This window comes from Dreissena polymorpha, chromosome 2 (assembly GCF_020536995.1).
Source record: "Dreissena polymorpha isolate Duluth1 chromosome 2, UMN_Dpol_1.0, whole genome shotgun sequence".
NCBI lineage: Eukaryota > Metazoa > Mollusca > Bivalvia > Myida > Dreissenidae > Dreissena > Dreissena polymorpha.
The window spans coordinates 1-144,179 of NC_068356.1; the positions used below are offsets into that span (position 1 = coordinate 1).

Consider the following 144,179-nt stretch of genomic DNA (forward strand, 5'->3'; position numbering starts at 1 on the left):
CTTTCAAGATTTTACACTTTTATTGGTGTGAAATAACAAGTTATTGGAAGCTTTTGATTTCTACACTTCAAAGTATCTTTGGCTCTCATTTTGACTAATTAGTTTATTGTCTTGGATGAAATTGGATTGTTGTTTTCTTTGCTTTGAAATTGGCATTTTTGGATGATTAAAAAAAAACACACACAAAAGACATTATCAAATTGCTTAGAGTGAAAAATATCTAACAAATTCATTCGTTCCCCACCACCATTAGCCCAACTTGCATGTCGTATTTGGTTTGTTTTGGTATGTTTGCAGATATTGAACACAACAGCTTTAAATCTTAAGGGGGCAGTTAAGCTTTTAACAGCCTAATATCGCCTTCTTCGGACGAAACACCCCGCGTGTGAAATATGATACAAAATGGCAAAGGCAGCTTATCCAGCCAAACTTATATATTGGTGCAATATGGATGGGGAAGATAATCTATGAAAGAAAACACATTTCATTCAGTCAAATAAATTTCTCTTATAGGTTACATACACTAAATACTTTTGGTGTTCAATGCTATAAACCCTCTAAAAAAACAAATCTTCATTTTTGAAGACACAATTCTCTGTACGGGCACTTGCCATGACTTTATTTTGAATTTTCTGTGTTCATGTGGTAGGGAAAACATTGTTTGGTATACTACAAATTCCCTGTTTTGCTTTTAGGTTGAGACTACATAAGACTTTGACAGTTGGCGGGAAACCATCATCAACTGGAGAGATGCCGGTAAAAAGATGGCCATAAAACAGTGACCGCTGATTCGCATTGAGTTCTTTCTTACATATTGGATGACCTATGTTTTTTATTGTTTAATCATTGCGGCTTGGAATGCTCTTTAAGAAAAGGTATGGTTTTTATGGGGGTATCTACGCGCAAAAGTTTGACTTTATTTTTTTTTAAAGTATTGCTTTTACATTGAATTTGTGCAGGAAATCTTTTGGTATGTTGTGACCTAAACTACTTATGATAAAAATGAAATATCATCTGCAAGTGCAAATATGACTGGGAAAAGCAGATTTTTTGGTCATTTCTTAGCAAAGGGAAGAAAATAAAGTGCATTAAATGCATGAATTCAGATTATTTGACCTGGAATAGTTGTTTTTCAAGTTGACCCCCCACCCTTATATAGTGGAATAAGGGCTAAATTGCTTTCCGACTTAAATTCAACCGCATATTGGTTGACCGTGTCGCGTTAATAATGTGTTACATGAAGTTAGAATTCACGCCAGGGACTCCGTGATCGAGTAACGCACTAAAGCTTTTGCGAAAAAGCATGAACATTCAAACAGAGCCCCATTTCACCGACATGGAATGGCAGGCATTTTTACAGTATGGACAGTGCAGCAGATGCTTAACTGAGCCAGCCTTCATATTTAGTACAATCATGAATTTAGCAAGCTTTTATCACTTCATATTATTCATAAAAGTACACTTAAAATACATAAATGCATGTTTTTGTTTCATTTTTTTTATCTTTTTCTATTGGGTATTTTGACTTTTTTAGGTAGAGGAATGTCTGCGACTAAGTCAAGGGCCACTGGATAAGGGTTGTTGATGGCAAACACAGTAATAATATCATTTGGTTATCATGTACACAAGCAATAAGCATGTATGATGCTTTAGGTGTGAAAGACTGTCATAATCAGGTTTGTGGTCACTCACACCCTTGCCGTCATGTAATTCTCCTCGCAGTTTTGTATTGATAGTTCCGCGTCCTGACATGTAAAGCTCGTGCTTTGTTGGCAGCTGAAGTTGGCACTTAACAGGTTTATCCTTGTTCCTGAGCATGTATGCAGTACAGCTGAGTTGATTTGCTACTTGTACCCCTACAATTAGCTTGTTTTCGGTATTGTTTTCTCACAATATGCTTATATTCATGGTTCCGGCTTAAAAGGGTGTCGCGCCTTACTTAAACATAGGATTGTTTTAGCAAGTGTCCCCTTCATCATTTACCTTAGAGGATTTTTTTGACAAAATTTGGCACTTTCAGCAACTTGTTTTGTTTTTTATTTGGTACATGCTTCTCTCATTCAGTGATTTAATGACAGTATTGTCCTTATTCGTTTTTCTTTGCATAGAAAGGTGACATGAATCATTGATATTTTGGTGTTTTGAGAATTCTGCAGAAGCTGTGTCCCCAAAAGAAGTACTAGAAACCCCTTTCAGGACACTGCCTTGATCTGATCTGCCTTTTTACACCTGTTACTACATGGACATCATTGCTAAGCTTATAATGCTTGCCTACATATGTGTATTTTGCTCAATTTAACTTTTCCTTCCAGCTTAACCCCCCCCCCCCCCCCCACACAAATGAGCATTGTTATTCTTTCGCTTGTTTACATTCCCATTTGGACCAGATTGCCACCATAAAAATAGCCTAAAGTACTTATATTTTGTGTCAAAATATGAAATTTGTATTGTCTTGAACCTCTAAATGAGAGCTGGCAATGCATATTGACCATCTGCTGCAGTTAAAAGGCACCCATGACATTATATGCTAGAATATTTCATTGGCGGCTGGTAAATAAATGGGCACCGATCGACAAGGCGCTTTCAAGATTTTACACTTTTATTGGTGTGAAATAACAAGTTATTGGAAGCTTATTGATTTCTACACTTCAAAGTATCTTTGATCTCTCATTTTGACTAATTAGTTTATTGTCTTGGATGAAATTGGATTTGTTTTTGCTTTGAAATTGGCATTTTTGGGATGATTAAAAAAACACACACAAAAAGACATTATCAAAATTGCTTAGAGTGAAAATATCTAACAAATTCATTCTTTCCCCACCACACATTAGCCCAACTTGCATGTCTATTTGGTTTGTTTTGGTATTGTTATGCAGATATTGAACACAACAGCTTTAAATCTTAAAGGGGCAGTTAGCTTTAACAGGCCTAATATCGCCTTCTTCGGACTGAAAACACCCGCGTGTGAAATATGATACAGAATGGCCAAATGGACAGCTAATCCAGCCAAACTTATATATTGGTGCAATATGGATGGGAAATATAATATGAAAACAAAAACACATTTCAGTCAAAATAAATTTCTCTTATAGGTTACAATACACTAATACTTTTGGTGTTCAATGCTATAACCCTCTAAAAACAAAATCTTCATTTATTTGAAGACACAATTCTCTGTACGGGCAATTGCCATGACTTTATTTTTGAATATTCTGTGTTCATGTGGTAGGGAAAACATTGTTGTATACTACAAATTCCCTGTTTTGCTTTTAGGTTGGAGACTACATAAGACTTTGACAGTTGGGGGAAACCATCATCAACTGGAGAGATGCCGGTAAAAAGATGGCCATAAAACAGTGACCGCTGATTCGCATTGAGTTCTTTCTTACATATTGGATGACCTATGTTTTTTATTGTTTAAATCATTGCGGCTTGAAATGCTCTTTAAAAAAGGTATGGTTATGGGGGTGTCTACGCGCAAAAGTTTGACTTTATTTTTTTTTTAAAGTTATTGCTTTTACATTGAATTTGTGCAGGAAATCTTTTGGTATGTTGTGACCTAAACTAACTTATGGAAAAATGAAATATCATCTGCAAGTGCAAATATGACTGGGAAAGCAGATTTTTTGGTCATTTCTTAGCAAAGGGAAAAAATAAGTGCATTAAATGCATGAATTCAGATTATTTGACCTGGAATCTTGTTTTTTTCAAGTTGACCCCCCACCCTTATATAGTGGAATAAGGGCTAAATTGCTTCCGACTTAAATTCAACCGCATATTGGTTGACCGTGTCGCGTTAATGTGTTACATGAATTAGAATTCAACGCCAGGGACTCCGTGATCGAGTAACGCAACTAAAGCTTTTGCGAAAAGCATGAACATTCAAACAGAGCCCATTTCAATTCCCGACATGGAATGGCAGGCATTTTACAGTATGGACAGTGCAGCAGATGCTTAACTGAGCCAGCCTTCACTTTAGTACAATCATGAATTTAGCAAGCTTTATCACTTCATATTATTCATAAAGTACACTTAAATACATAATGCATGTTTTTTGTTTCATTTTTTTATCTTTTTCTATTGGGTATTTTGACTTTTTCAGGTAGAGGAATGTCTGCGACTAGTCAAGGCCACTGGATAAGGGTGTTGATGGCAAAACAGGTATAAATATCATTTTGGTTATCATGTACACAAGCAAATAAGCATATTTGATGCTTTAGGTGTGAAAGACTGTCATAATCAGTTTGTGTGTCACTCACACCCTTGCCGTCATGTATTCTCCTCGCGCAGTTTGTATTGATAGTTCCGCGTCCTGACATGAAAGCTCGTGCTTTGTTGGCAGCTGAAGTTTGCACTTAACAGGTTTATCCTTGTTCCTGAGCATGTATGCAGTACAGCTGAGTTGATTTGCTACTTGTAACCCTACAATTAGCTTGTTTTTGGTATTGTTTTCTCACAATATGCTTATATTCATGTGTTCCGGCTTAAAGGGTGTCGCGCCTTACTTAACCTAGATTGTTATAGCAAGTGTCCCCTTCATCATCATTTACCTTAGAGGGATTTTTTGACAAAATTTGGCACTTTCAGCAACTTGTTTTGTTTTTTATTTGGTACATGCTTCTCTCATTCAGTGATTTAATGACAGTATTGTCCTTATTCGTTTTCTTCTTCTTTGCATAGAAAGGTGACATGAATCATTGATATTTGTTTGTGCATGAAATACTCTTTCAGGACGCTGTGATCCTCCAAACGAAGTCACTAAAGCCCCTTTCAGGACACTCCTTCCTTTATGAGCATTGTATTCTTTCGCTTGGTTACAAATTTCCATTGGACCAGATTGCCACCATAAAAATAGCCTAAGTACTTATTTGTGTCCAAAATATGAAATTTGTATTGTCTTGAACCTCTAAATGAGAGCTGGCAATGCATATTGACCATCTGCTGCAGTTAAAAGGCACCCCATGACATTATGCTAGATATTTCATTGGCGGCTGGTAAAAAATGGGCACCGATCGACAAGGCGCTTTCAAGATTTTACACTTTTATTGGTGTAATAACAAGTTATTGGAAGCTTATTGATTTCTACACTTCAAAGTATCTTTGATCTCTCATTTGACTAATTAGTTTATTGTCTTGATGAAATTGGATTGTTTTTTGCTTTGAAATTGGCATTTTTGGGATGATTAAAAAAAAACACACACAAAAAAGACATTTCAAAATTGCTTAGAGTGAAAATATCTAACAATTTCATTCTTTCCCCACCACACATAGCCCAACTGCATGTCTATTTGGTTTGTTTTGGTATTTTATTGCAGATATTGAACACAACAGCTTTAAATCTTAAAGGGGCAGTTAAGCTTTCAGGCCTAATATCGCCTTCTTCGGACTGGAAACACCCGCGTGTGAAAATATGATACAGAATGGCCAAATGGACAGCTAATCCAGCCAAACTTAATATTTGGTGCAATAGGATGGGATGATAATAATATAAAACAAAAAACACATTTCAGTCAAAATAAATTTCTCTTATATGTTACAATACACTAAATACTTTTGGTGTTCAATGCTATACCCTCTAAAACAAAATCTTCATTTATTTGAAGACACAATTCTCTGTACGGGCACTTGCCATGACTTTATTTTTGAATATTTCGTGTGTTCATGTGGTAGGAAACATTGTTGTTATCTACAAATTCCCTGTTTTGCTTTTAGGTTGGGAGACTACATAAGACTTTGACAGTTGGCGGGAAACCATCATCAACTGGAGAGATGCCGGTAAAAAGATGGGCCATAAAACAGTGACCGCTGATTCGCATTGAGTTCTTTCTTACATTATTGATGACCTATGTTTTTTATTGTTTAAATCATTGCGGCTTGGAATGCTCTTTAAGAAAAGGTATGGTTATGGGGGTGTCTACGCGCAAAAGTTTGACTTTATTTTTTGTTAAAGTTATTGCTTTTACATTGAATTTGTGCAGGAAATCTTTTGGTATGTTGTGACCTAAACTAACTTATGATAAAAAATGAAATATCATCTGCAAGTGCAAAATATGACTGGAAAGCAGATTTTTGGTCATTTCTTAGCAAAAGGGAAGAAAATAAGTGCATTAAATGCATGAATTCAGATTATTTGACCTGGAATAGTTGTTTTTCAAGTTGACCCCCCACCCTTATATAGTGGAATAAGGGCTAAATTGCTTTCCGACTTAAATTCAAACCGCATATTGGGTTGACCGTGTCGCGTTAATGTGTTACATGAAGTTAGAATTCAACGCCAGGGACTCCGTGATCGAGTAACGCAACTAAAGCTTTTGCGAAAAGCATGAACATTCAAACAGAGCCCCATTTCACCGACATGGAATGGCAGGCATTTTTACAGTATGGACAGTGCAGCAGATGATTAACTGAGCCAGCCTTCATATTTAGTACAATCATGAATTTAGCAAGCTTTATCACTTCATATTATTCATAAAAGTACACTTAAAATACATAAATGCATGTTTTTGTTTCATTTTTTTATCTTTTTCTATTGGGTATTTTGACTTTTTTAGGTAGAGGAATGTCTGCGACTAAGTCAAGGGCTACTGGATAAGGGTTGTTGATGGCAAAACAGGTAATAATATCATTTGGTTATCATGTACACAAGCAAATAAGCATATGTATGATGCTTTAGGTGTGAAAGACTGTCATAATCAGGTTTGTGGTCACTCACACCCTTGCCGTCATGTTATTCTCCTCGCAGTTTGTATTGATAGTTCCGCGTCCTGACATGTAAAGCTCGTGCTTTGTTGGCAGCTGAAGTTGGCACTTAACAGGTTTATCCTTGTTCCTGAGCATGTATGCAGTACAGCTGAGTTGATTTGCTACTTGTAACCCTACAATTAGCTTGTTTTCGGTATTGTTTTCTCACAATATGCTTATATTCATGGTTCCGGCTTAAAAGGGTGTCGCGCCTTACTTAAACATAGGATTGTTATAGCAAGTGTCCCCTTCATCATTTACCTTAGAGGGATTTTTTTGACAAAATTTGGCACTTTCAGCAACTTGTTTTGTTTTTTATTTGGTACATGCTTCTCTCATTCAGTGATTTAATGACAGTATTGTCCTTATTCGTTTTTCTTTGCATAGAAAGGTGACATGAATCATTGATATTTGTTGTGTTGAGAATTCTGCAGGAAGCTGTGTCCCCAAAAGAAGTACTAGAAACCCCTTTCAGGACACTACCTTGATCTGATCTGCCTTTTACACCTGTTACTACATGGAACATCATTGCTAAGCTTATAATGCTTGCCTACATATGTGTATTTTGCTCAATTTAACTTTTCCTTCCAGCTTAACCCCCCCCCCCCCCCCCCCACAAATGAGCATTGTATTCTTTCGCTTGGTTACAAATTCCCATTTGGACCAGATTGCCACCATAAAAATAGCCTAAAGTACTTATATTTTGTTCAAAATATGAAAATTTGTATTGTCTTGAACCTCTAAATGAGAGCTGGCAATGCATATTGACCATCTGCTGCAGTTAAAAGGCACCCATGACATTATATGCTAGAATATTTCATTGGCGGCTGGTAAATAAATGGGCACCGATCGACAAGGCGCTTTCAAGATTTTACACTTTTATTGGTGTGAAATAACAAGTTATTGGAAGCTTATTGATTTCTACACTTCAAAGTATCTTTGATCTCTCATTTTGACTAATTAGTTTATTGTCTTGGATGAAATTGGATTGTTTTTGCTTTGAAATTGGCATTTTTGGGATGATTAAAAAAAAACACACACAAAAAAGACATTATCAAAATTGCTTAGAGTGAAAATATCTAACAAATTCATTCTTTCCCCACCACACATTAGCCCAACTTGCATGTCTATTTGGTTTGTTTTGGTATTGTATTGCAGATATTGAACACAACAGCTTTAAATCTTAAAGGGGCAGTTAAGCTTTAACAGGCCTAATATCGCCTTCTTCGGACTGAAAACACCCGCGTGTGAAAATATGATACAGAATGGCCAAATGGACAGCTAATCCAGCCAAACTTAATATATTGGTGCAATATGGATGGGAAGATAATAATATAAAACAAAAACACATTTCAGTCAAAATAAATTTCTCTTATAGGTTACAATACACTAAATACTTTTGGTGTTCAATGCTATACCCTCTAAAAACAAAATCTTCATTTATTTGAAGACACAATTCTCTGTACGGGCAATTGCCATGACTTTATTTTTGAATATTTCTGTGTTCATGTGGTAGGGAAAACATTGTTGTATACTACAAATTCCCTGTTTTGCTTTTAGGTTGGAGACTACATAAGACTTTGACAGTTGGCGGGAAACCATCATCAACTGGAGAGATGCCGGTAAAAAGATGGCCATAAAACAGTGACCGCTGATTCGCATTGAGTTCTTTCTTACATATTGGATGACCTATGTTTTTTATTGTTTAAATCATTGCGGCTTGGAATGCTCTTTAAGAAAAGGTATGGTTATGGGGGTGTCTACGCGCAAAAGTTTGACTTTATTTTTTGTTAAAGTTATTGCTTTTACATTGAATTTGTGCAGGAAATCTTTTGGTATGTTGTGACCTAAACTAACTTATGATAAAAATGAAATATCATCTGCAAGTGCAAAATATGACTGGGAAAGCAGATTTTTGGTCATTTCTTAGCAAAAGGGAAGAAAATAAGTGCATTAAATGCATGAATTCAGATTATTTGACCTGGAATAGTTGTTTTTCAAGTTGACCCCCCACCCTTATATAGTGGAATAAGGGCTAAATTGCTTCTCCGACTTAAATTCAACCGCATATTGGTTGACCGTGTCGCGTTAATGTGTTACATGAAGTTAGAATTCAACGCCAGGGACTCCGTGATCGAGTAACGCAACTAAAGCTTTTGCGAAAAGCATGAACATTCAAACAGAGCCCCATTTCACCGACATGGAATGGCAGGCATTTTTACAGTATGGACAGTGCAGCAGATGATTAACTGAGCCAGCCTTCATATTTAGTACAATCATGAATTTAGCAAGCTTTATCACTTCATATTATTCATAAAAGTACACTTAAAATACATAAATGCATGTTTTTGTTTCATTTTTTTTATCTTTTTCTATTGGGTATTTTGACTTTTTCAGGTAGAGGAATGTCTGCGACTAAGTCAATGGGCTACTGGATAAGGGTTGTTGATGGCAAAACAGGTAATAATATCATTTGGTTATCATGTACACAAGCAAATAAGCATATGTATGATGCTTTAGGTGTGAAAGACTGTCATAATCAGGTTTGTGGTCACTCACACCCTTGCCGTCATGTAATTCTCCTCGCAGTTTGTATTGATAGTTCCGCGTCCTGACATGTAAAGCTCGTGCTTTGTTGGCAGCTGAAGTTGGCACTTAACAGGTTTATCCTTGTTCCTGAGCATGTATGCAGTACAGCTGAGTTGATTTGCTACTTGTAACCCTACAATTAGCTTGTTTTTGGTATTGTTTTCTCACAATATGCTTATATTCATGGTTCCGGCTTAAAAGGGTGTCGCGCCTTACTTAAACATAGGATTGTTATAGCAAGTGTCCCCTTCATCATTTACCTTAGAGGGATTTTTTGACAAAATTTGGCACTTTCAGCAACTTGTTTTGTTTTTTATTTGGTACATGCTTCTCTCATTCAGTGATTTAATGACAGTATTGTCCTTATTCGTTTTTCTTTGCATAGAAAGGTGACATGAATCATTGATATTTGTTGTGTTGAGAATTCTGCAGGAAGCTGTGTCCCCAAAAGAAGTACTAGAAACCCCTTTCAGGACACTACCTTGATCTGATCTGCCTTTCTACACCCTGTTACTACATGGAACATCATTGCTAAGCTTATAATGCTTGCCTACATATGTGTATTTTGCTCAATTTAACTTTTCCTTCCAGCTTAACCCCCCCCCCCCCCCACAAATGAGCATTGTATTCTTTCGCTTGGTTACAAACTTCCATTTGGACCAGATTGCCACCATAAAAATAGCCTAAAGTACTTATTTTGTGTCAAAATATGAAAATTTGTATTGTCTTGAACCTCTAAATGAGAGCTGGCAATGCATATTGACCATCTGCTGCAGTTAAAAGGCACCCATGACATTATATGCTAGAATATTTCATTGGCGGCTGGTAAATAAATGGGCACCGATCGACAAGGCGCTTTCAAGATTTTACACTTTTATTGGTGTGAAATAACAAGTTATTGGAAGCTTATTGATTTCTACACTTCAAAGTATCTTTGATCTCTCATTTTGACTAATTAGTTTATTGTCTTGGATGAAATTGGATTGTTTTTGCTTTGAAATTGGCATTTTTGGGATGATTAAAAAAAAACACACACAAAAAAGACATTATCAAAATTGCTTAGAGTGAAAATATCTAACAAATTCATTCTTTCCCCACCACACATTAGCCCCAACTTGCATGTCTATTTGGTTTGTTTTGGTATTGTATTGCAGATATTGAACACAACAGCTTTAAATCTTAAAGGGGCAGTTAAGCTTTAACAGGCCTAATATCGCCTTCTTCGGACTGAAAACACCCGCGTGTGAAAATATGATACAGAATGGCCAAATGGACAGCTAATCCAGCCAAACTTAATATATTGGTGCAATATGGATGGGAAGATAATAATATAAAACAAAAACACATTTCAGTCAAAATAAATTTCTCTTATAGGTTACAATACACTAAATACTTTTGGTGTTCAATGCTATACCCTCTAAAAACAAAATCTTCATTTATTTGAAGACACAATTCTCTGTACGGGCAATTGCCATGACTTTATTTTTGAATATTTCTGTGTTCATGTGGTAGGGAAAACATTGTTGTATACTACAAATTCCCTGTTTTGCTTTTAGGTTGGAGACTACATAAGACTTTGACAGTTGGCGGGAAACCATCATCAACTGGAGAGATGCCGGTAAAAAGATGGCCATAAAACAGTGACCGCTGATTCGCATTGAGTTCTTTCTTACATATTGGATGACCTATGTTTTTTATTGTTTAAATCATTGCGGCTTGGAATGCTCTTTAAGAAAAGGTATGGTTATGGGGGTGTCTACGCGCAAAAGTTTGACTTTATTTTTTGTTAAAGTTATTGCTTTTACATTGAATTTGTGCAGGAAATCTTTTGGTATGTTGTGACCTAAACTAACTTATGATAAAAATGAAATATCATCTGCAAGTGCAAAATATGACTGGGAAAGCAGATTTTTGGTCATTTCTTAGCAAAAGGGAAGAAAATAAGTGCATTAAATGCATGAATTCAGATTATTTGACCTGGAATAGTTGTTTTTCAAGTTGACCCCCCACCCTTATATAGTGGAATAAGGGCTAAATTGCTTTCCGACTTAAATTCAACCGCATATTGGTTGACCGTGTCGCGTTAATGTGTTACATGAAGTTAGAATTCAACGCCAGGGACTCCGTGATCGAGTAACGCAACTAAAGCTTTTGCGAAAAGCATGAACATTCAAACAGAGCCCCATTTCACCGACATGGAATGGCAGGCATTTTTACAGTATGGACAGTGCAGCAGATGATTAACTGAGCCAGCCTTCATATTTAGTACAATCATGAATTTAGCAAGCTTTATCACTTCATATTATTCATAAAAGTACACTTAAAATACATAAATGCATGTTTTTGTTTCATTTTTTTTATCTTTTTCTATTGGGTATTTTGACTTTTTTAGGTAGAGGAATGTCTGCGACTAAGTCAAGGGCTACTGGATAAGGGTTGTTGATGGCAAAACAGGTAATAATATCATTTGGTTATCATGTACACAAGCAAATAAGCATATGTATGATGCTTTAGGTGTGAAAGACTGTCATAATCAGGTTTGTGGTCACTCACACCCTTGCCGTCATGTTATTCTCCTCGCAGTTTGTATTGATAGTTCCGCGTCCTGACATGTAAAGCTCGTGCTTTGTTGGCAGCTGAAGTTGGCACTTAACAGGTTTATCCTTGTTCCTGAGCATGTATGCAGTACAGCTGAGTTGATTTGCTACTTGTAACCCTACAATTAGCTTGTTTTCGGTATTGTTTTCTCACAATATGCTTATATTCATGGTTCCGGCTTAAAAGGGTGTCGCGCCTTACTTAAACATAGGATTGTTATAGCAAGTGTCCCCTTCATCATTTACCTTAGAGGGATTTTTTGACAAAATTTGGCACTTTCAGCAACTTGTTTTGTTTTTTATTTGGTACATGCTTCTCTCATTCAGTGATTTAATGACAGTATTGTCCTTATTCGTTTTTCTTTGCATAGAAAGGTGACATGAATCATTGATATTTGTTGTGTTGAGAATTCTGCAGGAAGCTGTGTCCCCAAAAGAAGTACTAGAAACCCCTTTCAGGACACTACCTTGATCTGAATCTGCCTTTTTACACCTGTTACTACATGGAACATCATTGCTAAGCTTATAATGCTTGCCTACATATGTGTATTTTGCTCAATTTAACTTTTCCTTCCAGCTTAACCCCCCCCCCCCCCCCCCCACAAATGAGCATTGTATTCTTTCGCTTGGTTACAAATTCCCATTTGGACCAGATTGCCACCATAAAAATAGCCTAAAGTACTTATATTTTGTTCAAAATATGAAAATTTGTATTGTCTTGAACCTCTAAATGAGAGCTGGCAATGCATATTGACCATCTGCTGCAGTTAAAAGGCACCCATGACATTATATGCTAGAATATTTCATTGGCGGCTGGTAAATAAATGGGCACCGATCGACAAGGCGCTTTCAAGATTTTACACTTTTATTGGTGTGAAATAACAAGTTATTGGAAGCTTATTGATTTCTACACTTCAAAGTATCTTTGATCTCTCATTTTGACTAATTAGTTTATTGTCTTGGATGAAATTGGATTGTTTTTGCTTTGAAATTGGCATTTTTGGGATGATTAAAAAAAAACACACACAAAAAAGACATTATCAAAATTGCTTAGAGTGAAAATATCTAACAAATTCATTCTTTCCCCACCACACATTAGCCCAACTTGCATGTCTATTTGGTTTGTTTTGGTATTGTATTGCAGATATTGAACACAACAGCTTTAAATCTTAAAGGGGCAGTTAAGCTTTAACAGGCCTAATATCGCCTTCTTCGGACTGAAAACACCCGCGTGTGAAAATATGATACAGAATGGCCAAATGGACAGCTAATCCAGCCAAACTTAATATATTGGTGCAATATGGATGGGAAGATAATAATATAAAACAAAAACACATTTCAGTCAAAATAAATTTCTCTTATAGGTTACAATACACTAAATACTTTTGGTGTTCAATGCTATACCCTCTAAAAACAAAATCTTCATTTATTTGAAGACACAATTCTCTGTACGGGCAATTGCCATGACTTTATTTTTGAATATTTCTGTGTTCATGTGGTAGGGAAAACATTGTTGTATACTACAAATTCCCTGTTTTGCTTTTAGGTTGGAGACTACATAAGACTTTGACAGTTGGCGGGAAACCATCATCAACTGGAGAGATGCCGGTAAAAAGATGGCCATAAAACAGTGACCGCTGATTCGCATTGAGTTCTTTCTTACATATTGGATGACCTATGTTTTTTATTGTTTAAATCATTGCGGCTTGGAATGCTCTTTAAGAAAAGGTATGGTTATGGGGGTGTCTACGCGCAAAAGTTTGACTTTATTTTTTGTTAAAGTTATTGCTTTTACATTGAATTTGTGCAGGAAATCTTTTGGTATGTTGTGACCTAAACTAACTTATGATAAAAATGAAATATCATCTGCAAGTGCAAAATATGACTGGGAAAGCAGATTTTTGGTCATTTCTTAGCAAAAGGGAAGAAAATAAGTGCATTAAATGCATGAATTCAGATTATTTGACCTGGAATAGTTGTTTTTCAAGTTGACCCCCCACCCTTATATAGTGGAATAAGGGCTAAATTGCTTTCCGACTTAAATTCAACCGCATATTGGTTGACCGTGTCGCGTTAATGTGTTACATGAAGTTAGAATTCAACGCCAGGGACTCCGTGATCGAGTAACGCAACTAAAGCTTTTGCGAAAAGCATGAACATTCAAACAGAGCCCCATTTCACCGACATGGAATGGCAGGCATTTTTACAGTATGGACAGTGCAGCAGATGATTAACTGAGCCAGCCTTCATATTTAGTACAATCATGAATTTAGCAAGCTTTATCACTTCATATTATTCATAAAAGTACACTTAAAATACATAAATGCATGTTTTTGTTTCATTTTTTTTATCTTTTTCTATTGGGTATTTTGACTTTTTTAGGTAGAGGAATGTCTGCGACTAAGTCAAGGGCTACTGGATAAGGGTTGTTGATGGCAAAACAGGTAATAATATCATTTGGTTATCATGTACACAAGCAAATAAGCATATGTATGATGCTTTAGGTGTGAAAGACTGTCATAATCAGGTTTGTGGTCACTCACACCCTTGCCGTCATGTTATTCTCCTCGCAGTTTGTATTGATAGTTCCGCGTCCTGACATGTAAAGCTCGTGCTTTGTTGGCAGCTGAAGTTGGCACTTAACAGGTTTATCCTTGTTCCTGAGCATGTATGCAGTACAGCTGAGTTGATTTGCTACTTGTAACCCTACAATTAGCTTGTTTTCGGTATTGTTTTCTCACAATATGCTTATATTCATGGTTCCGGCTTAAAAGGGTGTCGCGCCTTACTTAAACATAGGATTGTTATAGCAAGTGTCCCCTTCATCATTTACCTTAGAGGGATTTTTTTGACAAAATTTGGCACTTTCAGCAACTTGTTTTGTTTTTTATTTGGTACATGCTTCTCTCATTCAGTGATTTAATGACAGTATTGTCCTTATTCGTTTTTCTTTGCATAGAAAGGTGACATGAATCATTGATATTTGTTGTGTTGAGAATTCTGCAGGAAGCTGTGTCCCCAAAAGAAGTACTAGAAACCCCTTTCAGGACACTACCTTGATCTGATCTGCCTTTTTACACCTGTTACTACATGGAACATCATTGCTAAGCTTATAATGCTTGCCTACATATGTGTATTTTGCTCAATTTAACTTTTCCTTCCAGCTTAACCCCCCCCCCCCCCCCACAAATGAGCATTGTATTCTTTCGCTTGGTTACAAATTCCCATTTGGACCAGATTGCCACCATAAAAATAGCCTAAAGTACTTATATTTTGTTCAAAATATGAAAATTTGTATTGTCTTGAACCTCTAAATGAGAGCTGGCAATGCATATTGACCATCTGCTGCAGTTAAAAGGCACCCATGACATTATATGCTAGAATATTTCATTGGCGGCTGGTAAATAAATGGGCACCGATCGACAAGGCGCTTTCAAGATTTTACACTTTTATTGGTGTGAAATAACAAGTTATTGGAAGCTTATTGATTTCTACACTTCAAAGTATCTTTGATCTCTCATTTTGACTAATTAGTTTATTGTCTTGGATGAAATTGGATTGTTTTTGCTTTGAAATTGGCATTTTTGGGATGATTAAAAAAAAACACACACAAAAAAGACATTATCAAAATTGCTTAGAGTGAAAATATCTAACAAATTCATTCTTTCCCCACCACACATTAGCCCAACTTGCATGTCTATTTGGTTTGTTTTGGTATTGTATTGCAGATATTGAACACAACAGCTTTAAATCTTAAAGGGGCAGTTAAGCTTTAACAGGCCTAATATCGCCTTCTTCGGACTGAAAACACCCGCGTGTGAAAATATGATACAGAATGGCCAAATGGACAGCTAATCCAGCCAAACTTAATATATTGGTGCAATATGGATGGGAAGATAATAATATAAAACAAAAACACATTTCAGTCAAAATAAATTTCTCTTATAGGTTACAATACACTAAATACTTTTGGTGTTCAATGCTATACCCTCTAAAAACAAAATCTTCATTTATTTGAAGACACAATTCTCTGTACGGGCAATTGCCATGACTTTATTTTTGAATATTTCTGTGTTCATGTGGTAGGGAAAACATTGTTGTATACTACAAATTCCCTGTTTTGCTTTTAGGTTGGAGACTACATAAGACTTTGACAGTTGGCGGGAAACCATCATCAACTGGAGAGATGCCGGTAAAAAGATGGCCATAAAACAGTGACCGCTGATTCGCATTGAGTTCTTTCTTACATATTGGATGACCTATGTTTTTTATTGTTTAAATCATTGCGGCTTGGAATGCTCTTTAAGAAAAGGTATGGTTATGGGGGTGTCTACGCGCAAAAGTTTGACTTTATTTTTTGTTAAAGTTATTGCTTTTACATTGAATTTGTGCAGGAAATCTTTTGGTATGTTGTGACCTAAACTAACTTATGATAAAAATGAAATATCATCTGCAAGTGCAAAATATGACTGGGAAAGCAGATTTTTGGTCATTTCTTAGCAAAAGGGAAGAAAATAAGTGCATTAAATGCATGAATTCAGATTATTTGACCTGGAATAGTTGTTTTTCAAGTTGACCCCCCACCCTTATATAGTGGAATAAGGGCTAAATTGCTTTCCGACTTAAATTCAACCGCATATTGGTTGACCGTGTCGCGTTAATGTGTTACATGAAGTTAGAATTCAACGCCAGGGACTCCGTGATCGAGTAACGCAACTAAAGCTTTTGCGAAAAGCATGAACATTCAAACAGAGCCCCATTTCACCGACATGGAATGGCAGGCATTTTTACAGTATGGACAGTGCAGCAGATGATTAACTGAGCCAGCCTTCATATTTAGTACAATCATGAATTTAGCAAGCTTTATCACTTCATATTATTCATAAAAGTACACTTAAAATACATAAATGCATGTTTTTGTTTCATTTTTTTTATCTTTTTCTATTGGGTATTTTGACTTTTTTAGGTAGAGGAATGTCTGCGACTAAGTCAAGGGCTACTGGATAAGGGTTGTTGATGGCAAAACAGGTAATAATATCATTTGGTTATCATGTACACAAGCAAATAAGCATATGTATGATGCTTTAGGTGTGAAAGACTGTCATAATCAGGTTTGTGGTCACTCACACCCTTGCCGTCATGTTATTCTCCTCGCAGTTTGTATTGATAGTTCCGCGTCCTGACATGTAAAGCTCGTGCTTTGTTGGCAGCTGAAGTTGGCACTTAACAGGTTTATCCTTGTTCCTGAGCATGTATGCAGTACAGCTGAGTTGATTTGCTACTTGTAACCCTACAATTAGCTTGTTTTCGGTATTGTTTTCTCACAATATGCTTATATTCATGGTTCCGGCTTAAAAGGGTGTCGCGCCTTACTTAAACATAGGATTGTTATAGCAAGTGTCCCCTTCATCATTTACCTTAGAGGGATTTTTTTGACAAAATTTGGCACTTTCAGCAACTTGTTTTGTTTTTTATTTGGTACATGCTTCTCTCATTCAGTGATTTAATGACAGTATTGTCCTTATTCGTTTTTCTTTGCATAGAAAGGTGACATGAATCATTGATATTTGTTGTGTTGAGAATTCTGCAGGAAGCTGTGTCCCCAAAAGAAGTACTAGAAACCCCTTTCAGGACACTACCTTGATCTGATCTGCCTTTTTACACCTGTTACTACATGGAACATCATTGCTAAGCTTATAATGCTTGCCTACATATGTGTATTTTGCTCAATTTAACTTTTCCTTCCAGCTTAACCCCCCCCCCCCCCCCCCACAAATGAGCATTGTATTCTTTCGCTTGGTTACAAATTCCCATTTGGACCAGATTGCCACCATAAAAATAGCCTAAAGTACTTATATTTTGTTCAAAATATGAAAATTTGTATTGTCTTGAACCTCTAAATGAGAGCTGGCAATGCATATTGACCATCTGCTGCAGTTAAAAGGCACCCATGACATTATATGCTAGAATATTTCATTGGCGGCTGGTAAATAAATGGGCACCGATCGACAAGGCGCTTTCAAGATTTTACACTTTTATTGGTGTGAAATAACAAGTTATTGGAAGCTTATTGATTTCTACACTTCAAAGTATCTTTGATCTCTCATTTTGACTAATTAGTTTATTGTCTTGGATGAAATTGGATTGTTTTTGCTTTGAAATTGGCATTTTTGGGATGATTAAAAAAAAACACACACAAAAAAGACATTATCAAAATTGCTTAGAGTGAAAATATCTAACAAATTCATTCTTTCCCCACCACACATTAGCCCAACTTGCATGTCTATTTGGTTTGTTTTGGTATTGTATTGCAGATATTGAACACAACAGCTTTAAATCTTAAAGGGGCAGTTAAGCTTTAACAGGCCTAATATCGCCTTCTTCGGACTGAAAACACCCGCGTGTGAAAATATGATACAGAATGGCCAAATGGACAGCTAATCCAGCCAAACTTAATATATTGGTGCAATATGGATGGGAAGATAATAATATAAAACAAAAACACATTTCAGTCAAAATAAATTTCTCTTATAGGTTACAATACACTAAATACTTTTGGTGTTCAATGCTATACCCTCTAAAAACAAAATCTTCATTTATTTGAAGACACAATTCTCTGTACGGGCAATTGCCATGACTTTATTTTTGAATATTTCTGTGTTCATGTGGTAGGGAAAACATTGTTGTATACTACAAATTCCCTGTTTTGCTTTTAGGTTGGAGACTACATAAGACTTTGACAGTTGGCGGGAAACCATCATCAACTGGAGAGATGCCGGTAAAAAGATGGCCATAAAACAGTGACCGCTGATTCGCATTGAGTTCTTTCTTACATATTGGATGACCTATGTTTTTTATTGTTTAAATCATTGCGGCTTGGAATGCTCTTTAAGAAAAGGTATGGTTATGGGGGTGTCTACGCGCAAAAGTTTGACTTTATTTTTTGTTAAAGTTATTGCTTTTACATTGAATTTGTGCAGGAAATCTTTTGGTATGTTGTGACCTAAACTAACTTATGATAAAAATGAAATATCATCTGCAAGTGCAAAATATGACTGGGAAAGCAGATTTTTGGTCATTTCTTAGCAAAAGGGAAGAAAATAAGTGCATTAAATGCATGAATTCAGATTATTTGACCTGGAATAGTTGTTTTTCAAGTTGACCCCCCACCCTTATATAGTGGAATAAGGGCTAAATTGCTTTCCGACTTAAATTCAACCGCATATTGGTTGACCGTGTCGCGTTAATGTGTTACATGAAGTTAGAATTCAACGCCAGGGACTCCGTGATCGAGTAACGCAACTAAAGCTTTTGCGAAAAGCATGAACATTCAAACAGAGCCCCATTTCACCGACATGGAATGGCAGGCATTTTTACAGTATGGACAGTGCAGCAGATGATTAACTGAGCCAGCCTTCATATTTAGTACAATCATGAATTTAGCAAGCTTTATCACTTCATATTATTCATAAAAGTACACTTAAAATACATAAATGCATGTTTTTGTTTCATTTTTTTTATCTTTTTCTATTGGGTATTTTGACTTTTTTAGGTAGAGGAATGTCTGCGACTAAGTCAAGGGCTACTGGATAAGGGTTGTTGATGGCAAAACAGGTAATAATATCATTTGGTTATCATGTACACAAGCAAATAAGCATATGTATGATGCTTTAGGTGTGAAAGACTGTCATAATCAGGTTTGTGGTCACTCACACCCTTGCCGTCATGTTATTCTCCTCGCAGTTTGTATTGATAGTTCCGCGTCCTGACATGTAAAGCTCGTGCTTTGTTGGCAGCTGAAGTTGGCACTTAACAGGTTTATCCTTGTTCCTGAGCATGTATGCAGTACAGCTGAGTTGATTTGCTACTTGTAACCCTACAATTAGCTTGTTTTCGGTATTGTTTTCTCACAATATGCTTATATTCATGGTTCCGGCTTAAAAGGGTGTCGCGCCTTACTTAAACATAGGATTGTTATAGCAAGTGTCCCCTTCATCATTTACCTTAGAGGGATTTTTTTGACAAAATTTGGCACTTTCAGCAACTTGTTTTGTTTTTTATTTGGTACATGCTTCTCTCATTCAGTGATTTAATGACAGTATTGTCCTTATTCGTTTTTCTTTGCATAGAAAGGTGACATGAATCATTGATATTTGTTGTGTTGAGAATTCTGCAGGAAGCTGTGTCCCCAAAAGAAGTACTAGAAACCCCTTTCAGGACACTACCTTGATCTGATCTGCCTTTTTACACCTGTTACTACATGGAACATCATTGCTAAGCTTATAATGCTTGCCTACATATGTGTATTTTGCTCAATTTAACTTTTCCTTCCAGCTTAACCCCCCCCCCCCCCCCCACAAATGAGCATTGTATTCTTTCGCTTGGTTACAAATTCCCATTTGGACCAGATTGCCACCATAAAAATAGCCTAAAGTACTTATATTTTGTTCAAAATATGAAAATTTGTATTGTCTTGAACCTCTAAATGAGAGCTGGCAATGCATATTGACCATCTGCTGCAGTTAAAAGGCACCCATGACATTATATGCTAGAATATTTCATTGGCGGCTGGTAAATAAATGGGCACCGATCGACAAGGCGCTTTCAAGATTTTACACTTTTATTGGTGTGAAATAACAAGTTATTGGAAGCTTATTGATTTCTACACTTCAAAGTATCTTTGATCTCTCATTTTGACTAATTAGTTTATTGTCTTGGATGAAATTGGATTGTTTTTGCTTTGAAATTGGCATTTTTGGGATGATTAAAAAAAAACACACACAAAAAAGACATTATCAAAATTGCTTAGAGTGAAAATATCTAACAAATTCATTCTTTCCCCACCACACATTAGCCCAACTTGCATGTCTATTTGGTTTGTTTTGGTATTGTATTGCAGATATTGAACACAACAGCTTTAAATCTTAAAGGGGCAGTTAAGCTTTAACAGGCCTAATATCGCCTTCTTCGGACTGAAAACACCCGCGTGTGAAAATATGATACAGAATGGCCAAATGGACAGCTAATCCAGCCAAACTTAATATATTGGTGCAATATGGATGGGAAGATAATAATATAAAACAAAAACACATTTCAGTCAAAATAAATTTCTCTTATAGGTTACAATACACTAAATACTTTTGGTGTTCAATGCTATACCCTCTAAAAACAAAATCTTCATTTATTTGAAGACACAATTCTCTGTACGGGCAATTGCCATGACTTTATTTTTGAATATTTCTGTGTTCATGTGGTAGGGAAAACATTGTTGTATACTACAAATTCCCTGTTTTGCTTTTAGGTTGGAGACTACATAAGACTTTGACAGTTGGCGGGAAACCATCATCAACTGGAGAGATGCCGGTAAAAAGATGGCCATAAAACAGTGACCGCTGATTCGCATTGAGTTCTTTCTTACATATTGGATGACCTATGTTTTTTATTGTTTAAATCATTGCGGCTTGGAATGCTCTTTAAGAAAAGGTATGGTTATGGGGGTGTCTACGCGCAAAAGTTTGACTTTATTTTTTGTTAAAGTTATTGCTTTTACATTGAATTTGTGCAGGAAATCTTTTGGTATGTTGTGACCTAAACTAACTTATGATAAAAATGAAATATCATCTGCAAGTGCAAAATATGACTGGGAAAGCAGATTTTTGGTCATTTCTTAGCAAAAGGGAAGAAAATAAGTGCATTAAATGCATGAATTCAGATTATTTGACCTGGAATAGTTGTTTTTCAAGTTGACCCCCCACCCTTATATAGTGGAATAAGGGCTAAATTGCTTTCCGACTTAAATTCAACCGCATATTGGTTGACCGTGTCGCGTTAATGTGTTACATGAAGTTAGAATTCAACGCCAGGGACTCCGTGATCGAGTAACGCAACTAAAGCTTTTGCGAAAAGCATGAACATTCAAACAGAGCCCCATTTCACCGACATGGAATGGCAGGCATTTTTACAGTATGGACAGTGCAGCAGATGATTAACTGAGCCAGCCTTCATATTTAGTACAATCATGAATTTAGCAAGCTTTATCACTTCATATTATTCATAAAAGTACACTTAAAATACATAAATGCATGTTTTTGTTTCATTTTTTTTATCTTTTTCTATTGGGTATTTTGACTTTTTTAGGTAGAGGAATGTCTGCGACTAAGTCAAGGGCTACTGGATAAGGGTTGTTGATGGCAAAACAGGTAATAATATCATTTGGTTATCATGTACACAAGCAAATAAGCATATGTATGATGCTTTAGGTGTGAAAGACTGTCATAATCAGGTTTGTGGTCACTCACACCCTTGCCGTCATGTTATTCTCCTCGCAGTTTGTATTGATAGTTCCGCGTCCTGACATGTAAAGCTCGTGCTTTGTTGGCAGCTGAAGTTGGCACTTAACAGGTTTATCCTTGTTCCTGAGCATGTATGCAGTACAGCTGAGTTGATTTGCTACTTGTAACCCTACAATTAGCTTGTTTTCGGTATTGTTTTCTCACAATATGCTTATATTCATGGTTCCGGCTTAAAAGGGTGTCGCGCCTTACTTAAACATAGGATTGTTATAGCAAGTGTCCCCTTCATCATTTACCTTAGAGGGATTTTTTTGACAAAATTTGGCACTTTCAGCAACTTGTTTTGTTTTTTATTTGGTACATGCTTCTCTCATTCAGTGATTTAATGACAGTATTGTCCTTATTCGTTTTTCTTTGCATAGAAAGGTGACATGAATCATTGATATTTGTTGTGTTGAGAATTCTGCAGGAAGCTGTGTCCCCAAAAGAAGTACTAGAAACCCCTTTCAGGACACTACCTTGATCTGATCTGCCTTTTTACACCTGTTACTACATGGAACATCATTGCTAAGCTTATAATGCTTGCCTACATATGTGTATTTTGCTCAATTTAACTTTTCCTTCCAGCTTAACCCCCCCCCCCCCCCCCACAAATGAGCATTGTATTCTTTCGCTTGGTTACAAATTCCCATTTGGACCAGATTGCCACCATAAAAATAGCCTAAAGTACTTATATTTTGTTCAAAATATGAAAATTTGTATTGTCTTGAACCTCTAAATGAGAGCTGGCAATGCATATTGACCATCTGCTGCAGTTAAAAGGCACCCATGACATTATATGCTAGAATATTTCATTGGCGGCTGGTAAATAAATGGGCACCGATCGACAAGGCGCTTTCAAGATTTTACACTTTTATTGGTGTGAAATAACAAGTTATTGGAAGCTTATTGATTTCTACACTTCAAAGTATCTTTGATCTCTCATTTTGACTAATTAGTTTATTGTCTTGGATGAAATTGGATTGTTTTTGCTTTGAAATTGGCATTTTTGGGATGATTAAAAAAAAACACACACAAAAAAGACATTATCAAAATTGCTTAGAGTGAAAATATCTAACAAATTCATTCTTTCCCCACCACACATTAGCCCAACTTGCATGTCTATTTGGTTTGTTTTGGTATTGTATTGCAGATATTGAACACAACAGCTTTAAATCTTAAAGGGGCAGTTAAGCTTTAACAGGCCTAATATCGCCTTCTTCGGACTGAAAACACCCGCGTGTGAAAATATGATACAGAATGGCCAAATGGACAGCTAATCCAGCCAAACTTAATATATTGGTGCAATATGGATGGGAAGATAATAATATAAAACAAAAACACATTTCAGTCAAAATAAATTTCTCTTATAGGTTACAATACACTAAATACTTTTGGTGTTCAATGCTATACCCTCTAAAAACAAAATCTTCATTTATTTGAAGACACAATTCTCTGTACGGGCAATTGCCATGACTTTATTTTTGAATATTTCTGTGTTCATGTGGTAGGGAAAACATTGTTGTATACTACAAATTCCCTGTTTTGCTTTTAGGTTGGAGACTACATAAGACTTTGACAGTTGGCGGGAAACCATCATCAACTGGAGAGATGCCGGTAAAAAGATGGCCATAAAACAGTGACCGCTGATTCGCATTGAGTTCTTTCTTACATATTGGATGACCTATGTTTTTTATTGTTTAAATCATTGCGGCTTGGAATGCTCTTTAAGAAAAGGTATGGTTATGGGGGTGTCTACGCGCAAAAGTTTGACTTTATTTTTTGTTAAAGTTATTGCTTTTACATTGAATTTGTGCAGGAAATCTTTTGGTATGTTGTGACCAAAAGGTTGTCAGTCTATTGTTATGAGGCTGTTTACGATGCGCGTTGAACTAGCGCCAAACTTTTTACCAAAACTTTGATATTAAGAGCACTATTAACGTTCATTTGTGTTGCATTTTGACCTATTATCCAAGTGATTTACTTTTCCATTATTATTTAATCACCCTTTCATCCAATTTTTAAGATGAAATTACGGTGTTTACAAAACCAACCAAAACGAAAGTGAAACTGGATGCATTACGTTTCGCGATGTAAACATTAAATATTTGTTCAGTTTGAGGAAGCGAATCGACAATAGACGTTGGAATATGTATGCAATACAGACTATCATTGCCGATTGTAGTACTGGCTAAAAAATACCTTTTATGACAGGTCATGTATAGAACGTTAATCAAAATAGTGACCATAAATCACTACAAATGTCTGGGTTGATCATTAATATAATTAATGCACGTTTCTGATCTAATTGCCTGTATCTAGTTGTAATTACCATGATATTGATAAAATTAAAACGTTTTTTTCATAAATTAACATTACATGTTTTATTTTTATCATTTAGGTAATATATAATTGTAGCATTATCATCATTAAATATTCTGAAAATAATCTAAATTATCATGATTACTTTAAAGTAGAATTTTTAAATTTTTCTCATTATTTTTAATGAATTTCCACATTTGCTTGATTCAAAATAAAATGTACTAATAAGGGTTTCAGTTTTTAATTTTTATCCAATTTTTAGTTCGATTAAATTTAAAGTACTAACTACATACATGTATGTGAAATGCTCTTGAGTTCGTTTCCTAGGCCTAGAACCAGTACTTGGGTGTCTCTTGGAGATTTCTTAAGAATGCTCCCACACTGGGGATCAAACCAGTGACCTCCAGACCATTAGGTGGACACCACATCCATTACACATCAGCGACCTTTAATTAGTAAATTACTTTAGTATTGCAGCATTATATAATATAATGTTGCTACATATTTTTGGAAAATGATTAATGTGCAGTACTAAATAAATCTAAATGCATACAATTTTAATTGTGTATATTGTGTGATTATTAGTTACAATTTCACTTTTTGCAGGTATACTGGATTATGAAAGACTGATAAACCTAAAATTGACAATTCATCTCCCCAACGATACTTTGTGTGGCTCATTCTCAGAACAAACCCATAGTCAGTGAGAAAACTACAGTGTAAAAAGACCACTTGATTGTGACAATTATGGCTGACCAAGCAAATGTTATCATTTAAAATAAAGAAAACTTACAGTTCAATATACATTTTATACCAATTATGACATTGACCAACACAGAAAATAATTATAAGGTTGATTTTCCCAAAAATGACTGTTACAATTGGATACTGTTTTAAGCTTCACTCTACTTTGTCTGAAAATAAAAGTCCTAAATGAAGTAATAGAAACATACATATTTAATTTTTTAGTTTTACAAGTATATATATATATATACATATATTATTATATATTTTTATCGATGGTCAATCAATTTAAGTGTAACTAATATATATATATATATATATATATATATATATATATATATATATATATATATATATATATATATGCATACACATTATATACATGTGTATGCTTTGATTTTTTTCTATTGAAGCCAAATTAATATCCCATTAGATAGATAGATAATATCACAGCAGTATTCCTAGTTTGTCTGCAAGTACTGCAGAAATCATGGATTATTATTTTACTGAGTCAGCCTTAATCTTTATATTATAATTGTTAAAACAGATTAAGATGTGCATAATACAAATGAGGATGCATCAAGATTAAAAAATGGTACATGTATAAATTAATAAAGAATCAATAACAATCAGAAACTGTGCATTTTTTTCAGTATTGCGTGAAAGGATTTGAAGTAATTATGTGTTTTTGAAATATGATTTATGTGAATTTGAATAAATATATAAAATTTAGTGATTTTCTCAGACAAAACTGTTAATTACATACCAAAGTATTCAGAATGTATTATTGTAATATTCATTCGAATTTTTTAGTACAAAAAGCACTTTTCCCAGGCATTTGTATTTATAGTTATTGCATATTTTATTATTCTGACAGCATTTATAAACTGTGTTCATGCAAGCATGAACACGGTTTCATTTTTTGAGTATTTAAACAAGAGGGCCATGATGGCCTTCAGGCCCTGTATCGCTCCACTGCTGAAAAAAAGGCTGAAACAAATTTCTCTGCATGTGCAAATACTTAAATATAGGCCCTATTTAAGCACATGTACACTTTTGTGACCTTCTGGGCTGGGTCAAATTTAACCCCAGGGGCATAATTTGAGCAAACTTTGTAGAGGACTACTATATCTCACTTCATACAAAATGTGGTAGCCCTAGGTCCTAGAGTTAAGGACAAGAATATTTTTAAAGTTTTCACAAAATAAGCAAGATATAAGCGTATATAATGTTCAATTTTGTGACCCGCGGGTCAGGATCAAATTTGACCCAAAGGGCATAATTTGAACAAACTTGGTAGAGGACTATACAATGTTATTGCATACCAAATTTGGTAGCCATAGTCCGAATGGTTTTCGACAAGAAGATTTTTAAAGATTTCACAAAATAGGCGCTTTATAAGCGTTTATTCAGTTTTGTGACCTCCTGGGGCAGGTTCAAAGTTGACCCCAGAGGCATTATTTGAACAAATTTGGTAGAGGTTTATTATATGTCACTACATACCAAATTTGGTAGCTCTAGGCCCAATGGTTATGGACAACAAGATTTTTAAAGTTTTCACAAAATAGGCCCCATATAAGCGTATGTTCAGTTTTGTGACCCCGGGCAGGGTTAAATTTGACACAAGGGGCATAATTTGAACAAACTTGGTAGAGAACTATTACATGTCACTACATACCAAATTTGGTAGCCATATGCCTTATGGTTAAGGACAAGAAGAGGTTTAAAATTTTCACAAAATAGGCACTATATAAGCATATAATTGATTTTGTGGCCCCCGGAGCAGGGTCAAATTTGACCCCTGGGGCATAATTTGAACAAACTAAGTAGAGGACTATACAATGTCACTACATACCAAATTGTGTAGCCCTAGGCCTAATGGTTATGGACAAGATTTTTTTTAAAGTTTTCACAAAATAGGCATTATATAAGCATATGTTCAATTTTGTGACCCCCGGGGCAGGGTCAAATTTGACCCTAGGGATTAAATTTGAACAAATTTGGTAGAGGACTATTAGATGTCACTATATACCAAATTTGATAGCCCTAGGCCGGATGGTTATGGACAAGAAGATTTTTGAAGTTTTCACAAAATAGGCTTTATATAAGCATATGTTCAATTTTGTGACCCTCGGGGCAGGGTCAAACATGATCCCAGGGGCATAATTTGAAAAAACTTTGTAGAGGACTATAAGATGCCACTACATACCAAATTTGGTAGCCCTAGGCCCAATGGTTATGGACGAGAAGATTTGTACAGTTTTCACAAAATATACCCTATATAAGCATATGTTCAATTTTGTGACCCCCGGGGCAGGGTGAAATTTGACCCCAGGGGCATAATTTGAACAAATTTGGTAGAGGACTATTAGATGTCTCTACATACCAAATTTGATAGCCCTAGGCCCAATGGTTATGGACGGGAGATTTTGAAAGTTTTCACAAAATAGGCCTTATATAAGCAAATTTTCAATTTTGTGACCCCCGGGGCAGAGTCAAATTTGACCCTAGGGTCATAATTTGAACAAATTTTAAAGAGGTTCACCCCAGGAACATTCCTAAGAAATTTCATCAAAAATTGGACCAGTAGTTTAGGAGAAGATGTTTAAAGGAAAAGTTAATGCACAGACGCACGATGGACACAGGACCTTTGGCCAGTGGAGCTAAAAATCAAATTAAACATTTAGTTTTGATGTAAAATCAGTTTTTATATGCAAGTGTCTATTTCACTTATAAATTAAAACAGCATATTATACATTATTGAAAAGATTATTCCAAGCTTTATGTCATATTTTAACTTTGCATAGTGTAGTTAATTGAACATTGTATTGAACTGTATGGGCAGTTATATTTTTTAATTTATGTATGTTGTATTATACAAAATGCATTATTTCTACCACAAGTAGACCATATAAGGCCTAATGCTACTAAATAGGCACTGGTATGAATTTGACACTGTTTTTGATGCTCATACAAAACTTTAATTATTACTTCACTTTAGTATATTAAATATTTTCAAGTTTTTGTTCAACATTTTTTGCAAAAGAGTGTCTTAATGCATTTGAAAATATACTTAAAACAGACTAAAAATGCATTTTAACATACCTTTTTCCTGGTAAAGTGTATTAAGGATGATAAAAAATACACTTGAAGAGTATTAATGCTGGAAAAATGCAGAAAAAAATACATTTGTTTCTGTTAGAATTGTGTCTGGTCTGCATTTTTAAGTGTAATAAATGCACAACAAATGCAGATAAATACAATGCCAATACTGTTACATGTATTGTAATGGACATAAAATGCACTTGTTCTTGTAATTAAATGCTTTAGTGAATTGAAGTAACCTTTTATAACGTTTTAACAATTAATAATACCTTTTTATATAAATTTTCTTTTGAAATGTGACACTTCATTGATTTTTGCACCACTAGTAAGAGATATAATTTGTGCTCATAATGCTTTATCATTACACTATATAATATCATTTGTTGTATGAAAATTACCCGTAAAATTCATGTGAAAGCTCAAGAGATCGTGCTATACCCTGCTCCTTTTTACATGACTTGATGGTATTTAGTCCCCAATTCTACATGGCCAAGGGCAAATTAATGTGCAGATTTGACAAATAAGTCATAAATGGGATCCAATAGGCAGACTTTCATATTACCTGTATTTAATTTAAATCATGATCTGAATTGCTCTTTGGCAAATCTTCGTTGGTCACAGTATTCAACTGAATTTTGTTCACTTTGTAGTGATTATATTTTCTATATTTATCAGACAACATCTTTCTTCAAAAGTTCAACATGATTGCTTGGTTAATTTAGAAACAAATTCAATGCATCATAAAATAAAATGAAAAAATGTGTAATAGTAAAAATGGCAGCAAAAAAGCACTAGATTATCTGCCTTAAATCTGAGACGTTATGTTGACTCATAAATAATGTGTTCCATAGTTGTATAATTGTTTAGTCGCATGCATGAGTGTTGTCAATGTCACAATACCAATTAAAGCCTATAATTAACTAAAACAATTTGAAGTTTGATGTGTGTTTTTTTCAAGATCTGTTATATTGTTGAAAAGTTAACATGCAATAAGTTTACTGTAATTAAGTGACAAATAGTTTTACTGATTTGGTTGGATGCATATACGCAGATATATCATGGTTTGTGCAGAGGACAGTAGCAAAAACAAGAGCTGTCTCCGTAGAATGACATACGCCCCCGATAAACGCTTTGATAGAAGTTATGAGCATTTTTCAAAACCTAAACGCCGACCCTAAGTTCAAGGTCAAAGGGGTCAAAATTTGTGTGTGTATGGGAAGGCCTTGGCCATATACACATGCATACCAAATATGAATGTTACATCTGAAGCGACATAGAAGTTATGAGCATTTTTTCGAAACCTAAATGCAAAGTGTGACGGATAGACAGACGGACAGTGCGATCACTATATGCCCTCATTTGGGAGCATAAAAATGTGTTTCACATTGTTTTGGTAAATTAGTAATGTAGTTAAAAGAACAGAATCATCAATTATAAAGTTATTGATTATAAAGTGTTGCTGGCATATTTGATGCATTCATCTAGCTATAAGAAGGTCCCTGTTTTATCCCCACTGGAACTGAGCAAGGGTTCTCAAAATCTTTAAACAATATGAATAAGTACATATAGGGTCGAGAAAGCCTTGTTGATATGGGGGCTAAACACCTGAAATCAAAGCGACCCAGGTTAAAGGCCGAGGCCAAATAAATCAACCAGAGGCCGCATAATTTGTAAAAAATAAACATTCTGCACAAATTGAATTATTTACTTTACCTGTGTGCATGAATCATTTCAGTCTTGATGGTTAGTGAACTATGTCAAAAGCACCATAGCTATGAAACACTTGTATTTTGAATATTGTAATGTTCCACAGAAATGATGCTGATGATAATTCTACACGATCATGACATGAAAAATGATGAATTATTAGATATATTTCTAAATTCCATTTCCACCAACAATTCGGTTATTCCACTACCAGTTCACATGCTTCGTACACAGTTGAAAATAACACTATTCCACTCAACAACCGTGACACATGTTCTCAATTTTTCAACTTTTCGCAATTAAAATTGTCTTCTACTGTTATTGTTGTTGTTGTACTTTTGAAAGTAGTTCGAAAGATGGCGACTATTAACCCAGAGATTGATTTATGAAATAAATCGTCTGCTGATCCAGAGTGTCTGAGCCCAACACAGAGGTTAATGAAATGTAACCGTCGTGCAAGAGATTGTAAGGTGATATTGATTGAGGATTACACGGCTGACATACAATATTGGAAAATGCCAGCTGTGACGTTAGCTGTAAATATCGGGTTTCTCGAGAAAAAGGCCCTCATAAAATATAAGTAGAGTTATTATCAGCATATATAAATGTGATACTATTTAACGATCTTTTCGCACATCTGTATAATGTAGACTATATGATGGATACGTTTGGATATTCATCGGAATAATCGTGTATATTTGGAATATATATGACGCTGCGCTTCAAAAACGGTAAAATATTCGACGGTCTCATTGTACAAATGATGTCATCTAATTGGGTGATATACAAAAGTAAATGCTTATTATCCCCACGCTTTTTGAAAAGCGTGGGGATATTGTGGTTATCTCCGCCGTCTGTCCGTCTGTCCGTCCGTCCGTCTCATGAGAGAGGTCTTGTGGGTTGAATGGTAGGTACAGAATTGACTTGTGGGGAGAAAGTCGACTTTTGGGTTGCACCCCATAATCCATGCGTACAAATGTCGAATTTGGACAAGTGCACCTCATAGCTTTGTAAAAATATTGCAGCCCACTAATGTTCAGCTTTAACTGTCCGTCCGTTATTTTCGGCCAAGATTACAAAATGTCGCAAATCTCAAAGGGAGATAACACGCATAGATCTGCTGTTTCCATCGCAACTACTCGACAATTTCCGTTGCAACGAATGCAGCCGAGCTATTCCGTATGAATCCGGGTCGTTTCGCCCTAAATCCCGTTCGCCCCCGAGTCGTTTCGCCCCCCCGAGTCGTTTCGCCCTGGGTCATTTCGCCCTTATTCCTGGGTCGTTTCGCCCTTATTTTTATACGTATAGCGATATTAAAGGATTTATCTTAGGCTTGTCAGAAGCTGAATGGGATATTGTTTAATACAGTATTATATTATCTTAATTACTGTTTATTTTGTCTTTTGAAATAAAACAAAGTACAAAGTTATTTATATTGCATATATATTGATAGCTCTAATATGAATAATAAGAATACACATGTATAAACAAAACTTTCAATACAATGTCGAAGCACACATACACAATAATTTGACATACATTTTATTTTATCTAACATAAAACAACTGAGAAAATCACATCGAAATACAGATTTCATTTTATATTTATTAATGAACAAAACATTCAATCCAGTGTCGAAGCACACATACACACTAATTTGACATACATCTTATTTTACCTAACATAAAACAACTTAGCAAATCACATCAAAATTACATTGAACACAATGTGGTAGAATACACACACAATCAGTTGATATAAACTTTGTATTTTACAACAGTTTTTTTTTTAGTTTTGCTTATTTTAATGTCCGTAACAGACTTCATCGTCTGTTTGATAACACTATCCACTTCACTCCCCAGACAATCCGACAACTAAGTCTGCCGTCATGTTGTCGGACGGCCCGTACAATCTGGACACGGACTTTAAGAAATGTGTTGTGGTTACTCCATTCCCCATGTATTTGTCCCACAGGGATTGTATCTTTTCCTCCAACTTGGTGCATTTGGTTTCGACATCACGATCCAGGTCGTCGGCAGCTACTGTGATAGCGACGATCTCTGCCTCAGTCATCAAGGTTGGTACAAGAACGTAGATGGAGCAGCCACCATATCTAACGGTAGTATTCAGCTTGTGGTGCCAACCTGAAATAAGGTGATACTCCTTGGCTGATATACCTAAACAGTAGACCCTGATATACACTGATAAGACCCGGTTTTCCATATGCACTACGCATTTTGAAAGTCTATGTAGAGCTCTATTTCCGCGTTCATGTTTTTTTTTTATTATTTGTATTCTAATTTCTATTTAATTGTTATAAATTTTTTATAAGCTTATATTTTTTACTTTAAATGAGCTATGAAAGATATTGAAAACAGCTGTCTCCTAATCAGTAACAATACCGTATTTCTCACCACTAAAATTACAATAAACAGATAATCTGTCAGTCATTCATAGCTGATGAGGGTACTGATTATCGAGGAGTAGATAAGGCTATTACTGATAGGGGTTGTATAGAGATAAGGCTGTAGTATGGAATACTTAAATAAATAAAAAATTTAATTTGTTAATGCTTTACAATTTAATATTTAAATAATTAATGTATAACCGTAACTCAACAAATTTTAAAAATGTTGGTAAATTTTATTAAAGTATTAAATAAATAAACATTTGATTTTTGTAAAAATTGTATGATTGAGAATTATTGTAAAATCAATCATTTTTTTCGTACAACCAAATACATGTAGGTATAATAAACATATATGCGCGGTTTACGTTTTTTCCTATAATTGTGTGCGCAATAAGTTTTCCATACGTAACGGGATCTTCGTTAATTGTTTTATGACAAATTATTAACTTTTTAATAATTAATAGTTATTAATAAATATGTGCATGCATTATTTCTTTGTTTATTGATTATATTTTCTATTTACTATTTGTTCATGTATTAAATATTTCTACAACTTCATAAATTTCAAGCATGATTTGAACTTCCAAATTGAAAATGTGTTTACAAAATGAGTATTGCTTTGAAAAACCGGGTCTTAACGCAAGTGCGTGAACTTCTATCTTTAAAAAAAATATATATAGATGTAAATCTCATTGTGTACTTATTGTAAAGCTTTGTTAATGTGTGTAAATATTGAAATAAATATTAAAAGAAAAGTATGTAGTATATATCAAAATAATAACAGTTTTACGAATTGCGTTAAGACCCGGTTTCCATATGCACTACGCATTTTGTAAGCATATTTTCCATTTTAAAGTCACATCATACATTTAATTCATGAAGATGTTACAATCTTTAATACATGAAGTAATAATAAAGAGAAGATAGAATCAATAAACAAATAAACATAAAGATGTAAAGGAAAATTACAGTAACCAAATATCTTTCAGAGAATAAAATGGGCTGTTTACATCACCGACTTATTTAATTATTTACATCTTTTATACGTCAAAGAGTGTCAGCGCTTAAAGCTAATTGAAGTTGAAATATGGTAGAAATAATATTTGTTAATACCGCAAATCGAAGACTGGACAGGATTATTAATTATTAAACTATGGAAATGTTATTACATATAAAATTTTATGACAAACAGCGTATTTTATAACAACGACAACATGCAGACAAATAGCGCCGACACGAAATATAAATAAAATAGATAACCATCTCGTACCTGTATCACATGTCCGATGTTGCCATCTGTCACATAAATCACATGTGATGGCATGTTGGCGAGGTGAGACTATCCGATCATACGAAATACACAATTCGTCTGCCATAAGAACGTGTCGAAATATAAATTCACGAATGACGCTGCCATGGCCAAGTTGCTTTTTATATACACTTTCGGCGAATATCTTGAGATCAAAAGGTGCAAACTGGCTTAAAGTTTATAAAAACAATATCACACCTTTATAATGTCTCCTTTTGATGTTTCTTAGCTAGTAATTAGTCAATCATCTGATCACACGTCTTCCGATCTAAGTGTGTTTGATAATTGTTAAATTGGTCCCGAAATTATTTTAACTGGCAAATCAATGCATCATACCTCTGCCAAACTAATTAATCGTAATACTTTACGTTTGTGACACAATGAATCATAACGTTTCTGTTAAATAATTGCAATTAAAATCAAACGGATAATTGAGCAAACATCAAATTTGTAATAATTAAATAATCTTAATTTCCCATATATCATAAACAAGTACTAAATTAAAATTGCAATTAATAATAAAATTTGTATAAAAAATCTTAATTTTCCATATATGTTAAACAAATACTATTAGGAGAGAAAGAATCATTTACAAAAGCCTAATATTACATAATAATTAAATAAGGGCGAAACAACCCACTTGTAAGGGCGAAACGACCCTGGGCGAAACGACCCGGGGTGACAGAGGGCGAACGGGATTAAGGGCGAAACGACCCGAGACCATTCCGTATCACTCTGGACCCAATCGGCAATCGTAACACTTCGTCCATCTCCGGATTCTCCGTAAAGAGTATTGCTTCCTTACAATCTGAACGCATCGGACAGTGGGCTACACCACACCGTCTCTCTGATGTACGAAGGCGGCCGTCATATTGGATTTGGAACTACTTTTGAAAACAAGATGGCGGCCCCACGGTTTCAAACCTGACGTTAAGAAGAAACATTAAAATGTGTTGTTTGTAGCTCGTCTGTTTCAAGATTACATTCTTTAAATAATATTAAGTGTAAATCTGTGAATTCCCACAACATAATTACACTTGTTTAAATGGAAAGTTTCCAGTATTGACATTGAGTACTCCTATAGTATTAATTATCAATAATGACTTCATGTAGTCAATATAAATTGCTGCAATAGTCTTTTGATGATTTCTGTTTTGGCAGACTCTTGGCTCAGATTTATTCTGAACGCGAATAATTTCAGCTATCCTACAAATATGAGGTCGATACATGTATACATCGGTAGATTACGTCTAATTATTTGGACTATGACATTAAGTTAATTTTAAATTTTCATGTTTTGGTAAATTGAGAAAATTTAAAACTATGTTTCAGATTTGCATATTTTGGTTTTAGTTATGATATTTGCAAGGAAACAGTAATACTGAACATTAACCATGCTCTAAAATAGTTCTTTTTTTATTGTTTGATTGTGTGATATTTCAAGGAATGCTTATACATGTATAAAGTATAAAATCAACCACTGACTATGGAAGCACTGATGGCCCATTGGTTTAAGCGCTTGACTTTTACTCCAAGGGTCAGTGGATTGAGCTCAGTTAAGGAAGACTTCCTTTCTTTTTTTCAGCATAGCTGTTTAACGTCACTTTTGACCTTAGTTTACCTTTAATCATGACCAGTCAAATTCATATAAAAATTCCCGCCAGTAGGTCCTAAATGATTACATCCGAATTGTACATTAGCTAATAATACAAAAATCACTGTAAACAATGGATGCATATCATTTGAACAGAAATATGAATATATTTTAAAGAACATGTACATGTTTATTACAATAAATTAAAAACATGATAAAAAACATTCTCTAAACATTACACCGAAACGTTTTTCCTTAGTTTAAGAAGCATTATAGCATTAATCACATGTCTCTAAAATGAAAAGAAGCTATTGTTTACATGCTGTAACGCTCACACTAAACACTACAAAAACACACACACAAAGTGTAGCAAAGGTACACAAAGTCAAACACATGCTGCAAGGTCCAATAAACCCACTGTATCTCTTGGATTGCCTTTGTTATACCTTGCCTGGAATTATATCAAAACTACTGTAGACCAAGTAAAAACAGTTATTAATGTTAAAATCTTTGTTTCTCCTAAATATATTCCCCTAATAGTCTTAAATTTATTAAATAAAGGATACACTGGTTAACTTATTTGTGTTTTTATCTGACTTTACTTGTCTTTGTAGCCTTTGCTAGACTGTGTGTGTCTTTGCAGTGTTTAGTGAGACCCACTCTTATCTATAGTAAACAGCATAGTTAAACATGCAGGGGTGGCAAAATCAAATGTCCGAGTTGCCCGAGTCGTACATTTGCTTGTCTGGGCAACTGATTTTTTTCAATTAAGTTGCCCGTGGACAACCAGTCAGGTCGAGGAATGCAAAAAATACAGTGTATTAAAGCCGTTATTAAGATTTACAAAACCGGATGTTGACACGCGATTACATTGTCAGTGCTATTTGCGGATCAATCAAGCTCAAATACGGGCACTCTCCTGCGCAGTGATCTCCCTTATTTTATAAGTGACCGGGAGAATGCTGCATTTTCAACATTCTGCCAGACTGTTAGACAGTGTACAGGCTAGATTGCTCGTTCATTCCGTATCTAAATATTGAAAGTTCGTCTTAAATTTTAAACTGCATTAATAATACCAAATGTTCGCTAAATTCTAGCATCATTTTTTTCTCATGTATTAATTCATAAAAATTTGAGCATAGCCGGATAGTTACGTTGCATATGGCAATGGTTGTCATTAAAATTCGGAAGTGTTTGTTCGGATAACACATTTGCTTATGATCATTTGAGAATAAACAAAACGTTTACATTTGTGTGTAATTAATTCAACGAGTCTTTGTTAAAACGCTTAAAGTGATGAAAAAATGTTTTGACAATGTTACGCATGAAGTGCACAATTTCAACGATGATTACACCGTTGCCATCATCAGTTTTCTAAGTAACTGGCCACGATTTTATCGTGAAGGTGTACACCGTAGGATCTGATTATAACGGTACACGTGTAGGTTAAACAATAAATGCGTTTATAATTTATATAAACATTAACGGACAAGTGTAGTTCAGCAGCGGACAAGTTAAATTTCCTAAATGGTTGTCCGTGGACAAGTATAGTTTTTTTTAGATTTCGCCACCCCTGACATGTCAATGTATCAAGTCAAAAAAAGTAATAATTTACACTAGTGTTAGTCTAATGCAAGATTTAGTTCACTGATATATTAATTAAATGTGTTATTACTATTAATCACTTCAAGTGGCATAATAATCAATCAGTTGTGTATTGCGCATCAGACCCAAGAAAGAATCGACACTTGCTGAAGAACTTTTTATTTCAAGATGGTGAGCATAATTAATTGTAGATTTCACCAAGCGCTTATTATATCTAGTTCTGCGGGTTTTCAATGTACATAACATCAATAGCTTTTGCTGCCATTTTGTTTATCGGATGCAATTTAGTTCAAACACCCATACGCCAAACGATTGACTGCCCACAATGTTTACCTAATTCAGGGTTCGACACTAAGGCACGTCCGACAGACATTGTCTAGTAAGATCGGTGGTCGGGCTAGTAAAACTGTGGGCTAGCTTGTCCGACTGGTCGTACATAACAAATCTATACTGATTCATATAACTAAACCTAACCGAAAACCTTTTTTTCTTAATGTGTAAAATAACTCTCGTATCCGTTATTTACATCAGAACAAAACTAGCGTATATAAATAAACGCGGAGAATTCACATGATTCATCGCTATTTTTAGACGCGAAGGAGAGCTTCCCGCAGAAATTGCTTGTTTCCATTGGTCAAGTTGTCATGAATATTAATGATTTTCTGAAGTGTCTTAGAACTTTACATCATGTTTTTACGACTTCTATTGACAATCGGTATCATCAATGTAAACATTTTGGCGTAGCAGACGAGAGAATGTTATTAAAAGAATGGCTTTGTTCAAGATTGGATTTTCATCCGACAAATAAGTTAATAAAGAAGAATCCGACGGTAAAACTGACACAGATTATGCTGGAAAAAGGGCCTTGGAGCTGTGGTTGCATGGAGCACAGCGGTCAAGGAGGCCAGAATTTGATGACCTTGAATAAATGTCACCTGCTGTACAGACATCATTTATTTAACTGGTGATAAACAGTGAAATTATAACAAACAATTTATTTTATGTTGTTAAATAGTTTTATTTTATTTTTTACTCTTTGCATCAAAATGACTTTCTTGTGTTCACTAATTATTTACTGATAAATAATTGATTAAACAGTTACACGACACAATTGTGTTTATTTGTTATGTCATTTATGGTCTAGTAGACATCATATTCGGGCTAGTACATTTTAAGAGGAGCTGGTCCGATGGTCTGGCTGTAAAAAAAGTTAATGTCGAACCCTGCCTAATTCTTGATTATGGACATTTTATGAGCAAATTATCGCGTTATATAATTGTGTTGTTACCAGTGCAGCAAGCGCCCCTTTTTTTCAACAACGATATGTTAAGTCATTGAAACTTTTAAATTGTTTTCTGTTGAGTTCAGTAACAATGTTTATATGTGAATATCTAGAATATTATATATATATTGTTAAGTGTTTTTTTTTTATTAAGCTAAACTTTTCAGTACATGATACTTTCTTGAAGAAATTTTGATGAAATAATCCCAGAACTTTCCAAGCATATGTTCTGTGTACATCTTTTTTTCTTCATCTGTTTCTTTTACATTTAAAATACTAGTTGGAAACTGTGTAGAGCTATGATTGTCCCAATTTTGTACATGATCTGATGACCATGACCATTCCAAAACTCTATTTTACTGTCTGTTCATGTCAATCTACTATCTAGTCAATTAATATTTCTGTGTTTTTTGTTTAAACTATTTGGGATTATTTTGATGCATGTTACATCAATTAAAAAGTGTTATTTCTTACAGTACAAGTAATCAAACGTTTTATCTTGTAAAATGTTGCAACTCGGCCCTGTTTGTATATAAAGTTCATTGAACATTATATAGATCTTAATAGTTAGTGCAGCCCAAAATGTCATATTTAGATATTCTCATTATTTGCTACTTAATTGCTAGCATAAGAAACATACCATTGTAGTTATTTGAATATTTGTTTCGATTTAGTTGTTGCAGTTTCTTACCGCCTCACTGTCAAATGTACCAACACATGTACTCACAGATGTAAATAAGCAAACACATTTTCAACAAGTTGTTGGGTTATATGTCCAGATGTTTATGGGGATCAATTATCTATTGAAATGTAGCAGGGTTCGATATAAGGAGAACTTATACTGCTTTGCTATATGAGCTAGCTTTTATAGCGACGCGGTAGAGTGTCTGCCTGATTTGGAACCGGGAGGTCCCGGGTTCGATCCCCATGGTGGTCGGGGATTTTTCTGGCTGGGTTACATTGGCGCCCAACGTAAAAAACCCAGCAGGTGTGTCAGACGTCCCACAGATGTCATGACAATAGGAAATTCGTGGAAGAATTTCAGAATTGGAGGGGGTGTATGTAGCAGGGTTCGATATAAGGAGAACTTATACTGCTTTGCTATATGAGCTAGCTTTTATAGCGACGCGGTAGAGTGTCTGCCTGATTTGGAACCGGGAGGTCCCGGGTTCGATCCCCAGTATGGTCGGGGATTTTTCTAGCTGGGTTACAGAAATAAAAAAGGCATTTAATTGTTTCTATAACAAAAAAAGTGGTTTTAAATAATCTTTTTCTGATTTCAGGTTCAGTGTTTGTGGAAAAACATGAGTTTCTGATCGAGAGTAGCTTTAAAGGCGAGCCCTTATGATACATTTCATTATCAATGTGACAGTTGCCTTAAAAAATTGATGGAGAATAAATTGTTTTTAAAAAGCTTAAAAAGTTTATTTACACATTTTGTGTCAAGACTTAATAAAACAATTAATATAGTTGACAGAAATAATTGTAACCAATATTATTGCTGTTATTGGAACATCCTTATAGTGTAAGCAAACACACCTTTCTATATGGAAAGGAAATCCAGGTTCAAATCCTGGTGGGGATCCCATATTAGCAGCAACTTAGATTGTGTTCATATTGATTATACAAACAATACTTTTTGTTGTCAAAGTGTGTTGTATTTAATATGCAAATAAAATTTTCAATGTTTTTTGATAATTTTCTCTATCTCACACACACTTACGCAGTAATTTTGTTTTGTTTTACTTCATGTTATGTATCATTCGTATTAGGGCACCATTATTAGGTTCACAAGATATCAGATGTCAAAAACAAAGGCCCATAATTATGTCCTGGCAATTTATCATAATTATAAAACTTATACTTTGAAAAGAAAAGGGTTCTTCTTTGTTTCTACTACAGAATCAAATAAAAACGTTATTTTTCGTACTATATTACAAAATCAGGATATACGCCGAATATCTTTTTAGCTCCACTTGCCAAGGACCAGCAGGGCTTATGTCATGGTCCTGTGTTCGCTGTGTGTGCGTGCGTCCGTCTGCGCGTTAACTTTTCCTTTAAACATCTTTTATCTTTAACATGAAGTACAAAAAACAAGTTCCAAATTTTAATTGTTTTTGTCCACTAAAAATCCAGATTGAGAAAGAAATAGCCCTCAGTAATGACACATTACAAATCTTTGAACAAAAATGGAATCGGATAAAATTCTCATAATGTTTGTCCACTTATATACATTTTACTCTAATGTTAGTTTATCTTTCTAAAATATTTGTGTATATTTTTTTCAATCTTATAAGATCATTGTGAATATACAACAAAACACACAAGTCCATTATGCTTTCTTCCCACTTTATACAACTCATCATTTTTCATAACTGTTCTTCTGTTGTTCTTTTCTTTTCTCTTTAAAAAAAAACAACACCTATCACAAACAACCAAACAAAAACCATATTTACCCAGTTTTTTTGGTTTTTTTCTTAATCTTAAGGAAACCAAAAAAAGTATATATATTAGCATATCTTGTATAGTACATGTCTGAACTTTATTGCTTTGTACAATCACTTTGTTGTATGATCATATACATGTATACATTGTAAGTACTATATTGAATTAAACAAAAAATGTAAAAAAAATAAAATAAAAATAATTATAAAACTTTTACTTTTAAAAGAAAAGGGTCCTTCTTTGTTTCTACCACAGAATCAAATAAAATTGTTATTTTTCGTACTATATTACAAAATCAGGATATACGCCGAATATCTTTTAGGCTCCACTGGTCAAAGACAAGCGGGGCTTATGTCATGGTCCTGTGTTTGTCGCGCGTGCGTCCGTCCGCGCGTTAACTTTTCCTTTAAACATCTCCTAAACTACAGGTCCAATTCTGATGAAATTTCTCAGGAATGTTCCTGGGTGAACCTCTTTCAAATTTGTTCAAATTATGTCCCTGGGGTCAAATTTGACCCTGCCCCAGGGGTCACAAAATTGAAAATTTGCTTATATAAGGTCTATTTTGTGAAAACTTTCAAAATCTTATTGTCCATAACCATTGAGCCTAGGGCTATCTAATTTTGTATGTAGAGACATCTAATAGTCCTCTACCAAATTTGTTCGAATTTTGCCCCTGGGGTCAAATTTGACTCTGCCCCCGGGGTCACAAAATTGAACATATGCTTATATAAGGCCTATTTTGTGAAAACTTCAAAAATTCTTGTCCATAACCATTGGGCTTAGGGCTACCAAATTTGGAATGTAGTGACATCTAAAATAAACCTCTACCAAATTTGTTCAAATAATGCCTCTGGGGTCAACTTGGACCCTTCCCCGAGGGGTCGCAAAATTGAATTGACGCTTATAAAGCACCTATTTTGTGGTATCTTTAAAAATCTTCTTGTCGAAAACCATTTGGACTATGGCTACCAAATTTGGTATGCAGTAGCATCTTATAGTCTTCTACCAACTTTGTTCAAATAATGCCCTTTGGGTCAAATATGACCCTGACCACCGGGTCACAAAATTGAACATTATATACGCTTATATCTTGCTTATTTTGTGAACACTTTTAAAATATTCTTGTCCTTAACTCTAGGACCTAGGGCTACCACATTTTGTATGTAGTGAAATATAGTAGTCCTCTACAAAATTTGCTCAAATTATGCCCCTGGGGTTAAATGTGACCAGGGGGTCACAAAAGTGTACATGTGCTTAAATAGGGCCTATATTTAAGTATTTGCACATGCCGAGAATACTTGTTTCAGCCTTTTTTTCAGCAGTGGAGCAATACAGGGCCATAATGGCCCTCTTGTTTAATAATTAAGACTATAAATGGTTTAAAGTTTGTGTTTGACGTGCTTGCATCTGGAAAGCAGAACTGTTTAGGCATAAATGACTACCCTTTTTTTGTTAGAATCAACATTGATGCATTATTACTTAAGCAAAGTTGAACTCTTTAAAAACTCAATGACTGGGGGACTGAATTTTTCATGTTTGTTGCTTATAATTTACTGAATATATAAATGTTTATGGCGAACAAATGCCATCTCTCTTTACAGGGAGATGGTGTTTTTTCATAAATATCCAGGTTATTTTGTATAAATAAGACCACATAACATATTTATATAGTATAAAATGAATTCTGAGCTATACATCTATGATGATGCCATTATGTGTTTCGCTGTAAAAAAAAATACAGAGAAAAAAGACTACAGGTGCATGTCACAAGAGTTGTTAAAGGGCATTTTGACAGTATTGCCCCGGACTTTTGCCCATTTTGAAGGATAATCTTATAAAAAACTGATTCTTGGTTTAGCGTGCATTATAAGGGGATGGAGGAGCTTTTAATGGTGCCTTTTAAAAAAGTTGTTTCATATTGTGGAAAATTGAGTTTTAAAATGTTTACACGATGCCTTAAATAAGTCAAATTCCAACAATGTCTTTGGTTTTTCAATTAAAAACAAGAGATGTGTTTGTCAGAAACACAATACCCCCTATTGCGCCGCTTTAAAGCCATATATTTGACCTTTAAGGATTACCTTGACCTTTCACCACTCAAAATGTGCAGCTACTTGAGATACACATGCATGCCAAATATCAAGTTGCTATCTTCAATATTGCAAAGTTAGGGCAATGTTAAAGTTTTCAGACGGAAGGACAGACAGACAGACTGACGGACAGTTCAAAAACTATATGCCACCCTACCGGGGGCATAAAAAACTGTATTCTTAATTTGTTTATCGGTGTTATTGGTGTCTCCACAGTATTGGAATAACCAATTTACACTTAAGGCTAAAACAAGGCTGATCCATTATATTCACCACAAGGTTCATTAAAATGCTTACTGGGTCAAACATGCAGCATGGGGATACGCGTCGGCCTCTGCCGCGCCACTTCTAGTTACAATTGTTGCCTGCACAGTTGACCATATTTAGTGTTTTGGTTGCCCAGCTAAAGAGTATCGGCCTGGCCACAATAACAGCATCTGAAATTAAGTTGCCTAGGCTAAAATATGCCCGAAGTACTGTATGGTTGCCATCATCAAATGCACAGAAAGAATTGTTTTTCAAATTCAATCAAGCTCTCCACTTATTCCATCCTGCGAAACCCTTTAGGTGTCTCAATACTGGTAATAGTAAACCCCACTGAGAGCCATATGGCTTTTGTCGGTATACAGTTTGTGACAGCTTGGCTTGTCACTATAATAATGTTGTTTTTTTGGGGGGGATCTAAGTGGATTTTACTATTTCTTATATTACACCGAAGAGTTTTCCCTGTACCACTGTACAGTGTTGTACGATTGTTTATGGTATAGAACCTAAACATATGGATAAAATCTCAAAGTTTGTTGCCCTGCAGAACATCCGCAATGTTGTACCGATAATTAATGCAATTTAAGAAATACTGGTTCTTTAAGTTTGAATAATGGTGTTGTTTACACTTCAAGAAACAACTAATTGGCTTTCTAAACATTTAATTTACATTTGAATATTTTGTATGTAATGACAACTAATGTTTAACAATAACAGAAACAAATATTCTATTATATTACTCCTCAGAGATATTGGTCCTTCTATATCTATATTATCAGTTAATTTAGTGCAAATTTAATGGTGTGTAACCCGAACTATATTTTCGGTGTAACATCTTCCGCCTAGAGGCGTTAGACATATCCTTCCACCAAATACACCCGAGAGACGATCGCCGATATGGCGGAATTGTCCGAGGAGTCCCGATTGGCTTCCTTATGCAATAAAAAGCCGGTTGGATCCAGAGTGCCCAATCGGCTTTTTATTGCACTCTTTACGGAGACTCCGAAGACGGACGAAGTGTAACGATTGATTCCGAATTGTTACGTCACGCCCTCTATGCCGGAAAATGGAGGCACTCGGTGGAAAATTATAATTCAAGAGGAGCAGAAGGTTTAACGAACGATTTCTACAAAGGTAAATCGACAAATCTTATTATCATAATGCATCGGTGTTGTGTCAGTTATCATATATTGCAAAGATTTCCTTGTTGCTAATGTATCTCTACTTTTATCGTCATCGACTTTCACTGATGTTAAGAGTGGAAGTGGGTGGGGAAATATTGATGGGCGATGGTGATTTCGTCCAAATCACGGATCTTATGTATTGTTTTATTAATAATAATCACACCTAGCATATCTAGGCACAGTCACAGTGTTAAATCTAGAATCGCCGGTTGTATGACCCGATGCACTCATAAATGAAAATACTTCCAAACTTATCAAATTCAAGGGTTGCAACAGGGCTTTTTGCACCAAGCGGGGAAAGGGCCTGGCCTTTGTGTTGGGGAAGAAATGTCACGGTATTTTGTCCAAAATGGGAATTTTCTGAGGGGCCTTTCTCTGAGGGGTAATGGCCTTTGACAGGCTACTGACAAAGAAGAAATGCGGATGTTTCACGACCAGGTTTTTTGCATCTTCTTCTTCTTTTATAATAATGGCTATGTTCAATACTGATACATTATGCCCATGCGTGGGGGGTTAAAAAGAAATAGATTGATAGATTGGAAAACCTAAGCCCTTAAAACTTAAATATATACATATACAACTGTGCATGTGGTGAGAATATTAGTCTTGTCGTTTCGCTCCCAAGATGTTTCGCCCCTCCCCCCATTTTTAAAAATTTGATATTTGCAGTTTTCATGTCAATGACACTATTGGAAATTTAGTGTGTAATGTTATAACATAAATCACAAATTATAAGCAATGTTCTGCAGAGCTCCAGATAAGGACCGTACAGCCGTAAATACGCCTTTTTCATGAAGATTTACGCATTTACGAAAACAATCTGGCCGTACCGATACGTCTGCGTCAGCGCGGCGTGATTTGTTGGTTTCTAACCTAACGGCGCTTTTCGTTAATTTAAATTACCGATAAGTTGTAGACTGGGTTCATATATTATTGTCTATTCTGTCGTGTGATCTCCTGTAACTTGTAAATCCGTCAAAAACGATATGTCTGCGCGCAATTGAATGCCGGCTTAACCAAAAGCGGCTCAAAACAACACTTTGTTGTCATATAATGACTACATACGTTGTCTTCTAACCATCCTGACATTAAATCTGTTAACCCAGAAAAAGACATTGTCGCCCCGATATGAAACGATTTGATTGCATCGGTGGCGTAAAACTTTAGAAAACACGATGGGAAATGGATGAGACAGTGAAATAAGTGTTCATTTACTTCGCTTACTAGTTGGCTTGTGTTTTCTTGTCAAGAAAAATGAAGAAATAGTATTAGTCATGAGTTTTAATGTGTAGTTGTATTACAGCGATTTTCTTTGTCCAATTGAAAAAAGTACCCGTACCGGTCCAATTGGGAAAAACCGAGTCGTGAAAACCTCAAAATTGGGAAAAATCAAGTCGTGAAAACCTCAAATTGGGAAATTGGTGTATTTGATTTTTTGCTCCCAAATACTTTAAAATTGATAACCAAGTGTTTTCAAGCTGTCAATATTATATAAACCTAGGTTCAAGCTATAGAGCTGCAAAGGGAAACTAACTAAATGGGACAGCAATTGGGAAATTTGTATTTTTTTCGTAATTGGGAAAGTGCCGTTTACCGGTTCTTTATAAAGAAGGAGGAAAATCGCTGTATTAGCATCATAATTCTGAATGGAAAACCTAATACAGTAACTGTTTAAGAAGCTACATATATTTATTATAATTGCTGCAAATGTTTCTTGAGTCAGTTATACACCCTTCAATATCCAAGAACACGGGTAGTACAGTACTACCTGTATTTTTGGATATGGTAGTACAGGTACTAATTGATTTTAAGCGTTACTCCTTTTCTTTCTGTCAGTGGCAGTACCGTTACTAATTTCACAAATCCTTATCTGGAGCTCTGTTCTGGGTAACTTCAGTACACTCAGGTGGTCTGAACAGTTTTTCACATGTACTCAGAGTGTCCATCCAAACATCTAAAGCATGCAATGTTAACAACTTTCTCGAACATAAGTGGTTTAGTTAGTTTTTTGGAAAAGATCGAGTCATTGTAACATTACATTTTCACTCATATATCAAAATCATGTAAACTTTTATTTTGTTGTCGAATGTGGTCTACAAATGTATTATTACTCATACATGGATCTTTAAAACATAAGACAAAATAATAAATAAATACTTGACAAAATAATATGTAAATACTTGGCAATTTATTGAAATAGATTTATTCTGACTAAACCAGCAACTATTTTAAAAGTTTTATAGAGATCACCAGCTGTTTGTCACACATATCGGTTTGAGCAGCGACATATACAAAAACTGTGTTTGGGTACATCCCAGGTTTGAGTCAATAAATGGTTAAGTGAAAAGTAAATTTTATTTGTTAGATTACTGGTCATGTACGTAATTCCGGCCTGTACGTAAAAAATCGGCCACCTGTGTAAAATCATTTTCATGATCTTTACGCACATATTTTGTTTTTATTTAGAAAAATCAACATGAAAACCATCCCCACTAGCAATATTTTGCAAATGTAAGAACCATATCACCGTAAACTTTTGTGTTAAAATGTCACAAATATAGCAGGAAATATTTGGCTCATGGGGAAAGTGATGACATCATATGTTGCAACAATTATAATCATATAAGAAACAAATATATTTGATAAAATTATTTTTATTTTATCTAATAAACTTTAATCCAAGTTTTACCAATTTATTGTACAAAAACTTATATTCAAAACATACAAATTAAAAGCTAAATATAAATTTTTAATATATGAATTACCTCCCTTTATAAGAATATTGCTAGATTACATGTTTAAATATTATATATAAGCGTTTACTAATAATCAACACTGAAGTCAACTTTTCAAACAAAATGTGTTTACTTTTTTAGCTATGTTTGAAAAAATTTATTAAACACATTAAAAACAAATATTTTTTAATGAAATAGCAGTTTCTCCATTGTTTATATTTATTAAAATAGGTAGGGGGAGTAAATGGTATAATAATTTCGCATTTATTTTAAATTTCAAGTCAAAAATATTAATAGTATAAACATTGATTAATACTCTGAAATTGAGGACATTTGTCAAAAGATATTGCTTTGTAATTTTATCTGCAGATCAAACCGAAAAGTGGCCGATTTTTTAGGTACATTTAACCTACGAAAATGGATAGTTTACATGTCATAATTTTCTGTTCATTAAGTAACATTCACCGATCTAATTCTATTTAAATTTTCATGCTAGGTGAGTTTTGAACCCAGGATTATATATGTGAAGTTTAGTTTCAACCAGTTGCCTAACACTAAAGATTTTTCTTAAATAGTCCCAAAAGTGGCCGGAATTACGTACATGACCAGTACACTAATTGGCATAACATCTGCTTTATCGCAATTAGAGCATATGGAATCGATTGTTCAAGGTTTGTTCTATTAATCCGTTATCGCTTGTTTAACGGTCCACTTTCTTTACGGTAGACCTGATCATGTGACACTTATCCGGATGTAAAAACACGCACAGACGTTGAGGGAAAGGAAAATAATAAGGTTTCTGATATTGTCATCAAGATTATGAATTCTTTATGAAGTTATAATTATATATTATTATATGGTTTTATTTCAAAATACAGTAGGCTTGAAGCCCATGAGTACACATACATATAACACAGAATGTAGTCAACAGTGGTCAGTGACATACAGGCACATACATAATATAATTTTTTAGGAATATAAATTTAGATTTAACAATAAAAGGAATTAGCAAAGTTCTCTTAAGACATGCATATTGAAAATAAACAGCTATTTTTAAACAGGTGTATATATATTTACATGTATACCACTGTTTACCGTTACAAACTAATTTAAGGTAAGTATAGATATATAGATAATTATATAAATATTAAGTGACAATTCTTAAGTTGCACCAAATCAAGCTTCAATTAAAAGTATAAAAATAGATCGAGTGCCATAAATTCATGTTGGTCGTGTTCTTAAATAATTATACAGAAATGTACATATACACTGTATACATAAACCTAAAAAGAAAGTGCAAATAATGAAAAAAGTGAGCGAATCGCACTGTACTTCATAATCAGACATTGCATATAATAGATATCTGTATTATCAGTGTTATTTTGAAACTTACTTTTTAATTTAATCACATACATTAAACATCATTTATTGCATTTTGCTATTGTTTATTTCGAATGAAACAACATTTATTACACTCTAAAAAGTAGTATTGTTTATTTTGTTGTTCATGTATTGTGTACAGTTTTTTCAAAACAAAGCATGAAATAACACATAAAACATTTTTAAAACAAATACAGTAATGTTTATCGACAACGTCTTATTGTAAGTAGAAGATAAAGATTCACGGCTAAGCATGACAAGCAATGCCACTTCAAATTCAGGGCGAAACGACGAAAGGCTAAACATCCAGGGTCGAAAAACCTTGGGCGCGAAACATCCGACGACCGTTGTAAGGTCGAATGCAAGATGAAATCAATGCTGAGAGCTTCCCCCTTCCCCCCCACACATATATTACACTGGGTGTTTTCTCGCAACAAAAAGAATGAGCATTTACTGTTTCAGATACAGCACATCATGATATAAAAAATGAGTCAGGCTGACCGTAAACAATATTTGTTTGGCGTAACGTGACTCAGTGGATCAAAAAGAACTGTTTTCTGAAAAATGGTGTGGTGTAACTGACGATTTAGGATGACAAATAAACTCCTTTCAATGTAATTGCAGTTGCAAATAAAAAGAACCAAAATCATTGGCAGTATTTGTGTTCTAAACTGGTGAGTTGCACCCAACTGGTTTGAGTACAAATATTTATAGTCAAGAATTATTGGAATTGAAATATTTGACACCCAAAACTGTGGGGTGCAGCTCGCTATTTAAGACGGCAAATAAGCACATACATTTTGGATCTTACAATTTTATTTTCAACTGAAATTCTAAACTAGTGAGTTGCACCTCAATGGTTTTAGTTAAAATATTTATATTCAAGAATTTTTAGAATTGAAATATTTGACCCAAAAAAACTGTGGGGTGCAGCTCGCCATTTGGGACGACAAATAAGCCCATAAATTTTGGATATTAAAATTGTATTTTCAACTGAAATTCTAAACTAGTGAGTTGCACCTCACTGGTTTGAGTTAAATATTAATATTTAAGAAAAATTGGAATTGGAATTTGAATATTTGACCCCAAAAACTGTGGGGTGCAGCTCGCTATTTTAGGCGATAAATAAGCCCATAAATTTTGGATCTTAAAATTTTATTTTCAACTGAAATTCTAAACTAGTGAGTTGCACCTCACTGGTTTGAGTACAAATATTTATATTCAATTATTATTGGAATTAAAATATTTGACCCCTAAACTGTGGGTTGCAACTCGCTATTTTAGACAACAAATAAGCCCATAAATTTTGGATCTTAAAATTTTATTTTCAACTGAAATTCTTAACTAGTGAGTTGCACCTCACTGGTTTGAGTACAAATATTTATATTCAATTATTATTGGAATTGGAAAATATTTCACCCCACAAACTGTGGGTTGCAACTCGCTATTTTAGACAACAAATAAGCCCATAAATTTTGGATCTTAAAATTTTATTTTCAACTGAAATTCTTAACTAGTGAGTTGCACCTCACTGGTTTAAGTTTAAATATTTATATTTAAGAAATATTGGAATTGGAATTGAAATATTTGACCCCAAAAACTGTGGGGTGCAGCTCGCTATTTTAGACGACAAATAAGCCCATAAATTTTGGATCTTATACTTTTATTTTCAACTGAAATTCTAAACTAGTGAGTTGCACCTCACTGGTTTGAGTACAAATATTTATATTTAAGAATTATTGGAATTGGAAAATATTTAACCCCGAAAACCCTGGGGTGCAGCTCGCTATTTTAGACGACAAATAAGCCCATAAATTTTGGATCTTAATATTTTATTTTCAACAGAAATTCTAAACTAGTGAGTTGCACCTCACTGGTTTGAGTTAAAATATTAATATTTAAGAAAACTTGGAATTGGAATTTAAATATTTGACCCCAAAAACTGTGGGGTGCAGCTCGCTATTTTAGACGAAAAATAAGCCCATAAATTTTGGATCTTAAAATTTTATTTTCAACTGAAATTCTTAACTAGTGAGTTGCACCTCACTGGTTTGAGTTCAAATATTTATATTCAAGAATTATTGGCATTGAAATATTTGACTCCAAAAACTGTGGGGTGCAGCTCGCTATTTTAGACGACAAATAAGCCCATAAATTTTGGATCTTTGAATTTTATTTTCAACTGAAATTCTAAACTAGTGAGTTGCACCTCACTGGTTTGAGTTAAAATTGTTATATTCAAGAAATATTGGAATTGGAATTTAAATATTTGACCCAAAAACCGTGGGGTGCAGCTCGCTATTTTAGGCGACAAATAAGCCCATCAATTTTGGATCTTAAAATTTTATTTTCAACTGAAATTCTAAACTAGTGAGTTGCACCTCACTGGTTTGAGTTAAAATATTTATATTCATGAATTATTGGAATTGAACTATTTGACCCAAAAAAACGTGGGGTGCAACTCTCTATTTTAGACAACAAATAAGCCCATAAATTTTGGATCTTAAAATTTTATATTTCAACTGAAATTCTAAACTAGTGAGTTGCACCTCACTGGTTTGAGTTAAAATATTTATATTCATGAATTATTGGAATTGGAATTGAACTATTTGACCCCAAAAACCGTGGGGTGCAACTCGCTATTTTAGACGACAAATAAGCCCATAAATTTTGGATCTTCAAATTTTTATTTCATCTGAAGTTCTAAACTAGTGAGTTGCTATTCACTGGTTTACATGTCAGTTAAAAAAATTATATTCAAGTATTATTGGAATTAGAATTGATATATTTGACCTAAAAAAACGTGGGGTGCAGCTCGCTATTTTAGACGACAAATAAGCCCATAAATTTTATAAATGCATTGCTTCTTCAGACTACGTGATTATTCACGAAGATCCAGGGGTGTTGCCAGGAAGCATCTGCAGCATTGTTGGGTATCGTAACCGCCAGTCGAGTTTCCACCTGAGTGCAACATGCAATCGTGGACAGATCAAGGAACTACCCGCTTTGTCTCCACAAGAAACCATTAAGGTGTTAGAATCAGACTTAGCACATGACTTAACTAATGACTTAAAGGTTTCCCAAGATGGCATAACCTGCCTGAACATAATGAAGGATAATGTGCTGCAACGTGAAGATAAACACCTGGAGATGACACTTCAATTTAAGGAAAGACCTATATTGCCAAATAACAGAAGCGCAGCTGTTATATGGTTGTCACACCATAAAGGAAAACTAAGCAGAGATGATGAGTACCATGGAAATAACAAGGTATTTATGAACGAGATTATCAAACGTGGTGATGCAGAGTTTGTACAAGAAAAATTGGAGTCGAAATGCAATGCTCATGCTCATCAGAACATTCAATACCAAGACAGAGGTTTCACACTAAATAAACTACAAAGCATAGGCTATTGGGTTGTTGGTGGGAGTAAAGTGGTAGCAAACGATATCTGAAACTGTGTTGAATGTAGAAAACTCAGAAGACCAATAGAGTGTCAGAAAATGGCAGAGTTACCAAGTGACCGTGTGGAAGAGTACCCACCATTTACACATTGTGGAATTGACTGTTTTGGACCTTTTATGGTGAAACAAGGTCGTATATGGACTTTTGTTAACGTGTCTGTGTTTGCGTGCAGTGCACATTGAAATGCTTGATGATATGTCGACTGATGCATTCATAAACAATTTAAGGCGTTTCATGGCAATTCATTGAACTGTGAGACAAAGCCGCCCAGACCAAGGAACTAACTTTATAGGTGCTAAAAATGAACTTTTCGCTAAATTGTATGTGCCTAAAGTTGTTTCTCATCTTGCAGAAAAACATTTTGATTTTCTTCTAAACGCTCCACTACGGTGGAGTATGTGAGCGACAGATTTGGACCATTAGAAATGTAATAAACTCTGTATTGCTGCTTTGTCCATGACGTTTAGATGAATCTTCATTGCAAACATTGTTTTTACGAAGTGATGGCTATAATCAACAATCGTCCGTTGACACTATGTGACATAAATGATCCAAGTGCACTAGAACCACTCACACCAAATCACATACTTACCGGAAAATCAGATTTTCCTGCACCACAACCCGGAGACTTCATTCGCGAGGACCTCTTCCTGAAAAAACGTTGGGAGACGTGTACAGTATCTCATTGAACAGTTTCGGTTGGATGGCAACAAGAGTACATTGCTGCCATTTCATTAAGACAGAAATGGCATTCGGCTTGCCGTTATATTCGTGTGAACGATATAGTAATGATCACGGACGAAGGGTTACCAAGGAACCAGTGGACACTTGCTGTCGTTGTTAAAGTCACACCCGATAAGGACGGTCTCGTAGGTAGGGTCAGGGTGAAGGTCGGATCGAGGAACAGCTCCAGTGACAATTCTCGAACGCAGTGTACATAAATTAGTCTTGCTTATTGAGCATCAGTAACTAAATACTTTTGGATGTAAATTTTTATCCTTGTTATCAACTTATCATAAACTTTAGTCTTACCTTATTTAGATGAAAATTTGCATTTGAATTTTTAGTTGATGTGAACATGTGTATTTTTTCACATGTAACTGTTCTTACATGAGACTTATAATAATATGGTAATATTTATGCCCCCCTTCGAAGAAGAGGGGGTATATTGCTTTGCTCATGTTGGTCTGTCGGTCGGTCGGTCCGTCCACCAGGTGGTTGTCAGACAATAACTCAAGAACGCTTGGGCCTAGTTTAAGATTTTATTAAGTAGGAACTGTATGTACCTGGTATTACCATTCTGTATGCTAAGAAGTTTGATTTCTTGAAGGTTCATGCAAGTTGTATATCTGATGTATTTAATGCCTGTTAATATTTAGAATTCATTGTTTGCAAAAATGTACATGTATGTTTAATTGTTTGTTTAAAGGCAATTAATAGTTGTGCCCATGTTATTTTGGCTTTGTGTTTTCATAATCTTTTATTTTTGGAAATCATAGATGATTTGGTTGGAGTGTAAATGTCTCTTGTTAACTTTAATTATTTGTAAGTTTGTAGTTGACCCCAATGCCGAGAACTGTCTTCTGCGAAACATTTTGTCGATACTGGTTGTAATCATGAAGTTGTATAGTATAATGTAACCTTAGCCCGGTATCTTTGAAACGCTTTGCACAATTTGTCTAATGGTCATGATTACACGTGTTGTATAACACCATTTAAATGTGTAAAGAAGTTGATATTAATTAACGCAATTTTAAACGTCTTAAGGACCTTGTTTCAAAAACACAGGTATTTATGCTAAACTATTATGTATAACGTATTAAACGAATGCTGTATTATATGCTGCTGACGTATATTGACTGAAATTTCTAGCAATGTAAATTGTGCGCCAATAGCATTTTTCTTTGTGTTGAAATGCAAAATATATAATATTAAGTGTTTTATTGTATTATTTCGAAAAATGGACATTACTATTTCAATCTTCAAATATGTAATGTCAGTTGTACTGTAAACAACTAAACGCATTTATTTCCATTTCTTTGTCATAACCTCTGTTAAATTTCAGAATCAAAAGAACGTAATTAATGTTTGATTCTAACTTACAATATTGGATATATACTTTTTGGGAACTTACTAGATTATATTTTTCCCTTAAGCATGAACCTTCATTCTTGAACAACCATACATTTGTTGTATTTGTTAATTTTAGTTTTTACGGTTATCAAAGAATAAAGAACATATGGAATAGTGAATTGGTTAGGTCAAGGTCACCCTTCAAGGTTAAAGGTCAAGTACTTCTACAAGATCAAATAATTAAATATTGGCCAAAACTTTTGAGCCGTTGTAGATAGCAACTTAATATTTTGCATACATATGTATCTCATTGAGCTGCACATATTAAGTCGTGAAATGTATAGGTCAAGGTCATTCACAAAGGTCAATGGTCGTATACTTTAATATAAGCCATAACTTGTGAACTATTGCAGGTAACAACTTGATATTTGGTATGTATGTTACTCATGAAGCTGCACATTTCGAGGGATAAAATGTTAAGGTCAGGGTCATTTTAAAAGGTCAAAGGTCAAATGAAAATGTCAAAATCTGTCACATTAGATATACCAAATCTTTTTTACCAGTTGAGAGAGATACATCATATTTAGATGCATGTATATCTCATACAGCTGAATATTTTCACAATAAGCCACAATAAAAATGTGTTCTTAAAATGTTGTAATGTTATACATTATTTTGTTAGATTTTCTTTTGGTTCTAGATTTATGAATAAAATTATGAGTTCACTTATTTTTCTTCTGGTTTACAAGTCCAAAGTTGGTTATGATGCAATTGGTAGGTTTTCCCTCCTCCGGTATTTGCAGAACCTGAGGGTTGCATTACATAACCTAAAACGTTGGTATATTTAAAGTTTAAGGTGCACCTCATTAGCTTTTGGATAAAAAAGTATATCAATATTTAAGGCGTGCACTTTGCATCAAAATATAATGAGTTGCAAAATGAAAACAAAACAGAAAGTTTATGGGTCTATTGGTCCATTGGTATGTAAAATGATGAGTTCCATCTCAGTGGTTCGGTGCTGGGTTCCCCTATTAATATTGTGTTTGCATCTAGCATCATTAGTTCAATACTGATCTGTCAAATATAAATCTAAGTTCTTGCTTTATTTGGCATCAACATGTACATGTTTAAAGTTTAAGTAAAGTTGTTGCATACATGTATATACAGCATACCTCAATGTTTGTTGAAGAAGAAGTCTTTATGATAATATACTCAGAAGAGAAATTGTCATAACAACTTCATGTATTATTACGCCCAGTTGTATGTGGTTAACAACCAGCAGATGCACCAAAAACATATATTAGGGTGAAAGATGGGAGTACAGCCTGAATTTAAATGCCCAGGTACCATCTGAAAAAAGACTACTATTGAACACTTTAGAATCTGATCTACATCTTGTTGCACCCCTTAACACATTCAGTCCTGGTGCCACATGTTGGTATTTTTTTTAATGAGTACAAAAAAGATCCGACAGCTGTTGTACTCTTTGCTTATGTATGACCAAAGAATAAACATGTCCCCTTGTGCAAAGACTTTTTTTTTCAAATATCCTTTTTTATTGCAACATTAAGCCTAATACATATTCATAAGGTATAAGATTTTCTATAAACATTCCGGGCTGAATGAGTTAAGGATCATAAGGACAGTTAACTTTATAAAATTGGACAATAAGAGCTCAATAAACTTGGACAGTAAAACCTCATTAATAACGGACATAAAGAGCTCGTAAAAACCGGACAATAAGGTGCTACACAGAAGTCAAGTCTGTACGAAATTGCACCTCAAAAGTCAGAATATGCACAAGTATACTCTCATTGGTACGTCCGTCCATCCGTCCGTCCTGGCCACTATCTCCTCCTACACTATTAGCACTAGAACCTTGAAACTTACACATATGGTAGCTATGAGCATATGTGCGACCCTGCACTATTTGGAATTTTAATCTGACCCCTGGGTCAAAAGTAATGGGGGTTGGGGTGGGGCCGGGTCAGAGATTTCACTCATTTTTTTCAGGTTATTTTACATTAACTTCTTCATTTCTACACCAATTTACTTCAAACTGATACTGAACCTCTCTTATGACAATACGGTCAATCTTAACTATGCATGGCCCCATTACCAACCCTGGGGCGCCGCGCCCACATAGACCACACCGACCCAAAATTGCCTTTTACTATAATTTCTTCATTTCTACACCGATTCACTTGAAATTGATACTGAACCTCTCTTATGACGATACGGTCAATCTCAACTATGCATGGCCCCATTACCTACCCTGGGCGCCCCGCCAACATAGGCCACACCCACGCAAAATTGCCTTTTACTATAACTTCTTTATTTTTTTAGATTATTTTACATTAACTTCTTTATTTCTTCACCAATTTACTTCAAATTGATACTGAACCTCTCTTATGACAATACGGTCGAACTTAACTATGCATGGCCCCATTTCCAACCCTGAGGCGCCCCGCCCACATAGGCCACACCCACCCAAAATTGCAATTTACTATAATTTCTTCATTTCTACACCGATTCACTTCTAATTGATGCTGAACATCTCTTATGACAATACGGTCAATCTCAACTATGTATGGCCCCATTACCAACCCTGGGGCGCCCCGCCCACATAGGCCACACCCACCCAAAATGGTCTTTTACTATAACTTCTTCATTTCTACACCAATTCACTTCTAATTGATACTGAATTTCTCTTATGACAATACGGTCAATCTCAACTATGGATGGCCCCATTACCAACCCTGGGGCGCCCCTGGGTCAAATGATAGTTAGTAAGTGTTGCAAGTATGAAAGCAATGTCTTTGATACTTAAGGAAAACAGTGGACCTAAACACAAAACTTAACCAAAATTTTCAATTTTCTAAGTATAAAAAGGGCACATAATTCTGTCAAAATGCAAGCCAGAATTATCTTACTTTGCCTGCCCAGTCCCCTCATGATAGTAAGTAAGTGTACCAAGTTTGAATGCAATAGCATTGATACTTTATGAGAAAAGTGTACCTTAACGCAAAACTTAACCGGACGCCGACGCCAAGGTGATGACGATAGCTCATTTTTTTTTCAAAAAAAAGATGAGCTAAAAACGGCTACTTGCCAACATAAACTACAAGAAAACACTTCTCGAACTCGTAGAAATGCTAGGTCGGCTCCGATCTGACCGAACGTTCAGTACCGATTTTACAAGAGTAAAACTATCGAAATACGCCAGCTACCGAACATAATCCGCATTAGTATAAAAAAAAACAAATACGAGTTTATCAACTTGCAACACAGATTTGTCTTTTTGTTCACACCAAACACTAATATAATCGTTATGTTTGAATGTTTATGTAAATCGTGTACCTTGTAAAAATGACTTGGCCACGCGCCCGCTACCTGTGGCGAATTCGATTGTACAGACATGTTCGATTTTAGAATTAAATATCTGGCATATTTCGCATTTTTCGACACATGTTCTTCTTAACTTTTATTTAAATTTATATAGAAATATATGTTTAATAAGTTTTTTACACATTTTATATAAATTAATAAATATTTGACAAAATCGTATAGTCTCGCTTTAAATCTGGCGCCCATAGTGTGTATTGGCTATTGTTGTAGAGAAAGAGCGAGGTTCCCGGTTAAACAATTGGTAAGGAATGATTCATGTGTACGCAATTTACAGCATATTTTGTTGATTACCCCATTACGTGAGTGAAACAATAGTTACAGGGATTTATCACATCGTCTGTGGAGGTTTCTCTTGAAACTGAAAGTAGATAGAGAAAGAGCGAGATTCCCGGCCTGCGCGCGCATTTTAATAAGCGAGCGGGGTGACAGCGATTTAATTATGGGTATAACGCACTTCCGTTGCTTTAGAAAAATTGCGAGTGCCCTACCTTATCAATATCTATGTCCATAGTCGAACTATCTTTTTTTAAGAGGACGTTTTGTCGGTTTTTTATTAATTTAGTATGTGTATGCATTATAATAAACAACATATACATTGAAGGAACAAATCGAAGATGCATGGTATTTTCTGCACTTAATGCAGAATAAATAGCCGAATTCCATTGTAATGACGTTATAAGATACGTCATTCAGATGTGTATTGAAAAGTCAAACAAGAACGGGAGTGTCTTGACATTAGAATTCAAAAACTAAATCGCATAAAATAACAGTGTGTATTTGTATTATAATGTATATGGAATATATTTGTCCACTTAATTCGGTGAGATTAATCGGATGGCAATGTATATTTTTGTATTCAGTATGAAAACGGCTTGTTGAAAATGTGGGCTGAAAGCAGACTTTTAGTAATATAAATATGTAAAATCTAGAAATCATGACTAACTTAATAATTGTCTTCTTAGTGTGACTCTGCCATTGTGTAAAAGACATCGATCTTTCATGCGAGAAGATATCTTTACATAGTAGACGTTATCCATACACAAGTTTTTATGCCAACACTTAAAATTGTTCCTCTTAAGTTGGCCGTAGTCCAGTTAGCTAGGGGCATATGATTTACATGCAGCATATCGTCTTGAAAAGGTGGACATTTAATTGAATTAAGATCTTTTATCGAAATAAATAATTAGCATTTATAGACTTTTTATTTGCCAAATAACCGACCGCCTTTCCAAACAAATACAGTTTAACAAATCACAAATCATCACGAATACAAATGCACATACAAGTAAGCAGATGGTGTCCTGGAAATATCTTGATTTTAAATAACTGTATAAGCTAAGTTCTGAATGAGTCTATGTTTCTTTTATAACACAACATTGAAAAAAACAACAGCACGGTAGTCTATTCGTAATTTCGCGGGAGAACAAGTTTAAAAAAATCACGCATGTTTGAATATCTCAACGTTTTTACTTAAAACAGGAGAATAGCCTTGTTTAAATCGGGAAGGTATTCGAGTTGCTTTTATCGTTTAAAGAATTAAGCGTTGTATTTAAACAATTCTAATTCAACGCTGATTCATTCACAAGAGCCTAGTAAACATATCTTCAACTAGAAATGGCGCGGCAGAGGCCGACGCGTATCCCCACGCCGCAGGCAAAGTTATGTAACTCTGACTGGCATTTTGACAGAATTATGTGCCCTTTTTATACTTAGAAAATTGAAAATTTGGTTAAGTTTTGTGTTTAGGTCCACTTTTTTCCTAAAGTATAAAAGCCATTGCTTTCATACTTGCAACATTTACTAACTATCGTGAGGGGACTGTGCAGGCAAAGTTATGTAACTCTGACTGGCATTTTGACGGAATTATGTGCCCTTTTTATACTTAGAAAATTGAAAATTTGGTTAAGTTTTGTGTTTAGGTCCACTTTTTTCCTGTAGTATCAAAGCCATTGCTTTCATACTTGCAACACTTACTAATGAATAATATTGTAGATAGAGCTGGTTAATACAAAGTTTGTGTCATAATTCAAGCATTTATTCAATATTCATATTCAAAGAATATCCTTTATTCTTAGACTTAATAATCTTAGACTTATGTCTAAGAATGGTTTGGTGAATACGGGTCCAGGACGGTTCCTTCTCCAGCAGCTACAAATACATCATGCAATATGCCTAACATCAGTCTTGACCGTCTTCTTTAGAATAGCTTACAGTGCAGTGCTCATAAAACACTTAAGTGGTGTTTTGTGTTGTTGTTGTTTTAAACATTAACAATAACGCACTATTCTGATTGCAAAAATGTCGATTTAGAAAAATAAAAATTCGGTTAATACTATAAAAAAATCAGACCTGTATAAATTGAACAATTTTTTATAAAATAGTTTAAATGAAATATGGTGATATACATTTACAAAAATAATGTCTAACAATAATTGTTTTGCTCCCGGTAGGTTGTCATATAGCATTTTAACTGTCCGTCCGTCCGTCCGTCCGAAAACTTTAACATTGGCCATAACTTTTGCAATATTGAAGATATCAACTTGATATTTAGCATGCATGTGTATCTCATGGAGCTGCACATTTTGAGTGGTGAAAGGTCAAGGTCACCCTTCAAGGTCAAAGGTCAAAATAGCAAATTCAAGGGAAATAACAAGCTTTAAATGGAGATAATTTCTATTTATCATGAAGGAGGCATTGTGTTTCTGACAAACACATCCCTTGTTACAATATGAGTGATCTTTTAAAATATTTGTTTTTTGTAAATATATATTTTAATAACCCGACTTTCGCATTTCGATTTGCTATTGTGAATGACAACAAGAAGTGACGTCATTATATTTTCGGTTACTCCCGCTTTTTGTTTTTTCCAATAACTTAATGTTTTGTTTGCACTGAGTCATAATCTAAATAACAATTACACTTTATTTTATTGAAAATGAAAAGTAAATGAAAGTAATAAACAAGATAAACGTTCTAGCAGAACATTTTTTTTAGGAGACAAATAACTTAAGAAAATGCAACTGTCGTGATAATACAGATTATACTCGACATCGAGCGACATCGTAAATAAAATTAATCAGGAGGTTATTTTGATAACACTTCCTTTAAGACCGCTACCGTTACCTTGACAGCGTATCGTATTTCTGTGTTTTCAATGATAACCTGTGCAATATTGATTACAGGTAGCAAACACGGACGTAACTACTTTTGATTATTGCGGAGTAATTTCACTCGATTTTGGAATACCAATAACAACTCTAACGATTGCTAACCAGTACGAAAAGGTAGGTTAATTAATATATTTTCGTAACAGAAAGATAATTATAGTCTATTGGGTAATTGTGGTGGTGGTGGGGGGGGGGGGGGGGCAAGCCCATGATATCAGCCATGCTTCAATGTCTGCTTTTGCTATTACAAATATTGCGGACTGGAAATCAATAAATTCTGTAACTTATCCAAATCTGTTTGAAAACAATTATTTAAAATTGTGAATTGTTAATGTGTTTTGCCAGACCAATTAATCAATGTCGATTGTGCACGGAAATTAATACGTCGTACATAACGTCAATTAAATAACGTCTCATTAAAAGCATAATTTGATATACACCGGAGACATTTTTGTTATCCCCCGCCAAAGGCGAAGGGATATAGAATTGGCGTTGTCCGTCCGTCAGTACGTCCGTCCGTCCGTCCGTTTGTCACAAAACTTTGTAGGGCTATATCTCAGAAACTGTATAAGATATCAACATGAAACTTGGTGTATAGGTGTATAGATATCAATGAGGAGAAGTGACATGCACAAAAACAATAATCCCAAAGTTTCTTAAATAAGAGTTATTGCCCGTCGTTTGTATGATGCAACATTTCAGGGCTTTATCTCAGATTCCATGCAAAACTTCAACATAAAACTTCAAGCCTGTATTAATATTAATGAGGATAAGTTCCATGCTTAAGTACCCTTTACTTCCTTAAATAAGAGTTATTGCCCTTCGTTGTGTTTGTATGATGAAACTTGTCAGGGCTTTATCTCAGGTACGAAACAACATTTCAACATTAAACTTCATTGGTGTGAACAAAAATAGGAATAAGTACCATGCACAAGAAACATAAATACCCTTTGTTATTTTTGTTTTGGTGCAACTTTTCAAAGTTAAATGTCAGATACTCTACAAGATTTCAACATGAAATGGGTATAGATATCAATCAGAAGACTTGCAATGAATAAAAACAATTACCCTACACCTAGTTATACCCCCACAAAACGAAGTTTAGGGGGGTATATAGGAGTGAGCTTGTCGGTCTGTCGGTCTGTCTGTCGGTCCGTATTCAGTGTCCGCTCTCTAATTCAAGTTGTTTTCATCCGATCTTCACCAAACTTTGTCCGATGTTGTATCTAGATGATGTCTAGGTCAAGTTCGAATATGGGTCATGCCGGATCAAAAACTATGTGACGGGGTCACTTAGTGCGTTTTAAACATTGAGAATGGTGTCCGCTCTCTAATCAAGTAGTTTTCATCCGAGCTTCACCAAACTTGGTCAGAAGTTGTATCTAGATGATTGCTAGGTCAAGTTTGAATATGGGTCATGCCGGATCAAAAACTAGGTCACGGGGTCACTTAGTGCGTTTTAAACATTGAGCATGGTGTCCGCTCTCTAATTCAAGTAGTTTTCATCCGAGCTTCACCAAACTTGGCCAGAAGTTGTATCTAGATGATGGCTAGGTCAAGTTCGAATATGGGTCATGCCGGATCAAAAACTAGGTCACGGGGTCACTTAGTGCGTTTAAAACATTGAGCATGGTGTCCGCTCTCTATTTCAAGTAGTTTTCATCCGAGCTTCACCAAACTTGGTCAGAAGTTGTATCTAGATGATGGCTAGGCCAAATTCTAAAATGGGTCATGGCAGGTCAAAAACTAGGTCACGGGGTCACTTAGTGCGTTTTAAACATTGAGCATGGTGTCCGCTGTTTTTTGTGAAGACAACACGCAAAATATTCTGTGTCAATGCGGTGGTGGGGGTATTCGTCACCTCAGTGACAAAGCTCTAGCTTTTTTATGATTATAACGTTTATCAATTGATTTGAACCTATTTCATAAACAAAATATATTTGGTGGGTGATATCAATTCAACGAATTCGCTTGTTTGTTTAAAAGTCATCAGAAAGTTGCCCCAAGTTACTAGACTGATTTACTTAAAAGTATGATGTTATTAATTCAATGAACTTATTATCAAATCTTGTATTTATGCCGACTTTAATGGAACGAATATAATTTATGTTAATTTAAGATGTTTAACGTGTTACCTGTGATGTAATAAGCACTTGCATTTAATATTTGTTAACAACGTTATTTTGTTGTTGTTTTTTCCTTGAATATGTTATATCTTGGTATACAATTGTATGTTTTGTTGAACCTTGTTTTATGATGATTACTTTACGGTCCTAAAACTACACATAGACTGATGTATACGCCTACATACCTGCTGAAACAATATATCAGGCGCATTTATATCAGATTGATATAAACGTAGAGGTATTATAAATACCTTTAATGTTAATATTAGTCAATTTAAGGAGGTAAGTCATATCACTCGGCATCAACTACGAAGTCGTCATATCCTGTAGACATGAATCGAATTTAACAATAAAAACATGTTCATACATAGATGTATTACATTTGATATGCAAAACTGCACAAAGAGAGCACAAATGCATGTACAAATAATACGTTTGAGGGTTCATTATATGATGTGAAACACGTAAACCGTAATACAATATATTAAATCCTGTGCATACTGACTATATATATTCACAATACTTGTGATAGTTTGAGAAAGACATTCACTCGTAATTTTGCAGGTCTTAATGCGGCTTCTGTGTGGATTGGTCGTTTTCATTATTCACGGTAAGGGCTTTGTGTATACTGACCGAAATAGTAAACCATTTGAACCGAACATCTATGTAATATATATTTTCATTATTAAATAAGTTGGTTTTTAATTAGAATTTCAATTGTATACATATATCATTAAAAGTAGTTCGGTACTATTGCTTGTGGCTATATAACTACATTTCAATCAGCGGGTGTTAAACAAGTCGGCTTGTGTACCTTATGTTGACATGAGAAAAGAGTCTTATAAGTTTTCGTCATACGCCTAAATCACTAAATGAAGTGGGTCGATGGTATAAAACAATCAATGCTGTACACTTATGGCATGATAAAAATTTTAATTCTATATTCTATAAAATGCTTGCTAGCAAACCGTTAATTAATAGACTCAACGCTATGTGTCTCTACTTACCTTATTGTGCACCCCGAAATAAAAGTTCGGCGGAGCAAATAGTTGTCAGTTTGTCCTTCATTCCTTCCTTACTTCATTCCGTCACACTTTTGTTACCGTTTCTCATAGCGCCTTCAATACTTTACCGATCTCTTTCATATTTGGCATGTAGGTACCTTGCATGGACCTCTACCTTTTGAGGAGGTTTGAGGTCACTGGGTTTAAGGTCAAGGTCACCGAGGCTAATAATAGATTTTCCGTCACGCTTTTGTTACAGTTTCTCATAGGGTCTTCACTACTTTACGGATCTCTTTCATATTTGGCATGTAGGTACCTTGCATGGACCTCTACCTTTTGATGAGGTTTGAGGTCACTGGGTTCAAGGTCAAGGTCACCGAGGCCTAATAATAGATTTTCTGTCACACTTTTGTTACAGTTTCTCATAGGGCCTTCACTTCTTTACTGATCTCTTTCATATTTGGCATGTAGGTACCTTGCATGGACCTCTACCTTTTGATGAGGTTTGAGGTTACTGGGTTCAAGGTCAAGGTCACCGAGGCTATAATAGATTTTCCGTCACGCTTTTGTTACAGTTTCTCATAGGGCCTTCACTACTTTACCGATCTATTTCATATTTGGCATGTAGGTACCTTGCATGGACCTCTACCTTTTGATACGGTTTGAGGTCACTGGGTTCAAGGTCAAGGTCACCGAGGCTAATAATATATTTTTCCGTCACACTTTTGTTACGTTTTTCATAGCGCCTTCAATATTTTACTGATCTCTTACATATTTGGCATGTAGGTACCTTACATAGACCTTTACCTTTGATGACGCTTGATGTCATTTGGGGTCAAGGTCACCGAGGCTAATAATAGATTTTTTTTAGGTGGTTATTAACACATAGATTGACAAAGCGCATCATCGGGGAGCATCCATCGTTTTCAACGATACTTGTTAAATTAAATAGTAAATTTCACAAGACCGGGTTAAACGTTGACGTTTTTACTTAATGCCAATATTTCTACATATAGGAATTATCAGACTTAAGCTTGTTTGCATTATTTCAGTGCCCAATGAAACGCATGAAAATGTCTTGCTTGGAAAATGGAATGAGACATCAATAGAGTGTTCCTCAAAATCAGAACTCACATTTACGTTTATAAGCAAAACATCAAATAGATCGCGAAATATTGCAGAATGTGACGTAATGAGCAAAACATGTTTTATGCTTGACAAGGCTCTGCGACACACTTACACAATTTACTACACTGGTCGCGGAGGTATTTTACAAATTATAAATCCAGAAGAAACACATGGGACTTATTTATGCTTCGAAACGTACAGACCAGAAATGTTTGCCAGCACGACCATTATGTCGCCTTTATCATTTGCGGGTGATAATTCTGGGAACGATGCAATGGTCACTGTGACGGGAAAGTCAATAGAATGTTCTTCAAACTCAGAACTCACGTTTAAGTTCTTTAACAGTAAATTAAAAGTAACTCGAACACTCGCCGAATGTGACGAAATGTCAAAATCATGTTTAATGTTTGGAAAAGATATTTCCAGCAAATACAAACTTTCTTACACTGGTCGCGGAGGAATTTTGCAAATAACCGTTTTAGACGATGAAACAACTGGCACATACATATGTTGTGAAACCTACGATCCCAGCAATAGTGTCCGTACTGATATCATGGCTGACTATAAGAATGAATTTTATAACACTATCGATGTTGTCCGTGAAGTGTTACAGAATGAAACGGGTATATTTCATTTACTGTGCCATTCGTCTGTGTTACAGTAGTACTGTATAGTCTACACTTATTCTTTTAAATGCTTCATTTGTGAGTGTAGACATTTACCTGTTAAGTGCAACTTCTTATTAGTTTGTTTTATATATATAAAATATTATGTAACATTAACATGAATAGTGCAGCATTTAATCTTGTATGAGTTTCACGTAATTGATTAAGAGATTTAACAATTGATATAGTAAATGTGTTCTATGTTGTAGATAGATCTTCGGGGAAATCTAGCACGAACAATGAAACTATTTACTCAATTGCGATTCCTGTTTGTGTCGTTGTGGTTATCATCCTTATCGGATTGATTATTTATGTTCCGATACACAGTAAGTATATGTTATTTTTCTGATAATCGTTTTTATATTGAAAATATAGATTTATTAACTTTTAAAGGTTTCATTGATTGTCATCATTTAAATTGATATTTTTTAATTTTAGAACGGAGTCAAAGTCAAGCTAACCAGAGGGTAAAGTGTTTTTCTCATATACATACACGTATCGTTTTGGTTTTTCTTAACTAGGGCTCACAGGGGTCAAAAATATTCTTCGGGTCCGGTGGGCGGGTCAAAATTAAAATACCCGAGAAAATTCGGGTCGGGTCGGGTCAGATAATACATAATATCATATAAGTTAATTAAAATAAAACTACATTGATTGTCATAGCATAGCGTTCTTAAATATTCAACTGTTTGTAAAGTTAATTGTTTAGAATAGTATACTTTTTTTATTTGATTTGTTTAATTATGAATGAAATACTGAACTGCATACAACTATTTATTAAGTTGACACAACGTTGTTGAACTTAATCAGCAAACGTAAGTATTACTTGGAAAAGCGATCACAAGTGCATGTACAGGAAAAAACAATCTGTCAAGCAAAAAAAAAGATTGTCTTATTTTGAGGAGAGAAGCCAAAATAACTGTCACTATAAGCTCTAACTGCATTTTCTACTTTGAAGCCAATATTTTTTTATAATACAAGTTTCGTTTTTTAATGTCGCCATTTTGGGATCTGAATAACAAATTAAACTCGACATAAATGCTTTTGGTGCGTCACTTCTAATTATTTATGACTATTTGTAATAACAACACAGCTTAAACTGATATAGGGTGTGATTTTACTTCACTTGTTTAAAAGAGATGATTTGACTACACGTTCATCATGTAATATTATACTTTGTAGATTGCGAGTCGAACCGGTATCGTTCGCAGAAACTTTGAGATGTAAACTCCTCGCTTAAATGCATTTGTCTATCCTACTAAAATTCGGCTCTATTCAAGCTTTATAATTAAAAAAAAATAAATATAAGTCTTAAGTCAGCAAACGATTTGCATTCTTTAAAAGAACACTTTAATCTTAGCTTTAAGTTTCTTTTTTACAAAGTGCGTGCGTCTAGCATATTTGGGTGCTTCTTGTGTAATTCATGTGAACTATTTTATTTTTAGGTTGAATTTAATAGAAAAGGAAAAGAGGTAAATATCACATATGAAGAATGAGCTTCGTCTTAACTTGAAACTGCTGTAGATTGCAAAATAATGAACAATGTTTTCTAGAATGGGTTATGGAATAAACGTATGTTTTTAATTTATAAATGAAATTTACCTTTCGGCAAATTTACTTCTATTTAGTGGATTTTATTTTCAGTACTATTATGCACTCTTGTTAAAGGCAAATGTATATAAACTATATTGACTTTATAAAGAAGTGTATCCAACAAGGTAATGATTAATAATTAAGCGTCGATTGGTACCTATTTTTGCTATCGACGATATACGTTTGGAATATGTCAGAAATATGTTTATTTCATAAACATTAGCAAGCGATATTAAGGCGTTTGTCATTCACGATTTCCTTAATTTATTTTTTAACAGAACGAACCCTTTTTGGTGGAGAGCTCCATGGATATTCGACATAGCCGAGAAAGGGTACGCAATTTAAAATATTGTTTGTATTTAGAAAAAGTGCTACATACACATACGTGTGACCTTTCTGAGCGGTTCAAACCAACTAAATATTTGCATTATTTTAGCCTTCAGCGGAAAACTAACCGGAATATTTTGGAGAAAAATCTAATACACTACTGATCATTTCAACTTTACAGCGTATTTGAAACGTTTGTAATACAAAATTTTTACTTAATATCGATGAAAAGTGTAACAACCCATTACCTTTTACTTCGATTTATGATGATGAATAATAATCTAAATATTTTTTATGTCACAAATATTTATCGATTGTTGAGTATAATGTTTACATTTCGATTATACCTATTACACATGTTAATAAAGTAAAACACGTAAAGTGCTATTCTTATCTATATTATTTTTCTAAGAAATGTTTTTGTAATATGTGTTCATTGTTATAAATTTTTCAAGAACATGATAGTAGCTTTAAACTCAAATACCATGGTGTGTTCGTCCCTATGGCAACATGGTCAAATATGTCATGAAGCTTTAAATATTTTTAATCCTAATTATTGTTTTAAAATCCAACCATGTGCAAGTCTAAAGTACATCATGTATCAGTTTTAGTATGAAAACAATCCTAAGTGAACTAGATGCAAGCTGTCACTCGCGGTGTACGCAGCACAACGCATATTGTTCATGATAATCAGTGCATAGGTAACCCAAGACACTATTGAACGCACTCTGAACATGCATAATGATTGGAGAGTCGTCCTATTATCATCGACAGCTTTAGTAATTTGTCATTTGTCACCACACTACCCATAATTGCATCAATTAATTAGCCTGTGCTAACAAAATCCACGTCTCACACTAAAGGAAGTATTTGCTACAACAACACAAGAGACGTATGAACTAGAGTCGACCACAGTGGAAATAAGTACTTTTGCTGACAAGGTTATCGAAGGCGTGAACATTACATCCATGTCTAAAGAAGATGAAATTAAAAGAGGTATTGAGTTAAAACAAGGTGACGGGGATGATCAGTGCTAGCGACAACGCGAAGGTAAGAGTATTTATTGGTTAAAAGTCGTTTTAAATTTATTACACGCAAATTGAATAGTCTTCTGAAGAAACTAAAATACAAACTGTTTTACGTGTATACGAATTGACTCGATTTCTATATCTATATTGCTTAATTGATTGCATGTCAGTTGTGATTAGTTTCGTTTCTTTACTTCTCGTAATCGCAACGTCTCGTGCTGGCGATCTACATTCGTAATGTTATTGCTTGTGCATGAATATCTCCGTGATTAATTATTTTTAATCTTTTACTCCCATATTGCATACGGGAATACCCAGCCATGATGTGATTGTATCTATTGAAAACACGCGTCTCCATTTTGAATGGTGTATGCTGGTTTGCATTAGCTTCTTTAAATTGAATCAACCCCCCCCCCCCCCCCCACCCAAAAAGGAGTTTTTTACGTTTTTGAAATGGGCTTAGAAAAATTTGTATTTCTAATAACGCGCCGTAAAATCGGTGTTCTAAATTTATAGACTTGCAGTTGTGATAACACGACTACTTAGTCGTATTATATGTTATTTGAAGTAATTCGTGGTTAACATGTGTTACTGCATTTTCTTATTTATGTAGTTTAATTGTGTGACGTTCTAGATTCGCATTAATTAGATAAAATTTAAATGCATTGTGATTTTCAGGGTGGACCTGTCATATCATCCTGTACAATAGAAATAAGTTCGCAGCAATTTACGATCCATATGCATTCCTAAAGTAGTATTTTCTAACGTTTACGAGAAACCGTTTAAGCTCATGTCCCTGTGCACTGTTTTGTTTTCAACTAACGGAGCCACACTGCAATCAATACAATCTCATTAATTTATTAGATTTCTTTCGTTATTGGTGTTAGAATTACCCTAAAAAAGCTTATAATGAACAGAGAAATATAATGAAAATATTTTTTTACTGTATTGTATACTTACTATTACATCAGGTTTACTTTTGCTGCGTTCAACGTTTACTTGTTAGTTTATCATAATTATGTAATGTCTTCAAGATATATTAAGTATTTACAGACCGACACCTTCACGTTGCTTGAGTATGACTAATTGAATTGAAGGCAATTTATATTTCCGTAACTGCAAGAATTGTGGTTAAAAATCAACATCTCTGTTATGAACAGACTGTTTAATGAAAATCTTAACGTTCTCATTTAACATTTATTAATTTTCCGATCACATGTATTATTCAATCACCAACTTTTTATAAGCAAATACTTTAATAGAAACCTAATAATAAATGTTAATGTATATACTGTATACCAGCTGTTCGTCTTTCGAATATCTGAGTGTGTAATCGATATCCTAAATTAACACGTGCAACTCGAGAAAATGCACAAGCTGTAAATATTTAGATACTAAATCGTGTGTTATATCATCAGTTAATAATATCTGTAAATTCTGTTAAAAAAAAAAAGAAATTATTCAGGAACACAGTTCCACGCCGAGTTTGTTATATCGAAAGTTAGCTGTTTGTTTGTTGATGCATCGACTAGTTGGAACTTTTGTAGAATAAGAAACCAAAGTAGTATTTTCTTGTTTATTATAACATACTTTATAAAGGTTATCGTGTCCGAAACGTTGTTTATAAAAAATATACACTTAAAATTGCTCGTTGAATTTTGACTTCTTTTCGTAAAATATGTTCCTTTTTAAAGAATATTAGTATGAAAGAAAATCACGATAAAAGATATGCAATAAACTGTTTCAGTGATACAAGCTTAAATGGAATGCAACAATATCGATACAAGTACGATGGAATGAATGGTCTCACTGCCTAATTCTATTACTTCATTTTCAAAAGCCAGAGTGCGTTGATAATTTGTTGGAAGTCAAGTTCTCAAATCTCACAAATCAGATAGTACACTGGCAAACCGAACAAAACATCAACGTGTGTGTGTTCTTTTGAATTTTGTTAAGAGCAGTGACACGCACGCACCGGCGAATGTACTAGTAATAAATTATCACCCAAAATGTAAGAGCCGATCAATTAATGAAGGAGACTGTATTCAAGCATGTTGGATTAAAATAAATAACAACATGTACATAACAAAGTTATTCTTAATTCTCTTGATAATATAATTTTTCGGAAAATTATATTTGAGACATACATGTATTGTGTAGTTAAAAAAAACACATTGAATTGTGTTCACGTAATTTTAGATAAGACATAAGCCACTAGACCCAAAGCCTTTTTACAAAAATTAACACATTTTTATGCCCCCGGTAGGTTGGCATATAGCAGCTGAACTGTCCGTCAGTCCGACTGTCTGTTAGTCTGTGCGTTCGTCCGAAGACTTTAACATTGCCCATAACCTTTGCAATATTGAAGATAGCAACTTGATATTTGGCATGCATGTGTATCTCATGGAGCTGCACATTTTGAGTGGTGAAAGGTCAAGGTCATCCTTCAAGGTCAAAGGTCAAATATATGGCTTCAAAGCGGCGCAGTAGGGGGCATGGTGTTTCTGGCAACACACATCTCTTGTTTACAATAATGTTCACTTGAAATATTGAAACGCCAAACGCATGGGGCAAAGATGCGTAAGTTAGTGAATGCAAACTTACTGTGATAGTTTAACGGTTCATACTTAATACATAAATCGTACTTGAAGTTATAAAGTTGCCTAAATAATTGAGCGGTTTAACAATCTTTATACTACGGAAATGTTTCATGCACACAAGATATAATAAAGGAATTTGTAATTAATCTATACTCTCTTGGCAAAATTTTGAACGGAACTTAAAAGTGTATGATTGTCTTTTTTAATTAAGGATGATGGCTTATTTTTGTGTACAACCATTATTCATTGAGTTTTACTATTGCATTTTGTTCCCTCTTTTTTCAAGACGACGGCACTGGTTATTAGATGGGAATGGATCTTTGAAGGTGGCTGCACCAGCAACTAGTAATGTTACCACAGATTTAGCTTGCAGTCTAAGAAGGGCGCAGTTGACAAGAATATAACTTGAAAAGCATATATTGTTCAAAAGCTTACCATATCGATGCATTTTATGGCTCCAAGTATCTTATAGCATCAACTCACCCGCCGTTATAGCGCTATACTAACTAGACACATTAAGCGAATTAGGCTTCAATCCAGGGCTTCTTTGGCGAGGAACTGATAATTCAACGCTAAGCATTGTTTGAACTATATCCAGGATGTAACTGTACGATTGCGAATCACGTTTGAACCGTTTTATGAATGGAATAAGTGTAGGAGATGAGAGTATACAATCCTGGTGGGGACTACTTGGTTAACATCGGATGCACTGGTGGATTGTATACGTCAAGGATCTAAACGACTTTTTATAAACGTTTTGGATATAGCTTAATGTGTACTCATTGGATGCCTGAGATATTGTTTTATGGATTGGATCATATAAGAACTCAACATGTAAGTTCAGCAGTGGAACGCTTAAAATATTCGAACCAAAGCAAAAACTGATGTCCCGTGCGTAAAACTGGACATGGAATATTGTGTACCTGAAATGTTTGTTGGATTTGTAAATGGGTTATCATGTTAATCAAGAATATGCAGATATGCCTTGAAATTTATACATCACCAAAGTACCTTTATTGTATTGATGGTCAAAGGTAAAAAAATGACCATAAATGAGCTTGTTCGGGCCATGACTATGTCTATCATTGTGAGATTTTAAAATCATTTGGCACATTTGTTAACCATCATTGGACGGTGTGTCGCAAAAAAAGAATTACGTCGATATATCCAAGGTCAAGGTCACACTTTGAGTTCTAAAGTCAAAAATGGCCATTAATGAGCTTGTCCGGGCCATAACTTTGTCATTCATTATGAGATTTTGAAATCATTTGGCACATTTGTTCACCATCATTGGACAGTGTGTCATGCGAAAGAATTACGTCAATATCTCCAAGGTCAAGGTCACACTTTGGGTTCTAAGGTCAAAAATGGCCATAAATGAGCTTGTCCGGGCCATAACTATGTCGTTCATGGTGAAATTTTAAAATCATCTGGCACATTTGTTCAAAATCATTGGACGGTGTGTCATGCGAAAGAATTACGTCGATATCCCCAAGGTCAAGGTCACACTTTGAGTTAAAAAGTAAAAATTGGACATAAATGAGCTTGTCTGGGCGATAACTATGTCATTCATTGTGAGATTTTAGATTGACTCTGTACATTAATTTTGTTCACAGTCATTGGACGGCGTGTCATGTGAAATAATTCAAGAGTTCAAAGGTCAAAATGGCCATAAATAATAATGGCATAATAATTCTTAAAACTCGCCATAAATTAGCTTCTCTTGTTTTGTGAAGACAGCATGCACAATATTCTGTGTCAATGCAGCATGTGGGGGTTTACGTCACGTCTGTGACAAAGCTCTAATTATACATATTTTTTTTTAAACAATTTTGTGCTTTTTATAGATGATTGAGTAAGAGTAACTTTTGTTACAATGAAACATGTGATGGCAGAAAATGCTTGATTAAATATTGACATTGTAAATCTTCAAGGTTTATTTGATTCCTGAACATTTAAGCTGTTGTAAATGTTAACCATAATTTTACAAAATTGTGTCCAAAATAAGGCTAATCTAATGTGTTTTCGCCTTTTTAGCTTCATTAGATTAACCGATTATTGGATAATATTGTGACAAGTAAACGTCCTAAAAATCAATTATAGATACATAATTGTAGTGATGCTATATACATTTGGTATCCTTGATTAACTCTTTTCAAGGTAACCACTTACATGTAGAAAAACGTTATCATCTTGGATGTAGTTGCATGAAGACACAATCATATTGTTCAGCGATGCATAATGTATTGATACAGACAGTCCAGGCGTGGATAAATTTTATCAAATTGTAAAACATCAAAATTGCAAAAGAATACATTCTAGATCACCCTCGAAGTTATAGTGTGTCTTTTATTTAGTGGTGATAATGATTTTGACCATAATGTTGTTGTTTTTCTTGGTGTTATTGTACTGTATACGAATATATATGTGTTTAGTTTTTGTAAGACAAACAAATTTACTCTCACAAGTGCAAACGCACGCACGCACACACGTACGCACACACGCACGCACGCACGCGCGCACGCACGCACACACACACACACACACACACACACGCACTAAGACACACACACACACACACACACGCACGCACGCACGCACGCACGCACACACACACACACACACGCGCACACGCACACGCACACACACCCTCACACACACACACACACACACACACAATCACTCCGATTGATTAGCTAATTATCCGATATTTATGCTACAGGATACGTGTTTAACTTGTTGAATAGTATGCATTTACTATAGATCTAATGCAGATTTGTACCAAGTTGTTAAAAATGTAAACAGATAAATGATAAGATGGCAAAAGATTAAACTGGTAGTATGCTATTTGTACCCAAAATAAGACTAGTCCAATGTGTTATTAATCATTTAAACTGCATAAGATTAACCGATTATCGGATATTATTGCAAACTTTCTATAAATCAATTATAGATAATATTTATAGTTTCGTTACATATATTTAAGTGAATTTAACTACGATTTGTTGACATCTTTGATTAACTTAATCTTTTAAAGTAACCACTAACATATGGCAAAACGATATCATCTTGGATGCAGTTGCATGAAGACACAGTTATAGTGTTCAACGGGGCATAATAATTGATACATACGGTTCTTACGTGGAGAACTTTTACCAAATTGTGAAGCCTCAAAATTGAAAAAGAATGTATCCTAGATTACCCCCGATGCTATCGTTTTTTTCAGTGGTGATAATGATTTTGATCATAGTGTTGTTGTTTTTCTTGGTGTTATTGTACTGTATACGAACATGTATGTAATTAGTCTTCTTTAGAGAAAAACAAATCGGCTCGCACAAGTGCAAATACAAACCCACACGCGCACACACGCACGCGCATACACGCACGCACGCACGCGCATACACCAAACACACACACATTCACACACAATACCGCGTGCGCACACGCACGAACGAATGCACGTACGCTTTTCTGGAATTTTTATACGTTTGCATCCATAGATAGACATCCATATAAGTTGAGCTTAATGACTTATAGAAAAGAAAAAATGACAAAAGTAACAAACCACGCAAAAGAAATAATACACTCACATTGAACATGAAGTATATATGTGTATGTGTATATATGTATATGTATATGTATATATATACATATTTACACTCATGAGCTAATTATATTCCTTTTTTTATAAATATTTCATTTATACAAAAACTAACGACCACGCACTATTTTTTTATTATACATGTTATTCATGTCTTTAAACTCGTTTTTAACACAACTCTCTCATCTTAATAGGCAAGATCCATTATACATTATCCATTATTTCTTTTTACTTCTTCTTTCTATGGAATATTCATCTGTTTGTATCCCTAATTTTTGTTTTCTATTTTTGCTCGTATGTGTAAACATCTTATGTCTTATAATAGAGACTAACTGGATATGTTTAAAAAAAGAAACTAACTGGACAAGCACACACAAACTATCATTAACATCACCCTCCACCTTTTTAAATGATTAAATTATGTACTTTAAATGCTAAAGGGCTAAACAACAAAGACAAACGCATTAAAATCTTCAAATGGTTAGACGACAAAAAATATAGTATATGCCTATTACAAGAAAGTCACTTGACACATACTTTAGCACAAACCTTAAAAGATGAATGGGACGGAGAAATTTATCTCAGTGGAGAACATACAAATAAACAAGGCATTGCCTTTCTGATAAAAAATAATATAGGTGTCACAGTCGATAACTTTAAGGAAATAATAATTGGCAGACAAGCAAGTATAGATATCAAAATACACGAAACACAAATAACATTAATCAACGTCTACGGCCCTAACATAGACGATTCCACATTTTACGAAACATTACAATCCTTTATAATCAATAACCAAGATAAAAATATTATAATCGGTGGTGATTTCAATACTGTCCTGAACCCATTATTAGATAAAAAGAATGGAAACCTTTATACTCATACTAAAAATAGAAACATTTTAAACAACATAATTGAAAACTACAATATGATAGATATCTGGCGTACAATATACCCAAACGAAAGCAAATTCACCTGGCACTCAAACACAAAACCAACAATATTTTGTAGATTAGACTATTTTTTAATATCTGAATCACTTTGCAACATAATTGACACATGTAACATAAAACCAGGGATTATGACTGACCACTCTCTAGTTGAACTTAAACTGCACAATATACAACCTGAAAGAGGCCCAGGATACTTTAAAATTAACAACAGCATCTTATTAGATACACAATATCAAACACAAATAAAACAGGAAATATTAAATACAGTTCAAAATAATAAAGATGCAAACCCAAACACCTTATGGGAAGTAATTAAAGGAAATATACGTAACACAACAATTAGATACACATCATTTAAACAAAAAGAAACACACAAACTTGAAAATGAAACCATCAAAACCATTGAAACACTTGAAAAACAATTGCATCAAACAAACACAAATGATACCACCGACATTGAAAATGAAATAACTTTAAAAAAGCAAATATTAGATGGAATTTATCATACACATCTCAATGGAATAATACTAAGAGCGCGTGCACAGCATGTTGAACACAATGAAAAAAATACAAAATATTTCGCAAACATTGAAAAACGTAGAAGTGAACAAAAAACTGTACACAAATTAGTAGTCAATGGCAAAGATATAACAAACAGAACTCAAATACTAGAAGAACAACGTTTATTTTTCGAAACCCTCTATAAACGAAAAAATGTTGAAAATAACACCCTTTTTAAAAATACACATCACGCTTTAAACCAGGAGGAAAAACAATTGTGCGACGGATTGCTTAATGAATATGAATGTGGATTAGCTCTAAAAGAAATGCAAAATAACAAAAGCCCAGGATCTGATGGCATCACAATCGAATTTTATAAAATATTCTGGAATGATATAAAAGCACATCTAATTAATTCACTTAACTATTCATTTAACAACGAAAACTTAACTACGCTACAAAAACAAGGTATTATATCACTTATTCCAAAACCCGGAAAAAACTTAGAATCCTTAGCAAACTGGCGCCCGATTAGTTTACTAAACAATGATTATAAAATTGCAACTAAAAGTATAGCAAACAGAATAAAAAAAATATTACCATCAATCATTTCAAAATCTCAATCTGGTTTCATAAAAGGACGTTACATTGGTGAAAACGTTCGTCTTATCCAAGAATGCATAAACTATTTCAACAATTCAAATAATCCTGGTCTAATATTCTTTGCAGACTTTGAAAAGGCATTCGATTCGCTTGATCATTCATTTATGTTCTCTTGCTTAGAAAATATGAACTTTGGTGAAAGTCTCATTCAATGGGTCAAACTGTTCTATACCGATATTAACAGTATAATTATTAATAATGGCTTCTTTTCGAACAGTTTTAACATCGAACGAGGGGTTCGACAAGGATGTCCACTCTCATCATCGCTATTTATTATTTGCATCGAGTATCTATCACATCACATCCAATCAAATAAACACATAAAAGGCATATCACTAGAACCTGACGAAGAAATCAAACAATCCCTATTTGCTGACGATGCAACTTATTTTTTAAATGACAATTACGATTCTTTCCATAACCTAATAGAGTCGCTAACTCTTTACGGAATGACATCGGGTCTTAAACTAAACAAAAGTAAATGTACTGTGCTTCGAGTAGGTAAATTAAAACAAAGTAATGTTCAATATAAAAAAGAAATGAAATTTAATTGGACATCCGATGAAGCCACAACGTTAGGAATTACTTTCACAAATAATGAAAAGGATACAGTTCTTAAAAACATACTACCTAAATTACAGAATTTTAAAAACTGCTTAAAATCATGGCATCATCGTAAACTTACACTAATCGGAAAAAACACAGTATTGAAAACGTTTGCACTTCCTAAATTGATATATGTTTTAACAGTCCTCCCAAATCCACCAAATAATGTTATTAACGATATAAAATCAGCAATATTTAACTTCATATGGGACGGTAAACCTGATAAAATAAAAAGAACTCAGTTAATTCAATCTGTAGAAAATGGAGGTATTCAATTAACGAACATTGACTCATTCTTGAATGCAATCAAATGCAGCTGGGTTAAAAGATACCTAGATAATACCAATACGAGTAAATGGAAATTATTCTACCAGAAAATCCTAAAAAAATATGGTGACTCCTTAATCTTTGAATGTAACATCAGCAATACTATCTTACATGACATTGCAAACGAAAACATATTTCTATCTGATGTTCTATCAGCGTGGAGTGATGTCACTCATAACTTAGAAACCCAAACTAGCAGTAAAACAATTCTATGGAACAATAAAGACATAACTTCAAACAATAAGACGCTTTTCTATAAAGACTGGTTTGAACGAAGCATTAAATATGTCGACCAATTATATGACTACAGAATTAAGGATTTCTACTCTTTTGATAATATATGCTACATATACGGAATACCTTCAAATAATTTTCTGAAGTACTACACACTAATCAAAAGTATACCCATACATATTAAATCTGAAATCAATACAAATAATACACCATGTACTCAAACAACATTTGTAGAAAACATACTTGGAAGAAAAAACAAAACAAATAAAATATTTTACACACTACAAATTAAAAACCCTACAGAAAACTCCAAAATCCAAAATAAATGGCAAGTCCTTTTTGAAGAAAATGAACTTAATTGGAAACACATATTTACCATGCCATATAAAGCAACTATTGAAAGCACACTGAGAAATTTTCAATATAAATACATCCATAGAATTATAGCTACAAATAAATATCTCTTTAAATGCAAATTATCTAACTCAAATCTGTGTGACTTCTGCTTTGAAAACATTGAAACTATAGAACATCTTTTTTGGGAGTGCAAACACATCCAGCCTATTTGGAATCAATTAATATCTTTTCTTGAACAACAACAACTTAACGTTAAACTATCTTTCTTAAATGTAAGTTTCGGAATTAACTCATTGAAATCAATAGACTGTAATAATATTGTGAATTTTATGGTTATATTGATGAAATATTTTATCTTAAACATGAAGTACAAAAAACAAGTACCAAATTTTAATTGCTTTGTCCATAGTCTTAAACTAAAAATCCAGATTGAGAAAGAAATAGCCCTCAGTAATGACACATTACAAATCTTTGAACAAAAATGGAATCGGATTAAATTCTCATAATGTTTTGTCCACTTATATACATTTTACCCTAATGTTAGTTTATCTCTCTAAAATAGTTTTGTTTATTTATTTTTTTTAATTTTTATTTTTTAATCTGACAAGATCATTGTGAATATAAAACAAAAAACACAAGTCCAGTATGCTTTCTTCCGACTTTATACAACTCATCATTTTTCATAACTATTACTCTGTTGTGCTTTTCTTTTCTCTCTAAAAAAAAAATAAATATATATTAGCATATCTTGTAAAACATGTCTGAACTTTATTGCTTTGTATATCACTATATTGTATGATCATATACATGTTTACATTGTATGTATGATATTGAATAAAAAAAAAAAAATAATAATTTTACAAAATATGAAATCACTCCAAATTCAAAATGTTCCGTTCTTATTCGCTTACACCAGCTAATCTTGTAAATTTATATTTAAGACGACGCCTGAACTAAAGAGTTCTGGAGGAACTGCGTATGTGAAAAAAAAACTGAATGTGCAAGAACCGCCGAAATAGGATGACACTGTTGAAACCTTGGGCATGACATGGAACCGACGTGTATTTAGTTATAATTTTATTACAATCGCATCAATGTTTTATATGAAACACATTTAAAAATTAAAAAGACATATCATTCAACATGTCTATTCGTAATAAAGAGTTATAAGAAACATGTATGTGAACTAAAAACTAAATTAATTAAATCTAAAAGCACCATTTAAGAACAAAAGATTCGGTTTTGAAACAAAGGAAAATTTGGGAGTTGAAAGAGGAAATCAGTTTTACTTTATAACATGTTTACAAAGCTTTACATTTAAAGTTTAACACAGTATGTTTAAATTAAGCACAATTGTAATGTGTACAGGTATTAATGTTAAATTGTTTGCATGTGCATTATAGTAGCTAATAAAAGCAAGATGATCTCTTTCTGTCGATCTCAGAAATATCAGCATGCATGTGTTAGGACATAATGTTGATGATTGTCAGCCTTGAAATTGCCAACGAGGCTTCATATAAAAACAAGTCTTAACAAGAATGGCTGGATGGTGAGAGCTTCCTACGTTCAGATACCTCCGTTGAGTGTCTCGGCCTAAATATTGTCTGGCCAGAAGAGGTCCCGATGACATGGTAATTTTTTACCAGGTTTTCCGAATGAAAAAAACTGGTTATTAGATTTGCGAATGTCAGCGGGCGGGCGGGCTGGCGGTCTTGCTGCCGGGCGGGCGGAATAAGCTTGTCCGGGCCATAATTTTGTCGTTCATTGTGAGATTTAAAAATCATTTTGCACTTTTGTTCACCATCATTAGACGGTGTGTCGCGCGAAAGAAATACGTCAATATCTTCAAGGTCAAGGTCGCCACGACTAAAAAAAGATTTATTTTGAAACAAGGGGGGTAGCTATGAACAATCAGTTCAGTCTGAGTTGTCTCCCTTTATCAGGCTTTTTTTTTCAAATTGAAAACCTGGTTTTGTGACAATTGTGTCCCTTGTATAACTGATATCTTAGAACTAAGATTGTATAGCTAAGTCATCACAATTAATTTATTAAACTTAGATCTGAAAACTTAGTTCTTATAAGTAAGGTCTTAAGCCATACTTCATTACGTCATTAAAACTCTAACTTAAGGTAATTAAGAAAGTTATTTTTTGGTCTTAATACCATGCAGGATATGAAAGCATGTAAATGAATGAGTGTTTTCATTAATTGCAAACTGTATACCATGACATCATTGTCAGGTTTATTAAAACAAATATTTGCAAAATTTTAATTTGAACACATCCAATTATTTCAAAAGAAGAAATGCAAAACTCCATATATAAGCTCCGTGCTTGAGCTAATGTCTTAAATTTCTGCCAATGTGGATATCAAAGCATAAATGATATTTAAAAAAAGTGTAGCTAATATTTATTGGCGAAATTCTTTTATAGTTGAAACGATTAGTGTTTATCCGGATTGAAGTACCGTGGCGCTAACATTTTCACGCGAGCATTCGGGGATATGCCAGTATTGAGAATCAAGTAATTAAAACCTTTATATAAATCGCACAATTCGTTTATTATTTTCTATATAATAAAAGCAAAGTGTGGGTTGATAAGGCGAAGAAAAACGCACCTAACTCACATTATCTTAACTAGCATAGCCCTGCAAAGTGTCAAAGCTTTAATATATAGCTTAACATGATATCACGTTTAGAGATTTTCCAAGCAAGGGTTCACGTATCGTTAACCGAAAATAAATTATACACTTTCACTATCGTCGTGCATATCAAAGTAATGCTCATTCATTTACGTTATAAATACATACTTTCATTCTTATGTGTGTAATGCGGTTCGAACTGTACCGGTAACGGACCGTTAACAAAGGGACCGTGAGAGTACTGAGATATTTTTGATCGTGTGTTATCGGTGTTCCTGCTGCAGAGTAATGTAGACTTACACTTCAAAAATTTCTTTAAAAATGTCGATAATATTGTTTCAATCTTAAGTGTGTAAAATTCAATTAATGTTACGTTTTTGCTACCATAAAGATGATGGGTTGAGTTATATAATTTTACAATATGGGGAACCCTAATAAATCAGTGGATTCTAAATATTGTGGATACCTTTAAACGTGGTCTTCTTAAATATAGGTATTGAATAACTATACACGTTTATAGTACGTCATAAAATAAGATTTAGTTAGTCAAAGCACCGCCGGTATGCATTTTCTGGGCAAATAACAACGGATTGAGATCTTATTACTCTACTTTGCTCCTTAAATGTTCGCATTTGTAAGTACCGTATCACATATTTTTATTCAATCGTCGATCTATACCTTACAAAAAGATTTAGGATATTTGAGTGTTAATGATGAGTTGATTATATTCGTTTGATATACCAAATTGCACCGATTGTAAATAATTTACGACTTGTAAATGATTATCGCGTATCTTATCCTTAACTATGTGTATTACTTTGATATAAAAATAAAACATTTGACATTAAAAAACAAGTATGCCGAAGATTTCAACAAGTGCCTCAATACAGTGAACATGTGTTTCCTAAAATAGATAAACTCATTCTACTTTTACTGGTAAAAAGACGTGATATGAAATCTTGTATAATTCCGTACAATACAAAACAATAACGTGCACTAGATTTACAAAAGATGTTACGACCGTTTATTCGCAATTTCGACCGCATATAAGATATTGTTTCAATCTGACGGCCTTTTCCATACCACACATTTGCAAACCTTTTATTCGAAAAACAAAGCAAAGACCTGAAGTGTATGTCATTTGTTTATTGAAATAATTTATTACATTCATAATAAGAATAATCAGTATGATAAGCCGCTTGTATAGAGTAGAGGAATAGTATTCAAGTTCATGTTCACATCACATTCCACTGGTCAATGAGAGACAGGTTTTCTCCCTTGGTAATATTAATCTCTGCTAACCACCGTATGCGCCCGTACCGGTACCTAAAACAATGTAGGTATAAACAAAGTTGTATGTAAACCGCATGTAAAAAAGACTTTGCAGAAGTTATTGAATTGTACTTTTTATTGAGAAAAGACAGTCCAGCGTGTATAAAGCCCCTGTTTCATATGATACATACAAGATTGTCGTAAATGATTAGTTAATACGTGAACGCAAACAGTTGTGTTTAAATTACATGACTACCGGCGGTATATAAACATGACAGCGAGTGTAACTAACGATAACGCAAGAGTTTTGTTAGAAAATGAACGAACGAAACATGTAAACAGGGAATTATGAACACAATAGGTCCACAAAAAATACTCATTTTAAAGAAAGACATATTAATAAAATCGTATTACATTGTATATATTGAGCAAGATATAGATATAGACCTAATAGATATACATTGTTTTAGAAAAAAACACACAAGACATGGTTTAATATAAACGATACTTCCAGAATTTCAGATGGGCGTATCACAAACATACCGTTGTGAAACACCAGCCAAAAAAATATTTCTTAAATATACAAAAAACAGTGCGCCTACTTTGGCATTCGCATATTCTGCAATGGGCCACATCGTACTTGATACAATAGGGGTGGCAATTCGGGGGTAGAGGCGCACAATCCTGGCCGCCTGGAAATGGTTTATATACAATTATCTCACTTGACTGTATTGATATTGATGCGATTGAGCAGGTAGTTTGGTTGCAGGATATATAGTTCACCCCGTCTTGAAATGGTTCACATAAAATAAATTCTTTTGTGGGTAATATTATTCGTGAAATAGGGGATGTTTGGGTCAGGGTGGGAGCACAGTGGATCCCGCAAGGGATAATGTACAATTCATAAACAATCATTTTTTCTGTCGGTTATAATATTGATGTAATGGGAATCACCGTTCGCTTACAAACCATTTTCCTTGTTGCCTTAATGATATAAAAACAATATGGATCGGAGTTCGTGGGTAGAGTGTTGGCGCACCCTATCCCACCTGGAAATAGTTCATATACAATTGTCTCCCTAATCGGTGTGGATATTCATACACTTGGGATGAAACTTCGACAGAAGATCGACACAGTTCATCCAGTCTGGAAATGGTTTATGCAGATGTACATGTAATCTACATGGTAATGGTATTAACGCAAACAGTTGGATAGTTCAGGGATAGAGGGGCACTGAAAACCCGCCTGGAAATGGTTAATATATAATTATCTCCCTTGACGGTATAGATATTGATGCAAAAAGACAGGACAATGCGGAGGTTTGGGCGCAGTCAATTCTGCCAGGAAATGGCTCATACACAAAAAAAAACAATATTAGAAAGTAAGTATGTGTATGAGATATGGTTGGAAAATTATGAACCACCTGGAAATGGTTCATAAACTAGTGCCCGCCTTGGTGGTAATGATATTGATTTAATAGGAATGGTATTGCGGGCAAGGGTTGCATAATCCATCCCGCATAGAAATGTTTTTTTGAAAGATTATCTCACTTGAGAAATGTTTTATTACAAATTGGTTGCGCTTCAAGCAAAGGGGCGCACATTCACCTCCCATAGAAATGTTGTATGTCAGAATATTCCTCGTCGGTAAACACATACATGAAATTTGTTTCAGGGGAAGGGGAGCACTTTCGATCCCGAATGGAAATAAATTATGTATTATTATCTCATTTTTCGGTAATTATATTAATACGGTAGTGATGGGCGATTTCGGGTCGGGGGGGGGGGGGGGGGGGGGGGGGGCAAAGTAAATACCGCCTTAATTAAAATGGTTTATCGAATATTTAAAAAACAACAACAGTTATCTCCCTTTTCGGCTATAAAAATCGTAATCTAAAAACATTTTATTGTGTTAATATACTTATTATCATTTACTGCAAGATACGAACTAGACTAGATTGAGCGACAATCCATGTGTTTGTGTCCAAATGATACATCTGGTTAACCCTCGTAAGTTATATTGTGTATTAGAAAAATACGTTTCTTAAATGATCGAACCTGAAGCGCCGCCCATACGACCACTTCCGCCTCCAACCGCTCCACCGGCAGCACCGCCGCTACTTCCACCACCAGTCATCACCGCCCCGCCTCCGCTTGAGACTCCGCCGCTACTTCCGCCGGAAACGAGTTGCACTGTACCACCTTAAACCGTTTTTAAAGTTAAAACACTGTTTATTTATGTTAATCTTACATTTAGTCTGATACATTCTTGGCAGCGTGCAAGAACGAGAGGAAAATTGTCAGGTGACAGGAATAGTTCCACATGTTTGCTGTCGTTAATGATGAACAAAACAGATTGTAACGATTTCTAAGGAACTGAAGTCTTTTCTTTTTTATCAAAATATAACATCATAAGCAAGAAATTGTTTTTTTCAACAATAAGCACCTGGTGATTTCAACGTAATGATAGTAATGAAAACATCCAAATAAGTAACATTAAATAATAAAGTTATGCAATGGATATTATTTAATTACGGTAAACTTGAAAGCATTGTCATTTGTGAAGATGTTGAAGTATATTCTGACAAAACGGAGTAATTTTTAGAAAGAGAAATTTTGAGAGGGGTTAGTTTTACATTTTTTATTATAAAGACAAAACGTTATGGTTTTATAATCCGATTATGTTTCAACGCGCTTAACCATTTACCCCTCCCCCCGATTATGGGATATAAACCGTCCGTTTACATTCGTCGCAGTTTAAAGCCGTGGCCCTTTTCTTATGATCCTCACACGTACCCATTTATACTACTGGGTAGAGAGGGGCGTACGCGATTTTTTTTTGCTCGGGAAAATGCCGTGGTCTGAGCGAGATTCGAACCTCGAACCAGAGACCTTCCGATTCCTAGATGAGAGTTCTACCACTACAACACGGTCCCATGATGATGATGAGGTGGAAGAGACGAACATAATATGAAGAGACTGTACCAGCATTAATACAGTTATCTTGAAATCATATTACACACTCGTCATACTGAAAGAGGAAACAGTTATTTAACGCGCAAGTCATACCAGAAGTGGATCCACACTCGCCGGTACAGGAAGATTCGCAGCTCGATCCGCATTCTGATGTCTTTAGCTGAATCACCTATAAGCAAAAAACGGCATCGCTTTATGTCAGCCTGTTTAGACACGGAAAGTACTTTAATGCCTATGATTTTGACACTACATGTGCAATAACATTTATGCGTAATCATTCGTAATTATATTTCGCATTGTTTGTTTTGCAAAAGTTCAGTATCGTATAAAAATGTAATGAGTGTTAAATTTCATGATTTCGTATTCTGCACTAACGTGTCATTCTTTTACCGGATTTAAAAGTATTCTTTTAGTGTTAAATGTTATTCATAAATTGAAGCATATTATTCCGTATCTATTTATATCGCATCACAGTGTAGCCTATAGTTTCATTTATAGTTTTGCATTTATCTTATAATATCGTTTCCCATCGTATCGATACTTACGTGTGTCGTCTCTTCACAGCCGGAAGTGCACGACGGCTGCTTGCAGGCGCAGCGAGGACAGCCGTCACTGCCGGCATCCATAAGCACGTACCCGTTAGTGCAGCTCGCCATACACTGGACCGTAACGTCACACGCGTGCACAGCTACTTCCGGTTTTTTTTCGCATACGTCATGGCAGACGCCTTTGGAATAAACATAAGTTAAAGCAATTTTTGATTAGCTTAATTGCATAATTTGCACGACAAAGACGTTACGTGTTGTTATAGACAGTTGTTGATGTATAAGAAGAAATCCTGAGAACGTTCACAGAGCAAGCATCGATCTCAGGACCTCGATGGACGGACATCGTAGTTATCATGTCAGTTAAGTTGTTTGAACAAGTTTATTTTTCATTCGCAGGAATTTAAATCAAAACGGGGTTGATATAAATTTACGATGACGTCACTTGACGCTGGTTACTATACGTCGTTTAATGTCATTAAAGTTTCACGACATCATCAGAGGGGTAAAAACGTGACATACAAGATGGCGACATACATGCCGAGACATATACCCTTTATTAGTATTATTCATTGTTTTAATGCCGCTAACTATCCAGCCATATCAGAAAGAAAGTGGTAAAGCGTTTATTTCGTGTTTGAATTCGCTCTATATATCGACTTTACTCGATGCGATATTTCTTAGCGGGAGCTGTAATTTTATGACCAAGAAAGTGAGCGGAATTAACCCTATCTGATTATTGTATTTGCCAAAAGCATTTTATAGTAATTTCAAGCTAGGATAACAGTAAAACAAAGTTATAATTACACTTTTAATGTTAGAATGGCACTTCTTATGTTTGATTAGCGATTAACATGTTTGAGTAAAAACGGATTTTTAGACTAATAATGTCCAGATAAAAACAGAATAATATCACCATATATTATAAGGTCACCGTTGTTTACCCTCAGTTATCATTACACAATTTTGCATAAAGCCCGATGAAACACTAAGGAGCTGTTTATCCGCTAAAAAACAACGGTTCAGATATCAGATGCTTATGAATCGAATCATAAGCGAGGTGTCTTCTTTTCCTATATCAAACTTTATTTAAGTCATCAGAAGATCACTTGTACTACCGCCAGTTCGTGTTCCTGTCTGATAAATAAAAAAAGAAACGAAATGTTTCTTCATTGCTTTCATCAATACTAACTTGTCTGGGTATTGATGCAGGTGCATTGTGGGCATCCGTCATGTCCTTCCGTCCCAAGCGTGTATCCGTGCGCGCATTCGGACATGCACTTGACGGTGCCTGAGCACTTACTGATAAGTGTGCTTACGCCTGGAAAAGTAACACGTGAAGTATAACAACCAAAACACAATATTAAATCGTCTTCTTCAGGCCAATAATGATAATAGTAACACATACTATTTAAAAAAAATATTATGATACAATTGTAGACTGGATAATTTTCACTTTGCAATTAAAGTAGTGCGGCTACCTGTGCTGGGTTGTGGCGCAGTCACCTGAACTTGTGGCTTCACGTTTGTTACTGAAAAATATGAAGTATGGGATTGTTTTTAAACAATATGTTAAGCATCGATTTCCTAAATTGGCTACTGTAAACATCTAATTAATTTTTTTTCTAAATATCTACATAAAATAAGGTTGTATAACAGTCAAAATAATACCATAACATAGAAAAGAGGATTTGTATGGGCATGACACTCTTTAACGGATTGATAATGCAATAAGCACCACACACAGATTGATGACGTCATCAACTGCATGCATGCGTAAATCTTCAGAACCACGTGTCTTTAACACTACACTCAAGCACGTCTTCATACTGTTCAAATGTCAAAAATTAAAACATTCTCATTCAGGGTGCAGGATCACGTGAATGTGCCTGGTGCCCAATAAAACGTTAATGGTTGTAAACACACCGGTAAGTGCTGCTTTATTCCAAATAACGTTTTAAAACATTTTTTCTTAAGAATTTCAATAGTGCATCAAAGACAGATTTTATGCTGCTTATGGCAATACGCCTGTGCTCTTGTTTAAATATTCCATGTATACGGCATGATTATATTTCACGCAACATGAACATTTTATAACCGATTTCAGACGTATTCAAGGATTTATTCTTATTCCTTAAGATATCGGCACAAACTGCAAGAAAAAATGTCTTGAATTAAACACTAAAGAGTTTTGCAAATGTATTTTATAACTTGAGATATTTGCAAAAATAAAGTTTTTAACGGTGTGTTTACATTCTGTCCAGCCCGTGTGTAAATCCCTGAAAACCCCGCTGATTCTGCACTAATTTATTGTGCGATATTGAAGTTCAGACGAAGACTATTCGTTCTCATTCTTCGTGATCATTTATGATAAACACCTGTAATGTTAAGTTCACTTTTAAAATTCCCAAAACCAAAAAAGTAAAATAATTGTGTATTTAAATACGAGGTACATGATTCAGCAAATCGAGTTTATGACGCGAATGATAAAGTGCATGACATTTGTGATGATACCTTCAAAGAAAAGTTCATGCGTCAGTCTATTCTGTTAATTATGCCTACGATTGTCACAATAGTGATGAAATATATCAGCGAACAACGGATGTCTTTATCCGGCTATTCTGAACGATTCCGACGACATAGCATTTCATTCGTGTTTGAATTATACAATACATCCCTATAGAAGCGGTGCATGATGGGATGACACGCACCGGAAATACATTCACAGGTCGGGCAGCCATCTTGTCCGCACTTGTAAGCATGTCTACAAGTAAGCGGACAGTCAAAATTGCCAGCGCAATAGAGCGGTTGTTGTTTCGAAAGCGGTGCTGAAAGAGAGACATAAACTGAACTTTACCATCGCACTGATAACAAATGTATTTGGTTGAATTAATAAGATATAGATGTTTCATTAAATTATGAGAATGTTTTTGTCCAATTTAAATCATGGGAAATTGTATGGAACCTCGCGACCATGAAGCATGTAATAAACTTTCATTATTATTTTACCAATGTCGACGTACATGCGTATTGGGCTACATAAATTGAATAAGCACTTTAATAGAGCACATGGATTGTTTCAATGCCAGAAAATAAAAGAATATTTATTAAATGGATATTTGAATAGTTTAAGGCATTAACAGAATTTCTAAGGACTCTTAATTGTAGTATAAAATTTTATATAAATACTGCATTAACATAAGTTTAAAAATTCAAGGACAGTTATCATGATTTACCTTCCGGCTGCCCGACGCATGTGCAACTGGGACATCCGTTGCGGTCGGTGGCGAACCCTTGCATGCATTGGGAGGAGCAATTGAAGAACGTCACGCAATGTTTAGGTTTGAGCGGAAGAATATTTATCGATCTGCGTGTATCTGATAAAAATAAAGAAGTGAGACGTTTATATTTTTAAAAAATTATTTCGGTTGTACATATGAATAGTTTTGTAGTAGTTCATAATACGAAGAATATTATTGTTTAATGTATTTGTTTTGGGCCACACGTTAAAAGACAACACCATTATATGTTTGTTGATAGCATATAAAGGTATGCAGACATTATAATTTAAATGAAAATCTTTAAGGTGTTGCTTACAAAACATTTTACGCACGCTTTTTCCAAAACTCTTTTCTTACAGGTCGACATGGGTTATGTTCGTTATGAATCCATGTTTAAATTGTTTTTAAATGATTTAACTGTAAATAACATAACATCAAACGGCCTAATTATTTAAAAATAATAATTATTAAAGGTCGATCAAATGTACCTTCTTGCACTATGTATGAGGGGACGCTTCCGCTTCCGCTTGCGCATACGCAGATAGGACATCCCTGCGCTTCGGACCAGTGAAGATTGTAGCCGCTGGTACAGCTTTCCATGCACTTTAGCGCAACCGGACATTCCTTAATAATGGCGATCATTTCTGCACCCGTCAATTCGGAAGTTGTTCCGGATCCGGTGGTGGGTGACCCATTACCCGTACCTCCCTTCGAGCCTCCGTTAGCCGCCCCCGCAGCGGAAGAGAATGGACCGGTACCACTTCCGCTTTGTGCGTTCCCCATCCCGCCCATCACGGACCCGGAGTTACCCATTACATAGGGGCCAGTACCGTAACCTCCTACGTTCTGCTCGATGTTCCCACCGGAACCGTCCGTGAGATGTCCTGGTCCCGCACCATAGCTGTTGTCGAACCCACTCCCATACGGATTTCCACCAAATGTTCCGAATGGATTGTTACCACCGCTTCCGCTACCGCTGCCCCCAGCTTGTGCGCCGTTTCCACTTGAACCAGCGCCGCTGTAGGGTCCCGATCCACTAGAGCCGCTCCCGCCATTCATAGCTCCTGCAAAGGGTCCACCGTTTGCGTTTCCGCCCGCCGCTACTGAATAAGGACTCATGGGTAGCCCGCTGTTGTTGTTCGCTTGTCCGCCGTTACCGGAAGTCATTGCGAAAGGTCCAGTTCCGCCAGTGCCAGGAGCTTGTCCAAACTGACCGCTAGATGACCCACCTGCTAGATTCGCACCTGTCTGTCCGCCCGATCCGTAATTCGCGCCACTCCCTATAGCTCCATTTCCGGTACCCATGGCTCCTGATCCTGCGGTGTGACCTCCGTTCAACGGCGTCCCGTTACCGGATCCGTTCATATTATGAAACTGACCTGACGATGTGCCACTGCCTTGTCCATTTGAAAACGGTCCGTCAGTGCCACCATTCGCCCATCCCTTTCCGTTCGCTGAGCCGCTTTGCCAGTTCGATCCCAGACTTGAGGAATAGGGACCACCATTGCCACCGGAACCACCGTTCGCGAGTTGATTAAAAGGACCACTTCCGGTTCCTTGACCTGGGGATCCATTACCGGAACTTCCACTTGCCATTCCAGCGCCGTTGCCAGCTGGACCCCCTGAAACGGGTTTAAAAGGACCACCACTTTCGCTACCAGTCCCACCAGTAGCTGGTCCGGGGTTAAACGGTGACGCCATTCCGGCCCCTGAGCCCGATCCTCCCCCAGTTGCCATTGAGCCACTGCCTGTTGCAGATCCGGGTTGGAAAGGAGAAACAGCGGAACCACTTCCTGATCCAAAGGTTTGGTCAATATTGTTAAAATTACCGAATTGTGAAACAGACCCCGCGCCCCCGCCGTCAACCTGGTGAATTGAACCCGAACCCAAACCAGAACCATTATCTATATTGCCGTTTCCGTACGGGTTTGAACCTGACTGAACATCTGGGAAGCTACCATGCTGGGATAAACCGTTACCAGTGTCTGTTTGGTGTGCGTTATTAAAGTTTCCATTCGGAGAAGCATTTCCGTTCGCGCTTCCGTCAGTTTGCGTAATGCTTCCTCCAAGGCCGCCCATCGAACTGTCGGTGTTATTGTTTCCTGGTAAACACCCAAATGGTCCGCACGAGTCAACAGTCGGAGCGAAGCCGGTTCCGGGATTCTGTCCCACGCTGTTTCCGGTCGACGCACCTCCTCCCATTGTCGCAGTGAAAGGACCAGAACCAGACACTGAACCACCGTTGCTGCCAGATCCTGTTGTTGATGTGAAACCCATTCCGCCACTGGATCCTGTGCCATGTCCACTCGAACTACCAAACCCGGAACCACCATTGACGCCTGCGCTGTTCCCACCGGGAAGCCCAAGTCCCATTCCAGATCCGCCCGAAGAACTGCTACCAGCCCCCGGTGTGAGAAAATTACTTCCCGAACTTTGTGTACCGGAATTATGTCCGTCGCATCCATCGGTGCACTCGGTCGCTTCGATTCACAAACGAAGACGATAAAACGACATTCCGTACACCGTATTTGAATGGTATGATTTGCTCAATGTGTAGTGCGTTCAGTTTCAAAGAACATTCATCAACAACTTTTCGTTTCATATTGAGCCTTATGTTCAGATCTCCGCGAACGTTTAAAGATGACGGCCCGATATAATTTAAATAGACAATGACACATTTTATAAAAAAAATAATGTATAATTTTGCGATTCTATGCAAATATTAGAGTGCTGACCGTTAACAACAATTGTGAACAATGTTTACACAGGTCAAACTACATCTCTATATTTTCCATAATTTCTTTCTGCAACAACATACCCGGTCGAAATATTGGCCTTTCACGTTTTGAAAATACCTTCCGATCGCGTTTTGCTATAGATCACGAACCGCCCGTTTAATTCGCGAACTGCAGCCAACATTCTTGAACGTTCGCCTTTACTGAACGCACTTATTACATTATGGTGATGAAAGGAAGATGAAAGGAAGTTAAATTCTAAACATATGGGTACATATATATTATATTTACTGATATTGTCACATAGAAAGTCCGATAAGCACATGCAACATTTAAACAAGTACATGGTAAACAGTATTTTGGATAGAACGTAAAAACCAAATTCTTTATAATACTGAAACTTACAGTTTTGTTACTGTCTTAATAAACATTGTATGACACGTTTAGATTATAGTTGACAATTAAATTAAACAACATAAAAGGTCAAAACATAATGATATATCTTGATGCATAACTCAATTGTTTCTTTAATACTTGTTTCTTATTTTAAATATGGTATACGTTATTTACTAAGACACGTCCATATAACGGACATGTTATTTGTCTCCTTTCTTTTCGAAATTACTTAGAATATAACGCACTATTTATTGATCAGGCATATACACACGTTAAACAGATCCATAATCAACGCCTTATACGCTCATAACACTGCAATATACTTCCTTTTAGTATTATAAATAAGCAGAGGTCATACAGAACACGCCAAAGCCACAAATAACATGCATTAAGATCAAGGGCCTTTTAACAAACACAAGCTCACAAACCAATTTACAAATATTCAATAATGACGTTGTTTTTGTTAAATATAAGGCAAAACAATAAAAATAGGGATTATTACTTTTTAATTCTTGTTCACTGTGTACCTGTCCTTAAAAAGGCTTTTTCACGGACTAATCTTTATAATTAAGGTTTCGTTTTATAGTTACAAAAACAACATATGTAGAACTATTGAATAAAACTATTTATAATGTTTTTTCAGTTTTCTTTGCTCAATATTATTATTGTTTAATTACATGTTCTATAATAGCTTCAGAAAACGCAGTACTGTATAAAAAGAACAAACTGTCCTATGAAAGTTAGAATGGTTTATCGGTTTTATTTATCGTTGTACCTTTTGTCTTTCAAGAGACGATATACTACAAAATATTTATGTACATGATTAAACGTGTCAGTTGACTTTCCGTGTGACCAGGGCGATAAAAAAAGATGTTACTGTCCTTTTATTTAATCTAGCGTTAAGGACATTACCTTCTTTATTTTTCTATCTTCTCTAAGATGTGTTATTCTAAGATTTGTAAAGTCTAATTCGATCCCTATGCATATTCGTTAGCATACACCCGATATTTTGGGTATGTGCGCTTACTAATCGATATAGTAAGTCCCCATAAAACATGAAAATATCTCAAAACTAGTTCATGCAATTTTATAAAAAAAGGAATGTTTAACCATATGTTAACATTGTATTAATCTAAAACTTAAGGAACAGTGGGCTAATAAAAGTATGTGCAATACAATTCGTTTACTTGCGTTGTTATCTAGTTTCTACTGCCACTTCCGAATTCGTATACATGCCGATACATTTTAGTTGAAATCGTTTGTCGATGCATCAATTCCGTGAGATAAGCAATTTAAAAATCATTTAAATGATAAACATAACGAGTGTATCATCATAGCTAAGCCCTCGCTGCATTATGGTTACCCTGCAAATGTTCGGTGAGAGCGCGTCTTGTGCACAATACATGTGCGCAAAGTGTCGTCCCAGTTTAGCCTGTGCATTCCGCACAGGCAAATCGGGGACGACACTTTCCGCTTTAACGAGATTTTCGGTAAAAAGGGACTTCCTTTAAACGAAAAATACCATTAAAGCGAAAAAGTGTCGTCCCTGATAAGCCTTTGCGAACTGCACAAGCTAATCTGGGTCGACACTTTACGCAAATGCGTTTTGCCCAATTTTCACAGAACAAAACATAAATTAGCAAACAATTAGTATAGAACGTGCCATCATACGCGCACAAGCACACAGGTTAGTTGAGAAGCGACACCCGTTGACACAATGCCGGTATGCTGAATGTTACATGTTACCTGTGTGTACTTCAATGCAACATTCGCATATGGGACAACCGTCGGTGCCGCACTTGTAGCCCAGTGAACACGATTTCGGGCACGAGAGAGCGGAGTTACACGTAAGCTTCTGCTCAGTATATATTTCCTTTACGGTCATTACGCCGATCACTGAAATAAACAAGCAAATTCGTTGAATTGATATCCCCCGCCAATATGCTGCTGGATACAAAAGTGTTATATTTGACACTCAAAAGAGCATTTTTTTAAGATACAAAGTGCCGTCACTCCGTTATTAATTGATGGTGTACAATGCCATTTGGCGTGCATCGTCCTCTTATCCATATATATACTCATACCAAGTTTCAATGAAATCCGCCAAAGAACTTCCAAGATATGGCTCCGGACGGACGGAAAGACGGAAGGACGGAAAGACGGACGGACGGACGCACAAGGCCAAAACAATATCCCTCCGCCAATTGCGGGGGATAATTATGAGCTGAATGCACAAATAAAATAAATATTGATTGAAAATGGTGGCAGATTTAGAATTTAGTGTAAGCATATGTACTTGTATATTAAATTGACAAACTGTGTACGAATGGTGTTTTGTGTTGCAATATCTGAATATGTCATTAGTGTAAATTTTTTCGATATTATTCAGTTCAGCGTTCGCACGTTTTTTATTTGTTTACAGTGGTAAATATGTGTCAGTATTCTTTTTTTTTATTTAGAGTGGTTTCCTTCAATATGTGCATTATTTATATCGTCTATGTAAAACGCTTCTACTTCGTAAATAATATACGGTTCGAGACAGTCACATATTATTTTTTAAATGCCTTTTTATATTACAACGCACCGTATTTCTTACTCTAATGCAAATTAATAAGGCCGCAGTTGTTATTCAGTACCGTGTGGTTCGATGCATTCGCACGTGGGACATCCATCGGTGTTGCATTTGTAGCCCACTGAGCATCCCCTCGGACAGGAGAGGGCCTGGGCACATTTAACCTCAAAGACCTGGATCACACGTTGTGCTGATAAAAATATAGATATGCGTATATGCATAATGGCATAATGCAGAGTATATTATAATAATATGCTTCCGGGATAAACCTGCGGGTTTTAAACACCGGTCTGAAATTTGTAATTGATGTATATGTTGAAAACCTTTGGCATTTGAGTTAAAAATATTTACGTTACAAATAAAAAAAAACATATTTACAAGAAACACTGTTTATTTTTCTACTCCACACTTTTGTGGATACAAAAACTCGATATTAAATACCGGTGAAAACGCTATATGCGATCCTAAACTTGCAAAACTGTTATAAACCATTTGCTGTTTTCGTGGATGGAAGGTATACATTGTTTGGCACATGATCGTTGAATAGCTGCAATATGCACGTACATAGAAAACTCGTTAGAAAAAAGTAAGTAGAACAACTCACGCGCGAGACAGCTGCATGTCGGACATCCGTCGGCTCCGTTGGATCCCAGATGGTACCCGTCCTTACAGGTTAGCATGCACTCCAGGGTCTTGGGACACTCCTTCTTCTGTTCGACTTGCTGGACAATCAAAACCGCCGGCTTCTCCTCTGAATAGACATAGACGAAGTTTGGTTGGTTTCGCTGAGATAACGTATGATATCAATTTTGGAAAGGAGACACAGTTAATATGAACAATCTGGAAATAGACCGGCTTTTCCGAGAAGGTGTGCGTGTTTGCTCAGTTATAACGTTCTATACCAGCCTTAGGAAGGGCGACAGTCTAGAAATGGTCACTTGACACCGCTGAAAGTACATTGTTTTTTGTTGTTGTTGGTGGGATGACGTCTTATATCAACATTGTAAAGGAGATAATTTATATGAACACTCTTGAGCTAGGCCGATTTATTATCTAAAAATTCCCGAAGTTCAACAGGGATCACGCTATGAGAAAATACTAAAATATAATATCCATAATTAAAAGAAACGAAAGCATCCTTCTTTTGAGTCCGTGCTGAGGCTGGGATCCATGTAACATATATTTTTGATAAACGCACATATTTTAAGATTTTTATTGAACTTACCATGTTTCTGTATACCATATACGACTTTATGTTATTTACGATCCTGGAAAGTCTCTCATAACACGTTTCTGTGTTTGGCCTATTGTCCTTATTAAGAATGTTTACACAAGGAATGTGTTACCAAAACCCTCGACAATTGCAAATAACCCAACGTTATTGACTGGGGTATTAAAGTTAACGTTGAAATTCTCATAAAAAAGACACTACAAATAATTCAACTCGTTATGTTAAAATTAGGAAAATAATGTAATGTCACTCAGACGTCATGTATCTATGAGTAAAGAAGTTAACAATTTGCGCTGTTATAGTAGCCGTATATTACCAACCTATCACGTGGATTTATGCACATCGTTCAATGGATTACTCACATGCATATCTGAACATTGACGCAGGAATTACTCACCCAGGCAAGTGCATTTCTGTAGTTGGACACAGGAATAACTCACCTAGGCACGTGCATTTTTGGCATTCATTGTGGCATCCATCGTTACATTTCGGCGTCAGTGAGTAGCCATTCTTACAAGACAACATGCACAAGGTGGTCTCGTGGCATTCTTCTTCCTTTGGCGCTGGTTGAACCACCTGTATCTTTTGTTCTGAAATTGAGACAGTTTTATTTGAAATATATTTTCTAAAACGTGTTCAAAGAGTTTTTGTTGATTGTAATAAAGTATTATTAAACAGTTTTAAGGTCCTGTTAAATTCGCTGGTTTAACAACCAGCTGATAATATAAAAATTGCTTTGTATGATTGTCAAAACTGTGTTTAAATCCTACGAATGTCCTATATTTCAGCAGTGTTTTGATGAAGCTCTTGTTTTTGACCGCTGGATGGATTAGCTCCTTGTTCTTTTGAACTGAAGAAGGTCCCAGTGTTAAGTAAATTATATAAATGGTAAAATGAGAGCAATCCTAAATTTAACCTTTTTGAAAGGAAAAAAAATTATTATGGCTAATTGCCAAACTCGTTATTTCTGTATATGTACTTAATTAAAATACCGGCACTTCTTAATCAAATCAATTTATGTGTCGACTTGTCCTGAACAAGCCTATGGATCGTATGGATGTATCTTAAATGTATATTTAATTATGTGTATTTTCTAAAATAAAAGTAATTCCGGCGATTTCAGTTCTCAAATTGGCAGCTCTGAAGACAACAATTCTTCTTGCCTACCCACCTAGTGTACAGGCGCACGACTGGCAAACGTTAACAGTGAGATAAACGAGGTATTACACCGTAAACAAACGTGCCTGATCTACTCTAAAGACCACTCACCTGGAATACATGCGCACGATTGACATCCGTCGCTTCCTTTCTCTCCGAGCACGTACTGTCCCTTGCATGTCATCATGCACAGTTTGGTTCCCGTGCACTCGTGATGGGTTACCGGCTTCACCTCTTGGTATACTGGCTGTGGGGCTGGCTTCACCTCTTGAACTGGGTGGGAAAAAAGGTATTATGATAGCGATATGTTTGTGCGATAAAATGAAAAAGAACACGTTGTGTGTAACTGCATGTAGCATTTTGATATTATGAAATGACTACCAAATCTGTACGTCTAGAATGGTGGAAAATATACATTCGACGTATTTATAAACTAATAAGAATGTGAACACAACCTTGTAAGAATTAATCAAGGAATTTTACATATTTTTAAAAATATTATCTTACAGAAACCCACAAACCACACATTGATATAAAAAGGTGTTTTAAAACAGGTCGTTTTATTTACTCTTTCGATTAGAACGAAATTTACTGTACTTGAGATTATTTGAAATCTGACGTCATTACCTGTAACGACCTCTTGCGGTTTGGGACAGGTGCAGGCGCGACAACCATTCTGTTGTACATCACCCAACGAGTAGTGCCCCTTGCATGTCATCATACATAGCATAGTGCCCGTACAATCCTATTGAAATATGGATAGTATACTACTTATGTAATGCATATCACGCTTATCTCATGAGGGCGAGAACCGTTATGCAGGTCATCGAGGGGAAATACAGCCAGAATACATGGCGCGCCCGAATAGTGACTTCATGAAAATCATAGTGTCAATATAATTAATGGGAAATATACTATAGATATTGCAACGTCCGTGTTGAACATAGGATTTATATTATGAGGAATGAAAACGTAATGTTGTGAGACGTTTGGACTTAGTTATGTAAAAATTTATGCATAGACCTTTGTGAATTAAAAATAAATAAAATAGTATGTATACAAATATCAGTGAAATATGTGTACTACAATGTTGGAATGTTCTTTTCACAAAGGATTCAGTGCAATACTCGTTTATTTATCTTCCGCGACGTTTAATCATAATAATTCATTAAAAATGTGAATCGCTCGTAAACAAAAATCGAAGATAATTATTGAAATACAAAAAAATATGTTTGAATCCAAAGAATTATACAACTAAACAAGAGACATCCTCATGCAATTAATTGAGAAAGCGTCATCAATCAACCATTGATAACCGAGAATGTAAAGGCTCACAAGTTTCCAACGCATTATTTGAACTTCTTTAATTAAGCGTTTTGAAAATATCCGGTAATATTAGCGCAAAATAAAATTGTGATGCAGATAAGTTCTTTTTCATATTACAAACAGAGAGAGCAAATGATATAGTATTACTTTCATCGGTTTCTCCGCGGTATGCGCACTTCCCTGGTTCGATCCGAACATACTTCCCCCTCCCAGTGTTCCGGGGGTGAAACTCCCTCCTCCCATTCCGCCTATGAAAAGAACAACGTTTATCTTCTACAACAATAAGATATTTGTTTGTCAGAATCACAATACCCCCTACTGCGCCGCTTTGAAGCCATATATTTGACCTTTGACCGTGAAGGATGACCTTGACCATTGCCTTTCACCACTCAAAATGTGCAGCTGCATAAGAAACACATGCATGCCAAATAACAAGTTGCTATCTTAAATATTTCAAAAGCTATGATCAAGTTTAAAGTTCTGGGACAGAAGGACAGACAGACACATACAATGATAGACAGGCAAAAAACAATATACCCCCGATCATTCGATCCTGGGGCATAAAAACAACGAAGACCAAACAAGTTTTCTTTCACCAGTCTTGCTGGGGTAACATTTAACTCTCTCGTGCCGCCGTAAATAAATAACATGCTACTTTTTATTACCACAGATTCCTATTAGTAATGATATGTAAAATGAGAACGATAGGGGTTTTCACATGTTTTTCCTGTTAAAGTCATTATATACGATCTTCATATTTTCAAAACAGATAAAATGATGATAAATTAAACCAGAAAACACAGATAAACGGCATTGAGTGTGGTTGGTGATAATGAAAGAAGAGTTATAAGAATGAGAACAAACATAGCGAATGCCTTTTTCTGCGCAATTTTTAGTTTTAAATTATTAACGGCGTGTTGCGCCAGATTTTGTGACTTTTTCTGCATTATAATATATTATTGATCAGATATCTATAAATACAGAACAGTAATACACACGAAGAACGAAAATGATATGAAAACATATATATATATATATATATATATATATATATATATATATATATATATATATATATATATATATATATATATCAACCGGCCACACACGAATCATCCGTACATATTTGGCATATGTATACTCGAGTATTTCGAACAGACCTGTTTTAGTTGTTTGTCGGACATTGTTATTTTATTCCATTATTAATAGTATCGCGCTCATGCTTCATTAATTGGTCAATATGACGGAATAATTATTATTACATTAATCAAAACAAGTACTTATCATGAATTGTTAAAAACAGTAAGAGTCTATTATTGACATACCATAAAAATATCGCCGAATATATTCATTTAAGATAGTCATGGTAAAAATATAATTCAAGTTCGCCCAGTTAACGCGATAGATAAAACGATTCTTTTCTGACCGCTAACTGACCTTGATACCTTGATGTGGGATGGAATGCAATTCATAAAAGTAAGGTCCCATTCCATATCTGGAACGACGGCTTGTTTAAAGCTTTATACGTTCACATGTATTACGATGAACAACAATATTTATAGGATCTAAAATATACTAGTTTACAGAATATAATACGGTAGTCATTACTAAATATGATCCTTTAAGTACAAGCGCTGACAATTTTCTTAATATAAAGGGGCTCACTCAAAGTTGAGTTTTATTCCATAAGCATTTTAATTAGATATAAAATTGTTTCATTTAAATCGTGCTCACTATAAGGGTCCCTCTTCACCCCACCTCTTTAAGTTTTAAAACTTAAAGTGTATAAATACGTGCGATGATCAATATACTCTTATTGTCTCATATAAACAAACAAAATGTGATCTCGCATTTGACAGATTCTGCATGTGCGTGTAATTAGAAGTAAGTGAGATTTTATCGAGCCCGATGCTCCATTTAGTGAAGGTCCAGAGTGTGTACTAACACTCTTGCTGCACTAACTTACGTGGCAAAGCGAAACTTTGGCGAATTTTTTATGAAAGCGTTATAACATTTTTTTGCTGAAAGAAATTCAATTTTGGTGTGGCCTTGTGCAGTCGAGTAAACCGGAGTATCCGAGCCAAGTCCACATTTCCATTACAATGGCTCATTACGCAGGAGTTCGAACGAGTCGGAACTCAGGCCGGATCGACAAGAAAAGTAGCGAAATTACCAACCACTGCGCTATATAGTCCAGCACAACAATATTACATGGCATGTGAACAGAACATCATCTCAAGTGTTACCTCCCGGCATGCCCCTGTAGCCTGCGCCTGGGTGGAACATCATTGGTCCGCAGGCGCACGTCTTGCAACCCCATTGGTCAATCTTCACACATCCGGGTATGCACTCTACATGCATCGGACAGACGGTGTAGGCGGCTGCAGTAAGTAGGGGTACAAAATCAAGGCATTAAGTGATATTTTTTTATTAGCTTACATAAGCCAAGCATGCTCATAGTGATCGATATTGATACTGTGAAGGGTCATTTGCCCGTACGTGTGAGTGTGTCCGTTATTATGTCAGTCAACTATAAAAACGTGTATAGCAAATATTTTTTAAAAATATAGTCCAAAGTTACAAGGCACAAAGATGGAAATATGTGTATGTAAAATCGTATTCATGTATCAGTTTGTTCAAGAATTCACACAGGGTCCTCTTATTTTATTGCATTGAATTCGTTAAATGAAATAATCCAAACGTTTATAACATGTTATATCCTCGAAACAATTGAGTTAATCAATAATAATGTATTACAAAATGAATGTGTGAGTACAATCGACGTAATGCGACAATGCACATATTATGTAATACACTTACCCGCATAATTTACAAAAAAACTTAAAATAATAACGTTCCCAAGCATTGTGTGGTTTGATAGTGTTTATTCCTTGTTCCCTGATGTTGACTTCCCAACAGTTTATTACCCTTTTAGCTAATATTTCTGGGTTCAAGCGATTATAAGAACCCTTGCCACACCTGCGCACGGGCGATTAACTATTAGGATATCATTTTCCGTTTAGGATATGAAGCGTTTGCACCAGTCCGCACATTTGATAACGACATTTTGGTTCGATAAAATACGAAAAACAATGACAGTTATCACAATTGACGTGCTGAAAATGCATAAAGTTGATTATTTAATGGCAAGACACACGTTGCATTATCATTAAAATAATGTAATGCAAAATCGACACATTTTTATTGTATGTTTATTTATGAAACTTTATTATTAATATTATTTAAATGCTGGGACATGTTTATTTGACTTTTTCCTCTCATTTGGACATGAAGTGTCATGGTGAAAAAAATCGTATAAAATATATTGTCAGATCTATTAAATGCTTGGGTACATCGATAGTACAATCTCAAACAGTTTTCCATTGATAGTTTACATGGTTAAATCAGTATTTGTTTTCAAATCGATGTAGGTGACAAACACTGTTAAAAAGCATGATTCACATTTAGCCGGTTACTCTGTATGATTTTTAACTTTTTTATTTTATTTCCACATAATATCTCTGTGTTTGATATTTTGTTATTTTTCTGACAAGTAGAAATTAGACCAGAAAACATTGCGCAATACCCCGTAATTGATGTTGGTGTGATGCAACTAAGAGCTACCCAGATTAAAAAACGCCTCCGCAATATTTGATGTAATTGAAATAAATGATAAACGTTTACCAACAGTAACGAACACCAACACCGTTTATCTTGTTAGATAGTTCACAAGATTAAATGAGCAGCAATGGTCATTTTAATTCAATAAAGATATTTTGTATCAGGCCCTGATCCGGACTTGCCTGTCCTGGTGGTTGAGGCACAACATTCATTCATTCACCAATTCATATATTCATGACGATAATGGTGATGGTGATGATGGTGATGATGATGATGGTGGTGATGCTGATGGTGGTGGTGATGATGATGATTATGACGACGACGGCGGATACGACGACAACGACGACGACGACGACGACGATGATGATGATGATGATGATGATGATGATGATGATGATGATGATGATGATGATGATGATGATGATGATGATGATGGTGATGATGAGTACTTGGTGCCTCAACCCGGCACTAAATGATTGAAGGTCGTCTCTGGACTAACACTGAACAAACAGGTCTTCTGATGGCGATTGCCATATGGTGGAAATCTCATGGAAAAATCAACTATACATATTCATATTTGTTGGGTATTCTTCCGAAATGGACGGTGTGGCGTAGGTACATTGTGGGCATGTTACATAAAGAATTGAAATATACATTGGACATCTTATATATCAGCGCTGTGTTAACCCAAGAACGTGCAACGAAAAAAAAAACACTAACAAACAACAACCGTTGCCAGTATCAAGGCTCGAAGTAAAGTTCGTTAAAAAAGATACAGCTTAAACCACTCACCATTTTTAATGCCTAAAAAATAAAAATTGAAAAACTGTCTCCCGTGTTGGTGAAGAGTTCGCGCTGACGTAAACGAGTAAAATACAAGTCTACGCTTATTATTTCGTGCATTTTAATATCATCATCAGTAGTATTATATCTTAGGAATCTGAGACAAACACGAAATGTTTTGAACAGGCGCCTTAAATGGTTAATATTCTCAAAGTATTCATGTATGAAGTTGCTTTAAAATTTGGAATAAAAATATAGCACTTTTTATCAGTTCACCTGCCTTCGCCAATATTGATAGAACATTATCAAGTAACGGTATCGACTCGTTTCGATAGTGTTTGAACTTAGGGTGTGAACACATTTTTGACATCAACCTCCTGGCGGCATTGAAGGGAACCCATCGAATTCAGTGCGGATCGTTATTTTGCGTTATCCTTTTCATTGAGCTTTATTAATATTAACATTAATTATTAAGATGCATAATTTTAAGTATTACGTAATCATTATGACGTGTACATTTCTGGAAACTGACGGTGAGCATAGATATCGTTTTTTCTTTAAGCGCACATTTGTTAATACAAATGTAAAATACATGTATAAAATTAAGAGGTTAATAATGGGTATTGGCTATAGCAGCACAACTAATCACATGAAGCTAAAGTTCAAATCAAACTCTCAACAAACGTATTATTATTTGTTTATTATATATTATTGTTATTAGTTTATTATTATTAGTGTTATCGTTAATGTTATTATTATTATCCTTATAAGTATTATTATTATAATTATTATTATTTATTATTATTATTATAATTATCATCATCTTCATTGTAACAATATGAACAATGCTACCTTTACTTATTGCAGGGTTTTTGTTTGATCAAGTCTCCAACAGTCTGAACTGTAAGGGCATAAGCTTGATGTGCCCGATGATGTGCCGTCATTTGGACGCAAGTGGTTGCGTAACCTGCGATTGTAACACCTTTGATCCTTCAAATCCGGGCGGAAGTGGTTCTCATTCACTTCCGAGCGGCACGCATACTGGAAACGGCACCGGAGATCCCTCAAACCCAGCCGGCGGCGATCCTTCACAGCCGGGGGCCAGCAACCACTATGACCCCTCACATCCCTTAGCGTCTGGTGAGCAATCTTTACGTGCTTTTTACTGCGTTCAATGTGTGAAAAAGAGAATATCAAAAATCTCCTTGTGCCATGTTAGTATCTACATTTTTATTCATATGTACACATAAAAAATAGTTTCGCTTTTGCATTTATGCTCCAACATCAACAATTATTGTACCCTGTAGTCATGTCGTATTAAAATTAGTTAAGAACATACATACATTATCAGAAGTGCGAGAAAGTACTGACTTGCTTTTATATTCAAATATGTGCTTTACTATGCAATTGTTAATTAGTATTCGTTTACGATTAATTCTATTATGTTAGTGATGTTTACAAAGGTTTAACCTTTACAGTGATCTTGTCTTTCTTACACGTCTTCTTTATTAAAGTTGAACATTCATATCAGATAACGTTGTACTGCATGTATTGTTCGCATCACTGTTAATTATCGGCGAATAAACACATATTCGCATTTCTAGTTCGTACTTAAATGAACAGTGTTTTGTTCTAGGGTCGCTTTTACAATAGTATTTCTACTATTCCAGGCAACGGTATACAGACGACAGGCGGCAGTGCTAGTCAGTCAACACTTCCTTCAGCGTCGCAAGCCACATTGCAAGCGTTAACGATGACGTCATTTATGACGTCAACACAAACACCTCAATTTTCAACGAAAATATCACCACCTTTGCAAAGTATGATGTCATCAAACCAGCCACCATCCGTTACGTCATCTTTCCAGCAGTCCTTAAACACACAATCTACATCATTGATGTCAACGTCAACATCAATAACCAACTTTCCATTGATCATGACGACATTCGGACAGCAGATTACGTCACGACCAGCAATCATGACGTCAACGCCCGCTCCATTCATCTGTCCGGGGGTGTTTAATTGCTCCCTTGACTGCACTACCGGATATCAAATGAACCCATCAGGTTGCCCTTTGTGTCAGTGTGCCCCGATACCTACCGGACTACCATGATTTATAAATGCATAAACCCAGGGTCACCTTATAGAAACTTATTTTGAAGCAAATTATTTACGGCGCATTGAGCTTAGAAAGTATCTTTTTAATATATTGCGGCATGACGGCCTTTAAAAAGTTTTATTTAAATCTGAGACGGTAAGTGAATGTCAACGCAATATCGAATGCGTCATCATTTTTAAGGACACAACAAATAGAAAATGAATAGCTCACGAAATAGCACACATGGATGGGAAACTAAATATGGTGTTATATTTTCAATAGAATTACAGATTTTGGAATTATATGTACCTATAAATATTTCTGAAAGAGTTACACACGTCGGAATTGCTGAATAATCACTGGAAAAAAACACATCATGACTTATAAAAAACTGCGTGTAAAAACTAACTTGTTTGTTCATACGTGTTCCATGTTATTCATTACCATAAACAGATGCATTATATATTTTGCCATTGTTTTCTTACAAATAAATGAAACTCACAATGTTTACCAACGTTTACATTTTGTTTTCTATAGTTGATGCAATGATGCAGAAAATTAAGTCAACTCCATTAAAACCAGTTGCTGTGTCGAACGCATGTTAATCAATCCTAAAGTATGTTTGATGTGGGCGCGAATGACTATCAATATATATGAGCCTTGTTCTGAGAAAACTGGGCATAATGCATGTGCGTAAAATGTCGTCCCAGATTAGTCTGTGCAGTCCGCACAGGCTAATCAGGGACGACACTTTCCGCTTTTATGGTATTTTTAGTTTCAAAGAAGTCCCTCCTTACCGAAAATCAAATTTAAGCGGAAAGTGTTGCCCCTAATTAGCCTGTGCGAACTGCACAGGCTTATCTGGGACGACACTTTACGCACATGCATTATGCCCAGTTTTCTCAGAACACGACTCATTTTTTTTAATTTAGACATAGGCTCATCATTGTACAATGTTTGCATTGCTCCTGATTGCATGTCACAAAGACTAATTAGTAAAAAAAATAAACTTGAACAGACCATCACGTCGAATGAGCGGTCCATTACCGACAGATTAAAAACTGCCAATTCCGGGCGGAACATTTCGTACAGGTATGGCCAAATGTGATAAATCAGGGACCTATACAAACAATTAGTTTTTGTCAATCGTGTACGTAGATACCCAGCAGATTAATTGTTACTCAGAACCTATTGATTAATGTTTTACAAAACCTTTTATGAATCATCGCACAAGTTTTGACTCTGTTTCCTATGTTTGTCTGTTCGTCTGTCTCGTGATCTACCGGTACTAACAGTACCAGGGCTATGAGTGAATGAGTCAGCATAATTTGAACTGAAATCTGGAAAACACCTCATTATAATCATCCATGAATTGACAAAATTTTAAACAAAGTATCATTATATCAATATACAGAGTAAAGAAAACACTTTTATATTTTAAGTTTAAGTTTTTATCATGATTTTGAAGCATGCATATAAATACAATGTTGACAAAAACAGTAAAAATACAAGAGCACCGCATAACGGGTGCCACGCTCGGCTACGGGTGCAGTTTTGAATAAATGAAAGCCTGTCAGATTTTTTTGATAGAGGCCACAGTGACCTTGATCTTTGACCTGTGACCCCAAAATGGGTGTGGCGTGTAGAACTCATCAAGGTGCATCTACATATGAAGTTTCAAAGTTGTAGGTGGATGCATTTTGATTTTAGAGCCAATGTTCAAAACCTTAACAAAATGTTAAGGTTTTAGCATAACGTGGACGGCAGATGGTGAACGACAAGCTGGCTATGACAATACCCCGGGTTTTCTCCGAAAACCCAGAGCTAATGAATATAACTTGAATCGTCAAAAAATAATGTCATCAAGCAGAGATGTCCACGATCTTGTGATATGCATTTATGTGCTGTATTGTTATTTTGTATAAGCCAACAATAAACAGGCTTTGAAAAGCACACACCAAATTTACATTTTAAGCCAATAATCATCATTGAGAGGTAATTTCCATTGTAATGACACAACAGGCGTTGACAGTTGTTAAGAAAGAGTTTAGTATATTTATCGTAAGTTAATTCAAATAACCATTTTTTTCCTAATATGCATATATTAAATGACAAACTAACTTAATTCGCACTCACCAGAACAAAAATAATTATTTTTAACATATAATTCAGATTTTTTTCCCCAAAATATTAAATAATCCAATTGTCATACAAAAGAAAAAGTGAAGTCGTCCAAAGTTCATTAACACAGTGCAGAGTTCATGAATGTACAAACTCCTCTCCATAGTAGTTCCCTTGTCAAATAAAAACGCACTTTTTACCAAAACACACATTTAGCGCACTTAAAAGTGCGTTAATTGTGTGTTTTTTGTTAATATGTGCGTTTTCAGTGATCAAAAGTGCATTTAAGTGCGCTTTTTGTGCGTTTTTGCTTTTCAAGTGCGTTATTTTAGTGAAAAAGTGCGTTTTTTGTGTGTTTTCTTCATCTGTAAGTGCGCTTTTGAGTGTAGATGTGAGCAAAATGTGTGTTTTTTATCTAAGAAGTGCGTCTTTTATTTAGGAAGTGCGTTTTTTGTGTGTTTTCTTCATCTGTAAGTGCGCTTTTGAGTGTAGATGTGAGCAAAATGTGTGTTTTTTATCTAAGAAGTGCGTCTTTTATTTAGGAAGTGCGTCTTTTATCTAAGAAGTGTGTTTTAAGGTTTACAGATGTGGGTTTTTTCTCACAAAAGTGCGTTTTTCTATTTTGATGTGCGTCTTTTTTAAGCATAAGTTAGTCTTTTATTTCATAAGTGCGTTTTTATCATATGATCTGTTTTAAAAGGATGTATCTAAAAAGACACATGTTTAACACACTTCTTAAAAAGTGTGTCTTTAACAACCGTTTAGCAAATGTTGTACAGAAATTGAACAAGAAACAAAATTGTTGCAGGCTCTAACAATTTATTTACATCAAATGATTAAACATAGACATATATCTCAGTAACCTGTAATAATATAAGGGGCAGTTTGAATAATTACTGGTTGTCCATATTAACCTGTTTAATGTTTACATACTTTATCATACAATTTCAATGCATACCCTATTGCTTACGTTTTAATCTCAAACATTTCTAAAAATTTCCACCTAAATCAGACTGTGTGTAACTAATTAAAAATATTGAAAGTGTCAAAAGTATTATGTGGGCTTGATAGTATCAATTATATTTCCTCAACATAAATAAGTATTTGAACTTTCTTATACTGATATTTATACCCTAATACAATTAATGTCTACCACATTGACCATAAACATACATTTTAAAAGGCAATTAAAATAATATTTATACTATTTATATTATTTGCTAAAACCATTCAGCATGTTATATTTAAATATTTACAATTAAATATAATGTGTTAAGGGTGCTGTGTATTATTCAATAAATATTTTGGTGTTGAAATGACTGCCTTATCAGTATTTCTCAAATTATGCAATTTTTGGCTTAGACACAGCATGGTATCAGATAAGAGAATAGCCAGTCCCTATCAGTCCTCCATCTAAGCCTAACTAAGGGGTGTTGATATACTTTTGATTTGTTCAGGCACCATCTATTTGAGAACCACAGATAGGAAGTTATTTTTTGAAAACAAGCAGCATCAGCAACTGACTTTAAGCTAGAATTAAGACTTATTATTTTAGTGTAAAATGTCTTGAAATACTTTCAGCATGAAGTATTGTGTGATGAAAAAAATGTGTATTTACTACAATGTGTAAATCAACAATAAAGGAGATTAAAAGTGGGTGGTTAAAGACATATAAAGTGATATGGTCTAGTTCAACAACTGCCTGTATTTTTGGAATACTGAAGAACAGTCTGTTGTAACAGGTTCGTATTTTCAATTCTGCATCCCTTTTTTATTTAGTTTATTGAATTAATAATGATCATTATCATATTTATGTATTGTCACTGGGAAATGTAAATGGATGAGTAAATGTAATGCAATTTTAAAGAAAAACAACACCATTTGAATTATTATGGCTGTATTTTATGGTTATTGTCATCTTAAAGTTATTTATACCTATTTTTGGTCATTAATGAACATATTTTTCCCCCATATTAAATGAGAACTTTTAAATTTATAGGTTAAACCCCATGGAAAGAATGTGCATCATCGCATCGCCTGCCAAAAAAGGGAGCAAAAAAGAGACTACCTGATGTATGGACTTGAATACCAGGTTTTACCCTGCACAAGCTGGCCGACATGAGGAGAACAGGAGTGGGAAAACCGCGCCCTCTCCTTGACCAAGAAAAGCTGGATTTGTTTAGAGGTAAAACTATACAGGGTACTGGTTATTGCATTTTAAAGGTGTCACACTTCCAACCAGTCCACACAGCAAAATGAGACCACGTATCTTGGTACATTTTCGAACAGTATTTTCTATCAAACATATTTATTTATGAAAAGCGTTAAGTCACATGTGATCAGGGGATTAAAATTGCAAAATAAACAACCAAAAACAACAAGCAAACAAACTAGTTTTGATTTAAATTTATAATTTTTATAGCAACAAGATTACCATAACAGCAATATTCAACACTTACATTATAAAATATCTTTCAGGACCTGATCAAATGAGATCATGCACGAGACGCATCGCGCAAAGGCCATGACAGTATAATTGTTGCAAAGAAGTTTGACCGGCTAGTGGCAGACTTGGAGAGAAAGACGAGAGCTGCACTCCGCTGCCTCAAAGAAATGCTGAAAGGCCTTGATTGATATGCATCTTTCTTATGTATATAGCTGTTCGTGTGTATATAGTATGCTATTATTTTTTGTTTATTTATAATCAAATTATGTTTATATTTATTTCATCAAATTGCCATTGATATTTAATTACTCATGTATGTTAAAAAATGTTGGTGTACATTAAAGTATAAAATTGAATTATCTTGTAATTATTAAAATACACAAATATATATGTCTATATAATTATTGGTTTTTATTGCATATCTGAATTAAAAAAAACTTTTAACAGCATATAATTGAATCAACTGTTAAGGCAAAAGATGCACCTTTAACGCACATGTGTGCTTTTTGTGAGTGCGTTTTTTGCTGCCATTCATTTGCGTAAATTGTGCTTTTTGTGTGGGTTATAACTGCACTTAACGTGCGTTAAATGTGCGCTTTTTGTGAGTAAAATGTGCGCTTTTTTATGTAAAAAGCGCACATTTAATGCACATAAAAGCGCACATTTAATACACATTTGCGCTTTTATGTGGGTTATAACTGCGCTTTTCGTGAGTTAAATGTGCGCTTTTTAAATAAAAAAGCGCACATTTAACTCACAAAAAGCGCACATTTAACGCACTTAAAAGCGCACATTTTACACATATAAATGGCAGTCAAAAACGCACTTATAAAAAGCACACGTTTAACGCACATTTAACGCACATAAAAGCGCACTTTAACACACATGTGCGCTTTTATGTGGGTTATAACTGCGCTTTTTGTGAGTTAAATGTGCGCTTTTTAAATAAAAAAAGCGCACATTTAACTCACAAAAAGCACACATTTAACGCACTTAAAAGCGCACATTTTACACACATAAATGGTAGTCAAAAACGCACTTATATAAAAAGCGCACGTTTAACGCACATTAAACGCACATAAAAGCGCACATTGAACACACTTATAAAAAGCACACGTTTAACGCACATAAAGCGCACATTTATCCACAAAAGCGCACATTTTCTTGTTTGTTTGTTTTTGTTAAAAACTCACTCGGTAAGAAAAAGCGCACAAAAAACGCAGTGCCAATACCGCCACGTTTAACGCACGCAAAACGTACGTAAAACGTACATTTCACACACTTTTTTGAGAAGGGTTGATCACTTTCAGGTCTGGCTTTCTTCTTACCACGTCCATTATTATGCTATCAACGATCTGAAAGTGGTGAGCAGACAATCTATCAACAATGTCATCCAATCTTTCAATTTAATGAACAAATACAGTGGTGAGTTTTTCAGGGTTGCTTTGCATCAATTTAGTGTGTTCAATCATATTTCTGTAAAAAACAAATTCAAACTAATGGTTTTATCCATATCCTTATAATTATTTTAATCAATTATACCAGAGACATAGCTAACCTCTCTGATTGAACAGTACTTATTTAAAACACATACATTCATATATGATAATAATTAATTATGTATTGGTATTAATTTCTAATAGTTAAGCAAGTCAAAAGATTGCAACAGCTGCACCAAAATAGTCCTATCTGCGTTTTGATTACACACTGACTTACTTTTCATGGTAACAAGTGCTTTGATTTATCTTTGCTTTCCTGTGGAAAAAGACATTCAACTCATTAACAATCAGCTTCTTTTTTATTGTAATTTTTGTATTTCTGGGCTTTGATCAATGAATGTCTTACCTTGTTGCATTGCCGTAGGTCTAAGTAAGTCAGTTTTGGCAAGTCCTCTGGAATTCTCTCCAGGCATTCACCCAGGACACTGTCAATACCTAGCAGATCCAGAGTCATCAATTTGCTAAAATGTACAAAGAAGAGGAAAGATTGGAAGAGGAAAAAAAGAGAACTGCATGATTTGTTTGAATAAAAAATAGTTATAGAGTTGCAGTTTTATCTTCCTCAATATCATCATCAGCTGCAGCAGCAGCAGCAGCATAATCCTCATCCTCAGCATTTCGAATATTATGTTCATAACTAACATTAGATTCAACTTCAAGTGAGCTCTGTCAATACTTGGCAAAACCAAATCTTAAACTGATAGAAGTGAAGTATTATAGGAAACAAGGAAGCCAGACACCCATGGTCGCTCACCTGAGACTTCAGGGAACTGAACTGCTGTCAGCCACTTTTGAGATGTTTGTGAAACCATTTTTAAACTTGGCCTAAATATCAACTAGAGAGTTATCAAGGTTGTACTATAGCAATATAAGAAAAATGCCCTGCACTTTGACTGCCATGCTTTTCAACGGACGGAAACCATTTTCGAACTCAGCCCAGATATCATTAGAACAAATGTTCTGACCAAGTTTCATGGAGATTGGACTTAAATTCTGACTTGTAGAGTGCTTACAAGTTTAACTATAGCCCTATAAGGAACAAAAGCTGTCAGAGGACAGCGCGCTCGACTATTCCAGTGCTTGACTGATCTTTCAAAAATAAGGGGGGGGGGGGAGATTTTTTTTGGGGGGGGGGATTCTGGGGTGGGGCATGGGGGATGGTTTGGGTGGAGTGCATTGTGGTATGTCAGGTAAGTGTTGTTTTGTCAAAGTATGAATCAAATGTGATCATTAATAAAGAAGTTATGGCAATTTAAGCAAAATGTTCAATTATCTAAGTATAAAAGGGGCCATAATTCTGTCAAAATGCTTGATACAGTTGTCTGCTCTTGTTTATAGATTGGGATCATGTTGGTAAAGAAGTTTGCAAAATATGAAAGCAATATGTAAAAGGACATAGAAAATATTGAGGTGGTACGCAAACTTTAACATAGATTTATCAATTATATGCATATTCTAAGTATAAAACGGGCAATAATTCTGTCAAAATGCTTGATACAGTTGTCTGCTCTTGTTTATAGATTAGGGTCATGTTGGTTAAGAAGTATGCAAAATATGAAAGCAAAATGTCAAAGGACATAGGAAATATTTGGGGTAGTACGCAAACTTTAACATTTGCACGCTAACGCTAACAGGAACGCCAACGCCGGGGTGATTAGGATAGCTCCACTATATATATTTCATATATAATAGTCGAGCTAAAAATACCACACCCCTTGGTGGCCATGGTTTTTAACAGACCGAAACCATTTTTAATCTCATTCAAGATATATATCATTTGAACAAAATGTTCTTACCAAGTTTCATGAAGATTGGACAATTAATGTGACTTTACAAGGTTTTACTAAAGCGTATAAGGAAAACTGACATGCCCTCTTGTGGGCATGTCTCTCTACCAACCAGAACCATTTTAAAACTCATCCAAGATATAATTGGGACACAGTCATGATCTGACCAAGTTTCATGAAGTTTGGACTAAAAATGTGACCTTTAGAGTCATAACAAGGTTTTTACAATAGCCATATTATGAAAAAAGCCCTGCTCCCTGGCAGCCAGGGTTTTCAACAGATCTGAACCATTTTCTGACTAATTCGAGATATCATAGGAACTAATGTTCTGACTATGTTTCATGAAGATCAGACAATAAATGTGACTTGTAGAGTGTTAAAAAGGCCTTACTATAGCCATTTAAGGAATACTGCCATGCCCCCAGGCAGCCAAGTTTTTCAACCATCAAAAAACCATATTCAAACTCAGACCAAAAATTATTGGGACACATGTTTTGACCAAGTTTCATGAAGATTTGGCTAAAAATATGACTTCTAGAGTGTAAACAGGTTTTATTATAGCCATATGAGATAAAAATGCTCTGCCTCCTGAACATACCAGAACCATCTTCAAGCTCATACAAGATATCATTAGAACTAATGTTCTGACAAAGTTTCATGAAGATTGGACAATAAATGTGACTTTTAGAGTGATAACAATGTTTTACTAAAGCCATATAAGAAAAACTGTCACACCTCTTCGCAGCCAGCTTTTTTAACCAACCAGAACCATTTTTGAACTCATCCGAGATATAATTGGGACACATGTTCTGACTAGGTTTCATGAAGATTGGACAATAAATGTGGCCTCAAGAGTGTTAACAAGGTAAATATTAACAATGCAAGATGAACGACAAACAAAAGGCGATCACAAAATCTCACCATGAGCACCTTGTGCTCAGGTGAGCTATAAAGGTATATCATTCAATTTGTAAGAAAGCGAATTTTTAATGAATGAACAAACCGTTAGAAAACATGGTTTTTGAAATGAAATATTGACAAAGCACAGTACCAAATAAAACGCACCCCAAAACTTTATCTTTAAACTTTTTCTCAAATGAAATGCATTAAATGTTGCAGACACACAACAAAAACACAAAAGGCATATTTGTATTAAAGGGATCTTTTCACGCTTTGGTAAATTGACAAAATTGAAAAAAGTTGTTTCAGATTCGCAAATTTTCGTTTTAGTTATGATATTTGTGAGGAAACAGTAATACTGAACATTTACCATGGTCTAATATAGCCATTATATGCATCTTTTGACGATTTTAAAACCTAAAAATTATAAAGCGTTGCAACGCGAAACGATTGAATAATTTGGAGAGTTCTGTTTTTGTCGTTAAATTTTGTGAAACTACGAAGATTGCTTATATAAGGTATAAAATACATCATATACGTGTAATCGGCGGAATAGCTCAGTAGGCTAAAGCGTTTTTACTTCAGGACTCTGGCAGGACTCCAGGGGTAACTGGTTCGAAACCTGGTCCGGGCAATGTTCTTTTCCTTTTTTTAATTTTATTCTTGATTTTTTACTGGAGCTTTTACGATCCAATGTTTACATTTATCGATATAAAGCATTTAATGAATAAGTTAAAAAATGCCAAAATCTGTGAAAAGGCCCCTTTAATAAATCACTTTTATTACAGAAGAGAAATGAGAACTCTGTAGAAAATGGATTTACCTTCCCTTGGACCACAGAGGATTATATTATGATTTAGTGGAATGTAGCCAACAACCTCAAACATTCCTGGACCACAGCTGGGGTGCTTATATGCATGTAACTTCCCCTCACTACCCACTGATAGTGAAGCTTTAACAAACACATCAATTCTGTACCAAGTACCTACCAGCAGTGATCCATGATGGATACCAGTCCCCTGTCAGAGATGTTCCAACACCAACTCAGTAGAAGAACCTACTGGTGCTCAGTGATCTATGATGGATACCAGTCCACTGTCAGAGATGTTCCAACACTAACTCAGTACAAGAACCTACCAGCAGTGATCCATGATGGATACCAGTCCCATGTCAGAGATGTTCCAACACTAACTCAGTACAAGAACCTACCAGCAGTGATCCATGATGGATACCAGTCCCATGTCAGAGATGTTCCAACACCAACTCAGTACAAGCTCATACAGGCAGGAGCCACAGCTGGGAAAAAAGGATATCTGGTATGTACAAATGATATTACTCCTAGGAAACCAACTTGAATCTTTATTTAAACAAGCAAATTCGTTGAATCCCCCGCCAAATAAAGTTTGTTTATGGATCGGTGCAAATCCCTTGATATATGGTATAAACATTATGTGTAAGATAATAACTAATAGGTAATAATTAAGTGTAGGGTAATTGTTTTTATGAATTGCAAATTTTTTTTCCTCATTGATATCTACATGCCCATGAAGTTTCATGTTGAAATGTTTTATCATATCTGAAATATAGCCCTAAAAAGTTTCATCAGTAAAAAACAACAAAGGGCAATAACTCTTTTTCAAGAAAGTGAAGGGTTATGGTTCTTGTGCATGGCACTTCTCCGCATTAATATCAATACATCCATGAAGTTTTATGATGAAATCTTGCATTGTATCTGAGATTTAGCCTTGAAAAAATTCATCATGTAAAAAAAACAAAACAAATAAAGGACTATAACTCTTATTAAAGAAAGTGAAGGATTCAGGTTCTTGTGTATGGCACTTCTCCTCATTGATATCTACAGGTATACACCTATTAGCTTTCATGTGGATATCTTATATAGCTATTGAGATATAGCCCTTAAAAGATTTGTGACAAACAGAAGGACGGACAGACAGACTAACAGACGGACGGACAGACAGACTGATGGACAAACAAGTGTAATTCTATATTCTTCCACCTTTTATCAAAGACAAATCAGGAATGGCCTAAAGGAGCTCTTTTGCAATTTTCAACAGTATTTCAGACATATTGCGGTGGTCAGTTAACCAACTCACAGTTGTCCTGGATTTTATCGTAAAAATCCATTTTACAATACTAACATACTTATGCCAGTAACTGAAAACTGCTCTATTAGTATTAGAGATGGGAAATGAATGGCAAAAAGCCAATGTAAAGTATTTCATAACCAAGTTATGTGGCTGGACCAGAGATTGAAACATGTAATGATTGGGTTTTTAGTTCAGTGCTCTGTCTAACGGAGGAAAATTATCAGGTTTGCTACTTATACAAGACAAGATTTACCACTGCACAATATCCAACATCACATTATCGTTGATAGCTGTACACTCAGACAGATTAAGGGTACGAAGATGTGCTAATGTCCCTGACTTGAAGAATGCACTCAATCCGGCCTGAGTGAAGTCAGAGCCTTTCCGCAATCGTAGGTGTTCAAGATTGTGACAATTCTGCAAATAAACATAGGAAATATTGTTTAACCTAACATAAAGCTAACATAAAATTTCATATAGGGCTTATCAGAACATTTTTCTTGATACACTAGGACCATCAATACTGGATTTGGTCCACAGTCAGAACCAGTCTCTGCCCTGAAGCATTTTAGTACAGATTTTAATTTATCAATTTAAAGCATTTTACCACGAACTTAAAACAAGAAATGTGTCCATCGTACACAGATGCCCCTGCTTCATGAAACTGGACACATAGATGAGTTTTGGATGGGATAATATCACAAGTGAATTAGGAATGAAACAAGTGTTATTTTAGAAAAATTGTTAAGTCCATGGCCTGTAACTTTGTCACTGGACAGTAATGAAACTCAAATTGAAGTCGTGTAGGTAAACTCACACACCAAATTTAAGGTCAGTTCTCACACCAAAATAAGGTCAGTATCTGAGATCAGAATTTCTGAAAAGAGTTATTTGAAAGAAAATTCCGAAGTCCAGGGCCATAAAATTTGCCAAAATCAATGGACCTGAATAAAAGTCAACCTTGAACTGTTAGTTATGCATGTAGACTTACAGACCAAAAATCAGGTCAAGATCTCCAACTGTTTCGAAAAAAAGTCTTGAAAACTGTTATTCTAGAGAAAAGTTCAAGTCCAAGGCCCACAACTTTGCCATAAATCAATGGACCTGAATGAAACTCGAACTTGGTCTGTATGAAATACAGGTAGATTTTTACATCAAAAATCAGATAAATATGTGAAAGAATTTATGAAAAATATCAACTTCCAAAATGAATGCAGGACAGACTGAGCAACTGCTATATGCCGTCCTACCAGCGGCATAATGATGCAAAAATCTGTTAACAAGCCCTTTTAAAATAATGTCACCCAAACCTTCAAGTATTGTAGTGACTGGTCTGTCAAGCACTCGCAGAACGAGATTCCCAGGCGTTGCAGATCCATACACTGCGAGATACTGTACAAACTTGCATCAGTAATCTCAGCCCCATCAAGCTCAAGTTCTTGCAAGTGAGCAGACTGTAACTTTACCAGGCTAAAGACTCCACTGCAAAAATTTATGCAGCTTATATAAACAAGAAACTGTCAGAGACGGGTGATGCTCCCAAAAGATTTTTTTTGTCACAATATTGCACTATATATTCAGATAAAAGGAAATGTCTTGAGGGCACAGTAGTTGGGGGGACAATAATTTTTTATAGAAAATTTCAAAGGGCCATAACTCTGTGAAAAATCATCCGACCAGAACCCGCTGATGATATGCAAATCTCCTCTTGGTAGTGAAGCTTCCCATAAAGTTTCATTGAATTCCGGTCATTAGTTGCTGAGAAATAGCCCGGACAAGAATTGCACTATATGTACAGTTAATGGAAAATTTCAAAGGGCCATAACTCTGTTAAAAATCATCCGACCAGAACTGGCTGATAATATGCACATCTTTTCTTGTTAGTGAAGCTTTCTATAAAGTTTCATTGAATTCCGGTCATTAATTGCTGAGAAATAGCCCGGACAAAAATTGTGCACTGACGGACGGACACACGGACAGACAGACGAAGCGGCGACTATATGCTCCCCCAAAATATTTTGGGGGATTTTGGAGGAGCATAGAAAGTCTTCTAACATCATATTGATATTGCATAGAATCTTAAACTTGCTGAACATGACATTGTAAATTAAAAGAATGTAAGGAATTTAAATCAAAAACATTAAATTAACATGTTTTATTTGGAGATTAAATAAATAAATAATATTTTATGTTCTGTGCTTGAAAATACTTAAGTAAAAACTAGAGAAGAAAAGGTTAACTATTTTGCTTACACTGCATCTCATAACTTTATGGTTCAAGTGAGTACTTCAAAGCATGATAACACCAATTAATCCAATACTGTGTTGTTGTTTGAAATATACTGTAATTATTTACACAGGCTTACGGACACAGCAAGTATTAGATAATTTACCCTTATAAATATAGATACATGTTAAAACTATGCATATTCCATCTTCTTTAAAGTACAATATATTTTATTTAGTAGCAGGTATATGTAGGTAAATAATGAAAAAAAATCCCCCAACCAATATTCAATTGATACATTCCATATTCTTTCTCAGGCTGCCCTAGAAAACTCATACTTATCAATAGTGTGCATGCAATTAGCATAACTATATAAGCAACTAGAAATGGCGCGGCAGAGGCCGACGGGTATCCCCACGCCGCTTGTTTGACCCAGGGGCGCCCCATGGTTGGTAATGGCACCATGCATAGTTGAGATTGACCGTATTGTCATAAGAGAAGTTCAGTATCAATTCAAAGTGAATCGGTGTAGAAATGAAGAAATTATAGTAAAAGACAACTTTGGGTGGGTGTGGCCTATTATTGGCGGGGCGCCCCAGGGTTGGTAAAGGGGCCATACATAGTTGAGATTTACCTCATTGTCATAAGAGATGTTCAGTATCAATTTGAAGTAAATCGGTGTAGAAATGAAAAAAAAATAGTAAAAGGCAATTTTGGGTGGGCGTGGCCTATGTGGGCGGGGCGCCCCAGGGTTGGTAATGGTGCCATGCATAGTTGAGATTGACTGTATTGTCATAAGAGATGTTCAGTATCAATTTGAAGTGAATCGGTGTAGAAATGAAGATATCATAGTAAAAGGCAATTTTGGGTGGGCGTGGCCTATGTGGGCGGGGCGCCCCAGGGTTGGTAATTGGGCCATGCATAGATGAGTTTAACTGTATTGTCGTAAGAGAGGATCAGTATCAATTTGAAGTTAATCGGTGTAGAAATGAAGAAATTATAGTAAAAGCAATTTTGGGTGGGCATGGCCTATGTGGGTGTGGCCTATTATGGGCGGGGCTCCCCAGGGTTGGTAATGGGGCCATACATAGTTGAGATTGACCATATTGTCATAAGAGAAGTTCAGTATCAATTAGAAGTGAAACGGTGTAGAAATGAAGAAATTATAGTAAAAGACAATTTTGGGTGTGGCCATTATGGGCGGGGCGCCCCAGGGTTGGTAATGGGGCCTTACATAGTTGAGACTGACAGCATTGTCATAAGAGATGTTCAGTATCAAATTGAAGTAAATCGGTGTAGAAATGAAGAAATTATAGTAAAAGGCAATTTAGGGTGGGCGTGGCCTATGTGGGCGGGGCGCCACAGGGTTGGTAATGGCGCCATGCACAGTTGAGATTGAACGTATTGTCATAAAAGAGGTTCAGTATCAATTTGAAATGAATCGGTGTAGAAATGAAGAAATTATAGTAATGGGCAATTTTGGGTGGGCGTTGCCTATGTGTGCGGGGCGCCCCAGGGTTGGTTACGGGCCATGCATAGCTGAGATTGACCGTATTGTCATAAGAGAGGTTCAGTATCAATTTGAAGTGAATCGGTGTAGAAATGAAGATTTTATAGAAAAAGGCAATTTTGGGTGGGCGTGGTATATGTGGCCGGGGCGCCCCAGGGTTGGTAATGGGGCCATGCATAGTTGAGATTGACCTTAGTGTCATAACAGAGGCTCAGTATCAATTTGAAGTAAATTGGTGCAGAAATGAAGAAGTTAATGTAAAATAACATAAAAAAATGAATGAAAATCTCTGACCCGGCCCCGCCCTAACCCCATAACTTTTGACCCAGGGGTCAGATCAAAATTCTGTCACTGTCACCGTCGCACATATGCTCATAGCTACCATGTATGTAAGTTTCAAGGTTCTAGTGCTAATAGTGTAGGAGGAGCAGGTGGCCAGGAGGTGAGGACAGACGCACATCAATACAATATCCCCACTTTTTCTCCAAATAACGAGGGGATAATAAGTTTACTAGTCATTGCTATGATATGTTTGCGTGTGTGTGTGCGTTTTTTATCCCCCACCATAGGCCAAGGATATTGTTTTGGCGTTGTCCGTCGGTCCTTTCGTCTTTCCGTCCGTCCGGAGCCATATCTTGGAAGTGCTTTGGCTGATTTCATTGAAACTTGGTACGAGTATATATATGGATAAGAGAATGATGCATGTCAAATGGCATTGTACACCATCTGTTAATAACAGAGTTATGTCCCTTTGTATCTTAAAAAAATGCTTTTTTTGTGTGTCTGGAGCCATTTCTTGGAAGTGTTTTGGCGGATTTCATTGAAACTTGGTATGGGTATGTATATCAATAAGAGGATGATGCACACAAAATGGCATTGTACACCATCTGTTAATAACAGAGTTATAGCCCTTTGTATCTTGAAAAAATGCTTTTTTGAGTGTCAAATATAACACTTTTGTGTCCAGAAGCATATTGGAGGGGGATATCAATTCAACGAATTTGCTTGTTTCTCTGAATTTTATGGGACACATCAGCGCATGTTTCACCTAAGCTGTAAATCAATTTAAATAGTTAAATCTTAATAATAACAGGTAATTTGTTCTTACTACAGATTATAACTACTATTTTAAACAGTGGTTAAACAGGTGTTTTTTTTAAATTAACATAATAGTTAAACCTAGTCAACTACAAATTAATTTGATTATTGAATTAGTATTATCAAAGAAAATTGTGTTGTTGTAAATTGTTAATTGAGTTCTGATGTGAATAATATTTAAAATAAACATTAAACTAACCTGTCAGTGATAAAATTATTACCATCCAAATTAATTGCAATTATTTTCAAGTGTTCTGCCAATTGCCTCACATCATCGTTCTGTATGGTCATACAGTGAGAAAAATTCAAAGCAGTCAAACTCAAACTCTGGGACATCACTTGAAGACATCGCTTGCCTATATAATTGCCCCCTTCAACATTAATCTTTTGAAGAACCGAACAGTTCTCAATAATTATCTGTAATACTGTTTCAGTGACGTCACTGCAGAATCCCAAATCAAGTTCCTGTATTCTGGGGCAAGATTCGCAAATTATTGCAATCTCAACAGGCGATAAATTTACCCTTCCTCGCAAGGATAGTTTCCTCAGTAATGGGGCACGTCTTATTACTTGCAGCAAGTTGAAAGATGACAAGTTATGGAAATTACTGAAATCCAGAACATGCCACAAAGAATGATCCTTAACTAACGCTCTCCATTTGTGACATACAGGTGATGCATATTTACAAAGGTCCTGTACTTTTAAGTAAGAAAAAATATTCACAATTATTTCATCTGGAAGATTGTTAAATGGTGATTCATCTGCTTTTTCAAATTTAGAAGGAAATTCTTCTGATACCCCAGCATCTGAATTGCCAGCAGTTATTCCTTCATTTACATAACTGGCATCTTCTTTCCATAAAATGTTATTGTCGCTGAATGCTGTGCATGCGAATGATGCAATATCTTCATCAAGAGTTACAGTGATGTTATTTGCTGCATCATCAAACATGGGTCCATTTAATATAAAATGTGTATCAGTTCTTTCTTCTATGTCAACATCATTAATCACCAAATCTTTTTGTGGAAAATTCAAATTATATTCTTCCATTATGAAAATAGCTCTTGTTTGTTAATAATGGATACTGAAAAGTTTTAATGGTGATATTAATCATCGTCGGTCAACATGTAAATTATGTGGGAAATTTTAGTCCAATCCGAATCAAATACACATCCGAATATTCATAAATAATTAATATTAGTGTAAACAATAACAAAATGCATAAATGCTGTCCTTGACAACTATCGCAACAGTTGTAAAATGGCAAATCACGTTTGCAAACTAGTTCTTACAAAACAAATATATCACCCACCCAACACAATAGGCAATTAACAGACTTATTTCTGTGTTCACATAAAAGTTTGCAGGTTACACAACTAACGTTTTCTGTGCTAAGGCCATTCTATACATAGATGGTGACGTCACTACGTTATTGTCAGTAAAGACCGGTGTGACACAATGGTGCTAAGGCTAGAAACAACTAACCAAATGCAAGGAAGACAGTGCCACACATTCTATACAGGTTACGCATGCGCAATTAATTTCCTTCTATGTAACATAATATGATTATAGGTGCTACCTAATTTACGGGCAAAAGCTTTTTAAGTTTTTTTGATAACCATGTATTTTTAATAAATATATGGACATGATTGTGTTCAAAATATGATAATTGTTGCAATAATTAAGTAATGCATCCAAAAAAATCAATTTTAAAACAAGTTACATGTTCCAAGCTTAAAGATCTAGCATCTTATATTTTTTGTTTTCTAGCCACAGGAATTTATAGCTGGTTCGGTGTCTGTGGTATAGTGGATGGGGTGTCTGCTAACTGGCTAAGTCACTGGGAGGTCTCTGTATTGATCCTTTAAGATGGGAGCATTCTTTAGATAACCCTAAAGACATACTATGGCGTACCATTTGGGTTGAAAGTCAAGAAGACCTACAGTTAAAAAGAGAAATGTACGTCGATGTACAATAATTGTACGTCGACATGAATATAAAATACACTTCGAAGTATATATTTGTACGTCAAAGTACAATTTGTACTTTGACATACATGTTTGTACTTCTACGTACACATTTTCTGAACAGCCAATCAAAACACTAGTCTCTTGAGCCGCTTTTCCTTCAGATTTATTCATAATAAATGTTTAAAATCTCTTTTTTAGTTGAGGAAAAAATGAATAAAAATATCAGAATGGCAAAAAAACACACAGAAGTTTCAAGTATTTAATGCATTGAAATAGATTATATACAAATTTGAAGAAGATTCAATTGTTACCTTAAAATTAAAATTATTCAGCATATTGTGTGTATGAAATGATCATGCGGGGCGGAGTATCACGACCGTCCAGCGCATTACTGTGTAGGAAATTCCCAACGGTAACCAGTTACCAAGCATTAATGGAATAAATAATGTATTATAAACTCCCCGTTGGTCGTATTTTGTGATAACCATGACTAGCATAAGTCAGAGGTTAATTCCGCCACGCCAGGTCAATAAATACGCACAATATCTATGGATAGCGGTCGATAGTCGCATAATTTGGAATAAATTATAATAATAATAATGTTTAATAAATATGCACAATATCTATGAGTAAGCGGTCAATAGTCGCATACTTCGGTATAAATAATAATAATGTTCAATGTCAAAAATCTCTAAAAGCAACAGATGTAAGGTGTCTTCTGATTGGCTAACACTCAAGGGTCGGTGAAAATTGTACGTCGAAGTACATTTCTCGTTCTACTTAGCAGGTCTTGTACTCTTTCGACGTCATGGTACGTCATATAGACACTAAGTACTGGTCCTACTTAGGAAACAGCTTGTTTCATCAAATGAACTTGACAGCTTGCTAAAGAAGTTGCATTTAGCATACAGTACACTGATTTAACATAATCAAAATCATGTGATGTGTCAAATCAATTTTGATTGACAGATTTGACAGGATTTTTTTATCCAATAAGTTTTAGACTGTCAAATAAACACACACTACGTATTGAAAGCCATACCTGGAGCTTTCGTCTGTATATCACTGACTTCATCAGAAGAATGATTTCTACTGTTGGGAAACGTTAACACCACTAATTGTCTTGTTATTTATTATCAATGTATAATTATGTGTAACAGACAGCATAACAACATACTTATTCGCAATTAATATATTTAATAAATACAGGTATCTTGCAGGTTTCTAATTTTCTTTCCCAAACTATTGTTGAATAGTTTAAATTTTTTCGCCACTAAAAAACTAGCCATTTTGTAGCAATTCTAAAATCACAGTCTAAACTGCATACACTTAGCTCTATAGTTACAATTTGAATGCAAATATTAGAATGCATCATGTTATATCATCCATATTTTTTTATTTAAACATTCAAATAACACATAACACAGTACATATTTAAAAAGGTATGTGGTATTGTGTGGAGATACAAAACACTTCACATCATTTATTTGCACATAAAATAATAGTTTCAAAATAAGTAAAACTAAAACACTGTCATCAACCTACATTTCAAAAATATTTACGTATATGAAATTACAAAGTGGTGTTATTGTATTACCTTTTACTAAATTAACATTGCTGGTTTTGTACCAGCCATAAAACATTTATCATGGATTAACAAGTAACAACCAATTTATTAATTACACAATAGAACGGAAATCATATTAATTGCATTATGCATTTACTAAACAAGCTATTTGCTACTGTTTAGAATTACACTATCTTACTAAAAATGATCACATGTACTTAGTGCTTTTACATACTTGTGGTAAGTTTTGTATTACTAGTTTGACAATTATCGGCAGACACTTGTTGATATACAGACAAAATTTGCATGGGAACTCTCATATTTTGTCAGCATAATTGCCTTCAAATTGTTAATTTAACAACCCTTCGACATTGTTTGCACATCAGATCTTATTATACAATAGCTGATTTTTGTTAGCTCACCTGAGCGATAGCTCGGGGTGAGCTATTGTGATCACTCACCGTCCGGCGTCCGTCCGTCTGTCTGTCTGTCTGTAAACAATTTGTAAACATCTTCTTCTACTAAACCATTGAGCCAAGTTCGACTAAATATCATGTGGAGCATCCCTAGGTCATGGGACAAAAGAATTGTTAAAAAAAAATTGATCACATAACCAAGATGGCCGCCATGACCATATATGGTAAAAACCTTAAAAAATCTTCTTGTCAGAAACCGCTCATCAGATTTTCAAATTTTTTTCACAGGGATGACCTTTGAAGGCTCCCCTGAAAAAGTTGTTCAAAGAAATTTGATTCGTCAAAAAACATGGCCGCAGGAGCTCGTTGAACTTTGCATGTTTATTCGTTTTTGCCTATTTTGTGAAAGCTTTCAAAAATCTTCCACATTTTTTGTCCGATCCTTTCCAAATTTGCACAGTGTCTTTATATCAATGAGGACACGAACCCTACAAAAAATGAGCATTATTGGTCCATGAAGTCCAGAATTACCTCCCCTTGAATTGAGAAAATGGTGTTTATGCAATAAAGTCCAAATTTTTCATCCAATTCTTTCCAAACTTGAAAGGATTTAGCATGGTTCAAACAAGGGAAACAACTACGGTTTATGCATGTTCTTTTTATTACAGATTTGCCTCCCTTTAATTCATTCAAAATCTCATTTTACAGCAGAGATTCCAAATCTGACCTGTAAATGAGCCCCATATTTACTGCCAGTGCTAGGTTACCTTTTCCCATTTGATCATTCTTAAGTATTGGTCTTGTAATGCTGCTACTGCTACTGCTACTGCTACTACTACTACTACTACTAGTACTACTACTACTAGTACTACTACTACTAGTACTACTACTACTACCACCACCACCACCACCACCACCACCACCACCACCACCACGTCTACTATTACTACTTCTACTACTACTGCCACTACTACTACTACTACTTTTACCACTACTACTACTACTACTACTACTACTACTACTACTACTACTACACCACCACCACCACCACCATTCACAGTGACAAAAAACGTATTCACACAATGGCTGCCACTACAACTTATAGCCCATATAGGGGGGCATGCATGTTTTACAAACAGCCCTTGTTTCTATGGGATTTTAACCACAACTGTTCATGTTTAGCTCCGACACATATTTTTAGGTCACCTGTCATGAAGTGACACGGTGAGCTTATGTGATCGTGTGATGTCCGGCGTCCGTTGTGCGTGCCTGCGTGTGTCCGTGCGTCCGTCCGTCAACAATTTGTTTGTGTAGACAGTAGAGGTCACAGTTTGCATCCAATCTTGATGAAATTTGGTCAAAATGTTTATCTTGATGAAATCCGGTTTGGGATTGTATTTGGGTCATCTGGGGTCAAAAACAAGGTCACTAGGTCAAATAATAGAACAACCTTCTGTAGACAATAGAGGTCACAGTTTTCATCCAATCTTTATGAAATTTGGTCAGAATGTTTATCTTGATGAAATCTGGGTTGGGATTTTATTTGGGTCATCTGGGGTCAAAAACTAGGTCACTAGGTCAAATAATAGAAAAACCTTGTGTAGACATTAGAGATCACAGTTTTCATCCAACCTTTATGAAATTTGGTCAGAATTCTTGATGAAATCTGGGTGGGATTGTATTTGGGTCATCTGGGGTAAAAATCGAGGTCAAATAAATAGAAAAACTTTGTGTTGACAATAGAGGTCACAGTTTTCATCCAATATTTATGAACTGTGGTAAGAATGTTTATCTTGATGAAATCTGGATTGGGATTGTATTTGGGTCATCTAGAGTCAGGAACTAGGTCACTAGGTCAAATCATAGAAAAACATTGTGTAGACAATAGAGGTCATAGTTTTCATCTGATCTTAATGAGTCAGGTGAGCGATTCAGGGCCATCATGGCCCTCTAGTTTATAGATAGACATATATAGACTTTTCAAAGTTCTATAAAAGTTCACACATGTTCCATCCAAGTAAACAAACAGAACCAATAAAGATCACCACAGATAATAACTGTGTGTATAGCTTGGAAATTTGATAGTTCAGGAATCCCTCCTTTGTTGATTTCTGTAAACCAAAACTGTCAGTTTTGCTGGATAGAATGGCTTATATGATGCCGAGCTCTTGCCTTCACAGAACATTTTCTAAAAACGGAAATCCAACACATATCTTAAAATTTGATCAATAATGCAGACAATTTATAAATGTCTTGTTTTTTGTTGATTTCGAATCTGGGAGATTTTTACGTAAGATTGTGGTACGAAAATCCAACGGTATCGGATTTTGTGGTTTTAGGCCTAAACTTATTATAGTGATATGTAACCTTTCGGGGATATCGGTAAAGTGCGAGCAGACGAGGTGTAAATACGTTAAAAATTAAAGCTAAAAGACTAAAAAATTAGATCGGAATATCTTTAAATTTTGTGAATAAATGTGTTTCTGGTGGATAACAACGACAACTTGCCAGAATATTGCCCATTATCACACGTAAAACTTCTTTCTCAGACATTGTGTACACACCGGTCTTACTGACAATTACGAAGTGACGTCACCATCTATGTATAGAATGATTTCTGAGAGCATTGTGTACACACCGGTCTTACTGACAATAACGTAGTGACGTCACCATCTATGTATAGAATGTTCTGAGAGCGAATGGAAAATGCGTCACATATTCTGACAAATAAACAGTAGGGTGTCGTTATTGAAATTCCGCGAAAATACTGGAAGAATAGAGATGCCAACTATAGGCCTAATGTTTAAAACAAATAATTTTTTAACAAGCGTTTGTGATTTGTCAGGATAATAATAACACTAAGATATCGAAAAGATCAAAGCAAATAAAGTCGACAGAAATCTGAGATTCGGCAATATATTAAAGACGGGTTATGTTTACCTAAATTGTGTTTGGTAAAGACTGTCACTATATGTAGTACACCAGTCTTCGGCTTATACCCACTGAAGAAGAGCATTCAGGGGAGATAATTTAGTAATGACTTAATTCTGGAACGGTTGCGAAGAAAAAACAAATAATGCGAGAATATTTAGTGCGATTCGCTGCACAATTATGATGTCATTGATATAACTTTTCCTGAGGTATGTATTTACATGTGATTTAGCATATGTCAAAGTGTTTTTAATTTGTTCAAGGTCATAAATAGCATCGCGAAAATATATGTCGCGTGGCAATTTTTTTTGAGACGTATCCATATGTGGTATTCCTATGTAATTTTATGTCTAAATTCCCATATGTATGAACGGTCAACGCCCGCTTCGCGGGCTTTTGCCCGTATAAAATAGTTGATGTTCGATATCAATTTTTACCATGATCAAGCAATGACCCACTATATCATCATACATCATTAGAAAGATAAATGCATAATCTTTTGAAAAAAATTGGATGTCATTAAATTATATACGTTGTAACTGAAAATATTCACCTTAGAATAGGCAAACCGGTTTTGACAGCTGTGCAGGCGACCATTTTGGGCTTAAATAGTATGACCTACTTTCAAAGCCGGGAACCACCAATAGAAAAAGTAGAGCACAACAATGGCTTTTTTTCTTATTGCTTACAAATATACCTTCAAATTAATACCCAAAACAACCATTTGCATTCTATTTTACAAATCCTAGGCAGCATTCACCGAACAATGTGTGCTTTATATCAAATTGACTGCATGTAACCCTGTAAGCAGGAGGTCCGGTTTGGGGTTATGTGACCAAAATCGTCAATTAACAATACATTAAATTTTGAAGCAAGTGTAATTAAATATATGGTACATAATATAAATACATATAATAAAAAATGAGTCATACATTGCTATTTATCCCGTATTATGTTTTTATATAAAAGAAGTAATTACAGGTTGCAAAAATTAGATAATTATAATAGAAATTAATTACATATTTAATAAAAAAAAACAGGACATACACCGGTATTTTGGCCGGAAAGTGTAATTAAATCTATGGTACATAATATAAATACATATAATAAAATATAAAAAAATACTTTATAATAAAAAAGTGTAATTAAATATATGGTACACAATATAAATACATAACATATAATAAATAAAAAATGAGTCATACATTGCTATTTATATATAGTCTGCTAATCTTAGTATAAGTGTACAAAGTATAACGCACCAATGGTGGCCGAGCGCAAAATTTTGCGATCAGCCGCCAAAAAAATCTGTAAAGAGCGGATAATATAGACAAAGAAGGATTATCGGAAAGAGCGGATGATATGAACAAAGAAGGAAACAGCGGATGAAATATACAAAGAAGGAAACTGCGGACAATATCAATAATTTATAAATCTACAAAGAAGGAAACTGCGGATAATATATAGAAATAAGGACTATTAAATAAATAATAATGATCTGATGCAAATAAAGAAGTAAGCTGCGGATAATGTGTACAAAACTATCACTATAGAAATGCACTTTAAATAAATAATAATGATCTGATGCAAATAAGGAATTAAGCTGCGGATAATTTTTACAAAACTACTATAAAATAGCTTACCGATTTCTGGCACAATTGCTTGTAAAATTCCAGGAGACCGCGCATGAAATCTTTCAATTTAAATCCAGGGTATGGGAACACTAGGCACAAAGTGCTCGACTTAAGATACTTAATCTGTGAATGTCCAATTATCATGGCCATAATGACGCCATTTCTGCACACACACACACACCACACACACACACACACACCACACACACACACACACACACACACACACACACACACCACACACACACACACACACACACACACACACACACACACACACACACAACACACACACACACACACAGCACACACACACACAGCACACACACACACACACACACACACACACACACACACACACACACACACACACACACACACACACACACACACACACACACACACACACACCACACACACACACACACACATCACACACACAGCACACACACACACACACCAGCACCACACACACACACACACACACCCACACACACACACACACACACACACACACACACACCACACACACACACACACACACACACACACATCACACACAACACACACACACCACACACAGTACACACACACACACACACACACACAGCACACACACACTATACTATATATATGCTTTAAGGTTGATGATTTTTGAAAACATATATACGCAGTCGACATTTACTCTATCATTACACAGCTTGGTAAAAGGTTTGACATGTTGTCTTGATCATATACTTTAATGTAAATTAAAGGACAACGACTGACGATCATTACGTTTGATAAAGTTGTGACCTGTGGTTTTGATCATATAGATAGATAGACTTTTATTTTCCTCTATTCACGAAGTTAGTGGAACTTAACGTACAAACTTACTGACAATCATTATTGTTTGTTAAAGGTGTGATATGCGGCTTTAATCATAAAATTGTTAATGAAAATTAAAGGTAAAAACTGTCAATCATTATAGCAGATCACAACAAATCCAAGGATCAATCTGTAAATAATTACAAACGTTTAACAGACATGGTACCTTAACAACATAAAAAAAATTGATATGTTGAGTATTTGTCTACAGTTGCTTCTAAACAAATTAATTGTTCCTTACTTATTAACTGGTAAGTTGTAAGACTTTGATTTTGGTGGAAATGTGAGAAAAACATCGAATTAATTAATTCATTTATAAGTGAGCATATGAATTGCGATTACATCGACATATTGTGAATGTCGTTTTTTTTACTTAATTAGAACGGAAACAAACAAAAATTAAAACAACGACAAATATATTATACTTTTTTTTATTTCATGAAGTTTACATATTCATATTTGCTGCACATACATTTATGTACTTTTACTTGCATGTGCAATTAGTGAAGATGTCATTAGAAAATATTTCCTTTGAAATTTGTTAAGTTTAATATTTACGTTATCTCATTCATATATTGGTAAAACCGTTATGCTACGCTTTAATGATCTGGGTGACTTGTTCTCAAGATTATTATCAGCTTATCAACAATTAGTTTAAAATAACATGCCAATTTCTTGTGTACTAGGAGCAATCGATAATCGATAATGCGCTAAATAACTTCAGTAAGGACACTAAGGGTGCGTATTAATGATAACAATAGGGAGTCTTAACAGTTGTTGTTTACTTTTTCCAGAAAAAAGATATGTATTCATTTATAAATCTAACATTACTGATGTGTTTATTATCAATAAAGTAATGTCTTCTATTAAAATTGGATGTGCAATAAAACTTGGTTTTACAAAAAATTAATGATCTTATCATCCTTTTTCATTGAATCATAGCCAAACATATTTTAAATACTAATTCTTGTTAGCCAGTCACACCATTCAGTGTACTATGGTATATTGCCGTCTTTGTTTATCATGTCCACAGCTTCCTTATTAATTTTGTTCATATCATCCGCAGATTCATAATGTCCGCAAATTTAAAAATTATTCATATATCCGCAAATCCCTTCTTTGTATATGTTATCCACTGTTTCCTTCTTTGTTCATATCATCCGCTCTCTCCGTTAATCCTTCTTTGTCTATATTATCTGCTCTTAAATATATACCCTATAACAAATATATCATCCGCAGATTCCTTCTCTGTATATATCATCTGCAGTTTCCTTCTTTGTTCATATCATCCGCTCTTTCCGATAATCCTTCTTTGTCTATATTATCCGCTCTTTACTATATACCCTATATCATATTCCCTATATCGTATGTATATTATGATGCTTTTGTGGATACAAATGTAATTTATTTTATAAATCTAACATTACTGATGTGTTTATTATCAATAAAGTAATGTCTTCTTTTAAAATTGGATGTGCAATAAACTTGGTTTTACAAAAAAATAATAATCTTATCATCCTTTTTCATTGAATCATAGCCAAACATATTTTAAATACTAATTCTTGTTAGCCAGTCACACCATTCAGTGTACTATGGTATATTGCCGTCTTTGTTTATCATATCATCCGCTGTTTCTTTCTTTGTTCATATCATCCGCTCTTTCCGATAATCCTTCTTTGTCTATATTATCCGCTCTTTACTATATACCCTATATCACCCGCTCTTTTATCCGCCTTTTAGTACGTGCCGTTTTAGGGTGGCCATCTTTTTACCGGCATCTTTCCAGTTGATAATGGTTTCCCACCAACTGTCAAAGTCTCATTTTGTCTCCAACCTAAAAGCAAAACAGTGAATTTGTAGTATACACCATGTTTCCCTACCACATGGACACAGAAAAATTCAAAAATAAAGTCATGGCAAGTGCCCGTACACAGAATTGTGTCTTCAAATAAATTAAGATTTTGTTTTTAGAGGGTATAGCCAAAAGTATTTAGTATATTGTAACCTTTAACATGCGGATCAAAGCTACAGATGTAAGATGATTGGCCAACATTCAAGGGTCGGTAAAAATTGTACGTCGACGTACAATTTTGTACGTCGACGTACAAAATCAAAGCGCTGAAGGCACTGAAGATGTACGCTATTGCATAATTTAACACGCAATTCATTTTTCAAAATCAATCTCAAGTTTGAAATGAACACACGCCTTTCAACTTTATAAAGTGTGTGTCATAGCGCACGGGTCGAGTTTTGTGTGCTCTTTTTATCATCCATAGCATCCTTCATAGAAATAACTTAGATACAATAAAAACAACATGCTTTTTGGACGTTCTGAAAGCAAAGAAAGTATGATGAAAATGGTTATGAGAACTTAATATAAAGAAAATTTGCAGTCACCATCATATGAAAGGAATATTTTTTCTTATATCAAATAACTATCTTACCAAGAATATAAATTCATAATGAAAGTTCCGTGTACAAACTTTTGATTTTTGACACCATATACAAATTCAAAATATACAATAATCTTCGTATATTGTATATGGAGGAATAAAAGTATATACACATTGCTGTTTATGCTTTACTTGTTACCCGAGCAGTTCACACGGTGTCAACAACGCTGACATAAACATTGGTATAGAGCACTAATGCGCTTTTAGGCGTAGCTGTTTTACTCAGTTTTCATCTTAGTGACTTTTACATAACGCCAACAGACACGCATGAATATTATCGAATATTTAATAAGCTGATTCGAGATACAACCTCTGAATTTTTGCTACATCACTGCGTATGTGCTCACTTCAAAGGATGTAGCACTGTTCAGTGTAAGGAATTGACATGACGCCTTATCAGTGATCGCTCCGCCCACTTAATCACGTGACTCAGCGGGAAGAAAACCTAGACAAGCGAACACCAAAATGGCTTCTTTGCCTATAGACTGCATATAGATTTACGCGATATTCCGGATGATTTTATGGACTTGTTTAACACCATATTACACTTGTAAAGGGGTTGATGCCATTTAGTTATTCTGCAAATGCAAAAAATATACGATTAAAGAGAACATCAGCTATTTATAACGGGTAAATCGGTACATTAAACACGCTCTCAAACGCTTGCGCGCTTACCGAAATCGAACCCGTTATTACGTGTAATGGTGGTATTTGCAATAAATTAACACTTCACCGGTATTTACCCGTGTTATTAACAAAATTATTACCGAACATTACCCCATACCCGTGTATTTGACACGAAATAGCGCTTTATAACTGGGAATTCGGTGAAGTTTTACGCACTTTCTGACGCCGGGTGGGTACCTCAATCCCACATGTTATTGCGTATAAAAGTGATATTAACCATATTAAACATTGCTTATGGGACATTTATCAATCACTATAATTTAAAGCGCAAAAACAGTAATAATAACTCTTTTACAATAGCATTTATCGATACGTCTTGTTAATAATGACAATGAATAATAATAAAATAATAACAAAATGGTTTTCACTCGTTTCTGACACACACAGAAACGCGATTTTTAACGGGGATTTCGTACAGTTACACGAACTGGGTACCAAAATTCTCAATTATTTTTCATGCACACGTGACATAATACATACTTAATAATGCTTAGTTATTGCTTATATGACATTTGAAGTTTGTGAAATAAATTAATGTTCTATAAAGGGGATCTCGGTAATTCTTGAAGCTTCCACTCGCTCTTGTCAAGACCGCATTGCCGCGTTGGAAATGGTATAAATTTAATTCATCTAACTTATCTTTCTGGATACCAAATGTCAGAGTTGCATTAACCCTTTTTACACCGATTTTGCCATATTTCATTTCCGTTTATTAATCCAAACAAAATAAACGAAACTCGTTTAAAAAATGCGATCTAGGCATTCGAGCTCCTAGTGTGGATTAAAAGCGTTTATTGGTGACACCACATGAGTGCAAATGTGTAGATACCGTTAATAAGATAATATATCACATGTCACCTTCAAATAACATGTATGATGTCAATTAAGTGCATTACTATCAGAGTAATAAAACACATCATGAATTAGGCTTCATGCTGCATGGGTTTTATTTCTCTTTAAGTAATGCAGATGAACCTCGCTTCTGACCTAGTAACTGATAAAACGATAAAACTATTTAAAAAAATGTGAAATATTATGTGATAATCAGATCGATAACATAAACTATTTAAATCTGCTAGTATATCCGATAAAAATATATTATAATTGTCTTTGACAGTGTTGACGTTCAGTTGTTCGTGGTGACGACCGCATGTATTTATACATCTCTTACACTTCTCAAGATCTCTTTTCGGCTTTGGAAACGATATAAATTAAATGTCACCAACTAATCTTTCAGGATATCGATTGTCCGAGTTACATAATCCCCATTGACACCGTTTAACCATTTTTAATCGTTTTTTTAAAGAGGAAAACAAAAGAAACTCGTTGTAATAAAAGTGAACCTTAACATGTAGCTTGTCTAGAAAATGGCGGACAGGTCGTTGCTAACAAATGCGCCCGATTAATCGATCGCTGGTTGGTGGATCAATTCTAGTGGGCGGAGCGATCATAGATAAGGCGTCATGTCAATTCCGGACTACTCTCTGTATGCTCAAATGACACAAATTGTGGTCCTGTTACAATTACGCGTTACAATCCATCTCGCAGAATTTCACTTTCGCCTCCAAGATGAGAAAACAATCATAAGCGAAATAGTATAGTGTCACGATAAGAGAAAATCGTTTTATTATCATACTTCAATGTTTGCCGTACTTGGTGAGCACGTCTGGAAATCATTCCTTAATGTGTGGATAGGCTGTCATTATTAACAAGTTTGCTATTTTGAGTTCAATTTTGTATCAAAAAGCATTGTTCTTAAATGTGGCATTTTCAATTCGCAATGAGATTTGTAATGACCCTCGTCTTGCGAAAATGGGTCTTATTCCATACGCGCCCATCACATAAATAGCCCACTCAGCTATCTCTCCTTCTGGTAAGGAGAAACATAACATATTGAGTCATTTTAAAGCGAACAACATCGCCTATGGCCTGACTGCGCAAAAGCACATGTTGGGTTTAACAAACGCTTGCCGAAACGCATAAGACCAATTTTCGCATGACGGCGCTATTGACGTGTGATTTGAATGTGTCGAAAGAAAACTGCGTTTAAATGAAATATCAACATACGATATATTTCGATAGTGAAGAAAGAAACTCATAACAAGGCATATGAGGACACATATGAAGTGCTCTCCCATAGTATATTTTATCTAATCACACTAATGTGTGGTTTGACAATGCTAACACACATGTTATGTGGTGAATATGCAATAACAAGTGAAAAACACAACACAATAGTTTAACTTTTGTTTAATTGTATTCTTTATTTAGAAAAGTTAATGCAAACTTTATTTCAAAGTCAGCGTATACGCCGACTACATTTTTAAAAGATATTTATTGTTATAAATATATTTAATATAATATATTTAGTTGTTTTTCGGTTTTAGCGATTATAAAGCATTTTCGAAGTTGCCTATAGTATGCCTGTAGTAATCGATGAACTCAGATCCAACTGTCTATGTATTGAGAACTGTGAATATAAATAAGCTAAACCTTCTACTAACCTTCTACTATTGCGTTGCTAGCACCCGTAAATACAAAAGATCGCCGCTATTTGTTGAAAACCAAAGAACGTTTTCCAGAAATACCCGCTGTAGTAGCATGAACGAGGTTACGAAACAGGTCATTCGTATTATTATTATAAATTGTTTGTTATATTCGGGTTTAGCGATTATGCACCATTTTTTTGTTTTTGTCTATCGTATCGCTGAAGTTATTGTTGAACATATGTTCAACGTTTAATAAATTGAGAATAGAAATAAGCGTTAACTTTTTCCCGAATCTATTAATAGCCTCAATTTACGAATGACCTGTACTAAGTTATTGATGTGTATGTGAGAGCGTAACCTATTGCGTTGTTATCGCCCGTGGACTTTCCTTTGTTTATCGACAGGCGCATCTATCAATAGCCTCATATTATGAATGGACTAAGCAAAAATACTACGTCATGAAGACGCTGCAGAAAGTGGACTATTTTATTCATTCATAAACAATCTCCTCCGCGACACGTACAATACGATAATTGTTTATTGATTCTTTTCTATAAAAGCACCGTTCGAAACTATTGCATTTAACACGATATTAATATCATGTTTCCATTTGTGAATGAATATAATGGAGAACTCAAACCTCTTGCATAAATTATACAACTTTTTCTCGCGCGGATACGCGTAGTAAGCGGGTATTGGGCTCCTAGTAGCTAAGGCGTATCGACCTGTATTTTAGACTAACCAACTTAGACGGTCGCTAAGCGACCATCTAAAAATGTACGTCGACGTACATATTGTATGTCGACGTACATTTCTCATTTTACCAAGTAGGTCTTGTGACTTTTGACCCAAATGGTACGAACATACTCAAATACCATGTTTATCCGAGATAACGCCGAAGGACGGTAACCCATATGTGCCTTATGTAATCTTGAAATCCCAGAGTTGCTGCCCATAGCGAAATCAGTGAATAGAGCGGTAGAACGTATGTTATCAAGAATATACGCGATACTGTGTCACAAGTGCTCAAGATGTTGTGCCAATATTGTTGATCGCTTACTTGTTTCTACCCGTATAATAATCCCCACATAGCACGCATGATTGCACTCGTTATTCAAACTTGCGGGGTAGACTTCTACTTACAATGGTGCAGTTTACTGCTTGAACCAAGCTGACGTATTGGTGTGTCAAACGTTCCTCAACGCAGGCGCGTATAATTTTCAATGCTTAAAATGTTCTATCGTGGATTAAATGGGCCTTTTCACAGATTTGGCATGTTTTGACTTTTTTCATTAAATGTTTTTATTGATAAATGTAAGCGTTGGATCCAAAAAAGCTCCCTTAAAAAAAAACAAGAATAAAATTAAAGAAAGAAAAAAGTAATCCTCAACGGGGCTCGAACCACTGACCCCTTGAGTAAGGACTATCGCTTAGACCACTTGGCCATCCGTGCTCATAGTATGAGTGATGTATTTTATACATTATATAAGCAATCCTCGTAGTATCACACAATATAAACGACAACAACAGAACTCTCAGAATTTTCCATCGTTTTGCGTTGCAACTCTTTATAATTTCAGGTTTTTAAATGTAAAAAAATGCATATAATGGATATTTTAGAGCATGGGAAATGTTTCAGTATTACTGTTTCCTCTGAAATATCATAACTACAACGAAAATTGCGAATCTGGAACATATTTTTTAATTGTGTCAATTTGCCTAAAGGCCTCTTTAAATGAATACGTTTAAAATGTAACAAACTTGCTCTGGGTCTGTTTTGTAATTACTTTAGAGAATGTATTCTAGAATTTCATTTCCCTAACTTGAATCTTGCCGCAATTCTCTATAAGTTCATGAACAGTAAACAAAAGTTATTCTTGAATTTCGTTTCGTACCTAGAATGCCAGACGGTTTTTGCGTATGTTTTGATTTGATTGAAGCATTTTGTTGAGAATACTATGGATGTGCGGTAAGCGTGTTCACTCACTCCTTGAAATACTGGTGCGCTTTGATATTATACTAAGTATGTTTAATGTTTATACCACATCAATACTGCTCTCTGTTTCGTTGACATTTAGGAGAGTTATTTTCATAAACAATATCAATTTGGTTTAATCCCATGCCTATAAACCATAGTTCAAACATATTTGTATCTAAGTTTACTCTTTTTATACTGTAACTGTTTACTGTGTTGATGGCTGACGAAATGAAAGATATTGCACTATGTATATATATAATGCTTATGCATTTTTGTTAACTATTGTTAACTGATGTCTGATAATTTGTAGAGCTCTTTATGCCTTTGAAAGAAATAAAGTAAAATACCTTATTGTGAACGCGACAATTCCCAATGAACAATGTATTACTATAATGCACTTTTATCACCATCGTCCTATACCGCGGTATATAGTGTTCATTGAATGAATTTACTCACGTTCTCTCAAATACGCTTAACTTCTCGATCGACCGTTGGAGTTTATGTTAGCAAAATTTCGTACTCGTGCTTATTTGATGAGATACAGCATTGGTGCCGTATCAAAATCTGTGCAACGGAATTATATAGCAAGGCGTATTTAGTGAACGTGTTTCCTACGATGATTTGCTACATGTCTATCAGTGTATTCACAAAATGATAGAGGTTACGAATTGCAGTACATAAACTTTAGATCCCCTGTATGTGAACCGCAAGTATTTGTGGTAGAAGAAACCTGTGTTGCTCGAGTTCAGATTTACAACAATTGCGTTCATGTGCGCCATTACGCAGCTTGTTACTTCTACACCCTTTATAACTATCATCAACAATAATGAAAATTCTTACCTTCCTATGATTGGAAACAATTCCGGTTTACAATAAATTGTTATAATTTATCCTTTAAAAACAATTTTACGGAACGCGTAACTCACTCTATTACACTTATGCAGCATCGTTATATGTGCTTGTCTGTATGTCTTTATATACCGAATAATTTGCGATTCTTGTTATGTGAAGTTAGTGGAAAGTTTACAAAATTCTAAATAAAAACGTATTTTAAACCCATTTTCCTAGAATACATACCTTAATAAATTTAAATTATAGTAGAATAATCATATATCCTGAAGAAAAAATGGGGTTGTTAATCGACTCCTAAAACTCACCATCCGAAACTGTAAATTGTATTAAACGAGAAAATTACACCTGAATTTAAATATTTAGTTTTGTTCGATTTGATAAAGTTTTTGCCGACTACTTGATTTATAAAATTCACCATCCGTAACTGTACCTTGTGTTAAACGAAATAATTCTACCTGAATAGATATACTAGTATTTCGATTCGTTCGATTTGATAAAGTGTGTGCCTCTTACTGCTGTGATGTTGTTTGTAAGTTGATAATATTAACACGTGCCATACCACAACTGCCATTCATTTGTGTGACGGTTTTCATTATATAAATAATAATAAAATAGATAATATTCTAGTAATAAAAACTAATACCCGCTCTGAGATTGAGACAAGTCGACTGGTAAAAAGATTTTTAATGTATCTGTTCTTCTTGAGACCATGTCATTTGAGACCTGATAATTTTAACATCCTTTCTGCATTTAAAGAACTACAAAAATTGTTACTTTATGAATATTCTGGTCATTTATATCATATTAAAACAGCTTGGTTGATGCCATTTGTATATTGTTTAAGCATTTTAAGTTAAATTATTATAATATCAATACAATATATGGCATGCAATTCTGACCATTATGCTCTGTCATAAGTATCATCGTTGTTGTAAAAAAAATGCAAATGTTCAGCATCAGAATTATGTATAGTAATTGCACATATGCCAACGGATATATAAAATACACCCAACGAATACATTAGCCTCCAGTAAATGTATTTAAATGTTAACCCTTTAAAGCTCATTTGCTGAAAAACGAAACATTGACGTTGCCGTCAATCGAAATGTTTGACAAAACTTAATTATGGGGGATGGCAGAGTATATTAAGGTCAATTATATATTACTATCATTTCTCGTCTTCTCATTCGATAAAAGAAACCTGAATATCAACATGTATTAGTTCGTATTCCGATTTTAATTCAGATTTTTAATAACTAAAGCAAAAACAAACTACAGGACACAAATTCTCTCAATCATACACTTAAAGATGCGAATATGACGTGAATTAACTGTTTATTAATTCGATTCTTTAAATCTAAAATTATCGGCAAAAAACAACATTTGGAGTTATTTCTGGATTTTTGAAACCGAGTTTCAACAAAAATAATGCTGTAACTAATTGCTAATTCGCATGAAAGACAGAATGGTGCAGAGGAAGGTCATCACGACTTAACTCCTCATACAAGCAGCGGCCACTCGTTTCCCGTTTTATCAAAGCATAAATGTTACCGCCCCCCCCGATTTATTTCAATTTTCAAGAATTGATATTCGTAATATTAAGATTGAAAGTCATTATAAATAGGAGAGTAAGTATCCAATTTTGTTTTATAATAAGTCAAATTTAAAACGTCATATATAAATCAATGTTGTATTCCTTACTTGTGAAGCTTAATGTTGCAAGAAATGTTTCCTTTCTTCATTGACTTAAAAAAAGATTTAAACTAAACTCTAATGCAAAATGGTAAAATACTCACAAAATATTGCCTTCAGTGCTCGATTTACGCAATTCTGCACATACGTAAGAGATATTCAAAAGATGGCAGATAAATTATGAACATAGAGATCTAATAAACATTGTGGGAGCGCTTAAGTCAATATTACATGCGCGTGTTTGATGTCTTCGTTCGCAATATTCGCGTGTTGAATATCTACGTTCAATCGTGCTCCGGCATCCTTCGCGTGTTTGATATCTCCGTTCTCGATTCTGATCCGGCACCCTTCGCGTGTTTGATGTCTACCTACATTCTCGATTGTGCTCAGGCACCCTCTGCTTGTTTGATGTCTACGTTCTCGATTGTGCTTCGTTACCCTTCGCGTGTTTTTTAGATGGTCGCTTTAGCGACCGTCTAATGTGCTTGATGTAAAATTCAGGTCGATACGGCCTGGGTATGATTAGCCCAATTCCCGCTTACACTACGCGCGAAGAAAGAGTTGTATAATTTATGCAAGAGGTTTGAGTTCTCCAATTATGTTTATTCACAAATGGAAACATTATATTAATATCGTGTTAAATGCAATAGTTTCGAATGGTGTTTTATAGAAAAGAATAAAAAAAACAATGATCGTATTGCACGTGTCGCGGAGGAGATTGTTTATGAATGATTAAAATAGTCCACTTTCTGCTGCGTCTGCGTGACGTAGTATTTTCGCTCATCTCATTCATAAATCTGAGGCTGGCGATAAACAAAGGGGAGTCCGGGTGAGAATTACGCACTAGTATAAGGTTACGCTTGTTTATATTCACAGGTCTCAATTAATAACACGTTGACCACGAGTTCAACAATAATTACAGGGATACGATAGACAACATAAAAATGATTCATTATCGCTGAAACTGTTAAAAAACATTTAAATATAACAAGAATATTCTCTAAAAAATGTAGTCTTGCTGTTTTGAAATAAGGTTTGGAATTTTGGTTTCTAAATAACTTAATTAAAAACAAAAGTTTAATTATAGTGTTTTTTACTTTTAGTCGCATATTTACCGCATTATAATGTGTGTTATAATAGGCAAACCATACATTAGTAAAATTCAATCTGCCTTCGCACATAGAAGGAATTGGTCAATTAGGTGCTGCGTTTCCTTTGCTTACTTCAGTTAGAGGTCAATTCTTTACGTAAAAGCAATCACAAGGCCCCGGCTTCAGAGGAATTGCGGAGCGTTCTTACATAATTAAAGTCGTAGTCGCATGGTATTTGCGTTTAGCGTCCTATTTGGTCACGTGGTTCTTTTTCGCGGGTGTTTTGGCATTCATGATATGAGGCTATTAATAGATGCGCCTGTCGATGGGGGTCGGGTCGATAAACAAAGGAAAGTTTACGGGCGATAACAACGCAATAGGTTACGCTCTCACATACAACTCAATGACGTAGTACAGGTCGTAAATTGAGAGATTTGGGAAAAAGTTGACGCTTATTTATATTCTCAATTTATAAAACGTTGAACATAAGTTCAACAATAACTTCAGCGATACGATAGATTAAAAAAAATCATAATCGCTTAACCCGAATATAACAAATAATTTATAATAATAATACGAATGACCTGTTTCATAACCTCGTTGAAGCTACTACATCGGGTATTTCTGGAAAGCGTTCTTGGTTCTCAACACATAGCGGCGATCTTTTGTATTTACGGGTGCTAGCAACGCAATAGTAGAAGCTTAGTAGAAGGTTTAGCTTGTTTATATTCACAGTTCTCAATACATTGACAGTTGGATATGAGTTCATCAATTACTCAGGCATACTATAGGCAATCTCGAAAATGCTTTATAAGCGCTAAAACCGAAAACAACTAAATATTATATTAAATATATTTATAACAATTTTAAAAATGTAGTCGGCGTATACGCCGACTTTGAAATAAAGTTAGCAATTTACTTTTCTAAATAATTGAATACAATTAAACAAAAGTTAAACTATTGTGTTGTGTTTTTCACTTGTAAGCTGCATATTCACCGCATGAAATGTGTGTTAGTATTGTCAAACCACACATTAGTGTGAGTAAATAAAAAATATACTACGGGAGAGCACTTCATATGTGTCCTCATATGCCTTGTTATGAGTATCTTTCTTCATTATCGAAATATATCGTATGTTTATATTTGATTTAAACGCAGTTTTCTTTCGTCACATTTAAATCACACGTCAATAGCGCCGTCATGCGAAAATGGGTCTTATGCGTTTCGGCAAGCGTTTGTTAAACCCAACATGTGCTCTTGCGCAGTCAGGCCATAGGCGACGCTGTTCGCTTTAAAATCACTCAATATGTTATGTTTCTCCTTACCAGAAGGAGGGATAGCTGAGTGGGCTATTTATATGATGGGCGCATATGGAATAAGACCCATTTTCACATGACGAGGGTCATTACAAATCTCATTGCGAATTGAAAATCCCACATTTAAAAACAATGCTTTTTGATACAAAATTGAATTCAAAATAGCAAACTTGTTAATAATGGCAGCCTATCGACGCATTAAGGAATGATTTCCAGACGTGCTGACCAAGTACGGCAAACATTGTGGTATGATAATTAAACGATTTTCTCTTATCGTGACACTATACTATTTCGCTAATGATTGTTTTCTCATCTTGGAGGCGAAATTGAAATTCTGCGAGATGGATTGTAACGCGTAATTGTAACAAGTCCAAAATTTGTGTCGTTTGAGCATACAGAGAGTAGTCCGGAATTCCTTACACTGAACAGTGCTACATCCTTTGAATTGAGCACATACGCAGTGATGTAGCAAAAATCAGAGGTTGTATCTCGAATCAGCTTATTAAATATTCGAAATATTCATGCGTGTCTGTTGGCGTTATGTTAAAGTCACTAAGATGAAAACTGAAACAGCTTCGCCTAAAAGCGCATTAGTGCTCTATACCTATGTTTATGTTAGCGTTGTTGACACCGTGTGAACTGCTCGGGTAACAAGAAAAGCATAAACAGCAATGTTTATATACTTTTATTCCTCCATATACAAGATACGAAGATTATTGTATATATTGAATTTGTATATGGTGTCAAAAATCAAAAGTTTTGTACACGGAACTTTCATTATGAATTTACATTCTTGGTGAGATAGTCATTTGATATTAGAAAAATATTCCTTTAATATGATGGTGACTGCAAATTTTCTTTATATTAAGTTCTCATTACCATTTTCATCATACTTTCTTTGCTTTCAGAACTTCCAAAAAAGCATGCTGTTTTTATTTTGTCTTAGGTATTTCTATGAAATAATAAGGATGATAAAAAGTGCACACAAAACTCGACCCGTGCGCTATGACACACACTTTTTAAAGTTGAATGGCGTGTGTTCATTTCAAACTTGCGATTGATTTTGAAAATGAATTGCGTGTTAAATTATGCAATAGCGAACATCTTCAGTGCCTTCAGCGCTTTGATTTATCTACGTTCTCGATTGTGCTCCGGCACCCTTCGTGTGTTTGTTATCTACGTTCTCGATTGTGCTCCGGAACCTTTCGCGTGCTTGATGTCTACGTTCTCGATAGTGCTCTTACACCCTTCAAATTTTGTATCGTCGGTTAATTTGTGCATCGCTAGACGTAGATATTACTTCTGCTAACATTTTTTGTTATAAATACATTACACGAAATGGGGGCTTATCCCTCGTACGCAACATATAAGTGCACGTGATAGAGGCCAAGCGATGCATGGCGAATTCCCATGGTTGCATGATTGTCGCTCAACCGAGAGAACGTTTAACAAGAAATCTAACGAAAAATCTTTCAAGTCTGTTCATTTAATGAATCCCGGACAATCGCTCCCACGGATAATCGCTCCAACGCTAATTTTGACAAGGCGGACGTTCGCTCCTACGTTGTTTGACAACCCAGATAGTCGCTCCTACATGATTTTGACCACCCGGCGGGAAGCGAAACAGCTTTTTATGTTTATTCG

The 144,179-nt window shown here is 35.1% G+C and overlaps 5 protein-coding genes and 2 long non-coding RNA genes across 39 annotated transcripts; 5 read left to right on the top strand and 2 right to left on the bottom strand.

Annotated features, from left to right (window-relative positions):
* The first annotated feature begins 698 nt into the window (after window positions 1-698).
* LOC127865545 (uncharacterized) lies at window positions 699-25,548 on the top strand. Of its 33 annotated transcripts, none has more exons than XR_008042655.1 (14): window positions 699-756; window positions 1,535-1,577; window positions 4,143-4,161; window positions 8,302-8,363; window positions 11,723-11,784; window positions 13,474-13,535; window positions 14,310-14,371; window positions 16,058-16,119; window positions 16,894-16,955; window positions 18,644-18,705; window positions 19,480-19,541; window positions 21,229-21,290; window positions 22,065-22,126; window positions 23,814-25,123. It is a non-coding gene; the product is annotated as an uncharacterized LOC127865545 (long non-coding RNA). The 33 variants fall into 33 exon arrangements; XR_008042657.1 differs by lacking the exon at window positions 8,302-8,363 and adding an exon at window positions 10,887-10,948; XR_008042658.1 differs by lacking the exons at window positions 699-756; window positions 1,535-1,577; window positions 4,143-4,161 and adding exons at window positions 1,444-1,534; window positions 6,552-6,613; window positions 25,187-25,548 and having other exon boundaries at window positions 23,814-23,875.
* Window positions 25,549-43,482: 17,934 nt separating this feature from the next.
* LOC127865493 (uncharacterized) lies at window positions 43,483-54,701 on the top strand. Its single transcript, XM_052405344.1, has 3 exons — window positions 43,483-43,495; window positions 44,138-44,272; window positions 51,310-54,701. Exons 1-3 carry the CDS (start codon window positions 43,483-43,485, stop codon window positions 51,891-51,893), a joined length of 732 nt encoding a protein of 243 aa, XP_052261304.1. The 3' UTR covers window positions 51,894-54,701.
* A 5,830-nt stretch (window positions 54,702-60,531) lies between these two features.
* Window positions 60,532-73,356, top strand: LOC127865547 (uncharacterized). The gene is made up of 9 exons (XM_052405390.1): window positions 60,532-60,668; window positions 63,242-63,287; window positions 64,734-65,432; window positions 65,684-65,800; window positions 65,913-65,941; window positions 66,920-66,946; window positions 67,346-67,399; window positions 68,258-68,444; window positions 71,309-73,356. Exons 2-8 carry the CDS (start codon window positions 63,248-63,250, stop codon window positions 68,429-68,431), a joined length of 1,140 nt encoding a protein of 379 aa, XP_052261350.1. The 5' UTR covers window positions 60,532-60,668; window positions 63,242-63,247; the 3' UTR covers window positions 68,432-68,444; window positions 71,309-73,356.
* An 8,679-nt stretch (window positions 73,357-82,035) lies between these two features.
* On the bottom strand, window positions 82,036-101,383 carry LOC127865548 (uncharacterized). The gene is made up of 19 exons (XM_052405391.1): window positions 101,216-101,383; window positions 100,642-100,776; window positions 98,543-98,643; window positions 97,697-97,814; window positions 97,181-97,342; window positions 96,352-96,501; window positions 95,285-95,431; window positions 94,745-94,870; window positions 93,855-94,004; window positions 89,466-91,457; window positions 88,933-89,073; window positions 88,408-88,524; window positions 87,178-87,228; window positions 86,889-87,017; window positions 85,697-85,878; window positions 85,245-85,320; window positions 84,234-84,377; window positions 82,779-82,868; window positions 82,036-82,230 (listed from the first exon to the last, which is right to left on the bottom strand). The coding sequence occupies exons 1-19, from the start codon at window positions 101,259-101,261 to the stop codon at window positions 82,202-82,204; spliced, it is 4,086 nt and encodes a 1,361-aa protein (XP_052261351.1). The 5' UTR covers window positions 101,262-101,383; the 3' UTR covers window positions 82,036-82,201.
* A 1,774-nt stretch (window positions 101,384-103,157) lies between these two features.
* On the top strand, window positions 103,158-105,405 carry LOC127865550 (sialidase-like). The gene is made up of 3 exons (XM_052405392.1): window positions 103,158-103,332; window positions 103,667-103,939; window positions 104,470-105,405. The coding sequence occupies exons 1-3, from the start codon at window positions 103,275-103,277 to the stop codon at window positions 104,910-104,912; spliced, it is 774 nt and encodes a 257-aa protein (XP_052261352.1). The 5' UTR covers window positions 103,158-103,274; the 3' UTR covers window positions 104,913-105,405.
* A 1,788-nt stretch (window positions 105,406-107,193) lies between these two features.
* On the top strand, window positions 107,194-109,602 carry LOC127865551 (uncharacterized). The gene is made up of 3 exons (XR_008042682.1): window positions 107,194-108,760; window positions 109,018-109,203; window positions 109,497-109,602. It is a non-coding gene; the product is annotated as an uncharacterized LOC127865551 (long non-coding RNA).
* Window positions 109,603-110,738: 1,136 nt separating this feature from the next.
* Window positions 110,739-121,991, bottom strand: LOC127865494 (uncharacterized). The gene is made up of 6 exons (XM_052405345.1): window positions 121,905-121,991; window positions 117,069-117,240; window positions 116,012-116,175; window positions 114,860-114,946; window positions 111,310-111,424; window positions 110,739-110,819 (listed from the first exon to the last, which is right to left on the bottom strand). Exons 2-6 carry the CDS (start codon window positions 117,135-117,137, stop codon window positions 110,739-110,741), a joined length of 516 nt encoding a protein of 171 aa, XP_052261305.1. The 5' UTR covers window positions 117,138-117,240; window positions 121,905-121,991.
* Between the last annotated feature and the right edge of the window lie 22,188 nt (window positions 121,992-144,179).

Coding starts and splice junctions, on each gene's coding strand:
- LOC127865493 (XM_052405344.1), top strand. Junction 44,273..51,309: donor AACGAACGATTTCTACAAAG/GTAAATCGACAA, acceptor TTGCTTCTTCAG/ACTACGTGATTATTCACGAA.
- LOC127865547 (XM_052405390.1), top strand. CDS start 63,248: ATGCGGCTTCTGTGTGGATTGGTCGTTTTCATTATTCACG. Junction 65,433..65,683: donor AGTGTTACAGAATGAAACGG/GTATATTTCATT, acceptor TCTATGTTGTAG/ATAGATCTTCGGGGAAATCT. Junction 65,801..65,912: donor TATTTATGTTCCGATACACA/GTAAGTATATGT, acceptor TTTTAATTTTAG/AACGGAGTCAAAGTCAAGCT.
- LOC127865548 (XM_052405391.1), bottom strand. CDS start 101,261: ATGCTTGGGAACGTTATTATTTTAAGTTTTTTTGTAAATTATGCGG. Junction 100,777..101,215: donor TTTTTTTGTAAATTATGCGG/GTAAGTGTATTA, acceptor TACTTACTGCAG/CCGCCTACACCGTCTGTCCG. Junction 94,005..94,744: donor CGAATGCATCGAACCACACG/GTACTGAATAAC, acceptor TGTTTATTTCAG/TGATCGGCGTAATGACCGTA.
- LOC127865550 (XM_052405392.1), top strand. CDS start 103,275: ATGCATAATTTTAAGTATTACGTAATCATTATGACGTGTACATTTCTG. Junction 103,333..103,666: donor TACATTTCTGGAAACTGACG/GTGAGCATAGAT, acceptor TACTTATTGCAG/GGTTTTTGTTTGATCAAGTC. Junction 103,940..104,469: donor CTCACATCCCTTAGCGTCTG/GTGAGCAATCTT, acceptor CTACTATTCCAG/GCAACGGTATACAGACGACA.
- LOC127865494 (XM_052405345.1), bottom strand. CDS start 117,137: ATGGATCTGCAACGCCTGGGAATCTCGTTCTGCGAGTGCTTGACAGAC. Junction 114,947..116,011: donor ATGTTGGATATTGTGCAGTG/GTAAATCTTGTC, acceptor CTTTTTTCCCAG/CTGTGGCTCCTGCCTGTATG. Junction 111,425..114,859: donor TCCATCATGGATCACTGCTG/GTAGGTTCTTGT, acceptor TGTACATTTTAG/CAAATTGATGACTCTGGATC.